This window comes from Muscardinus avellanarius, assembly GCF_963383645.1.
Source record: "Muscardinus avellanarius genome assembly, chromosome: 9".
Classification (NCBI taxonomy): Eukaryota; Metazoa; Chordata; class Mammalia; order Rodentia; family Gliridae; genus Muscardinus; species Muscardinus avellanarius.
Window position 1 is genome coordinate 642,511 of NC_137795.1, and position 144,179 is coordinate 786,689.

Genomic DNA, 144,179 nt, shown 5'->3' on the forward strand with positions numbered 1-144,179 from the left:
TATTCAGTTTCTTCTTCTTTCACTTTGAAATGATTGGTGTCAAAAGAATAGTAGCACAACATTCCCATCATGATGATAACGCTCTGTTCCCAAGACACCAAAGGACAGGTTATTAACTTCTGTGGGGTGAAAACAAAAAGGGAATGTTCATCCTATTCACCCCATAAGGTCTTCATCACATTTGTTTTACTGACTTTTAAACTTTCGTTGGTGAGTTATTACACAGCACAGTGAGGTCAAAGTGACGCACACAGCGCTTGGCGTATCTCCTTCGGCATCCCTCCCTGTTCCCCTCTCCTCCCTCCCTGGGGCATCAGGGCTGCAAAAACTCAAAAAGCACCCTAAAAAGTACGTTTTTGCAACTTTTGAGTCTGGAATTATGCTAAAATTGAAAGTTAAAGAAAATTATTAAAAACCTGTAAACAGGTTGGGTTTGGTGGGGCATTCCTGGAGTCCCAGTACTTGGGAGGCGGAGACGGGACTACTGTACATTTGAGACCAGCTTCAACAACTTAGGTGACTCTCAGCAACCTAGTAAGACCATTTCAAAACAAAAAGGGCTAGGAGTGTAGCTTGGAGGTTGAATGCCCTTGTGTTCAAGCCTCAGTGCCACAAAAACAATCTGTACATGGGACACTAGGTGATCTGTTGTGGATATCAGCAGAAGAAAGCCAGCCCTGGGGTCGGGGTAAGAATGTGTTAAGATGGGGTTTTTTTTAGCCAGGCGTGCATGCCTGTAATCCCAGCATTTGGGAGGCCGAGACAGGAGAATCATGGTTTGCAGACAGCCTCAGCTACTTAATGAGGCCCTTTGCAAACTCAGTGAGACACTGTTTCTAAAATAAAGAATAGAAAATAGGGCTGGGGTGTATCTCAGAGGTAGAATACCCCTGACACCCTCCCACACACAAAGGATGTGGGGGGGTTTTGTGTGTGTGGTACTGGGGTGGAACCCAGGGGCTTTTCTGCCTCCAGGCTATACTCCCAGACCTATTTTATATTTAATTTGCAAACAGGGTCTAAGTTGCTCAGAGCCTAAGTAGCTGAGGCTGGCTTCGAACCCGTGTGATCCTCCTGTCTCAGCCTCCCAAGCACTGGGATTACAAGTGTGCGCCACCACGCAGGGCTGAGATGCGGGTTTCTTGGAGCACGTGTGGCCCCATGGAGTAGGGCCACCGTCCAGCTTGGGCAAGGAGTTAGAATCTCATGAGGCCCAGGGTCGAAGCTGCCTGGCTGTGGAAAGCTGCAGGCCAGGATGTGGTCAACCGATTCAAAGGTGCAGATCGGTGGCAGAATTGGCATCTAATTTCCTCACAGCCCCTTGGGGGGGGCACGTTTGCAGTGGTGTGTTGGGCGCTGTCTGGCTCATGTCATTCTTAGTGATGTCTGTACCACCCTCATACTGGGACTGGCAGTTTTTCCTGGGATTTTTCAAATGCTAAAGCAGAGGGAAAGATGCACGCCTGTCTGGTTAAGAGTCTGTAGGGCTGTCAGTCTGGAAACTGAGACCTGAAGGTCTGGCCTGTGGGAACATCTGGCCTGGGGGGATAAACATTCTGCACAATGAATTCCAGAAACCCCGATAGACTTCTAAACCCAGAAGTCACGACCTGGAGACTTTGTTCACACTGATACCCAGCCCAGACATTCATGCATGTCTGGCCAAACTATGCATAGAAATGTTCACTGTGGCGTTCTTTACTTGTAAATATCTACTTGTAAATATTTACTTGTAAAAATTATCTTAACCAGAGAATGGACACATTGCTATGGTAGCAGCCTCTGGCGCTCCAGCTCTTGTTCAGCCTCCCACACCTTATCCAGCTGCATAAGCAACAGCACACTGGGAAATTCCACAGCGAGACTTCCAAAAGCTGGGTCGTGAAAGACATCACGGCTTGGATTACTGGCTCTGGGAGGAAGCCAACCACATCACAAGGACACTCAGCTCTATGGAGAGGCCCATGTGGTGGACGTGGTGCCACTGTCAACTCACTGGTGACATTGGTGAGCCATGCTGAAAGCAGAGCCCCAGCCTCCCTCGGTCCCTGGTTGACTAAAGCCTTGGCCAGCACCTTTCTTGACAGAACCACCAGGCCGCTACCCTGTTCCTCACCTGCAGAAACAAGCAACAAATGCTGTTCACTTTATTGTAGTTTAAATACTATTGTTGCTAGGCTTGAATGACATTTGATATACAACAGAGGATAACTAATGTCATGTAATCATATGCTTAAGTTGGAGTTAAAATAGCCACGTCAGAGAATCCTCATGAGCTTTGAGAATGTAACGCCTGTGGATCTGGACACAGCAGGTACCCCACAAATACTTGCTGCTCAAATGATTGTATTTCCTCCACTCAGAGCTGAGTTTTCTCTCCCTTTAAATAGGTGTTCTCAGCTAGAATATGGTCTAGGATTGTGAACATCTGGTGGGATGAGTTCGTCAGTTCCTGCAGTATAAGTGGAAAGACCATCTCCTTTTCAGGATACAAGCTGTAACCAGGCCAATCCTGTCTGACCTGAGGCTGCAAAAAATGGATTCTCTCCAGTGGCCTCCAGTCTGCATCCCAAGGGGAGGGATGGGGTCAAACAGCACCAAGAAAGTGGAGGTTCAGTGAAGAAAAAGCCAATGTGAGTTCCTGAAACCTCTGCCCAGCAGCTTAAAGATAAAAATCTCATCATGGTGTCTGTGTAAATTGTTTCTGAAATGTTAATTACATTACTGTTTTTAAAATACACTAAGCTACTGAGCTATAGATTTGTATAATCCAATTACCACATTTATTCCCAAGAAAGAACAACTTGATAGCTCCTCCTACTCTCAACCATACAAAATATATTCCTTGACTTTTGAAAAGTGGGAGGAAAAAACCTCACATTAACACCAGGGGCTAAGTCAGGGTGCCCATTACTTCATCCACACCAAGTTACTTAAATCACTGAATTAGCCATGACACAGGGCAGGTTTCTGTGCCTGAGCTGGAGTGGAACATGTATTTATATATGAAAGAGACTGGTGAAATTCAAAGACAATGGAATTAAGAGGAAAAAAGCTGTCTCTACCAAGATCAAGTTAGCTCGATACCTGCTGGCACTTGAGCTAGCCCCTAACCCACAGGAGCTAAGTGGGAACCACCTTGAAGAGGAAGAGAAGCTGTTAGCGGTGTCTAACCCTCTTCTCGTGGCCAGCCCACCATCTGATGCTGCAGACCACGGCTCTCACAGGTGTCAGCCATTCGGAAACCCCCAGGGAATTCAGGAATTCCCAAGGGGCATTCAATTTCAGCAAGTCCACAAACACAGAATCTAAAACAGTGGTTCTATGTGGCCAATAGGATTTGGGGCTACCCTTGAGTGCCTGGAACAGAACAAGTTTTCCTTTGACTCGATTCCCTTTGCCTAGTCAAGGCTGGCTGGCTGAGCACAGCACCCCATGGGCAAATGTTCTGGCCAAGAATAGTTTTCATTCTTCCCACAAAGCTTTGAAGGGCACAGGAAACTGTCAGCCAGTATTTCCTACTAAGAAATCAGCTGGCATTCAACTTTGAACAGTCTATACATTAATCCTAAAGTAAGAGGAACCAGGTTTGCTTTACAAGTGACAATGAGCCTTGCTGTTACTGGCCAGAGAGACAGACAGAGACATTTTATAACAGCCATTTCTAACACACTTCCTTCTTGACCAATTACCTTATTTCCACGGAATGCCCTAGTGTTAACACAAAGTTCATTAATCAACTCTAGAAGGCTTTCTCTCTGTAGAGAGCAGGTCAAGACTTATCACAGCACCATGCACACCAACTGAAAATGAACCATCACTGAAAACTGGGGAGAAACAATACTTTTTGGTCAGTCAGATCATTTCCATTAACATTCAAGGAAGGACAATCTCCAGGGTCTAGAAATGTCCATGTGAGCAGTCACAATGTAACCCTTGCCCTAAAGCAACAAAGGAGGTATGGACTCAATAGCCAGGACAAACGTTCAGAAAGGAGAATAGCACACCCAACTTACACAAAGATGTGAACCCAGATAATGTCTGGTATTCTCTACTCTAAGCTGACTCCTAATCCATGAGCATCTGCTTGCGATGACCACTGAAGAAGCTGTTACACCCCAAGTGCGGTACAGCAGACCAGGCAGCGCTGTGAGACTGCAGCATGGGTCCTGTTGTCTGGAAACCCAGTTCAAACTCCAGCTCTGTATATCAGTGTCTGCTGGATAAATTACTACACATTTCCTATCCTCAGTTTCCATGTTTGTAAAAGGATTCTGTTATCTATTAATGATTAAAGATAATGCATGCAAACAACTTAGCTTGCTGTCTGGAAGAGTACAGTAATGGATAGTTAATACAAAATGGTCAGGGGAAAAATAATTAAGTACTGAGACTTCTGCTTACATCTGCAAGCAGTTTATTAGAACGAACTTCAATCTACTGGAGTGAAAAATGTCAAGTAAATCAAGTAAATGCCACAGCAGTCTTCATTAGGACCTTCTTCGGATCTTGATAACATCAACAACAGAACTGATTCTCCATATTACTACCAGGATGAATGGCCCCTAAAGTGGAGAGTACTGATAATTCATTGGAGCTTAGGAAGAGCTTAGAGAGCTAACTTTTTTCAGGGGGGGGGGTGGTACTGGGGTTCCTGGAAACCCTTCTACCTCCAGACTACACTCACAGATCTAGTTTCTTTTTTTTTAATTTTTATTTGGAAACAGGGTCTCTTAAGCCAGCAAGGCTGGCTTCAAATCTGTGCGATCCTCCTGTCTCCGCCTCCCAAGCGTGGGGATTACGAGCGTGCACCACCATGCCCAGCATGAGAGCTAATGATAATTTTAATTTCACTCTTTAGAACTGCTCTATAATGTTCACAGTGGCATGGTAATATTTGTATCTTTATACATACAACTAAAAATAGATGTTCAAAAATATTTTAACAAATGAGATCCAGTTTAGAGACAGGCAGTGATGGAGGCAATACCTGAGTTCACACTGCTGTCGCTACACTCCAGGTAATTGTGCTCTTTTCTTTACCACATCCACTGCTAGTTCAGTTTCTCCAAGAGGTTAAAATGTGCAGGTGGTTCAGATGGCGCAGGTCACAATGTCCAGGCAGTAATGTGACTCCCAGATAATGTGTTTGAGAGGCAAAAATCTATCTATTCAGCTTTCAAGATGAAAATCTCAGCTACATAGAAATAAGCAAACGTCCAATTCACTATATCAGTGTAACCTGTAAAATGTTACACTGATTAGGAAATAACTAGATCCCATTCCACTAGGTGGCAGTAAAATCCTACCAGGCAGTGTCTAAGAAATTCAATGGGATTAAAGCTTATTTGGTGAACTCTGCTTTTGAATAGTAGGGAAAAAAAAAAAAATCAAAGAAACCCTCAGGCCATATAGTAAAAATAGCTGTCGATATGTTTCAGAGTCTGGAAGTCAACAACCAGAAGACCCAAGAGGCCAGGCGTGGTGACACACGTCTGTAGTCCCAGATTGGGGGGTGGGGGTGGGGGGCTGTAACAGGAGGATGACAGATTTGAGATCAGTCTCCACAATTAAGCAAGTTAGTGAGAGCCTGTTTCAAAATAAAAAATAAAACAAGGCTGAGGATGCAGCTCACATGCAGAATGCCCACTGCAACTTGTATTTTAAAAGTCACACACTTCCCAAAAGTTAAACAAACTTTAGAATAAAACAAGGCAATTTTTAACCAGCAATGGCCATGAAGTAAGGGTAAATGCTTATTGAGGTATGCCTACATTTTTCTTAATGCCTCTTTAGAGCCCTACTTTATTTATTTATTTATTTATTTATTTATTTATTTATTTATTTATTTATTTACCAGGCTTGGGGATGAAACCAAGAGGCATTTGACCTCTGAGCTACACCCCCTGCCCTATTTTTTATTTTTTAAACAGGGCCTCACTAAGTAGCTGAGGCTGTCCGCGAACCGTGATCCTCCGGTCTCAGCCTCCCAAATGCTGGGATTACAAGCACGCGCCACCACACCCGGATGAGCCCTACTTTAAAAATAGTTTCTCTCTCTAGCCGGACGTGGTGGCACACGCTTGTAATCCCTGCGCTTGGAGGCGGAGACAGGAGGATGAGGCAGGATCATAGTTTTGAAATAGATAAAAAATATAAATAGGTCTGGGAGTGTAGCCTGGAGGTAGAAGGGCTTCCAGGAACCCCAATACCACATAAATAAATAAATAAATAAATAAATAAATAAATAAATAAATAAATAAATAAATAATAAAAAATAAAAAGTTTCTCGAGTGAACTTTTATGTAAAGTCAAAATTCTATACTTTCAAGACTCAGAACTAAGTATCTTTGAAAAGTAATAAACATCGTTGAAGCATACTGATTCATTTACATCAGCCTCTGAATTGAAAAATATTGGCTAATTAAAATGATCATTTACTTATTCCTACTTGTGTCGTTAATTGTAAAAAGTAAACAGACATGGTAAAATATTTTATCTTAGTGAAAATATACCAACCTTGTTCCAGCTTAACAAAAAAAAAAAAAAAAAAGGGAAACAATGTCCAGAAGCTCATCTAGATGAGCTGGGACTGTCCTCATCATGAGAAGAGTAATGGGTAGAGAGATGCAGCATCTCTTACGTGAGCAGCCATATGCATTCTAAACAAGACAAGGGGACAAGGGCTACCAATGGAGAAGGCAAACTCAAGGTGGAAACTTTCTTCCCAAGCATTTCCTCTGCATATCAACGTTAGGATACTTAGGACTCTGCACTCTATTACATCACAACATTGTTTATTATGTGAATTTTTACAATACAAACAAAAATACAGAAATGCAATATATGGATACAGCTAAATGCAGAATGGTGACTTTTTTCTCTCCAAGAGGCCATGATGTCCATTTCTAGTAAAATAAAGAGACTGCATATAGGTAGAAACAGGTTGGTCGTTAGCTTCGCAATCTGCCCAGAAATGATCTCTATAAATGCATTTTCCCCTGCTACTTACCATAAAGTGTAAAAAGGGAGTTAAAGGAAAGTTTCCTTGTTGGTTCCTACCATATGAAAGATGCTATATTCTATTTTAGCAAGGCCAATATATGGAAAATATCTAAATTAAATGTTATTACAAAAATGAAGCAGTAATGAGATTCTGGCTAAAGAGGGCACTAATGAGAATAATATATACTCAAAGAATCCAAAACAAACAAAAAAAGGTTGTTATAAAAAAGCTCTAGGTGCACTGTAAGCATATAGGTTTCTTTTTTTTTCCATGTGTATTTTAAACAATGGAAGTGTCAAAAAATAGGGTCAACTGTGTTAGACTAAATTACATTATTGTATAGGCTGCACTGAATGGAACCTTTGTATTATAATTATCACAGAGAAGCATAGTTTGCATCATATTATGGCAATTTATCCTCAATGAAAACCTTCCAGAGTCCTTTTATTTTGGAATATCCTGTAAACAATCAAACCACCAGAACATGATTGTATAACAGTAATATGTTCTCCTGCACTATATTGAAGACATCTGTTTCATTTAAAAAAAAAAAAAAAGAAAATGTAGAAAGGTACTTAGAGTTGTTACTTTCTAAGTACACAACACCCTAGACAATTCAAGGCATCTTAATCTCCATTAAGAACAACAACAAAAAATAGTAATTTTTGTCATGCTGTTAAATCCATCATTATGGATAAAACTGGTGCAAATTGGTCAAACGGATCCAACAAACACTGATGTCCAAGCTGGCGTATTGGCAACTAACACGTAACTGGTGGTCAGTAGAGAGTTTAAAAGATTTTCCCTTTCTTCTTGTTCTTTTCCAAGGTCCTAAAAGATTAAAGGAAAATAATCAAGATGAATTATCACATTATAAACATGAAAGGCAACATGCAGTAGCAGTAGTTAACTACAATGTAGAATTTTCAAACTACTTTTTCATTTAAAAAAAAAAAAAAGCTATAGCTAGGCATGGTAGCGCATGTCTGTAATATCCCAGTACTTGGGAGGCTGAGACAGAAGGACTGCAGGTTCAAAGCCAACCTCATCAACTTAGTGAGACTCTCAGCAATTTATTGAGACCCTGTTTCCAAATTTAAAATATAATTGGGCTGGGGGTGTATGCTTGAGGTACAATGCCTCTGGGTTCAATCTCTAGTACAAAAAAGAAGTTGTAAGATCTAGAAGTAAACTATAAAGAAAATGCCAATCTATAAAAGTATTTTCTTAAACAACCAGTATGTTTGCTTTCACAAATGTATTTTTGTCTTCTTTGGTCAAAAAAATAAGTAGAAAGGTAACGTTACAAGACTATCGAAACTTGAAAATGTTTAATTGTGAGAGTAAATTATAAATCCTTAAAGGAGCCGGGAGTGGTGGTGCATGCTTATAATCCCAAATATTTGGGAGGCTGAGATAGGAGGATCACAGGTTTGCCACCAGACTCAGCTACTTAGTGAAGTCCTCCACAACTTAGCAAAACCCTGTTTCAAAATAAAGAATAAAAAATAGGGCTGGGGGTATAGCTCAGAGGTAGAATGCCCCTCGGTTCAATCCCCAGTACTGGGGGAAAAAAATCCTTATAGGGATGCAACTTTTCCATTTTTAAATGGGACTAAGAGAAAAGAATAAAATAAAGATAGTATTAAGGTATTGAGTTTTGTATAAATTAAGAAAGAAGGACTGGTCAACTGTATTAGAAATTAGATATCCAATATTTTATCTTAAGTTTATCTCTATTTTGGTAGTGGGGATTGAACCTGGGGCATTCTATCTATGAGTCACACCCCCAAACCTCTACCATTTAAAAATCTGAAACAAGAGCCGGACGTGGTGGCGCACGCTTGTAATCCCCGCACTTGGGAGGTAGAGACAGGAGGGTCCCGCAGGCTCAAAGCCAGCTACGCTGGTTTTAAGAGACCCTGTTTCCAAATAAAAAGTATAAAATAGGTCTGGGAGTGTAGCCCAGAGGTAGAAGGGCTTCCAGGAACCCCAGTACCACCAAAAAAAAAAAAAAATAATAATAATGAATAAATAAATAAATAAATAAATAAACAAACAAACAAACAAACAAGGTCTCATCAAGTTGCTAAGTCTCACTACTTTGCTGAGGCTGACCTTGAGCCTGTGATCCTCCTGTTTTAGCCTCTCAAGTACTGGGATTACAGGTGTGTACTACTATACCTGGCTTAAGAATTTATCCTAAAAGGAAAATTCAAAGCAATTAAATCACACTCCTAAATGTACCTTTATAGCAGTGTTGTTCTCTACATATGTCAAAAGCTGAAGACAACTATAATGTATAACAACCAAGGGAAAATAGACAACTAAGGGAGGTTAAAAAAATCAATTATAATGAGCTAACTAGAGAGAATGCTATGAAGCTGCTGAACTCTAACTCATGGCAAATGCATTAAAAATACTATTATAGTAGAGAGCATTGTTGATCCATATGCGATTTTACAGAAACAATCGTGCTCCGGGATGAATGATAATGAGTGATGGCTTTTTAAATGGTATGCTAATATTTTTAAAAAACAGGAAAACAATTCTTTAAACATTATACACATGTTTCTTGAAATCTGGTACTTGTTACCTTGAAGAATTCTGTTGTTCTAGAATACGCTGCTGAGCTTCCCAGTTTGCTTTCTCCTCCTCAAACTGACGGCGCTTTTCCTCTAATTCCTTGTGCTGTGCTTCCAAGTTCTTTTTCATTTGCTCGTGACGCCGCTGGAGCTAATCATTTGATATATAATGGAAAAATGGTTTTAGGAAATCAAGAGGCAAAAGAATGGTCCATGCAGGCATCTAATGTTAGGCATGAGCCCTGAGTCGTGCTGCTGTTGATCAGAGGGCCACCAGGGAAGCGCTGCCAAGGACTCCTCCCACTGTGGGACCTGCCACCCAGAAGACAGCAACCCAAGAGAATAACCTTGGGCCGGGGGTTGCAACAAATTACAGGTCTGTAGCACTTTACAATGTACAATTATTATCTTACTATAACATTTTTCTTTATTCACAAATATTTTGGAAGCTGACCAGAAAAAACATTATTGCTTCCACTGTACAGATGGGCAAACAGTTGCAAAATTTAAGCGATTTGCTCAAGATCACTAGACAGAAAGTGATAATACCAGGACTTGAACTTAAGTCTCCTAATTCCAAGTTCAGAAAGCTGAGACGGGGTAAGAACATTTAAGTCCCAAGATCCTAGTAATGGGCAATTTCTCTACTTCGTACAAAGCAGTGGTTCTCAAATACTAGTTCTGATTACCTGGGGTACTTGTTAAAAATAATTCTTGCTTGGCATGGTGACTCATGCCTATAATTCAATTACAGGTTTGAAATTAGCTTCAGCAACTTAGCAAGACCATGTCTGGGAGATAGGAGGGGGTAAATAAGTAGGATGCCTCAGAGGTAGAATGCCTCTGGGCTCAACCTCCAGAACCAAACCAAACCAAACAAGCTCCAGAGAATTCTGGGCCTCATCCAGATATACTGAATTAGAATCTAGGTGGTAAGTGTAGAAATCTGGATTTTTTTTTTTTTTTTTTTGGTGGTACCGGGGGTGGAACCCAGGGTCTTTCTACCTCTGGGCTATACTCCCAGACCTATTTTATACTTTATTTGGAAACAGGGTCTCACTAAGTTGCTGAGAGCCTAAGTAGCCGAGGCTGGCTTTGAACCCGTGCGGTCCTCCTGTCTCAGCCTCCCACGCGCGGGGACTACAAGCGTGCACCACCACGCCCGGCTTGAGATCTGATTTTCAAACAAGTCCCAGTGGTTCTAAACGCAGATGATCCTCCTCACACTGAAAATGCTGTAAAGAACTGCAGGCTGAGAGGTGGGAAACACTCATGCAAACTAACTCCAGAGCCACAGAGCTCTGAAGCTAATCAATCATTAGGTAAATAATTCCATTAAGGCACTAGTCTATCTCTCTGAAGTCAACAAATAGACTAAATCCTGCTACACCAAATATCCAAAATCTGTATTTGCCCAGGAATTCTATTCTATTAAACATTTATCAGTAAGTTAATATTTTAAATTTGAATTACAATATAATTTTGTACAATGTCTTATTTTTTTTTACAACCTCAAAAAGCAACTTAGTACTTTATTCCTATTGCAAACATTTCATTCAATTCTTATAAAAGAAACAACCTAAGATACATGTAAGCAAATATAAGCCAAATCTGAGGTAAAATTTTCCTAATGATAGCAAGTTACTAAGAAAATAAAAGTAGGAAGACAAGAAAATGCTTCTAGGTATTTAAAAATGCCACGGAATTACACATACACAATTCTGAAGTCACCTCTGGGAAGCAGAGAAATAACAAAGGATAGCATGTAGGCTTCAAAAGAGTTGATAAGGCTCGTGTGTGTGTGTGTGTGTGTGTGTGTGTGTGTGTGTGTGTGTGTGTGTGTGTGAGAGAGAGAGAGAGAGAGAGAGAGAGAGAGAGATAAACTAGGGGTGGAACCCAGGGGCTTTTCTGCCTCCAGGCTATACTCCCAGACCTATTTTATATTTTATTTGGAAACAGGGCCTCACTAAGTAGCTGAAGCTGGCTTCGAACCTGTATCAGCCTCCCAAGCTCTGGGATTACAAGCGTGCACCACCACCCCAGGCTAAGGCTCTATTGTTTTAAGCTGGGAAGTAGGCTCACAAGTAACTACTCATTCTTTAATTTACATTTATGTTTTTACATATTAATTTTTGTGTTAACTGCACGTAAACAAAAATACAGGTCATAGTCCCTGGCTCTTAGAGACCCTTGAGTTCAGATGTGTCTCAAAGTTCAGAATTTTCAGGGTCTTTTTTTCTGGTGGTACTAGGGATTGAACCCTGAGGTGTTCTACTTCTAAGCTACACCCTTTGCCCTGTTGTTATTATTATTGTTATTTTAAATATTGAAACAGGGCCTAAGTAGCCGAGGCTGGCCTCAAACCTACGATCTTCCCGTCTCAGGCTCCCAACTATGAGGATAATAGGCACATACCACCACACATGACTAAGAATTTGACAGGTATTAAAAAGGCAATGCTGCTTAGAAAGCAGTATGGACTAAATTAAAAAAAAAACCACACACTATCTGAACTATTTTAGGCAACATTTATAACCAAATACTTTTTTTTTGCTGCTGTAAAATATAAAAATATTCACAATAAGATAAACTTTTAGTTTATGTTGCATTTTTCACAGCTTTTTAGGTTCTGAAATTGTGGAAAACAGGATTGTTGATCTGTTTTGTGACTAAAAGAAAACTTAATGCACTAACTGGGTCCAAATGCTGGATTATGACTGTTTAAGTAAGGACCTAACGAGTTAATTTCCTCTTCCTCTCATCTGTAAGGAGGAGATGAGTGGTATTACCTACCATGTAGGTCTGTGGTGTGGGCTAAATGACATCATACTTGGCAGATACTTGATTTTGTATTGGACACACTGTACTGCTAGGTGCAAGTAGTTGCACCCCCAAATAGCAGAATGAATTTGAAGATAAACTATATTAAACAAGGCTAAAAAGGTTTCTTCACCTGTATCTACATCTGTATCATGATGCTTTCCAAACATACTACTACAGAGATGCTATTAAGCACATCCTGGGGTGATGTTCCATGAAACAAGAGGATGGACATGCTTAATTAGACAGGCTTAGAGTGTTAAGGTGAACTTGGCCCAGATCTCTTCACAGGTAGGTCCCTTTTAATGGTTAAAAGTCTTCTTTAGAGCAGTTTTTCAAAACTATTTTACCATTCCGAGTAATCACAAAATTCTTAAAGGGCTCTTGGGCTACAGTCCTACAATTACTTATTTATGTAATATTACTCTTAGAAACAGGCCCTAAACTACATCAAATGTAAATTAAACTATTTTCAGATCTGCAATAGAATCTAATTGTGAAGATTACTAGTCAACTCAATTATTATTGTTTGGTCCTCCTTTGGATATATTTCCCGTATTATTCATTATGAGGAGGTGAAGTTGCAAATAGATAGATTTAAATATTAGGCTGATAAATAAAAGTAAATTTAATCTCCAAAATATCATCTTAATAATTATATTCAATATAACAACAATCAAAGGGTAACTTCTATTGAGGTATGATCCCATATCCTGCTACATTAAACTTAGGACACATATGACAACAGTAAAGTGTTTATTTTAAACAAGAAAAGCTCGGCAATGTAAGAGAAATTTAATGGACTAAAAGCATTTCCTTGAAATTACTCAATACTTTTTTATGCTATTTACTCTACCTACTCAATAAATTAGACTACTTTTTTTTTACATCTTTAAGGAAAACAAAATTCAGTAATTACAAAAGCAATGAGATCAACTGTAAGGATTTAACATAAGAGATCTGAATCTTTTAAAATATTTAGATACAAATGTGATTAGTGAAGCCATATAAAACAGGAACCTCACTATATTTTATCATTAACAATTGTTGTTACATTATTTCTCCTGTCATCAGTATGTTTGAAACATTTTATAATTTTAATTATAATAACAAATGTATGTTGAGAAAACTTTACCGTGAAATCATTCTATTTTGAGCTTGCCCAGAGTTTTCTTTTACTATTCTCAGATATCTACCAAAACAACTGCTCTAAGAATTCTTACCTAAAATGTAACTTTTTTCTACCTAATGAAGAAGACATCACCAAGGTTTTTTAATTAGTAGAAACCAAAAGTAAGCCTCAATATTTAGAGGGATTTCAAGATAGCAGATATATGTTCTGGGATGTTTTGTTACTACTTACCATTACCCTGTTGGAAATTACTTTGAAACTTTATTATGAATACAGTCCAACTTGTTCACAAAAATAACATATTTTCTCATTTTCTTCTTTTCCACTGTCTCTAATTTAAATTTATCCAGGCATGTTCATTTAAGGTTATTTCTCTCTTTCTCATTCATATAAGTAAATCTGGTCAATTATTCGTGTGTGTGTGTGTGTGTGTGTGTGTGTGTTTTTCTGGGGATTGAACCCAAAGACCATTCTACCTCCAAACTACACCCCCAGCCTGATATATATATATATAATTTTTTTTTTTTGGCAGGTCTGAGGATGGAACCCAGAGGCATTTGACCTCGGAGCTACACCTCTGCTCAATTTTTATTCTTTATTTTGAAACAGGGCCTCACTAAGTAGATGAGGCTGTCTGCAAACTGCGATCCTCTGGTCTCAGTCTCCCAAATGCTGGAATTACAAGCGTGTGCCACCACGCCCAGCAGCCTGATATTTTTTTAATTCTTTATTTTCAAAACAGGGTCTCAGTAATTGCAGAGGGCCTCACTAAGTAGCTGAGGCTGGCGGTGAACCTGGATTCTCCTGTCTTGGCAACTCAAGTACTGGGATTCCAAGCATGTGCTACCACACCCAGCTCAATTATTCTAACACTTGTTTTTATTCTTACATCTACCCAAAACTCTTTAGTTTTCTTATATTGCTTATACTGCATGATTATAATTCTATTTTTCATAACTCAAAAGTTTTTCATTGCTTACTATAACTTTAACAATTCATTTTAAGTATTCTGAGTACTATATTAGGTTTTTCTACCTAGTATACTGCATCCAAGCCCTTACATACTGAAGTATATACTGTTTTGTAACAAACATAGTTCTTGCTTTTATTTTCTATTTTAAAAATTAAAATATGATTCAGGCACGGTGGTACATGCTTGTAATCCCCACGCTTGGGAGGCTGAGACAGGAGGATCGCACAGGTTCGAAGCCAGCCTCAGCTACTTAGTGAGGCTCCCAGCAACTTAGTGAGACCTTGTTTCCAAATAAAATATAAAATAGGTTGGGGTGTAGCCCTGAGGTAGATGGCCCCTGCATTCTATCCCCAGTACCACACACACAGAAAAATTAAAGTATGAATCAATAGAAAGTTTATATTATTTTAAAAGAAATACTATGTCTGTAAGAAATAGACTAATTACCTCAGCTTCAGAGTCCTTCAATTTCTGAACTTTTTCTTTGACCTTCATCTCAAACACCTGCTCCATCTCCATCTCCATCTTCTTCATCTTGGCTACATGCTCTCTCCTTTCTTCTTCCATTTGTGCCAGAGGGCTCCTGTTATAACATTAAGAATAATCACTAAATGTCTATAAATGAAAAACTGCAACAGGTGATGAAAACAATTACAGTGTCTGGGTGCCATTATTATTTAGATGCACAAAAATAACCTTTGAAACCTTCTATCATTTCAAGGGACACAGAACACATCCTAAGTCTTATGTACAAATGAGTTAAAAATTCTTAAGAAACTTTTTTTAATTGAGAATGGTTTACATTTAAACTGTGCTTGGGTCCTCCCCCCATTTCCCTCTCCCCCCAGACAATGAGTGTCCAGGTTAACCATGCTACATTCATACTTTTACACATATTCAGATGTAGCTCCTCCATTAATCAACCTCAACCTTCTTCCTCTCCTCTCCTTCCATTCTAGCTTTGCTGAGATTTCCCCTCCATTATCTGGAGTCCCTCTGGTATCCCCAATGCTCTGTAGTTTGGGCATATTAGAGAAAACATATGTCCCTTCTCTTTCTGTGCTTGGCTGATCTCACTTAACATATGTTCTCCAGATCTTTCCATCTTCTTGTGAACGGCATGATTTTGTTCTTCTTTATGGCTGAATAGAATTCCATTGTGTGTATTTCCCATAATTTTGCAAACCATTCATCTGTTGATGGAGACCTAGACTGGTTCCATACTTTGGTTATTACAAATTGTGCTGCTAAGAACACAAGTATAGATATGTTACTGTAGTTCTCTGATTTCAACCTGTTTGGACAAATACCCAGGAGAGGTACAGCCGGATGATATATGTGTTCCCAGTTTTCTAAGGAATCTCCACACTGATCTCCATAGTGGCTGAACTATTTTGCACTCCTACCAACTTAAGAAACTTTATAACCTAGAACTCTTCTCATGAGGTTTCTTATCTAAAATTGAATCTGCAGTGAATAAGTCCTTTGAAAAAAATATCTAAAATAATCGAGGCAGAACTGTTAATAAGATGTTTCTCTAAACCCTGTGCACACCAACTCTGAAGATGACACATAAAGTGAACTGTAGAAGAAAACATTCCCAAAGTATACTCAGAGAATTAAAATAGTAAAATAAATCACTCAATTTTGTACTGTTTAAAGAAAATTTTAAAATTAATACATGTAAAATATTTTAAATTATATTCAAATTTCAAATATTAAAATCTCCTTTAAGACAAATACTGACATCACAACTATAATTACAAAAATTCAAACTCAAATGATATGCTAAAAATAACTACCAGTGAATAACTACAACACTATTTAGGTATGAAGAATAGGTCAAGGTTTCTTTTAATGTTAATGCTCTTGAAAATATTCATTCCACTTTACTCAAATATTTCAGTGTCTTGCTGGGCGTGGTGGCGCACGCTTGTAATCCCCTCGCTTGGAAGGCGGAGACAGAAGGATCACGCTGGTTTGAAGCCAGCCCCGCTGGCTTAAGAGAGACCCTGTTTCCAAAAATAAAAAAGTATAAAATAGGTCTGGGAGTGTAGCCTGGAGGTAGAAGGGCTTCCAGGAACCCCAGTACCACAAAAGGAAAAAAAAAAAAAAAATCTGTGTCTTGAATTTTTACACATGCTCAAAGACACAAGATAATGAGGATCAATTTTTTTCTTTAATTTTTTTTTTTTTTTTTTTGCAGGTCTGGGGATGGAACCCAGGGGCATTCGGCCTCCGAGCTACCCCCCCCTGCCCTATTTCCCTATTTTTTATTCTTTACTTTGAAACCAAGTCTCACTGAGTAGCTGATGCTGTCTGCGAACGACAATCCTCAGGTCTCAGCCTCCGGAATGCTGGGATTACAAGCATGTGCCACCACACCCGGCTCAAGGATCAAATATTTTTATAATTATTTTTCAAATGCTAGAAAAGACATTAAGCCAAGTAAAAAATTATTTTTACTTAACACTGACATGTTAAATAAACATTTTGATGCTGAAAGGTATTTACAGGGGAGCTTTATGTTAAAGATAGTATATTTAAAAAAAAAAAAAAAAGCTAGGCACGGTGGCACATTTTTGTAATCCCAGAATTTGGAAGGCTGAAACAGAAGGATCCAGGTTCTCAAACAGCTTCAGCTACTTACTGAAGCCCTTTACAACTCAGTGAGACCCTGTTTCAAAGTAAAGAAAAAAACGTAGGGCCTGGGGGTTAGCTTAGAGGTAGAATGGCCCTGGGTTCCATCCACTGTACTGCAAAAACAAACAAAAAAACAAACAAACAAAACACAAAAGAACACCGAAGTATCAGCACCCTATAGCTTCCCTTTCTGTAAGTGGGGCTAATGGTCCTACCATAACAATGTCACTGCCTGGCAAAAAACAATGAAACATCCAGGAGCAAGTTCATCGTCAAGACTGAATTTAGCCAGGCGTGGCGGTGCACACTTGTAAGCCCAGAGTTTGGGAAGCTGAGACGGGCGATCTCAGTTTGCAGACAGCCTCAGCTACTACACAGCGAGGCCCTCTGCAACTCAGTGAGACCCTGGTTCAAAATAAAGAATAAAAATAGAGCTGGGGTGTAGCTTGGAGGTAGAATGCCCTGGGTTCCATCCACTGTACTGCAAAACCAAACAAACAAACAAACAGATGGATAAAATACAAAAGAATGCCAAAGTATCAGTACCCTAATTCAACCCCAGGGTAAAAGAAAATAAGCTCTGGGGCTTTGCAGATATCTGAAAATTACTGAATACCCTGGGCCAACTTAAAAGAAATTGCAGGCCATTATCTGATTTTGTTAATAAAGCACATTTATAATGACTTCATAAAAAGAGGCTTAGAACATTGAGTCATACATCTTTAAATGGGTGGTTCAAAAAATAAATAAATATATAAGGTGGTTCAAAAAAAAAAAAAAAAGAAAAGAAAGAAAAAGGAGCTGTGCAAGGTGGCGCATACCTGCAATCCCAATACTTAAGAAGCTGAGATAGGAGGGCTACAGGTTTGAGGCTAGCCTCTGCAATCTAGCTGTTTCAAAACAAAAATAGTAAAATATGCTGTGGGTATAGCTCGGAGATAGAATACCTCTGGGTTCAATCCCCAGTACCAATAAAATTACATTAAAAAGCCAGGTATGGTGGTAAATGTTTATAATCCCAGTACTTGGGAGGCTGGGACAGGAGGATCACAGGTATGAAGCCAGCCTCGACAACTTAGCAAGGCCCTCTGCAACTGAAGAGAGGCCCTCCACAACTTAGACCCTGTTTCCAAATTAAAAAAGAAAGGAATTTAATCAAGTTTATGGTAAAATTTGTTAAACTTAATTTAGTTCCCAAATCCTGTTAGTAATCACTATTCCAAATCATTACTAAATTAAATATGAAGTGCAATCATCTCCAACAGCCCGTGCAAAGTTCTACACCTATTAAAGAGGTAGATTCAAAAGAAATTTGCAATATTTGACATCTGAGAAACTCTTTTACCCTTGTAAAATACTTGATCCTTTACAAAATGAACTGATAGTCAAGTATTTGCTCATACATTTCTCTCTTTTTTTCTTTTTTTTTTGGTGGTACTGGGTATGGAATCTTTCTACCTCTGGGATACACTCCCAGACCTATTTTATATTTTATTTGGAAACAGGGTCTCTTAAGCCAGCAAGGCTGGCTTCGAACCTGCGCGATCCTCCTGTCTCCACCTCCCAAGCATGGGGATTACAAGCGTGCGCCACCATGCCCAGCCATACACTTCTAAAGTAGATTTTTGAGGCCTCTCACTAGAAAATATGACCTTTCAGATCTCTTTAATTTTTTAGTTTATTAGTACTCCACTTCCAGTCATCTTTATTGAAGTGATATTTAGAAAATTATAATAACAAAACTGCTTACGATGTACAAAATTCAGGGGAAAGAATCACTTTTTATCATTATGTTATTTCCCCCCAAGGGAAACTTAAATATGGTTGAAAAAAAAATTTAAGTTACATTTCTGCCTGTCTGCTTTTTAATGGGAAGCTTCCCCACCCTATAGATATGCTAGAAGCTTATAAATTAAACTTGTCAGAGAAATTAATTGCAATCCTGACCAAAATATAAGTCTGGAAAAAAGGAAAAGAAAACTGAATATCAAATAAAGTCCCTAGAAAATATAACCTAAATTTCTTCAAGGTTTCCTTTCAAAACAAAATTATTGTGCCGGGCATGCTGGCTCACACTTGTAATCCCTGCACTTGGGAGGCTGAGAGACAGGAGGATTGCAGATCGCACAGATTCAAAGCCAGCCTCAGCTACTTAGTGAGACCCTGTTTCCAAATAAAATATAAAATAGGTCTGGGAGTATAACCCAGAGGTAGAAAGGCCCTGGGTTCCACCCCTAGTACATCAAAAAAAAAAAAAAAATTATTGTAAGCCACCAGATGATTCTCTCTTTGGGTGACCAGTAAGAGAACACCTATTGACCTAGTAAGGTTCTATTGAGCTTGTTACTGAACCCACAATTTAAATTATGCGTGTATAGCAAGGTGTGGTGGCACACTCCTGTAATCCCTGTACTTAGGGAACTGAGACAGGAGGATCACTGGTTTTAGACCAGCCTCAGCAACTTAGACCCTGCTTCAAAGTAAAAAATAAACTAGGAATGAGGCTGGAGGTCAGAGGTTGAATGCCACAGTACCATAAAAATAAAAGTATACGTATGCTCTTTCTGAAGAAAACACTAAGCAAGTAAAGTCAACATTTTTGTACCAATAGTTATTAAGCCATTATGTATTTGGACACATTGCAGTTTTCACACCAAAATTTCCAAAGAAATTTAATTTAAACAGATTTCAAAGATCAACAAAAATTTCCAAAAGGTAAACAACATTGTCAATACTTTATTTTGCCTGATGAGAATATTAAAACCAAACATAAAACTCAAACTAAATATGTGCAATATATTTTTATAAAAGTACATTTGAACCAAAAGTAAAGGTCATACAAATTTAATTTGTGGGTAAGCTTTCATAATTTTCAGGAAAAAAAAACAATTTGTTTAAAGGTGATTTTATGTAAAAGGAATAAGGGACATAAAGGGAGAAGTAGATAAAACTTTAAGAAGCAGATTAGTAAAAGGATATCCAGCCCCTTATACACACAGAGAGAATTGAATCCAGGGCATTCTACCTCTGAGCTATACCCCAGCTTTATTTTCTTTTAATTCTGGTCTCACTAAGTTGTTGAGGGCCTTGCTAAGTTGTTGGGCTGGCCTCCAACTTGCAATCCTTTTGTCTCAGCCTTCCAAATACTGCAGTTACAGGTGTGTGCTACCAAACCCAACTCCACCCCTTTCTACTGAAACATCCCTTGTTTGTAATCCCAGTAGTTGGGAGGGTGAGAACTTGTTTCAAAATAAAGAATAAAGAACAGGGCTGGAGTGTAGCTTGGAGGTAGAATGCCCCTCCCCTGTACTGCAAAACAAACAATAAAAAAAAAAATAAAAAAAAAATAAAAACCCTCCCTTGAATCTTATTTGGTTGGGGAGTCCAACCTTTTCGCTGCTTCCAACCACCACAGAACCTTACATACAGAAAATTTTAAGATGTACACTCCTAGAGGATTTAAGAAGTATGGAAAAAGAGATGCTCTGATATTTTCTTTGCCAGAAAAAAAGGTAATAAGGCCGGGCGTGGTGGCGCACACTTGTAATCCCCGCGCTTGGGAGGCAGAGACAGGAGGATCGCGCAGGTTCGAAGCCAGCCGCGCGCGCTGGCTTAGGAGACCCTGTTTCCAAATAAAAATGTAAAAATAGGTCTGGGAGTGTAGCCCGGAGGTAGAAGGGCTTCCAGGAACCCCAGGACCACAAAAAAAAAAAAAAAGAAGAAGAAAAAAAGGTAATATCTGGCAGTTGCTAAGAATAGTACCCCTGTTCTCTAGACTCGGGCCTTGAGAGAAAGTAGTATTTGATTAGAAAAGTTCGGCTAAAAAGTTCTTTCAGATTTTTTTTTTTTTTTTTGTGATCCTGGGGTTCCTGGGAGCCCCTCTACCTCTGGGATACACTCCCACGGGCCACACTCCCAGACCTATTTTTTAACTATTTTATTTGGAAACAGGGTCTCTTAAGCCAGTGAAGCTGGCTCCGAACCAGCACAATCCTCCTGTCTCCGCCTCCCAAGCGCGGGGATGACAAGCGTGCGCCACCACGCCCGGGTGTTGTCAGATTTTAACTACACATTTTCATTCCTGGTTTAAGACCTTCCACAACAACTGTTCCAGGACTATGAACAGAAAAGTACATTGTCAGACATCATGTATATTTACAAACCAAGTACTTTTATTCCATGGCTCAGCACATTCTGTGTGTGTGTGTGTGTGTGTGTGTGTGTGTGTGTGTGTGTGTAGGGGGGCTTTCTACCTCTGGGCTACACTCCCAGACCTACTTTTTTAATATTTTATTAGAAACAGTTGTCTCACTAAGTAGCTGAGACTGGCTTTGAACCTGCGCGATCCTCCTGTCTCCGCCTCCCAAGCGCGGGGATTACAACAAGCGTGCGCCACCACGCCCGGCTCAGCACATGCTACTGTTTGCCTAAAACGGCCTCAAAATTTAAATATAAGATAAACGGATCTAACTTTACTACCTGATGTCTAACATCTTTAAAAAAGGTCAACTTACGTTATAAACCAAAAGGTAATAATACTTACACTAAGTGCACATTGCCATATGAAGGTTAATTTACCTATACATTTTGAATAGGTGTGCTTGTTGTGTATGTGTGTGTGTGATTGAGCATGCACATATATGTGTGTGTGTCTGAAGTAGTAAAGGCAGCGGGAAAACAGGTCCATCAGTAACCAAAAGATTAATTTCCAAACCTCAACTTCCATACAGATTCTTCTAGTATGATCTGCCTGAAAATTCCCAGTTACTGCAAGCCCGTCTTTCACTCTGTAGAGGGCCGATGCCTCGCCCACTAAGGTACTTGACCTTCAGTGACATAAAACGTCAGTCTCAGTAGTAAAAATTTTTCTATTATGGGCTATATGTGCAATGGAATTCTATTCATTATAAAGAACAAAATCATGAGTGACATTTGCAGGAAAATGGATGGACCTGGAGGACATTATGTTAAGTGAGATTAGCCAATTACAAAAAGTGAAAGGTCATGTATCTTTTTTTTCTCATAGGCGGAAGCTAGGGATACAAGAGAGACTTTGGATAATGGAAGAGAAACTCCAGTGGATACAAGCGGTCTAGGGGAGGGGGAAATGAATGCAGGAAACACTTCCACTGACTTTACGTTCATATGTGAAATTACCCATGCACTCTCCAAGTCATGTATGGGGAAGGATAGGTATCAGGAAAGCTCAAACAAGAGCTGTGTATTTATGTCCCTATCACTCTGAACCACATTACATGTGGAACTATAATGTGCCAACAGAAGTATATAAAAACGTTTCTGTCAAGGGCAAGTGTGATTTTAGATGTTAGAAACATGGTATCTGGGACCATGTTGGTCCCGTTCTAAATTCAGATACAGTGGGGTGAGGTGGTTGGGGTTGGAGTACTGGCAATTGTTTTTATGACTCTACCTCTTGTATTCCAAGATCGTCATAGCCTAAACTTCTCCCAGCTACCATTATTAAAGGACACATTGCTAATGGATAAAGAGTCCTACTAGAGCAAAACAAAAAGAACATCTGTAAGAAGTCTAAACTAACGCTGTTAATAGATGTAAACATTGGTCTTTCTTTTTATACAGCACATAGCTATATTTTGTCTATAGCACATAGCTATAAAAAACAGCACCATAAGTTGCTGGTACTGATTTTTAAAAAATTAAAGAAAGCTGGGTGTGATGGCACACTCTTATAATCCAGTACTTGGGAGATTGAGACTGGAGGATCACAGGTTCACAGCCAGCCTCAGGAACTTAACTGAGGCTCTCTGCTACTTACTGAGAACCTGTTTTGAAACAAAAAATAAAAATGGGCTAAGGGTGTAGGTATGAGATAAAATATCCCTGGGGTTCAATCCCTAATACAAAAAATAACTAGGGAATTTATATAACAAGTGAATAAACTTCATAGTGACTTCTTTCAGATTTTGTATGTGTTATTCAGTGAAATAGTAAAATTCTAATTTATTGATACTTAGATTAAACTCAGGGTCACTCTACCACTGAGCAACATCATTAGTACCTTTTCTAAAAATTTTGAAGCACGGTCTCATTAACTTGCCCAGGTTGGCCTCAAACGTGCAATCTTCCTGTCTCGGCCTCCCAAAACTAAGAATACAGGCATGTGACATTGTGTTTTCAAATTAAAAAAAAAAAAAATACATTAAAAAAAATAGGTCTGGGAGTGTAGCTCGGAAGTAGAAGGGTTTCCAGGAACCCCAGTATCACCAAAAAAAAAAAAAAAATCTATTTAAATAATATCAAATAAATATTTCATTTACAGTAAATCTCTAGGTGGTCCAATCTTTAAAAATGTTTATCTCTCTACTTAATATTATCATAAAGTAATATGTTAACTCTCTTGGAGCAATTTGCTTTTTAGCAGTATGAAATTTTCTCTTTTTCCTTCCTTCCTTCCTTCTTCCTTTCTGTCTGTCTTTCTTTTTTGGTGGCACCAGGAATTGAACCCACCAGCCCTATTCATTTCTTGTTTGGAAATCGGGTCTTACTAAGTTGAGGAGGGCCTTGCTAAGTTGTCAAGGCTGGCTTCCATCCTGCAATCCGCCTGTCTCAGCCTCCCAAGTACTGGATTACAAGCTTAAGCCGCCATGTCCAGTTTCTTTTTCTTCTTCTTTTTTTTTTAATACTCGAGATTGAACATATGGGTATTCTAACTCTGAGTCACACCCCCAGCCTTAGTTTATCTTTATTTTGAAACAAGAGCCTCACCAAATTGCTGAGGCTGGCTGCAAACCTGCAATGTTTCTGTCTCAGCCTCCCAAGTACTGGGATTAAACAAATGGGCCACCATGCCCAGCTCTTTTTTTTTTTTTCTCTTTAATTTGTATAGGCGAAGTTTAGTTTGCCTATGAAAACCATGATTCATCTCAAAATACATTTTGAATAAAATTGTTTTATTTCTATGTTCTATGTTTTTTGCCTAGTTAATAGTTTAACTCAAGTTAAATGCACAAAGTAGAATTTTGTATAAGGTAAAGACTTTTTTTTTGGTGGCACTGGGGTTTCTGAAAACCCTTCTACCTCTGGGCTACACGTCCAGACCTATTTTATATTTTTTATTTGGAAAGAGGGTCTCTTAAGCCAGCAAGGCTGGCTTCAAACCTGCGTGATCCTCCTGTCTCCGTCTCCCAAGCGCGGGAATTACAGGCATGCACCACCACGCCCGGCAAGACTTTTTAATGATACTGTAAGGTTTAGTACTTTTCTCTGAATTACCTTACCTGTACCCAAGCAGGGATATCCCAAATGTGCTTTAATAATCATAAATTTGAAATGTGGGAATAACTTATGTCTAGAATTTTTAAAACTGTGTTAAATTTAAAAAATGAACAGTAAGTGCGTACACTGAATAAAAAAAAATATGTACTGGCAATACATATGCCTCTAACAAATTAACAAATTATCAGTGGCTCTGTGTATGTTTTTCTTCTATATAACTAAAAAGTCACGTCAATTAAATGGTACTTAGATTATAATTTTATGAGTAATATTCACTATTGTGAATCTTTTTATTTTTGTCCTATGGTTGTTAAATAAAAAATTTGCTAAGAAAGCGATAAAAGGCCATGCACCGCACCTTACCTTAAATAGAATGTCATGTTTTTAAATTTTAAAAAAAGTATTTTTCTATTCTATCATAAGGAATGTAGACTGTCACTAAACAACAGTATTGCTATTTTGAGAACTTGTTTTTTTCATTATTTATATAGATGATCATTCAGGCTTATCTTCTAATGATAGCTAATACAAATGCATATTACTTAAAACGGTTTTCATTACAGTTTTGGTCCTTAACTATTCTAAATAGAGAGAAGGGCACAGGCATAATTACCAAGAACCCTAGCAACTTTCTCACACATCCTTCTTCCCTTCCCATCAGGAAACCAACACAGTTTGAGATACAGTCTCAAAAGGGCAAAGCTACATGCTATTCTCATAATCATACTATTATGAGTCATGCTTTGCTCACAATCAATAGAAGAAATCCAAACACTAGCTAATTTACTCCTTCAAAAATACACAATAGGAATAGAGAAAGTAACAAGTCTACATTCCTCTATCCCTTTTGTTTGATCCTGTCCCTTGTTTCCATGTAAGCTTGGTGAAACATCTAAATGGTATAAAGATGCTTCTATTAAAAGTAGAAATTCATGCCAGGCGTGGTGGCACATGCTTGTAATCCCCGTGCTTGGGAGGCGGAGACAGGAGAATCGCACTGGTTCGAAGCCAGTCTCGCTGGCTTAAGGGACTCTGTTTCCAAAAAAATATATAAAATAGATCTGGGAGTGTACCACCAAAAAAAAAAGTGGAAATTCAAACTGGGCATGGTGGCACATACGTGTAATCCCAGCGCTTGGGTTGCTGAGACAAGAGGATTGCATAGGTTCGAAGCCAGCCTCAGCTACTTAGTGAGGCTCTCAGCAACTCAGTGAGACCCTGTTTCCAAATAAAACATAAAATAAGTCTGGGAGTAGAGCCTGGAGGTAGAAAGCCCCTGGGTTCCACTCCTGGCAACACACACACACACACACACACACACACACACACACACACACGTAGAAATTCTATGTTTATTCTTCTTAAAGAAAACAGGATATGTATCTTAAACTAAAATGAGCTTAGGACATCTTGATATTCTCTATCCTCAAAATATTATTTGTTATAAAATCTATTTGATTTTCAACAGAAATTCTATTAAATATGTGGTATATCAGTTATAAAGATGATGGCAAATGACCAGATAAGAATAAATGGTTCAGCTGGGTGTGGTGGTGCATGCTTGTAATCCCCATGCTTGGGAGGCGGAGACAGGAGAATCGCACTGGTTGGAAGCCAGTCTCGCTGGCTTAAGAGACCCTGTTTCCACATAAAAAAGTAAAAAATAGGTCTGGGAGTAGAGCCCGTGGGAGTGTATCCCGGAGGTAGAAGGGCTTCCAGGAACCCCAGTACCACCAAAAAAAAAAAAAAAAGAAAAAGAAAAAGAAAAAAAAAGAATATATGGTTCTTTCACTTAATGAATAAGAAAACAATACATCTTCTAACAATTTAGCAACATATAAAACTGCCGAAACAAAGCTTAGCTACATGGTTTTATGTTGCACATAGAGAAGTATTATCCAAATTTTCTAATGAGTAACTAGGAGGAATTTTATGAGAATAAAACCATATGATTAGTGACCATATAAATAATACTTTTTGGAGGAAAACATATATACTTACTTAGTAAGCTGTCCTTTATTCTTGTTGTTATCGACTCCATTGTAAGTCACAGCTGCCAGTTTTCTGCTTCTGTAGTTCTCATAGTGTACGTTATTAGTAACGTCTTTTAAATCCTGCATGTGTGTTCTGTTATACATAAAGAGCAAGAGTTCGCTTCTATTATAAAAGCTTTGATGTAAATTGAAAGTTTTACTAAAATGAAAATTTCAGACTTAAAATGGGCAGACTATTCTTAAGGAAGATAGCATTCATCTGTCTTTGTTTACATTCTAAGCAGACGAAGATAAAACACACTAACAGAAATCTAGGTTCCAAATAAGATTTTAAGAGCCATAAATCCCTTAAAGCAGTTACTGAAGGAATGAGTGTCAACAAAAGAGTAATCATCTTTGTGATATACATTTAATTTTACTAAGAAAGGGAGAATAGATTAGCTACTACTGAAGCTCATAAAACGTAAAAGAAATTGGTTTCCTTTAAGCAATCATTACTAAAGTAATGTTATCTTAGTCTTTATCAGGTTAATACATATATGAACACTTCAAATCACAAGCCATGTTGTTCTCAAAATGAGAAATCTTAATTTTCTGTTGACTCAAACCAGTCAGTGTGCTATTTTGATTATGTGACTCTTTGCTCATGGCATTTTATCATATGTAAAATCAATACATAGGAGATGAACAATACACTCTATAGGAGACGCTCCACAGGTGCCCTTTGCTAATGCAGTGCTCTTAGAGATACACGGTATGGCAGCACTCTACCATTCCATCCTCCCTCTTCTCATCACCCATTACACTTTGAACTTCCTGCACCTGCCATCTTCAATCTTCACCATTTCATCAAAACTCCCTCTGGGAGACAAACATCAAAGTATACTGTTTTTCACCCTTCCTTATATCCAGAAAACATTTACTATTACTCCATTATTCAGCTTCTTGAAGTCTTCTCCTCCTTTGCAGTCAACAAAACATGTAACTTAATTACTCTGATTCAACTTCTAGTATCTGACATTTCCATGTAGTCTCTGGTAGTTTACTCCCCCTACTCATAAATCTGGGGTTTTTTTAATCTTAATACTCTGTCCCTTGATAAATTCATCCTCTTCTACGAATAATTCATAGAAAAATTTACCAAATAATTTTTTAATAAATTAGTTATTGGTTTCTCTAAGTAAAAAATAATAACAAATATTTGTGCCAAATTAAAATGTTACTTTTACGATTTTTATGGGCATGGAGTAACATTTAAAGCTCTATAGAGCTCTACTTCAGTCAGGTTAGGCAGCTCTCAATTTCTAGCATATTTGGTGGGTGAAACTGTACCTCATGCTAATTTGTCATTGACACCTTAAAGAGTTCTGCTTTCTACCACTTTGGAAGCTCTCTTCCCAAACTGAAGTCAAGGTTCTTCAAGCCATGACAAATTTGTATTTGGTTATCATGTATCTTTTGATACCAGTATATGTCCTAAGTGTCACCATACTACCCCTTCAGCTATACATACTGTGAGCTCTCCTTCAGACACGTGCTATTTTTTGTACCCTCACTATAAATACAGCAATAATAGGAACCTTTTTGAAAGAACAGATAACTAAAAATTAAAGCTATCAAATGGTAAATTCTAATGATTTTAAAATAAATTTCTGTATCAGTTTATCAAAGTAAAGAATAATGAAAACAAATATTTGTGCCAATATAAAACAATACTTTATTTTAATTATTATATATCACATACAATCAGTAAGTCACTGAAAAAATCTTCAAGGCACCCAAGGAAGAATACTTAGTAAATGAAATACAAGATATATAAAATAAAAATAAGGTGAACTTACTAATAAGCTATTAACCATTTTTGATAATGAAAGATTTTTTACTATAAATCCTCTATATGATTGTCTACTTCTGGCTTTCACAGGATATAACAACATTCTTCAATACTTTACCCTTTAAGACTTAACCTATTCTTCTAATCTTAAAATAATTTGATAATTAGAAATACAGATTTCTTGTTTCAGGATTTTCTTTTCCAACTGCTGATATCACAGCTCTCTCTCTCATTTTTTCTACTCTAGGTGATTTCTGCACCACCTAGCCTCACCCACCCCCCAGAATATCTGTATTCTTTTCCTCCTTCTATTTTTGTTGGTTTGATTGTAGTAGCCAGTTCTCTTAACTAGTAAAATAACACTTTGAACTTGCCTCTTTCTTAGAAGCAACCATTATTCCTAACTTTAGTCTGCAAAATTTCAATTACTTGGGGTTTATAAACATTTGCAATATTGGTTATTAGGATTTCCTTCTCTCAAGCATTTGTTAAACATCTAGGAAAGACCTAAGCTACACTAATCATACATCTTTATGATAGCATATAGTCTCACACTGTTTATATTTTCATACATGCAAATGTCCTGCTGCTTTGCTAATTAAATCTCCCTTCAAGCACGCTCAGTTTGCTCTATAATACTTTTTTTTTTTTTGGTGGTACTGGGGTTCCTGGAAACCCTTCTACCTCCAGATTACACTCCCAGACCTATTTTTATACTTTTTTTTATTTGGAAACAGGGTCTCTTAAGCCAGCGCGGCTGGCTCCGAACCTGCGCGATCCTCCTGTCTCCGCCTCCCAAGCGTGGGGATTACAAGAGTGCGCCACCACGCCTGGCTAGTACTTTTTTATTAGGGAGTCCCCTCAAAAGCTGCTGGGCTACAAACATTCAAAGTCGCTTCTGTGCTAGGGATTCGGTGGTACATTAGCATGATGGAGGCTTTGGGTTTGATTTTCAGCATGGCAAAACAAAACAAAATGGCTTCTGGCTCAGTAACTGGCCTTCTCTTCTACAACATTTTAGAAATAAAGGTAATTAGTAGCTCGGAGGTAGAATGCCTCTGGGTTCAATTCCCAATACCACACAAAAATAGCCCCCTTAGAAATAAAGGTAATTAATAATTAAACAGTTTAAAAATACATAGGAAAATTTTAGAGTACCACCTCTCCGGTGTGAAGCACCACAGAAAACTTAAAATTCAAAAGAAATGCAACAGAAATAGTAAACAGTCCTTGCATATACAGTGTCGTGGGAAATTGCATTATTACCTCTTTTTAAGTCAGACCTTAAGAATGGAAGAAAGAGAGTGACAGTTCATAACAGAACCTCATCTGTTACGCTGTCTAAACTCTAAGGTATCTTCTCACACACACCTGTTTTCTCACTATGTGAGGCCTGGCAACCCCAAATGTCTAATCACCTCTACTTTCTACCTCTGAGAAAGTAGTAATTACATGCCAATTTCTTTGATTTCAAAATTCACTCTCATCTCTATTTTTTGAGACAGTACCTTGGCTTTCTTAAAATTTCCCTCTTGATTGTTATTTCATGACTTTAATTATCATCCTTACATATATTACTTCCTCCATACAGATAAAAGATTGCTGAGCACAAGGAAAGAAAGCAATAGTATAAAAGAAAATGAACAGACAATGACTTGGAATGGACATACCACAGGAGTGGTTGAAGAAAATATGTTCTGAGGGACTGGAAAAGCAAGAGGAAGCAGAGAAGACGTGAGGACAGGAATGTTAGGAAGAAGGAATGTGTCAACATGAAAGCACTGAGGTTTATTTTTGTTTCTCTTTCTGTTCTTTTTAGATGAATGTCTCAAGTCCTGTTAAACTTCCTCTTACTAAGCTTTTTCTTTGTGATTTCCTCTTGGCTACTGCTTCTCAAATCCAAGCCCCTGGGCCTCCAGACAAGAAGGCCTCAATGTCCTAGCTTTTATTCTCTTTCAGCAGATCTGAAATACACAATTTAGGAATGTTTCCCAGCCTGGAAGGAAGACTGTTTTTCAGTACATAAAAATGCTCCACTAACCAGCTATTAGGCTGTGCACTTTTTTGTGTGTGGTGGTGGTACTGGGGATGGAACCCTTCTACTTCTGGGCTACACTCCCAGACCAATTTTATATTTTTTATTTGGAAACAGGGTCTTTTAAGCTACCAAGGTTGGCTTCGAACCTGCGCGATCCTCCTGTCTATGCCTCCCAAGCGCAGGGATTACAAGCGTGTGCCACCATGACCGGCGCTGTGTGCACCTTTTAATATAAAAAAATCTAGCTTTTGATTAAAAATGCCTTTCCTTCTACAGTTTTCCCAAGCTTTTAATGTTGAGCAAGAATCTTTCCTAGTCTGCCTTTCATACCTATCTCAGAATTAAACCTCAACACAAAATACAATGAAGAGACCGACTTTCCTTTGTATCTTTAGCCACACAATGTATTTTTGTATTTTACTAATGACTTCAAAACCTAGGGGAAATAATCCGAGTTCTTTCCAGAAAGTACTTGTTTCACTCCTAGAATTAACATCACTGTTTGCACTTACCTTATCAACATATTTCTTAGAATTGTGAAATCACAATGTTCACCATTCTCAACTGTAAGGAATAGACCACAAATATTATTTCCATTAAACCCAGACTTCTCAAAGGAAATTTCATAGGAGCTTGGGGATAAAAACGGTAAGAGAATAAGTAGAACTTCTTAGATAAAATGTTCACTGAGGTTTAACACGAACACAGTACTCAAGGGAATGGCAGATAATGTACTATAATATTGCTTTATTTCATTTGAATCCTCTGTAATGAATATACAGACCTAATAAATGAGCTCTCTGGAAATAGTTTTCGAAAATGTGAAAGGGAAAAAAATGTATTTTCTCATGATTAATAGAGAATACACTTACTCAATAAAATATATTTTAAAAATGTAGTTTGTGTCAGTGAAGATAGAATCACTTTATAGAAACCTTAAGAGATAACTAAATTAAAAAGACAAACTAAGAACTTTAAAATTCTCTATTTTAAAAAATGTGTCATTAAGCCAGGTGTAGTGGCGCATGCTTATAATCCCAGTACATGAGAGCCTGGTACAGGAGGATCACAGGTTCATGGTCAGGCTCAGCTAGTTAATACCCTGTTTCAAAATAAATAAACAATAGGGCTGGGGATATAGCTCAGAGGCAGAATGCCCATAAGTTTAATCCCCAGTACTGCCCCCCCCAAAAAAAAAAAGCCATTAATAGGAACACCATTTGGGGCTGGGGAGAAACCACAAACTAGAGCTGCAAAGCAATCTTTCAGTGCATGTAAGTTCTAAAGCCTCAGTTCAGCAACTGTAGTTGCCTAGGTATGGTAGAAAGCTGGAACAAAGAATGGGGCCACCGATAGCAAGAATCACTGATAAGAACTGGAACAATATCCTAAAAATTACTGTTCAAAACAATCATGATATCAACTTACAGAAACTAAGTATTAGCTAACAATACAGAAAACTAAGTAATACATTAAACCAATTTGCATTTGTTATAAATTGATAAAACACTTGTATTGCTAAGAGAACTGCTAAAGTTTTGATGTTATAACCATGATGTTATTGGTATTTAAAACTACAAAATTAGGAAAGAAAATCTCTTGTAATAACATTTTTACTCTAAAGATGTGATACCAAAAAAGTGATTATTGTCTTAAGAAAAGGAGACTGTAAATGTTTTTACTGGGGTTATAAATATTTTCAATTATTCTGATCTATTTACGACTCTTATAAAGGTGATGAGATTTCTCTCCAAACTGCACCATTTCAGAGAATTTACTAGACTCCTTGAAAGCTTTCTTTTGTCCTTGGGCAAAGAATGCCTGCCTGATTTATGTTTTCAACAAGAAAATAGAAATTGACTTAAGGATGGGGCTGAGATGAGAAAAGTAGGTAATGACAAGTGACTTCGAAAGTATTACAACTCTAGACTTAAGGTCTGAAACAGGATTGTACTTTTGAAGAAAATGAGACAAAAAAAATGAAATCAGAACTGTCCTAGAAAATCTACAGTGCATCAGTGAGAATGCACACTGCACTACTAACTATAAGGACAAACTCTTTGGTCACTATTGTGAGATCTTACAGAAAGTCACTCAGTGAAGAGAACCTTACCTTCAGCCACACCCCAAGGATACTGCCTTCCTCTGACCCTTTTGCCATTGACTTCAATGATAGTATTACTACCTACCACAGCAAGAGGTAAACGGTCCTATAAAATAAAGTATTGTTGTTCAAACACATCTTTGTAGTCCTCAGAAATTCAAGAATAAAGAAGGTACATTATAACCGAATAACAATAAAAATTTACTTTTGTAATAATTCTGTACTCCCTTTTATAAGCCAGTCAATAAATATTTAGTAAATTACTACTTACATGGTATTATCACCAAGAAAATCAATGAATTTATTTTCCTTCAAATTTTTAGAATACTAAGACATATATTAGTCAAATTATTTGCTAAAAGTCATTCTAAAAAGATATTCCTATTGGCATCTAAATGAAAAAAGTGAGGCTATGATGAACCTGCCTACCTGATCATAAATCAACCATACCAAATAATACTGGAAGCATAAATACTATATTGGTCTAATTTTGAAAGTTCAGTCCCAGGAGACTTGGTTTGTGTTCACCCATATTAACTCAGAGAATACGCTTCCAAAATTCTTGCAGCTCAGGTAATTTTGGTACATTCCAAAGGGGTTTTATTTTTTTAATTGTGAGAAAATTTGTCAGAAGTATATTCTAAGTACATATAATCAATTTAGCACCAAAAATTCAGGAATAACATAATCTTTGTTGTTAAAAAAAAAAAAACACTGATTCCATTAGAAGACCTGTGTAGCAAAAACACCGATAAATTAAAATACAGAAAATTAATGTGATATGGATTTGGGAGTTGGCTTTTATAAAAGGATAAAAAATACATTGTTGTCTGGTTTATAAAAATTATAACAAAACAGCTGGGCTGGGCATGTAATTCAGTGCTAAAGTACTTTGCTAATATGTATAAAGCCCTGGGTTACAGCCTCAACAGTGCAATAAATAAACAGATACATAGATAACAGAATGAATCCTCTCCCTCCTCATCACTCATTTCTTAGGGGGGAAATTATATAATATGAAACCAATTAGCTAAAAAGGAATTTGAAGTAAAAAATGTGTTATTCACCTATTACACATAGTGCCTTATTACATGTAACAGCTAATCACCAAGGTTAACTGTCAAGTTAAATTCAACATATATCTCCTTATTCATTTTGTAAGCCAACAACCTAAAAACACTGATTTTTAAAATCTTTCCTGTGGATATTACAATATATGATAAAGGTCTTCAAACCTTTCCACACACACACACACACACACACACACACACACACACACACACACACACAATGCACAATGGGGGAGGACAAAGGGAAGAATGAGCCTACCTTTATCTTTTTAACCAGTTTATTTTCTTCTTCATCATCTGTCTCTGGAAATTCATATATTTTAATTTTATGTTCTTGGATTTCTTTCATTATCTAAAATAGAAGAAGTATTTAGCAAAAAGAGTTCCACCTGTATACTGAAACTATAATGGCCCTATTTGTATTGAATACTTCTTGGATTTTTACATAAAATCCTGTTTTCTAATTACATAAAATTGTAATATAAAAAAAAAAACAAAGAACTATTGCCAGTCTTCTTTTAACTACAAATATTATATACAAATACCAAAATTCAATTATTTCAAAAGTGTTAAAGTCATATATTTATCATAACAAAAGAGTTCTCTAAAGCTAACATTTTGTAAGGTATTTCTCCAGTTGGTTTCTACTCTAATGGCTTTAGGTTATTTATGTATAATTACCAAGATTCTTTCTCTAAATATAACTGTTTTACTCAGCTTAAAAAACAGAACTTAAATTCACCTAGAAATTTTACTAGTGTATGACAAGGGTAAGTAAAATTAAGTACAACATTGGTCCTAGGAAAACAAACTTACTGTCTGATCAGAAAATATTCCTCCATGTACAAGTGCATACACACAAATCAAAGAGCAATAAACAAGAGTACACAAGCACATCAGGGAAAACAAATACCTTAATAATTATGGCCCTCATAGAGTCTAAAAAAATACAGAAAACCAAAGACAGCTTACTCATAATATCAAAAGTGACAGAGTTCAAATTAAATGATCTTGTCCCAAATCGCTCCAAATTCTAAACAAAAAAGAGACATCCAAGAATTTCAACTACCTACCCTACTTGATTTCATAGCAAGGCAATGGTGGACACACCTGGAACTAGCTTCCTTGCCTATACTGGACTCTGGCGCTGCTTTCCTTGCAGGGGTGCTCAGCAGCAAAAGGACTTCCGCAAAATGAGTTACAGTTACTCTACTAGACAGAAGTGAAGAGAAGTAGGAATTGCCACTGGAAAACAAGACCACGTACCTTTTCCAACGGGGTATGCACTTATATAAAAAATGATAATAAGTGATAAGGTAACAGATACATTGCCAGCAGACAGTTTAAACGGCAAAAAGAAAATAACAGCTAGCTCTCAGAGTACTGGTTCTTGTTCAGAGATTACTGATTCAAACAATGCAAATGGTGTGAATAAGCATGGGGGAGGGGCCTGGGGATGGAACCCAGGAACACTCGACCTCCGAGCTATACCCCCTGCCCTATCTTTTATTCTTTATCTTGAAACAGGGTCTCACTAAGTTGTGGAGGGCCTCACTAAGTAGCTGAGGCTGTCCTCACACCGCGATCCTCCTGTCTCAGCTTCCCAAATGCTGGGATTACAAGCGTGCACCACCACGCCCTGTCACATTTTCAAAATAAATACTAAAGTACCATCTTCATAAAGGCCAACAATTCACTTAAAAAAATCTCTAGGTGATTCTGATAGGGTCGCTGGATAGGAACCACAATTTTAAGCATACAAAAAAGAAAACTGGGGCTAAGAGCAATGCTCATCAGTAACATACACACAAGGTCCTGGGTTCAATTCCCAGTGCCAAATTAGACAGAGAGAGGGAGAGGGAAGAGGAGGGAGGAAAGAAAGGAGTAGGGAAGAGGGGAAAGCAAGGAGGGAAAGCAGGGGAAGGAGGGATATTAAGAAATAGAAAAAAATTAAACTGGGAGATATATATCTTCCACACATATAAGAGATGTGTCTAAAAGATATATTAAGCATGCTTATATCTCTTATGTCGGATATAAATATATGTACATGTAGCAAAATTAAAATATAAGAAGAGGAAAAAGACAATATACTTGTGAAAATGAGAGGACTATTATTCAGAATAAAAAAAATCCAGTCAATACCAAATAGAATAAAAAGACAATGGTTTTGAACAGGATGTTCACAAAAGAAATTTTAAAATGAGCATAGCCCTGCTTAAAACAAAGTTCAACCTTTCTGAACAATGTCATTAAAAGTTAAAGAAAAGAAATCTTCAGGCAACTACTTTATTCCAAACAAATTTTTACAATAAAAATAACAAGCAATGTTGGCAAAATTTTAGGAAAACAGATATAATCATTATAAAAAGAAGTGGATTTGTTTCATTTGGGGAAACATTATGACAAAATACAGAGGGAAATAAAGGGCCATAAAAATAACCAAACTTTTAAAAAGTGGTCTTCCAGGGAATTAATTCTAAGATGATAATTGTAATGAAGGGAGAAATAGTAATGGGAGTTATTTAAAAATGTTTAAAATTTGTCCTACTTAAAAATTCACGAGGATAAAAGCAATATGATAATAGCTTTGAGAAGAAAGGCAGAATATTATTTCATTTTTAAACAATTTGACCATCTAGTAAATTCAAAAGAGAAAAGGATTGCAATACTTAACACCAAGAAAAATAGTATCAACTGCAAATTACACAAACAGTAGAAAACACCAGAGTCAACTCATTCTGCTCACCTGCTTTTTAAACTGCTGGCACTCCTCTGGTGTGAGTGTGTCTGCTTTGGCAATAAGTGGGATGATGTTCACTTTTTCATGCAAACGCTTCATAAACTCAATATCCAGTGGCTTGAGTCTGAAATAGCATTTAATATCATTGAATGATGATATGGGGAAACAGATTCCTCACCAATGACTAATGAAATACAATCAACGAGCTGACCTACAAGAAACACTTTCTGAAGATACGGTGAGCCAGTCAACAAACAGAACAGGACTTCAAGAAGCACTGCAGTGACTAAAAAGGCTTTGGACTGTGGCCTCTGAATATCCTAGCCATAGGTTTTTGGTTTTTTATTTTTTTTTTTTCCAGTACTGAAGATGAAATCCAGGGGCATTCTACCTCCGAGCTACACCCCCAGCCCTATTTTTTTATTCTTTATTTTCAAACAGGTTCTCACTGAGTTGCAAGGGGCATCTTTAAGTGGCTAAGGCTGTCTGCAAACTGTAATCCTCTTGGCACAGCCTCCCAGCGGGCACCAAATACAGATTAAATGTATAACATTTACTTTCAATAAAAAATATATTAAAAATTAGTATACAAATTAAGAAGCTTAGAAAATGTCGATAGAAAGAAACATTTAGTTCATATGCTGATTACATACTGGTTGAAATATTTCCTGTCTCTTCAATTTTATGTAGCTTTGTCTTTTCATCACAAATTTGGTGTTTAAATCTAATTTTTAAACAATATAAAGTCCTTTACAGAATTTTTATAAGATAAATCCCCATTAGAGCCGGATGTGCTGGTGCATGATTGTAATCCTGGTACTTGGAAGGCTGAAATAGAAAGGAAGGCTGAAACAGGAAGGTTGCAGGTTCGCGGCCAGCCTCAGCTACTCAGTAAGGCCCTCCACAACTTAGTGCAACATGTGGTGGCACAGGTTTGTAATCCCAGTACTTGGGAGGCTGAGACAGGAGGATCACAGTTTTGTGGCCTGACTCACTATATAGTGAGGCCCCCTCCACAACTCAGTGAGACCCTATTTCAAAATAAAGAATAAAATATAGGGCTGGGGGTGAAGCTTGGTAGAATGCTCCTGGGTTCAATTCCCAGTACCACCAAAAAAAAAAAAAAAAGTTTTATTTCAAGCGCCCAACTAGGTGTGGTGACACATGCCTGTATTTCCAGTACTTGGAAAGCTGAGAATGGAGGATCACAGGTTGAGACCAGCCTCAGAAACTTACTGAGACTCTCAGTAACCTAGTGAGGACCTTTTTCATATTAAAAAATAAAAAATAAAAAGGGCTGGGGGGTATTGCTCAGGGGCAGAATACTTCTGTGTTCAATTCCTAGTACCACAAAAATAAATAAGAAAGGGGGGAGGGAATGGGAGAAATTGGGGAAGGGCTAAATGAGTGATGTGTGCATGTGTGCCGCTACCATCTTGTACCCCATTAAGATGTATGACTACAATGCACCAATAAAGAAATGGAAAAAGAAAGAATAAAATAGGACTGGGATATAGCTTGAAGGCAGAATGCCCCTGGGTTCAATCCCCAGTACCACAAACAAACAAACAATACAACCACCATTAAAGGAACAGATTATTTAATCTCAAAACCTGTAGCAAAATAAATTATAGGGCAAATAACAAATATACCACATATGTACATGTACACATATACACATACTATATACATACATATATTTCTGAGGGTAAAAACCTTCTTTATAAAACTCGCTGAATGATAATGTATATTTAAAAATATTAATGAGTAAGATACCATTTTAGAATTCAAGCTTCAAGTTGGTTTTTAATTTTAATAGCAGGTACCAAACTGTACAAACCAAATGAAATAACAATACTCGAAATAATAATAATAAATTAGTCCTACATCTAATAATGACTTTTGACAGGATGAAGAAGGCATTAAAATCAATACATTATTGGACGCATTTATTATTATTTTAAAAATAAGATGTTTCTAAAAAGGGAATCTAAGGACCAACCAAACAAGATAGAAAAGGCTTAATTCATTAACTAGATTGCATGGAATTTCAGTTTGGTGTGAGGAGGGGATTTGAACTCTCTAAACAAAATTCAGTGCCATAGTCTTTCATTTAATCTATAGTAGCACCTACTAATGGGCAAAACAGATCCATGTCTAAAAATAGAAAACTGAGAGACTGTTCAAAAGCATATTTTTATACAAAAATATAAAAAATTTGAACTCCCATCCCTTGTGACAAACAAGTAATGGCTCAAAGCCACTGAATACCATTTGAGTCCTTAAATTTTTTCTTTTCAAAAAACTCTTGTTTCCCATGCAATTTTAAGAAATAAATTTTCCCACATGGGAATGGGAGGAATGTGATTTCATGAGAATTAATAAAACTTGGAGACAGTTCAAAAGACCTGAAATAATAAAATTGGTTATAAGCTGACTAATTTGTATTGACCTAACTATAGATTAGGAGTTTATTCTGTTGACTTCCAGGAAGAAGTCGTAACAAATTAAACTAGAATGACAAAAGATATAAATTCCAAAAGTCTACCCAAGTACTCATAAAATAATTTATAGTGTATATGTATATTTTCATGTGGTACCGGGGATGGAATGCAGGGGCACTGTAGCTCCAAGCTACATTCCCTGCCCTATATTTTATTCTTTATTTTGAAACAGGGTCTCACTAAGTTGCAGATGGCTTCACTAAGTAACTGAAGCTGTCCGCGAACCATGATCCTCCAGTCTCAGCCTCCCAAATGCTGGGATTACAGGTGTGGGCCACCACGCTCAGCCAATGTATTGTATTTTTTATATTATTTTTGAGTCTTTTAACTAGGTAAGTCAGTAAAGTTACATAAGGATATGAACTTTTCAGAGCACTGTAGAATATTAGACATAAAACATTTTTACCCCTCCAATCTCAGTGCAAAAATGGTAACTAAGAAAAACTGAAAATAGGCTCAGACTATTTAAGGAAAAGATGAAGAGGAAAACCAGAAATAGAAGAGAAAGGAATAGGTTTACCCTACTGTACTTTGGTTGTTAGATGACAATGCTATGCTACAAAATAGTTGCCTTGGATGGAGAGATGGTGGATATGAGACCGTTAATGACTGAATGATGCTGTCACTTACTCAAACAAAGACTGAAGAAGAGTAAATAAAAACACGTGCAACTGACAATGACATATACCTACTCAAGAGGACAGAAGAGTAAAGATCATGGGGAAGGGATTCAGGTTAACTACTGCAGACAGAACAACTGGATCAGATGAATGTCTGGAACCAGATGATTCTGGCTACCAATAAACAGGTCATACTGGCAGTATGAAACCTAAACCATGTGACTGATGGTGAAGGTGAAATCGAAGCCAAACTGAAGAAATGTCAAGAGAACATTATCATTCAACATTTTAAATTACTTTCTCTATCAAACCTATAATAAATAGCATGCTTGGAGTTTCTCAGAATATGTCTAACCCAATTATTACTGATGTTTCTCCTTATCTGATAGTTTAGTTAGTGACAAAGTATAGCTAAAATAAGTCATACAGAGACCACAAACCATGGTGAAAATTTTGGTGCTGTCCTTGAAGCAGGAAAAATCCTTGTATATGAGGAACTAAGGAGTAAAATCATTGTTAGCTTCACTAGGCCCAAAAGAATTTTTTTCTAAGTCATTTCTACATAGAATTTGGTACTTTATCATGAGTTATGTGTACTCCATAGACATAAGAACTTTAAGATATGCACACACAGGAACAGTAAATAACAAAGCATCAGAAGAATCAAGATACTGACCCATGTCCTGAGGGAGCAATGAAGTATAAACAGCACTGCACCCTGCTATCAGGCATCTGACGTCTGTTCACTCGAGATTCTGCATTTAGGTAATCCTCAAATTTACTATCAATGTAGTCAATAACAGGCTGCCAGCTTCAGAATATAGATAAAACAATTAAGGTGAAATTCTACAAATGAATGACAACTAAAAGATATTTTTAATTATGTAAAAATAAATCCACCAGTGGGAGACATTTCAAATTATTCTACATAAAGATTCATAAGCAGGTAAAATCATATTTACTAAATCTTGAAACTTTCAATATAAAAAACAAATGAATTGCTTAAATGTCAAAATAGTTATCAGCATATTACTTGCTAAGACATTTTCCAATATAAAAACAATTTACAGAGTTTTAAACTCCAAATGAAAAGATTATTTTGAACATACAAAAACTTCATAATGACCTTATTTCAAGAATTTCAAAAATGACCTCAAAACAATATGGATCTAAAAGAAAAATTAAATTGTTTATGAAATACTAAGATAATTACCTCAGACTAGAACTTCATGGGTGTTTAATTTACATATAATTTATAGAAAAATTTAGGCCTAAAAATTAGGTAAATTAGTATGTTATACAAAATAGTTTGTACAAATGATTACAGTAAAGTAAAAAGTTTTTATATAAAAAGATCAGTTCAAAGTAGTTAAGCAATATACGAAATACATATACATATACATATACATACATATCCAAGTTATATCAATGATCTCTGCTAAGATAAGAGGTTTTAAGGAGCTTGGGGTATAGTTCTGTGGTAGAATGCTTGCTTAGCATGCACAGAGCAATGGATCTGATCCCTAGCACCACCAAAGGAAAGCAATCTCTTTCAATATCCCAGGTGTACTTCATGTCTATAAATTCAAGGACTTCGGAGTCTGAGACAGAAAGATTGCAGTTTTGAGCCCAGCCGCATGGCAAACCCTGTTTTTTTGTTTTGTGGTACTGAGGGTGGAACCCAGGGGCTTTTCTACCTCCGGGCTATACTCCAAGACCTATTTTATATTTTACTTGGGAACAGGGTCTTACTAAATTGCTGAGAGCCTCACTAAGTAGCTGAGGCTGACTTCGAACCTGTGCGATCCTCTTGTCTCAGCCTCCTAAGCGTGGGGATTACAAGCATGCATCACCATGCCCAGCCTCAAGACCGTTTTAAATTAAACATAAAATAGGGCTGGGGTGTGTAGCGAAGAGGTAGAATGCCCCTGGGTTCAATTCTCAGTACCGCATACACACACACACACACACACACACACACACACACACACACACACACACAAAGTTTTTAAAAAATGTTAAGGAAAAGCCGGGCATGGTGGTGCACGCTTGTAATCCCCGTGCTTGGGAGGCTGAGACAGGAGGATCGCACGGATTCAAAGCCAGCCTCAGCTACTTAGTGAGGCTTTCAGCAACTTAGTGAGACCCTGTTTCCAGATAAAATATAAAAAAGGTCTGGGAGTATAGCCCGGAGGTAAAAAGCCTCTGGGTTCCACCGCCAGTACCACCAAAAAGAAAAAGAAAAAAAAAATGTTAAGGAAAAAAGTTTAATCACCCTCATACCCCAAATCCCCTCAAAAACAATGAAGACAAAGACTTCTTACCAATTACTATTATCCACTGCATCTCCAAATCCTGGGGTATCAACTATTGTGAGCAGCAACTGAACACCACCTTCCTTGATTAAAACCTTGGATTGTTCCACCTGTTAGGGTCATTGGTGCAGATATTAATATCATATATTACACCAGCAGTGTTCTCCAAGAAGAAACACATTTATCAAAACCAGTTTGGGAGCTACTAAACATATTACATTTTAAATCCACATGGTCTTTAGAATCAAATATTGTGGAGATGGAGTCCTTATAACTTTAACCACATATGTAAATGAGTATGCTAATCTTGTAAACTCATACTGTGCTTATAATCCACATTTGGTATGAAGGAAAAAGAAATTGAAAAGTAGTAATAGACACTAATGCCACATAATACTATATGACCCAAATGCACATCTGACAATACAAATAACAATGTTTAAATGAATCAGTAACTTACCTCAAATGTAATTAATCAGATAAGTATATTTAGTCTATCATTCATAGTTCACTTCTTTCTGGACTATTCTCCTTGGTCCTAACTAATTACTCAAGCAAACATTTTACAATTCCCAAATCTTTCTCAGAATGGCTGTAACTGTATTTACAATATGGTGAAAACTGAATCTTCTTCTCAAATGTGATACTCCACACTCTGAACAATGTATCAGCAAAGGACTGTGCAATGAAAATACATTCGAGTAGAGCAAAACCCTACCAACTTATTAAAATCTTCAGTTATTATTTTTCTTTTTTTGGCAGTAGGAGGGATGGGACCAAAGGGCATTCTACCTCTGAGCTACATGCCCGGCCTTATTTTTTATTCTTTATTTTGAAACAGGGTCTCACTGAGTCGCGGAGGTCCTCACTAAGTAGCTGAGGCTGGCCGCGAACCGCGACCCTCCTGTTTCAGCCTCCAGGATTACATGCATGCGCCATCACGCCCGGCTTGTCATTATGATTTTTAAAAAGGCTCTATTTGAGAAAGGATCATAGACTTAAACAATAACAGTTCCTGGCACACATTAGAATTTTCTGTAATTTCAAGCTCTGTATCAGAAGATATGCATCATTCTACTTGGGCATATGTTTACTGCTAAATGCAAACTATCAGTTTTTAGGAACCTGGGATAAAGCAAACACTTGATTCAAGTAAATGGGAATAATTCCACCCAGAAAGCAAGTGTTTATTAATTACCGGTAGAGGTTTTAAAAATGAAGATGTCTATTTTCGCTTGGCCGATTTTACAGATACCTACTGATGCAGAAAGAACTCGAGAAGGGGCCGGGATATAGCTCAGTGGCAAAGCACCTGCTTTGCAGGTACAGCGCTCTGGATTCGATCCCCGGTTCCAAAAGGGCAAAAAAAAAAAAAAAAAAAAAAAAAACTTTTAAGAAAATTAAGCTAAGAACAAACAAACAAAAAACCTTAAAAAAAGAAAAGAACCGGAGAATCTGAAATTAAGATTTCTGAGCAAGAAGACGGTAACAACAATGCTCAACAGTGCTTTCTCAGATACCAGAACAATTCTATAACTGCATTGTCCAATATGGCAATTTACTCTTAGCCATGCAGCTAAGAGAAATGTTGAAAAGCAGCTGAATGCTTAGTTTTATCTCATTTGAATTAACTTGAATTTATTTATTTATTTATTTAATTTATTTATTTATTGGTGGTACTGGGGTTTCTGGAAGCCCGTCTACCTCTGGGCTACACTCCCAGACCTATTTTGTAGGTTTTATTTGGAAACAGGGTCTCTTAAGCCAGCACGGCTGGTTTCAAACCTGCGCGATCCTCCTGTCTCTGCCTCCCAAGCGCGGGGATTACAGGCGTGCGCCACCACACCAAGCAACTTGAATTTAAATGTGGCTAGTGGCTACTAAACTGTACAGTATAAGTTTGTAACAATTAAAAGGTTTTGGTTAAAAAAGGTTGATTATCAAAGACAGGAGGATCACACTGGTTCAAAGCCAGCCGCGCTGACTTAAGAGATCCTGTTTTCAAATAAAATATAAAATAGGTCTGGGAGTGGAACCCAGAGATAGAAGGGCTTCCAGGAACCCCAGTACCACGACAAAATTAAAAATATATATATTAAGAAAAAACTCTTAAAATTTAGACATGAATGTCTATTGAGGGGCTTCCTATGTATCAGACAAGAAAGTCTTCAAACTGCTACTGATCTTGGTATGAGCTGTCAGTGAAAATTTGGCACATCCCAAACATAAGCATATTAATTTACTAAATATTTACTATTGGCAATTTAAATTTAAATTTTAAAAGAATTAATTTATGTACAGATTTCAAAGCAAACATCAATAAATAAGAGTTGTAGTCAACTGAAGTGATAAACACCTGTTACCCCAGTTACTTGGGAGGTGGAGGTGGAGGATCCCAAGTTTTAGGCCAGCTGGGCAACCTAGAGAGACCCCGTCTCAAATTTTAAAAAATTAGCTGGGGGTGGTGGCCCATACCTGTAATCCCAGTACACAGATAAGACAGAAGAATCACAGGTTTGAGGCCAGTGTGTGGTAACTTAGTGAGACCCTGTTTCAAAATAAAAAATAGAGGCTGGAAGTGTAGTTTGGAGGTAGCCCCTCTCCCACCTCCCAGTTCAATCCCCAGTGCCCAAGTAACCAAAAAATAAAAAGAGCTGGACCTCAGTAACTTAGCAAGGCCTTCAGCAACTTAGTGAGATCCTGTTTCAAAACAAAAAATTAAATACTGCTGGAGGTATAACTCAGAGGGAGAATGCCCATACTTCATCTCACCTGGCTACCTAATTATCTGGTGGTCCTCTAGTCAAAGGACAACCTAGTCAAATCTAAAATCTCAAAATATATTGGATTTACTCCCAGCTCCTTCATAAAAACAGATCACTTACTTATTGTAACTCTCGCTGATGCAGAAATGTCCAAAGTAGTAACACTGCCCTTTAGTTGATAAAAATGTCTGTTCTACATTCTTCCAGTTTACTTCAAATCACGTGTGGATCCCTCACCAATAATAAACAAAGCCCATTTTACCATTTGTAACATGCTACACACTAGTCACATACTTTAATACAACGGTTTAAATTTTAAGATTTTTTTCTTTTGTGATCTTGGTAATTGACCCACAGTGTATTCTACTACTAAACTATACCCCAGCTCTTTTATTTTGAGAGTGTGTCTTGCTAAGTTGCTGAGCTCGGCCTCATATTCATGATCCTCCTGCCTCTGCTTACTGAGTAGGTGGGATTACAGGCATGCCCCAACACAGTCAGCTTATTTTAAGATGTTTTCTTACTTCCAAAAAAAAAAAAAATCAGGATCTACGTGTGTAGCTCAGTGGCAGAGCCCTTTTTTAGCACGTGCAAGTGCAAGGCCCTGCCTGGGTTGATCTCCAGCATGGGGGTTGGGGGGAATCATTTCAATTTATTTATTGACTCGATAAGAAAAATGAAGGTTTTATGTATTTTAAAGAGTCTGTTTATTTATAAAGTTTCTTTTCTTCTTTGGCCTATCAAATTCTTGTACCCATACATGGTCAAATATAAAAGTCAGCAACATATGGAAGAGATCCAGAAAACATAACTGTAAACGAGTGCCATTCATGAATCCAACTGTATCCAATCATCTGTTTTTGCAAGTATCCTCATGGGATCCATGGAAAACAAATTAGTTTAAGTCCAGGAATTTCAAACTTTTCTTAACAAATCTATTCCAAATGGCCACTTTCCCATGCACTTTGCTGAAGCAGGTCACATCAGCATATTTTATGGCATCACTCAGAGTTTTCTAAGATTAAATGTATAATTTAATACCAAAAGAATGAAGCAAGGGCATTTTCTACTTCTCCTGAAAAGTAAATAAAACTAAATCCCATCATACTGTTTATGTATAATCACTACTGAGGCCTTTTTGCATCCTTAGATCCCAGAAATATAAAGTTCTCCGTTTTCTAATACGGTTCAACTGTTCTATCTAAGAGGGAAAAAGCCAAACCCTCGATGTTTATTATACAATTTCATAACCAAAACTGCTAGGCACACTCAAATTTTCTAACCTAATGTTTACAATCCAGTTGTTCAATAAACTAAAATGTTATTTAATTAAGTGCATAAAATTGTGAAGAGAAGGTTCAAATGTTCTGTTGAGAGCTCACTTCCTATACTTAGTTCAGGGAGTGGCATTATAGCGAAGCTCTGAAAAGACTTGGACAGCCTGATGGAGTCCACTGAAATCAAACTTGGGAGTTATGTAGATTACTTAAAAGTTCCAAAGACAGCTGAGTGTGGTGGTCCCAGCTTATAATCTGAGTACCTTGGAGGCTGACAGGAGGATGACAGGTTACAAGAGAGCCTTAGGAAGCAGAGTGAGATTCAAACAATAAAAAGGTATAGCTCAAAGGCAGAGTGTCCCTAGGTTCAATTCCTAGCACCACAAACACACCATCCTAAATGCTCCCTCATGTACAGAAAGTGAATGAGACGTAACAAACAGAAGTTATCCCTAAAGACTACTTCCTTCTCACCAATAATATCCAAGATTGTTTTCGTTTATAGAGAAGAAAGCTGATCAGACAGTTCTAACTCTGCCTTCTCTGAACTGGTACCCATCTTTCTTTGACTCCTTACGTCCCTTGCCCCTTTCACTTTCTATTAAGCAACCCTCCCCCCACCAAAGAAGGAAAGCAAACCTTTCTCTTTCCAGCCCAGATCTCATTCTGGATTAACCTACTGATATCTCCATTCCTGCACCATAAAATCATGGCCTTCAAACTCAAGGGACATCCTTGCCGCCTAACAATCCTTTCATGTGCTCCTTGGACCCTTGCCTCCCATTTCCCAGGAAGGCGCTGCTCCACCACCTGTCAGTATGCTCATGAAAACATCTCAGCTACGCTTAAAGATGAGAACATTCCCAATCTGTTCGAGTCAGTACTGAGTCTTCCCTAGTGCTCAATGAAATCGATCTTTCTTCTCCTTTTTTTTTTTTTTTTTTGGGGGGAGGTACTGGGGTTCCTTGGATGCCCTTCTATCTCCGGGCTACACTCCCAGACCTATTTTATACTTTTTTTTTTTTTTTGAAACAGGGTCTCTTAAACCAGCAAGGCTGGCTTCAAACCTGCACAATCCTCCTGTCTCTGCCTCCCAAGCACAGGGATTACAAGCGTGCGCCACCACGCCCGGATTTTTTTTTTTTTTTTAATGTGTTACTAGGGATTGTACCCAGGAGCCCTTTCCCACTGAACTACATCCCTGGACTTTTTTATTTTTTACTTTGAGACAGGAGATTGCTAAATTACCCAGTCTGGCTTCAAACTTGCAGTCCTCTTGTCTCAGCTTCCCAAGTACTGGGATTAAAGGCATGCATCACTGCAACTGGCTTAGTTCTTTCTTTTTAAAGCCAATTTCTCAATTATGCTGGGAATCTGGCCACTTTTCACTTTAGACTCATCTTAACAACTGCTTCCACTGTTTCCTCTATATATATGTTCAACCTCTTGGCTCTTAGAAACTGACTTTCCAGAGTGTATAACCATGCTCAAGTTTCTTTGGGAAAAACCAAACCCTTCTCAGTCCTTCACACACCTTCCATCGTCACGTACCACTCACTTTCCAACCCCTGCCTCCAGCCCTCCGGCCCTCCTCCTTCATTAAAACCTACTGTGCCAGCCGGGCACAGAGGCTCATGCCTATCATCTCAGTACCTGGGAGGCTAAGGCAAGAAGATTGTAGGTTTGAGGCCAGCCTTGGCAATTCAGCAGGACTCTCAGCAACTTAGTGAGATCCTATTTCAAAATAGAAAGGGCTGCAAGTAGAACACCCTGGGTTCTATCCCCAGCTCCTCTCCCAAAAAAGCCCATGGTGTCAAGGTCACCTATAGGGTTTTTCTCGCTAAATCATAATTGTTTATATTTTTCGCTTGACATCTTTAGGAACTTTGTATCTGCTACGGTAACCACAAAACCTAGTTTGAAAAGCATTCAAATGTTTGTGTGAATGGTTAGTTTTTTTAAAAAATAAAAACTGGGCTAATACCTACAGGAGTTTTATAACTAGGGTCTATAAAATTCCTCAAGGCATCTATATAGCATGTTATCCTAGAGCTAAGATCTCCTATTTTCACCTTTTCTCACCTTCAGAAATTGTGTATCCAGCCGGGCATGGTGGTGCAGGCTTGTAATCCCAGCACTTGGGAGGCTAAAACAGGATTATCCTACAGGTTCAAAGCCAGCCCCAGCTACTTAGTGAGGCTCTTAGCAATTTAGTGAGACACTGTTTCAAATAAAGTATAAAATAAGTCTGGGAGTATAGCCCAGAGGTGGAAAAGCCCCTGGATTCCACACTCTGTACCATAAAAATCAAAAATAAATTATGTATCCACTTAATTTTTTTTTGGGGGGGCAGGTCTAAGGATGGAACCCAGGAGCATTCAACCTCTGAGCTACAACTCCTGCCCTATTTTTTATTCTTTATTTTGAAACAGGGTCTACTAAGTTGCAGAATGACTCACTAAGTAGCTATGACTGTCTGGGAACCGCTCCTCTGGTCTCAGTCTCCCAAATGCTGGGATTACAAACATGCACCACTGCACCTAGCTGTAGACACGTAATTTGTAGTGGTGACTTACAGGACTTTACAGACCAAGAAAAAGCATTAAAGTGGACCAACATAAAGCCAACTAATCATTTAAAAAAATAAAGGAAACCTAACACTGTCATTTCACAAAAGAATTATCTTCATGGAACATATTAAAAAAAACTGAAATGGATTTGATCCTGAATAAAAGTTATCCTCAAGGAAAGACCGTTGACAATTTTTCACTGACACAAAATGTGATTTTTCAAATACAACAGAACTGTCAGATAAAATTGTACCATTACCACACATACAATACAGTAATACTGTGGGGATCTATACTTAAGGTTAGGACATGAAGTGAAGCTTAAATGCCCAGATTTTTGTAACTTCATTAATCATCTATTGGCACACCATATACATTCCCTTTTCTACTTTCCCACAGAGGTAGGATGACCCCATTTTGCAGCAGGCCAAGAGCACTGCAGAGCAGGGTTCGCAGGGTGTAATGTCCAAAATGACAGCAGCACAATATGGGGATCTATTAGAAATGCCAATTCTCTGGGAGATGCGTTGAGTCTACAACACAGTGAGCTCGGAGGTGGGCTCAGCAATCTGCGTTAACGAGCTTCCAGGCGACTGAGACGCACATCAAGTCTGAGAGTCACGGGTACACGTGATACACTCCATGACTAGTATCAACTCACATCTAAAAACGCACAGCTCAGGGTCCTCGGGTCCAAGACAGGAGATGCAAGAACTCAATCTCAGAGAGCTCCAGAATTAATACTGAAAACTTCACCTGAATCAGAACCACTGATACACAGGAGCCTCAGAATCAGTTCTCTGTTCAGTGTGACAGTAATCTTCCAAAACTATGAATGTGAAGAAATTTCTCCTTTAAAAGACGAGTCTCAGCCGGGAGTGGTGGCGCAGGGATTACAAGCACTTGGGAGGCTGAGACAGGAGGATCGTGCACGTTCAAAGCCAGCCTCGGCTGGTTTAAGTGACCCTGTTTCCAAATAAAATATAAAATAGGTCTGGGAATGTAGCCCAGAGGTAGAAGGCCCCTGGGTTCCATTCCCCCCAAAAAAAATGACAAGTCTCTTGTACATAAATAATGCTCTATGCTTAAATTTATGCCCTTTTTTTTTCCTGAAAAGCATATTTGAGACTATAAAAGCATGCTTACTATAAAACTAAGAAAATACAACAAAAAGGAAAAAATATTCATAATCACCTAATGTGCAAAAATCAGTGTTGACAATTTGATATGCATCCTATTTAATAGACATTTTACAATATGTGGACCACGGCATATATATATATATATATATATATACTTATAAGTATATTAATATACTTATATTAAGAGCAATATCTCATGACTGGAGTAAATATTTTGTCAAGCACGTCAAACTAGATTTCTATGTGTTGAAGTCCTAAGATTGTAGATGTCAATACTTCCATAAGTTCAGATACTGGCAGAAGTGACTGCATGGCTGAATCGACAGAAATACCCTTCTATTGTCTTTATTAAGAATAAAATAAAGCCGGGGAAGGTGGCACATGCTTGTAATCCCAGTATTTGGGAGGCAGAGACCAGAGGATCACGGTTCACAGCCAGCCTCAGCTACTTAACGAGGCCCACTGCAACTCAGAGAGACCCTGTTCCAAAATAAAAAGACTAAAAAACAGGACTGGGGGTGTAGCTTGAAGGTACAATGCCCCTGAGTTTCATCCCCAGTACTGCAAAAATAAACAAACAAACAAGTAAATAAATAGATAAATAAAAATACACAAAATACACAGACTCCGCTCTAAGCCTCGCTGCCTCGATGAAGCCTGCTCCACAGCGAACTGTCCACCCCTCTGGTCTGCTCACGTGCCGTGTAATCCTGCATCACCCCAGCAAAGATTTTCAACAGTTTAGAGCAGCACTACCAAGTAATTGCTTATGAGCCACGTAAATAATTTAAAACTTTTAGTAGTTGCTTTAAAATAAGAAATGAAATTAATAAATTTAATTGACCTAATACTCCCCAAATATCACTGAATCATATAATCAATAAAATTAGTACATTTTTAACCTAACTGCTCAAAATCTGGGGTTTTTATATATAGAACATCTCAACCTGGACTACTGTCATTTCAAAGGCTAACTGCTGAAAAGTATAAATCCAGAATCCTGAGCCTAACCCTTTGCTATATAAAGTGTGATCCATCAGCCAGCAATACTAGCATTACCTGGAATCTTGTTAGAAATGTGAAAACTTACCAGATTAGGAACTAAATTTAACAAGCACTACCAAATAATTGCTTATGAGCCACATAAATAATTTAAAACTTTTAGTAGCTGAAATGTACATACAGCTGACCCGTATGTACATTAAACACTGAGGAACACTAGATGAGACCCCACACAGTTTGGGAGTCTTACAAAACTGCTACTGCCACTCAACTACCATGTGGTGTTACTCCACTGACTATTTAGTTAAATAACAGTGGGTTTTCTATCAATCACGTGTTCTTTACAGTGCTCCTTAGAAGTCTCTGCAATGGTGAAATGTTCTATTTATTTGCTGCCCCAAATGACAGCCACTTGCCACATGGGGCTATTAAGCACTCGAGATGTGTCCGATGCAACTGAGAAACTGCATTTTTAGTGTTACTTAATTTTAACTTAGCCACATTTGACAAGTAGCTAAAATACTGGCCAGTACAAAACTAGAATTATCATTTACGATATCATGGTGTCATCTCTAAGAGGGTCCTCAGAACAATTCTGCAAGGTTCCAACCAAGATAATTGCTCTGATCATAGTTATGCTTTGTTTTTAACTTTATAAACAGTTATGTTTCCCACTCAACATTGGCCAAGGCTGACTTTGCATACTACCTCCTAGGCACGTAATTAAAAGATACAGCAGGAATTTTGAACAAGTTAGCATCGGGCTAGTGATCATCAACTAACAATATCAATATACATACCTGTACAGTCTTTTTTATTCTATGGGAAGGACCTGGATACTCTGGAGAATACAAATCTGTGAGGAATAACGAGTTGATTAATGTTGACTTTCCCAGTCCAGATTCACCTAAAAAAAAGGGGGGGGGGTGATCAGTCAAACTCAGCTACTTTATCCAATGAATGATATAATCAAACTTGCTATATGCAAGTACTTCTTGAAGAAACAAGTTAACATTAGAAAATAAATTACAAAGAGTCCCTATTAAAATAAAAATTTTATTATTGATCAGAGTAGATCACATTTACAAGAATTCTTTTGCAATTGTTTTAAAATCTTATTATCTACCTTTAAAGGTAATGCGTCAAATATTATAACCTGCATTTTAACAGCAATGTATTCCTAAAGACCATAGGTAGCTATTATGAAAAAATTCTGACTTGGATTATATATTTTTGTTTTAGTGAAATAAAAAGTAAAATTTTTTTTTCTTTTTGCAGTACTAGTAATGGAACCCAGGGATATTCTACCTCCAAGCAATACCCCCAGGCCTATTTTTTATTCTTTATTTTTAAACAGGGTCTCACTGAATTGCAAAGGGCTTCACTAAGTAGTTGAGGCTGTCCTTGAACCTCAAAACTCCTGTCTCAGCCTCCCAAATGCTGGGATTGCAAGCCTGTACCACCATGCCTGGCTAAACTTTTATATCTTGAATAAAAGCAGAAAGACTAGAATAAAATCCAAGCATTTGGTGGTAATCATAATTATCTAGAATATTTAGAAATTAAAACAAAATAAAAATATTTTGGTTAAGGTAAAATAAAAGTATACTATATTAAAAATGAATGCTGTAGTGACTAAGGTAATGTTGAAAGTTTATTTTTACATTACTGTTTATCTTTGTTATTGTTAATGGGGAACAAGAGAAAGCAGTACTTTCAGGAGATGAAGAAAAATAAAAGCCTTAAAAACAACACATCAAAATGTTAAATTGTGACTACTCTGGGGTGGTAGAAATGTGATGTTTTATTTGTTTTAAACTTTCTGCAATTTCTTTATGCTCAAAATTTGCATCAATAACATCTGATTAAATAAAACAGACTAAAAAAAAATCAGTGTTAAAAACTAAAAATTTGCCAGGTGTGGTGGCGCATGCTTGTAATCTCAGCATTCAGGAGACTGAGACCGGAGGATCACATTTTGCAGATAGCCTCAGCTATTTAGCGAGCCCCTCTGCAACTTAGTGAGACTGTTTCAAAATAAAGAATAAAATATTGGGCAGGGGATGTAGCTCGGAGGTCGAATGCCCCTGGGTTCCATCCCCGCACCCGCCAAAAAAAAAAAAAAAAAAAAAAAAAAAAAAAAAACCAACAACAACAAAAAAAAAACCTAATTTAAAAAAAAAACTAAAAAATTAGCCTGGTATGATGCTGAATGCTTATAAACACCCCCCCCCCCCAATTTGAGAGTCTAAGACAGTAGGATCATGGTTCACGGACAGCCTCAGCTAGTTAATGAAGCCCTCCACAACTTTGGGAGACCCTGTTTCAATATAAAGAATAAGAAATAGAGTTGGGGATATAACTCAGAGGTAGAATACTCCTGTGTTCCATCCCCAGTATGGAAAAAAAAAAAAAAAACTTAAAGAATTGGTTATTCAAAGGATCAACAAAATTAACAAATCTTAACTAAATTGAGAAAAATTCAAATTACTTAAAAACTCTTAAAAATTTGGAAGCTTTTCTATATACCAACTTTAAATCCACTGAGAAACCCAGAAAATACTCACTCAGAATATCTCACAAAAAAATAAAATACTTAGGAATAAATTTAAGGAGGTAAAAGACCTCTACAAAGAATATTATAAAACATTGAAAAAAGAAATTGAAAAAACCTTAGAAGATAAAAAGATCTTCCATGTTCATGGACAGGCAGAATAAGTAACATCAAAATGGCCATCCTTCCAAAAGCGATCTACAGATTCAATACCCATTAAATTACCAAGGTCATTCCTTATAGACACAGAAAAATCAGTCCTTCAATTCATTTGGAACAACAAACAAACCAGAATAGCTAAAGTAATTCCCAGCAACCAAAACCACGCAGGAGGAATCACAATACCTGACTTTAAAGTATACTACAAAGCCACAGTAATAAAAACAGCATGGTACTGGCACAAAAACAGATTATACAGACTAATGGAGCAGAACAGAAGATTCAGAAACAAATCCGTACACTTACAGAGGCCAAAAACATACCCTGAAAAAAAGCCTGTTCAACAAAGGGTGTTGGCAAAACTGGTTAACCATATGCAGAAAAATGGAAATAAACTCCACTTTCTCACACCCTGCACAAGAGTCAATTCAAGATGAATCAAAGACTTAGAAATTAGACCAGAGACCTTGAGGCTCCTTGAAGAGGAGTCCGACACTGCAACACACAGGCACAGGTAAACACTTTCTCAACAAGACCCCAAGGCACAAGAAACTAAAGGCGGATCAATATGTGGAACTGCATTAAACTGAAGAGCTTCTGTACAGCAAAGGAAACTATCAAGAACCTCAACTGAGAGTCACCAGACTGGAAGAAGATCTTTGCCACCTACTCTTCCAATAGAGGACTAATATCTAGACTATACAGAGAACTCAAGAAACTCAGCACTAAGAAAATAAAAAAATAAAAAAATGGGCAAGTGAACTAAGTAGACACTTCACGAAGAAGAAATTCAAATGGCCAATAAATGCATGAAAAAATGCTCAACATCACTGGCAATCAGAGAGATGCAAATCAAAACTACCCTGAGATTTCACCTAACTCCAACTAGAATGGCCATCATTCAAAACACAAACGACAACAAATGCTGGTGAGGATGTGGAGAAGTGGGAACTCAAATACATCACTGGTCAGATTGCAAATTAGTGCAACCACTTTGGAAAACAGTATGGAAGATCCTCAGAAGAATAGGAACAAACCTACCATATGATCCAGCAATACACTTCTGGGTATCTACCTAAAAGAATGGAAACCAAACTACCAAACTAATGTATGTGTATCTATGTTCATAGTTGCACAATTCACAATAGCCAAACTGTGGAACCAGCCAAGGTGTCCATCAACAGATGACAAAACTATGGGATATGTACACAATGGAGTTTTACTCATCTATAAAGAAGTACAAAATTATGTCATTCACATGGAAGTGGATGGAACTGGGGAACATTATGCTAAGTAAGGTTAGTTAGTCACAAAAAGAAATCGGATGCTCTCCGTGATATACAGAAGCTAGGGAGAAAATGGGTCATAGGAGAAACTCCAGACAAAGAAGGAGAAACTATAAATAAGTAAATAAGGCACTCTAACTGAGAGAGATGGTAGGGAGAAAAGGAAAATTCTCTAATGTATACAATGTACATTAACACATATCAAAGTCAATCACTAAGCCAAACATGAGCAGGAGGGAGGGGGAGGGAATGAGGCAGGAACTGGGTAAGGGCTAACTGGGTGATGTGTGCATGTACGCCTCCACCATCTTGTACTCCATTAAGATGTACGACTACAATACACCTATATTAATTAATTAAAGTGGGTGGGAGTGTAGGTCAGTAGCAAAAATGTCCTTGGGTTCAATCCACAGTACCACACACATAAAAAAAAAATAATAAAGTGGAGATATTACTCCTAATTGTTACATTAATAAAAAGAATAACAAAGTACTGTGAACAGCTGTATGCAAACAAATTGGAAACCTAGATGAAACAAAAACATAATCTATGAAGACCAAGTCATGAAGAAGAAACTGTGTAAATGACCTATAATTAGTTTAGAGTTTAAAGAAATAACCAAAAACTATTCAACAAAAAAGCCCTAGACGGCTTCATTGATTAATTCTACCCAACATCTGAAGAATTAAAAACCAATTCTCCTCAAACTCCTCCAAGAAATTAAAGAGCAAAAAGCACTTCAAATCCATTCTACTAATCCTCTATTACCAGTACCAAACTAGATACGGACAGCACAAATAAAGATAATATCCCCAATGACTAATTATGCAAAAATCCTCAACAAAATATTACAAACAGAATTAGACAGTACACCAAATCCATACCATGTAAAAGAACCACACACCATGACTAGGGCAGATTTATTCCTTCAATTCAAGGATGGTTCAACATACTGAAATCAATAAATATGATACATATGTAACACAATGAAGCTCAAGAACCATACGATCATCTTAAAAGATGCAGAAAAACATCTGGCAAAGTTCAATATCCTTTCCTGATTTTTTTTAAAAAAACCCTCTCAACAAATGAGACATAGAAGGAATGTCTTTTGATACAATAAAAACTATATGCACAAGCCCACTGTTAATATTATACTCAACTACAAAAAGTTAAATACTTCCTCTAAGATTCTAAGATAAAAATGCCCACTTTCACCACTTCTATTTAACATAGTATTGGAAGTAAAAGCCAGAGCAAATTAAACTGCCCATTTGCAGATGACATGATTTTTTACTTAGAAAACCCTAATGGCTACACCCCCATAAAAACCTGTAGTGTTTCCACATACTAACCATATACTATCCAAGAAATAAAGCAAATCAAAGGCACAAGGGTGAGGGAACTATGTATAATTAACAACCAAAAAAACAAAGCACTTAGAAATCATGGTATACAGCACTGAAAAATAAATAAATAAAGCACTTAGGAATAAATTCACCTAGAGAGACCAAGTATATCTACAATAAAAACTATTATACCATTATGAAAGAAACTGAAGATGACACAAATAAGTAGAAAGGTAACTTGTACTTACAGATTGAAAAATTAGTATTGATAAAATGGCCATTCTACCCAAACAGATCTACAGATTCAATGCAATCACTATCAAAATTCCAATAGCATTTTCAAAAATACAGAAAAAGCAATCGTAAAATGTATAAACCCCAAAAGACCCCAAATAGCAAAGGCAATCTTGAAAGAACTGAACAAAAACAGGAAGCAATACAGTACTGATTTCAAAATATATTACACAGTTGTGGTAATAAAAATAGCATTTTACTGGCACAGTGATAGACACAGAAGCTAGGTGTGGTGATGCACATCTGTAATCCCCGTACTTGGGAGGTTGAGATTGGAGAATTGTAGGTTTGAGGCCAGCCTCAATCACTTAGTGAGATCCTGTTTCAAAATAAATGTAAAATTGGGCTGGAGATGTAGCTAAGAGGCAGAATATCATTAATTCAATCCCCAGTACTACACACACACACACACACACACACACACACACACACACACACACACACACAGAATGAGAGTATGAATATTAGTAAAAGAACAATAGAACAGGATAGCCCAGAAATAATCCACAAAAAACTAAACTTATGGTCAATTTTCAAGAAAAATGTCAAGAACATACAATAGTGAAAGGATAATCTCTTAAATAAATGGTATTAGAAAAGCTAGAATATTACCGTGAAGAATTATAGATCTACATCTCACACCATATACAAACATCAATTCAAAATGACTTAAACATTTAGACATAAGATTTAAAATTGTGCAACTGCTAGAAGAAAACAGAGAAAAAGCTCCATGGTATGGACCTCGGCACTGACTTTTTTGGATGTGCCCCTCCCCCAAAAAAGCAAAGCAACAGAGACAGAGAAAGGGGGGGGGGGGGAGAAAGATTAGATTTTAAAACTTCTGCAAAAATGGGGGGAATCAACAAAATGAAGAAACAACCTAAATAGTAGAAAATATCTGCAAACCATACAATAATCAAAATAACTTAAGTGAGACCTTGTTTCAAAATAAAGAATTAAAAAAATGGGGCTGGGAGCCAGGCATGGTGGCACACCCTTGTAATCCCAGCATTTGGGAGGCTGAGACCTGAGGATCACGGTTCATGGACAGCTTCAGCTACTTAGTGAGGCCCTCTGCAACTCAGTGAGACCCTGTTTCAAAATAAAGAATAAAATATAGGGCAGGGGTGTAGCTCGGAGGTCGAATGCCCCTGGGTTCCACCCCCAGACCCACAAAACAAAACAAAACAACACCTACACAGCATTTTTCATAGCGGCTCCATTTACAACTACTGGAACTTAGAAGCAACCAAGACATCTTTTAGTACATGAAGTCCATGTACTATAGATCCAGACAATAAACAGTATTCAGCACCAAAAAGAAATGTTATTCAAACCATGAAAAGATATACAGGAGCCTTAAAGGCCTATTATTCAGTGAATGAAGCCAATGTGAAAAGGATACATACTGTAAGAGTCCAACTTTAACATCATAAAAGAGGCAAAATTACGAAGACAGTAAAGAGGACAAAAGTGGTTCCTGCTGACTGGGTAGATAGAGCATACGTTTTTAGCACAGTGAAAATATTCTGAATGAGATACTGCAAAGATGAAAACACGTCATTTACATCTGTCCAAACCCCAAACTCACAGAATATACAATACCAAGAGAAAACTCGGGTGTGAAGTGACATCTTTGGTTGGTTTTGACGTGTCAACGTAGGGTCATCTTTTAACAAATGTACCGCTCTGGGAGGGCAGGGAGAGGGCTCGATAGCCAACAGTTATACGTGCGAAGGGGAACAGAGTATCTCCGTATCCTCTTCTCAATTTTGCTCTGAATCAAAAGTTACTCTTTAAATTAAAAAAAAAAATCAGCAGAAGGGAATGTGTTGAATATAGCATAGGTGGTCCATAGTAAGTCATGGAGAAGGTGGTGGGATGGCTTAGCAAGGCACAAGTGAAATACAGGAGCCAGGCCTGGTGGTGCACACTTGTAGTCCCAGTACTTGAGAGACTAAGACAGGAAGATCGCAGGTTCGTGGCCAGCCTCAGCTACTTAGGCTCTCTGCTACTTAGTGAGACCCTATTTCAAAATAAAGAATAGAAAATAGGGCTGGGTGTATAGCTCAGAAGTAGAATGCCCCAGGGTTCAATCTCCAGTAAAACATACACATACACACAACAAAAAAAAAAAGGAATACAGGAGAGAGCCTAAATCTACACAAAACAAGATTAAATATGAGGAATAGAGGAACCTTTTAAAACATCAGGGGGAAGCCCGACATTGTGGCGCACACTTGTAATCCAGTACTTGAGAGGCTGAGACAGGAGGATCACAGGTTGGCAGCCAACCTCAGCTACTTATGTTCTCTGCAACTTAGTGAGACCCTGTTTCAAAATAAAGAATAAAAAATAGGGCTGAGGGTATAGCTTGGGAGTAGAATGCCCCTAGGTTCAATCCCCAATATCGCCAAAAATAAATACATATATACATGCATAAATACATACATGACGGAGTATCTGACCAGTGATCAGAATAGGAACAAGTTGTATCTTAGAACTAGGCTTTCTTTTCCCTTATATAAGTTCTGCGAAATCTTTTTTTTTTTTTTTTTTTTTTTTTTTGGTGGTACTGGAGTTCCTGGAAACCCTGCTACCTCTGGGCTACATTCCCAGACCTATTTTATATTTGGAAACAGGGTCTCTTAAGCCAGCGCGGCTGGCTTCAAATCTGCGCGATCCTCCTGTCTCTGCCTCCCAAGCATGGGGATTACAAGCGTGTGCCACCACGCCTGGCTTCTCTGCAAAATCTTTCTAAAATGAACATGTCTTGTCTATTCTTTTTTCCCTTTTTTTTTTTTTTTTTTTTTTTTTTTTTTTGCAGTACCGAGGATGGAACCCTGGGGCATTCTACCTCTGAGCTACACCTTTAGCCCTATTTTTTTTGTCTATTTATGTATTTAGTGGTACTGAGGGTAGAACCCCGGGGCTTTTCTACCTCCAGGCTATACTCCTAGACCTATTTTTATACTTTATTTGGAAACGGTGCCTCACTAAGTTGATGAGCGCCTCACTAAGTAACTAAGGCTAGCTTCAAACCTGTGCAATCCTCCTATCTTAGCCTTCCAAGAGCTGAGATCACAAGTGTGTGCCACCACACCTGGCTAATCTTTTTATTTTTGAAACAAGGTCTCTCTGAGTTGCGAAGGGCCTTGTTAAACAGCTGAGGCTGTCCGCCTCCCGAATGCTAGGATTACAAGCGTGCGCCACCCCGCCCAGCTGAAACATGTCTATTCTTCATTATGAATAGCCAGAGTAATATAAAAGTCATATTGCAAAATAAGCCTTATAGAGAATAAGTTGTAGTAAATTAACTTCTAGTCACCTAAAAATTGGATAATTTTGACTGAGCGTGGTAGTGCACACTTGTAATCTCAGTACTTGGAAGGCTGAGACAGGAGGACCACAGGTTCACGGTCAGCCTAAGTAACTTAGGCCCTCTGCAACTTAGTGAGATCCTGTTTCAAAATAAAAGGACAAAATAGGGCCAAGGATATAGCTACAAGGTAGACTGACCCGGAGTTCAATCCTTAATACTACCAAAAGAGGGGGGGGGGGTGGGAGGAGGAGGAGGAGGAAGAACAACAACAACAACAACGAGAAGTAGTAGTAGTAGTAAGATTTATTGCCAGGTGTGGTGACATATAACTGTAATCCCCAGTAGTTGGGAGGTTGAACAGGAGGATCATAGTAGAGAGGCTAGCCTCAGCAACTTAGTGAAGCCCTCTGCAACTTAGTAAGACCCTGCTTCATAATAATAAAGAATAAAAAATTAGGGCTAGTGGTGTAGCTCAGAGATAGAATGCATCTGAATTCCATTCCCAGTTCAGTTAAAAAAAAAAAAGAGGGGGGAGGGAGGGATAATTTGCCATTTTTGCCAAGGAAGTTAAATACCCCAATTATGAACAAAATTCATAAAATCAATATCAGCAATTCATAAGAGTTCAACATAGATTTAAAACATCCATGACACTTGATAAATAAGCATTTCCTTAGTAATAATTTTTTCTCTTTATCAGGTTAAAGCCCATATGATTATACTGAAAACTGAGAGCACTGCCAAATGCTAAATATAAAACATTTTAGTGTGTATGTACATCTCTACCACCATAAACTACGTTATGATGTAGGACTACAATGTATCCATAAAGACATATAAAAATACTTTAATGATGTGGAACTACAATGTACCAATAAGGATATACATAAAAATACTTTAAGAGCAATGTGAAACTGCTTTGCAAGAAATTTAAGTCACTGAATACTTGATAATCATCTACTATGTATCAGCTGTAAGGATTAAAAGTGCTGGGAGTGGTGGCCCATGCTTGTAATCCCAACATTTGGGAGACCGAGGCAGGAATATTGCAAGTTCCTGGCCAGCCTCAGCTACATAATGAGGCCCTCAGCAACTTAGTGAAACCCTGTTTCAAAATAAAGAATAAAAAATAGGGCTGGGGTATAGCTTGGAGGTAGAATGCCCCTGGATTCAATCCCCAGTACCACAAAGCAAAAAAAAAAAAAAAAAAAAAGACAATATAACTCCAACTAACATCACAGACTTGCAAATAGAAAAGAAAAATGGCATGAGCTCTTATCTTTAGATATACTTAGGATGGTGGGAAACATACGAAAGAAACTTCTAAATCAACCATTGGACAAAGTTCTAGAGAGGTGATAACCAAGCTGAGTAAAACTTAGAAATATTAAGTTACATAACAGAAAGAATTCAAGGGCAGAAAACAGGAAGTCTGAATCAATGTAACTGGGGAAAAATATAAATACCTGGGCTCTAGGCTCAGAGTTGCTGAATCAGTGTCCAGTGTCAAAGGCCTAGAAACCATAAGTGATTCTAATTTACGATCCTCCTGTCTCAGCCTTCCATGTACCAGGATCACATCAACAAACACAGCATAAACATATGGAAATACCCACAGAATGCTTATAATAAGCTGACTATATATTAAAATATAAAGAAAAGCAATCAATTATTAAAAAAAACACAAAAATCTCATAAGTCATTCTCTGAAGTGAAATGAGAAATTAACAATAATAAAATCCATCTGCCTATCTAGATATAAAACAATTTTCTTTCTTAACTCTTCTGTGAAAACTACTCAAATAAAAAAAAATAAAAACATGAGTACTCCATACAAAAACCTAAGGAATATAACTAACAACTAAAAACCTATGCTTAAAAATAAGCTGCAACTGGGCTGGTGGCACACCCCTTTATTCCCAGTACTTGGGAAGCTATTACAGGAAGATCAGAGGTTTGAGGGCAGCCTTAGCAATGCAGTGAGACTTGGAGCAACCTAGCAAGATCTTGTTTCAAAATTAAAAGTAAAATCAAGCTGGGGTTGTAGCTTGGAGGTAGAATGCCCCTAGGTTCAATTCCTAGTACAAGATGGGCATGCACTGGGAGGCTGAGAAAGGAGGATCTTGTACTCAGACAGCCTCAGCTACTTAGCAACCTTTTGCAACTCAGTGAGACCCTGTTTCAAAATAAAGAATTAAAAATAAAAAGGCTGAGGGTGTAGCTCAAAGATAGAATACCCCTGGGTTCCATCCCAAATACCGAGGAGGAGGAGGTGGAGGAGGAGGAGGGGAAGAGGAGGAGGAAGGGTCAACATTCAGGTGAGCTTTGGATGAAACTAAACTGGCATAGTACTTCATGAAGAACGTAATTACATCCACATACCTTGTTTTCTTTTAACTGCTGAGCTGCATACATTGTGATGAAGTGCAGGGTGACGGAGGGATAGATGCACACAGTACTCACTGAGCTTCCCCACTTCTCACCCTCCTCCCCCACACATTCCCATGCTCAACACATTGACGGGCTGTTACAAGTTTGCATGTCTCATGTCCACTGAAGAGTTTCCCTGTTCAAGCCTTCCTCCACAGTCCCGGCCCCTCAGTTAGGTCCACTCCATCACTAAGGATTCTCCTCCTTTGTCTGGAGTTCCTCCTGTGTCCCGATTTCTCCCTAGCTTCTGCAAATAAGTGAGAAAATCTGACCTTTCACTTTCTGTGACTGACTTATCTTACTTAGCATAATGTTCTCCTCCAGTTCTATCCTTTCTCCTGCAAATGACATAATTTTGTTCTTCTTTATGGCTGAGTAGAATTCCATTATGTATATATCTCATAGTTTTGCAATCCATTCATCAGTTGAGGGATATTTCATTATGTCCCATATTATGAATTGTGCAGCTGTAAATATAGATATGCATGTGTTACTGTGGAGTCTGGTTTCAGTTCTTTTGGGTAGAGACCCAGGAGTGTTATAGCAGGGTCCTATGCTAGGTGTATTCCCATTCTTCTGAGGAGCCCCAAGCTCTTTTCCAAAGTGGTTGCATTAATTTGCAATCCCACTTACAATGTATCAGAGTTTCTACTTTTCCCCATCCTCATCAGCATTTAATATTTTTGTGTTTTTAATTATTGCTATTCTAATTAGGGTTAGGTTAAATCATAAGGAAGTTTTGATTTGCATCTGACTGCTAATGACATTGAACATTTTCTCATAGACTTACTGGTTATTTATATTTCTTTTGTGAAGTATCTAGTTCACTTTCCCATTTTTTGATTGAGTTAGTCGCTTTTTTGGTGGTAAGTTTCTTGAGTTTTCTGTAGATTCCAGATAATAGTCCTCCATCCGAGAAGTAACTGGGAAAGATCTCCCATTCTGTCGGCACTCTTGAGGTTCTTATACAGAAGGCTCTTCAGTATAATATAACCCCACGTATTAACCCTCATTTTTAGTTTCTGGTGCCTTCGGGGTCTTGTTAAGGAAGTTTATACCTGTGCCTATGTGTTAGTGTTACTGGTCCTATGCCCTCTTTAAGTAACTGCAAGGTCTCTGGTCTATTTCCAGGTCTTTGATCCATCTTGAATTGACTCTTATGCAGGATGAAAAAGTGAGATTTATTTCCATTTTTCTGCATATGGTTAACCAATTCTGCCAAAACCATTTGTTGAAGAGGCTATTTTTTGTTTTTCCGGTGTATGTTTTTGACTCCTTTGTCAAAACTCATTTGGCTGTAAGTGCGTGGATTTGTTTTGAATCTTCTACTCTGCTCCACTGGTCTGTGTGTCTGCTTCTGTGCCAATACTACGTTGTTTCTATTACTAAGGCTCTGCAGTACAGTTTGAAGACAGGTACTGTTATGTCTCCTGAAATCCACATGCCTTTTGACACAGCAGTTTTAACTCCAAAAATGTGCATTACATAGCATTTCTAAGTGTGCCTAAAAATACTAACTAATAAGCATTGTTTATAACTGTGAACACCCATCTCCATCAATAGCAGATTAATAAGCCAGGCGTGGTGGCACCTGCTTGTAATGTCAGTACTTGGGAGGCTAAAGCAGGAGGATCACAAGTTCACAGCCAACCTCAGCAACTTGTGAGGCCATCCACAGCTTAGTGAGACCAAGCTTCAAAATAAAGCATAAAAGTTAGGGCTGAGACTGTAGAATGCCCCTGGGTTCCATCCTCAGTAACACACACACAAAAAAAAAAAAAAAAAAAAAAAAAAAAAAAAAAAACCCACATGGTGCAAAGCTTCATGAACAGAAAGTTATTTTAAAAGAATAAAGGTTTACTTTATAAACTTTTCTTTCTTTATGGGAAGGGGTACTGAAAGGGTAAGTTTCCAACAGTGGTTTTAACACTTAATTCTCTAAAAGAGTCAAAAAATGGTATACTACAAAGAAGTCAAGAAGAATGCCTGGGAATAAGGCTATTTACAAATATAATGATTGGGGTAATTTACAGAGATAATGTAAGAAGAAAAATGAGTATTGAGTCTAATATAAGACACTAAAAGATCTTGCTTAGCATATTTTCTGGTTCCATTCATTTCCCTACAAATAACATAATTTTATTCTGACTGAATAAATTCCACTGTGTATATATCACATTTTTTATCCATTCATTCTCTGATGGACACCTAGGTTGGTTTCATAATTTGGCTATTGTATAAACATAGATATATATGTATTGCTATAGTATTCTGACTTTAATTCTTTTGGAAAGTTATGGAAGAGTGCTATAACTGGGTCATATAGTGGTTCCAGTCATAGTCTTTTATTTTTTTTGGCAGTACTGAGGATGGAACCCAGGGGTATTCTACCTCCGAGCTACACCCCAGCCCTATGAGCTACACCCCAGCCCTATTCGTGTCTCAATGAGTTGCAAAGGGCCTAAGTAGATGAGGTTGTCCTCGAACTTCGACCCTCCTGTCTTAGCCTCCCAAGTACTGGGATTACAAGCATGTCATCCCAGTACTTGGCTCCGTTTGTAGTCTTTTAAAGAACCTGTAAACTGATCTCCATCGTGTTTGTACTAACTTAAATTCCACCAACAGTGTGTAAGAGTGTCCATTTCCCCACATCCTCACCTTCATTTGCTATTGTTTGTATTCTTGATGATTAGCATTCTAACTGGAATTAGATAAAACCTCAGTGTAGTTTTTTGGTTTTTTGTTTGTTTGTTGTTGTTGTTGTTTGTGGTACTGGGGATGGAACGCAGGGGCATTCTACCTCTGAGCTACACTCCCAGCCCAATTTTTTATTCTTTATTTCAAAACAGGGTCTCACTCAGTTGCAAATGGCCTCACTAGTAGCTGAGGCTGTCCACGAACCGCGATCCTCCCATCTCAGCTTTCCAAATGCTGAGATTACAAGCTTGCACCCACCACGCCTGGCTTAAGTTCAGTATAGTTTTGATTTGCACTCCCCTGATAGCTAATATTGTTGACTTTTTTTTTTTTTTTTTTTTTTGGAAGGTCTGGGTTTGGGACTCAGGGGCATTCCACCTCCGAGCTACAACCCCTGCCCTATTTTTTATTCTTTATTTTGAAACCCTATTTTTTATTCTTTATTTTGAAGCCGGGTCTCACTGAGTTGCAGAGAGCCTCACTAAGTAGCTGAGGCTGTCCGCGAACCACCAGCCTCCCAGTGCTGGGATTACAAGTGTGCGCCACCATGCCCAGCTTGTTGACCATTTTTTGAGAGGGAGGTGTCTATGAGAAGTGTCTTTAGAGAAATTCAATGGCTCATTTTTAATTGGATTTTTAAGTCATTTTTAAGTCCTTTAATTATTCTAGATCCTAATTCTCTATTAGGTGAGTAGATGCCAAAGATTTTCTCCCATTCTATAGGCTCTTTCTTTAGATTTTTTTTATTGTTTCCTGTGCCATGCAAAAGCTTTTTGATCTGATGGCATCCCATTTATTGATTCCTGAGCTTTGGTGTATATAAGTTGGAGAGTTTGCAAAGTTTCTAGGTCTTTGACTCATCTTAAATTGACTTCTGGGCAGGGTAAGAAATAGAGATCTAATTTTATCCTTATATATATGGATATCCTGTTTTCCTAGTAAATATTAAGCTAAGTGAGATCAGCCAACCTCAGAAGGCCAAGTTGTATGTTTTTCTCTGATACACAGAATACATGGAAGCTAGAGAGAAAAAAACAGGAAACATAGGGACTTAAAAATAATATGAAGAGACCTATAGAGTAGTGGAAGGGAACTGGGGAAGGGACTTAAGGAAGAGAAAGGATTGAGGAGGAAAACAGCTAAGTAATACTATCATAACATGTGAAGGTATTACTACCAATTTCACTAATGCATGGTGAGGGAAGAAGAGGTAGCAGGGTGTGAGGTGATGGGAATACACCAAAGCTCTGTGCATGTCTTCATTCACTGAACCCCATTGTGATGTAGAAATGCACTGCACTAATTAAAACAATTTTTTTAAAAAGAGACTAATGGCCACAGTGACACAGACCTGTAATCTCAGTACATGGGAATCTGAAACAGGAGATCACAGGTTCAGCAACTTAGCAAGACCTTGTTTCAAAATAAAAATAAGAATTGGGTTGGGGTGTAGCTCAGAGGTAGAATGCCTCTGGGGTTCAATCTCCAATGAGAATGAAAGAGACAGAAACAGAGACTTACTCTGAGAGACCAAGAGTAAATGAAAAGGGAAGAATCAAAAGTCCAGACTATTGCAAATGCTGGTAATAAAGAGGTATACTTGAGAGATTCTCCATCTCAGCACTACTGACATTTTTGGGTTGCATCATCCTTTATTGTGAGGGTTCTCTTGTTCACTGAAAGATGGCTTGATTGCATCAGTGACCTTGACCTGCTAGATGCCAATAGCAACCTCTCTTCCCTATTTGTAATGACCAAAACTATCTCCAAACATTAACATATGTCCCAAGGGACATTCTAAAAAATTTAAGTATCAGAATACTCTAGCACTGAAATTCTCTGGGTCAAAAGTGATAACAATAATAGCCAATAGGTTATACAATCAATCTTCAGAGTACCAGTATTTCACAAGCTTTGAGTCATTTAATCTTTCAGTAGTCCATAAGGAAGCCACTATTGGCAGTTACCATTATCTGATCAAAGTGAAAAACTCAGGCTCAAAAGTGAAATAACTTGCCGGGCGTGGTGGTGCACGCTTGTAATCCCCTCGATTGGGAGGCGGAGACAGGAGGATCACGCAGATTCGAAGCCAGCCTTGCTGGCTGAAGAGACCCTGTTTCCAAATAAAAATATAAAAATAGGTCTGGAAGTGTAGCCTGGAGGTAGATGGGTTTCCAAGAACCCCAGTACCACACACACACACACACACACACACACACACACACACACACACACACACAAAAAAAAAAAAAAAGTGAAATAACTTACCCAAGGCCGCATAGCTAATAAATGATAGGACCAGCTGACACCACACAGTCAGACTCCTAAACTCATGCTCTACACTGCCTCACTAAATACCCACCTTCGTTTATATATTAGCACTGTTGCAAAAATTCCAGCTACTTACCTAATCTGGTTAACTTGGCCGGACTATATCTGAATGGAATAATTTACCAATATCTTGATCAATAATAATATCTGACATTTTTATTATAACCATTTTTATTTTGCAACTAAAGTGCTATATTAAGTACTTTATTTAGACTCAAAAACCTTAACCATTATAAAACTTTATGTAAGGTTTTTTGTACAGTTCTACAGATGAGTAAACAAAAACTCTGAGAAGCTAAGTAACTTGACAAAGATAAATATCTCTATCAAAGAGCAAAGCTTTACCTCAACCTAAACGGCAAAGCTCATGTCCTTAACCACCAGGTTATCCTCGTAGACTCTGAGGAGGCCAAAGAACAAGCTTCCTGTTCTCTTCTTCCCAGACTACTTGGTGATATGACAGGCCCACTGCTTCTACTGCACTGACAGGAACAGCTTCACATCACAAAAGTAAAGGGCAAGCCCATCCTTTTTTTTTTTTTTTTTTTTTTTTTTTTTTGCGATATTGGGGATGAAACCCAGGAGCATTCATCTCCAAGCTACACCACAGCCCTATTTCCTTTTTAAATTCTTTATTTTAAAACAGGGTCTAAGTTGCAAAGGCTGGCCAAGAACCACAATCCTCCTGAATGCTGGAATTACAAGCATGTGCCACCTCTCTGGGCAGCCATTCACATTTTAAGAATCAAAGAAAGCAAGCCTAGGTTCAATAAATTTTGATCTCTTCAGATTGAGTCTTTACCTACTCAGCCCAAACTGGACCCAGACTAGACTAGAAACTCCTCGTAAGCAGACTAAGAGGAAAAAGAGAACCTTCTGCAAGACACAGTAAGAACCTTCCAGAACAACATGCCGATAAAGTGAACTTTCTCCTAAAGCACTATCAGACAAAACCATGACAAAAATGAGATAAGTAGGCTATTTAATGATTCTATTATACTATAGAGGTTACCAAAATGTCATTTAAATAAGCCTGATAAGATAGTTTAATTCCTATAAGCAAAGTCACCTTACTCTAATCATTGTGACCAATAGGACATTGATATGAGATCTCTAAAAATATAAGCTATTTTGAATGAATAAGAAGTCATTTTACTTGGTGTTAGTTATAAAACATAGGATCAAAGAAATTTTATGTAAATAGTCTGGTAAACTAATTATTATTCTCCAGAAGTTTTTTTCTAAGCAGTGCCCCTACAAGTATAATTGAATGTACCCCAACCTTCTCTACGTTTCCTTTAGTAGCATATACTATTAATTCACAATGGGACTCCAGCATAATAAAAATAAGTCAAAAGTGAAGAAGGCAGCCTTGAGAACGGGTACACATTTGAGACTGGAGGTACTGAGTCAAAGGGTAAAGCTGGCAATATGACGTTAAAAGGCACAAGCCTAAGCCAGGCTTGGTGGTGCATGCTTGTAATCTCTGCATTCAGGAGGCTGGGACCGAAGGATCACAGTTCGCGGACAGCCTCAGCTACTTTGCAAGGCCCTTTGCAACTCAGTTGAGACCCTATTTCAAAATTAAAAAAACTAAAAACAGGGCTGGGGGTGTCGCTCGGAGGTAGAATGCCCCTGGGTTCCATCTCCAGTACCACAAAAAAAAGAAAAGAAAAAAGAAAGACACAAGCCTAGAAAATAAAAGCCAAAATCTGAACATTATCAATTTCTACTTTTATTTTATTATTTATTTATTTTGTGGTCCTGGGATGGAACCCAGAGGCATTCTACCTCCGAACAACACAACACCCCCAGCCCTATTTTTTATTCTTTACTTTAAAACAGGGTCTTAGTGAGTTGCAAAGGGACTATGTAGTAGCTGAGGCTGTCCATGAACCAGGATCCTCCTGGTGCGCGCCACCACGCCCAGCTTCTACTTATAATTAATAGAGTAATAACTACTTCTATACCAAAATGTCAGACATACTATAATTATTACACAAAGCAGCTTTGTTCTAATACTCTCAAAGTGACTTATAATACAACCAATACTTGGTCATTGCTTTTACTAAAGAGAAATCAACCATCAATGCAAAATAACAGAAAACTATAATTAATCCTATCAATTCAAGCACTGCTTAAGCACAGAGTTTGTGAAAACAATCCAAATCACATTTACCTCTGTATTATTTAGTAAAAGCTTAAGAATGTAAGTTTGAAATCATACATCCTGGGTTAAAAAAAAGTTATTCAAAAAAAAATAAAGAGAACATCAACATTTTTTTTTTTTGGTGGTATTGGGGTTCCTGGAAACCTTTCTACCTCCGGGTTATACTCCCAGGCCTATTTTTATGTTTTTTGTTTGGAAACAGGGTCTCTTCAGCCAGCGCCGCTGGCTTCGAACCTGCACAATCGTCCTGTCTCCACCTCCCAAGCGCAGGGATTACAAGCGTGCGCCACCATGCCCGGCGAGAACATCAACATTTAACATTTCTTTATAAATATTTTGAGAAATCCTGCACAACCTACTGACTGATTCAAATTAGTGTTTATTTTACATTTACTTTGATTTTAAAATACAATATACATTAAACTAGACTTAAAGTGGAAATAGTTGGATTTAAATTTTTTGTCCTTGCTAAAACCAAATATTATGCAGGGCGTGGTGGTGCACGCTTGTAATCCCCGCGTTTGGGAGGCGAAGACAGGAGGATCACAGGTTCGAAGCCAGCCGCGCTGGCTTAAGAGACCCTGTTTCCAAATAAAAAAGTATAAAAATAGGTCTGGGAGTGTAGCCCAGAGGTAGAAGGGTTTCCAAAAAACAAAACAAAAACAAATATTAAAGCGTGCATCGTAATGCACGCTTGTAATCCCAGTACTTGGGAGGCTGAAACAGGAGGATCACAGGTTCTTTGGCAGCCTCAGCTACGTGACTCTGCAACTTAGGGAGACCCTGTTTCAAAATAAAGAATAAAAGACAGAGCTGGGGGTATAGCTCAGAGGTAGAACGCCCCTGGGTTCAATGAACCTCAGTGACACACACACACACACACACACACACACACACACACACACACACACAATATATTAATACTTATAATTTCAGATGTTATATGCCTTATGAATATTATGAAATAAGAGTATATAGTTTAGCACATATACTTTAACATGAAAATGATCTTTTTTATTTTTAAGGTTTAGCCTATGAAAGCCATGTATTCCATCACAACTCAGGAATACTAAAAGCACTCATGAAATATTTGTTCATGGGGGTTTGAGAAAAATCACAATATTTATTTATAAGAATTAAGGACAGGTTCCTTCAGGTCCTTACAATGGGATCCTTTAGGATCCTACGGAATTTATAGGATAAAAGAATCTGGAAAATCCTGCAATGAACAACACTCACTTTGCTTACTTAGCATCGCCTTAGAACTAGAAGAATATCTGGCACATTTTAAGTGATTATTACATTTTTATAATATAGGTGAATGGTGAATGCAAAACAAGATTTCCTCTCAAAAGTCTTAAGTTACTGCAGGAGGTGAGCCATGAAAACAAGCATCCATAATACAAGGTGGAATACGATCAAGATCATAACTGAGATACCTGAGAGTAATAAAAACTTCAAAAACTGAAAAGCCACAGTAGCCTGGCAAGAGGGTCACTTTTCAAGAAGGCTTTGAAAGACAGAATACCATTTCAGTAAGCGTTGCAACTTTCTAAAGTATCTGTGGTAGAAGTCACTTTTACCACCTTGTAACAGTGCTGTGGGAAAGAAAGCAGGGATGTTACAAACAGGATCTGAGTCCTTCCAGGACGTCCTGCCCTGACACAGGAGGCGGAGGAGCCGGGGAGCCTGTGCAGCCGTTCTAGCTCGTTCCTCCCACTCCTTTCCTCAGTTTTCCTGGGTTTTGAAAACAGTCTTGTCCAAATAAAAATCCTAACTGAATACACAAGCATATGACCTCAATTAGAATACTTACATTAACTAACACAGGCGTGACATAAAAGCAAAAAATACCTCTTATTAAGAGACAGATGTTTAACTTCTAGCAGAGGTAGAGATGAGAGAGCACCAATATATCCTTCTTAACTAGAATTCTATAATAGCTAAGAAGCTATTTCAAAATATCTCATAATACACCAGAACCTCTAAAGCCCGATGTGAGTGTCACCACTTACATGGTGGTGTCTACCATCTTAGCTCCATGGTAGTTGCTCATCCACTTTCCATCCCTCCCCCACCAGTCCCTGAGAATGCCTTCACGCCTTCACACACCTCTGCACTCTCCTCACCATCTAACAGTCACTGCACTCACAGGACGAAGAGCCTCACCTTCAAATAGACCTAGGACGAAGAGCCTCACCTTCAAATAGACCACAAATCTCTTCAAAGGTAGGCAAAACTTTGTTGGTGTTTTTAGTATAATCTTTATAAGCACAAACATTTAAGAACTAATGTGTCAAGAGCCACAAAATGTCCAAAAGCTTTGATCCAGTTAACTTACTTCAGGGAACTAAGCTTTCTGTGCTCCAACACACATACGAACCAAAACCTGGGTGTTTAAAGATCATCACTACACCATGTTATTTATAACAAGGGTAGAGGTTAAAAAAAAACTTAATGTCCATTAATAGAGAAATATGTAAAAAAATCATGGTACATCTTGTCACAGATGAGATTATAATATAACCATATTAAAATTCATAGTAATGGTGCTGGGGGAATGGCTCAGTGGTAGAGTGCTTGCCCAGAGTATGAGGCCCTGGGTTTAATTCCCAACACCACAAAAAATGTATAAAATTAAAATTATGGTTAAATGTTACCCAAAATCTCTCTTCTGCAAAATTTTTGCTGCAGCATTATCATGAGACCAAGCAAACCAAATTAATCTAATGTCAAATGATGAAACAAGAGCAAAGTATAAGGTAGCCATAGCTAGAAATATTATGTAGCTATATAAAGTAAATTACATCAAGGAAAATACAACAAAATGTTAATGATTATTACCACTTGTTGGTAAGTGACCTTTAATGCTTGTATTTTATTATTTCCTAATTCCCATATAATTCAAACATTATAATGAAAAAATTCCCTTTTCAGAGAGGTAGATTTTACCTAATGAATGTAAAGTAGATCCCACGATGTTTATTTCCCCTGGAAAATATCCCAGTCTATAATTTTTTTTATTTTTTTTTTTTACTGTTTACTTGTTTGCCTATCTCCCTAAATTAACAAAACTTCAGTAATGTCCCTCCACAAATAATACAATAAAAATGATTGTAATCTATAGCTACCACTGAGCATTTATATGGGGAAAATCAAAACCTAAACCAAAAGGTGAGAAAGAGTACAAAGCCAATCACCTGTTTTATTTTTAACAAAGTATCTAGCTGAAGTCAAGGCATATAAATTGTGTTCTACTGAACTATGCACTATATCTAGGCTCCCAAATAAGCCTCTGAATGATGGCTAAGAACATAAAAAAGCCAGGTGTGGTAACGCACAAGTATAATCCCAGATACTCAGTAGGCTGAGGAAGGATTATAAATTTGAGGCCAGCCAGGCAACTTAGTGAAACCCTCTTTCAAAGTAAAAAATAAAATGGAATTGGGGGTATAGCTCACAGGTAGAATGCCCGTGGGTTCATCATTAACTAATTAATTAGCTAATTAATTAAAAATTTCAAAAGACTATAACAGAATCAGGAACAAACTAAGTTTGCTTCTGCTATCTGCTAGTAATTTGACCATGGGCAAGTAACCTAATCTCTCTAAAATAACATCATCTCTATAATGGGATACTTTATAGGATTATTAGAAGAATAGTATGAGTTAATATCCAAGTAACACTGTCTGACATATAAATAAGTGTTGATATTACTTTCCCCACTGGACTGTTCCATCAATCTCTGCTCTAATTTTGTTTTCAAAAATCTTTCCTAATTTCTCAAAATAAGGCAACAGTAGTCTCCAACCAAGAGCATTATCTCCTATACTCAAACTTTTATGGCTCTTAACTTTTGTATGAGTCTACTGACTTGTATTCATTTCCCATGGAAATATTACCTATTTTTTGTGCAGTTTATCTTGTCATGCCAATTATAAGTTCATTTAAGAGAAAAAAATATGGGAATATACACCATGACTCTTACAAAAAAGTCACTCAATATTGCTTATGAGAAAAGGTTACTAGATAAAGGCTTTCCAAAAAAGTATAAAACGTCTTACAAAGAAATCACTGTTATAATATTCTCAGTGTATATCAATGTATAAATATTAAACCAGGAATTACTGAAAGAACGAAAACAATTCTAAGTTTGGATCTCAAAAATGAGGACTTATAAGGAAAAACTTGCAGTTTTTAAGCCAAGAATATTAAAAAAGGGTGGTTTTATCTTTGTATGATTTACAAACAATATGTACAAAGATTCAGTCTAAATCTGGAAAACATCAATATATTGAGACACTTCAAAAATGACTGTTAGAAACGGAAACTATGCAGAAGATTTAGTTCCGACACATAAGTCTACACAAATATAGCTAACTAAACAATGTTCAAGGGCTAGGGATAGATAGGTCAGTGGTAGAACACTTGCCTAGTATGCTCAAGGCCCTAAGTTCAAATCCTAGTACTGCAAACAAGTTCAAGATACAGTGGGCAGTAAGAAAACAGAATAAGGGTATTATACCTATTTTCCTTTATCTTCTGTAGAGATCTTATCATCCAGGAAGAGAAAAAAACAGTATTCCCCAAAGGTGTTGATCAGAAGAGCTAATAGATTAGATACATCTAGAGATCGTATATTTAAGCCAAAAAGCAAGATCAAATGACTTAAGATTTTACTAAAAAAAATGACAGAAAATTTTAAATCACCCATCTAGCCTTGATCACCAAACATTAGTCTACTAAGTTCATGACGTCATTCTTCACATTAAAATTGTATTATAGTTCTCCTAATGGACTTACATTTGTCTACAATTTATCATTTAAGGTGACTAACATTACATATGTAAAGATATGATGTAATGATTTTGCATATATGATGATGATGTTACCAATCTACAGAAGAAAAGATATATCCTCCTTCATTATATCCAGGACCAACTCTGCCACACAGCAGCAATTTGCAAGCCAGTTACATTATACTTATATCCAACCAGAGTTAAGCAAGTTAACCAACTCTATCAAGTATCAAATTTGTAAACTTCCCACCATGCTTCAACTATATGTACTATTACAATGCATAAAATTTCCAAACAGCCACAAACTAACCAACAGACAAAGTATTCTGGTCAATACACAAAATATTTATTTCTTCAATAAAGGAGTATTTCAAAGCTAACTCAATGAACCCTAAACTTAATACCCAAATAAAAATACTAGATGGTGGAACATGATTAGCACTACCTAAAAAGCTCAGCAACAACTCAGTTTTCTTTGTCAAGGATAATTAACCCACTACCTTGCCTTTTACCTTCTTAAAACAAATTAGACAAATACAACAAACTTGCAGCATACTCATGATTTAGATTCTAAAGTCAGCCTACATGAGCCAAAGGTGTTAATATAGGCATGAAATTCACTGAAGATTACCAATCTTATCCATGGTAAAAATAACTATACATGTTTCTTTATAGATAATGATGATGTCAGCAAACTGTAATCAAAATAACCCTTAACAGTGTCTTCAATGGACTACAGGGCAGAACAAGGTATTCATCAGGTAAAAGAAAATGAGACTGAATTAGAGAATAGAGCCATATTTCACTCACTCTGGGGAACTCAATTAATAGAATTCAGATTATTACAATCCTTTATCTACCTCTGAATTTAGAGCACATAATTATTTGTTAAATGCCCAAGTGATATGACTTTAATATAGTAGATAAGCCACAGAATAAACCTATCAAAGAATATCAAGTAACCACCAGATGCTATTTTCTTTTGTAGCACTATCAACTGAAGAGAACTTCTCTCAGGTTGTTTGACCACTATTGCTCACCACTTCTCAACTTTTAGTTTTCCATCTTGAAAAAGAAAGAAGACATAAATCGCATCATGCCAACTAGTCAAATTTTAAAACATATTCAGTTAAGAAGATAAAATATAGCAAACATTTACTACAGTTATTTGGGCTATTATTTTCTTAAATTTATTAAGAATTGATTAAAAGTTTAAAATTTAAGCAAGAACTCCGTGTCAGTGAGTAATCATGTCTTACCTACTACCATAAGTGTGAATTCAAAGCCTCTCTTCACTGATTTTCTGTAAACTTGATTTGGGAGGTTGGCAAACCCCACATAGCCTTCAAGGTTCTTCGGTTGCTGAGAAAGACAAAAGAGCAAGGTTATTTACGTCTCAACACTACTGTTGTGTCATACACCTCAAATGACCCCTCATTAACCTATTTGAGAAAATTATCCATAACAAATCAAACTGTTTTTATACTGTTACCAATAAAAGTATTAGTTAACTGTAGAAGGGACAAAGTGAATTGATTGACATTTCATTGATTCATGATTGACTGAATTCTTAATTACAAGGGGATGAAATAAAAATTAAACCTCCCTCAGACCAGATTTCAAATGACAGTAAGTTACTATATCAAGATTCTGACCAACCAACTAAAGAAAGAGAAACAAAAGGATTTTTCACAATAAAAATTTTAAATTGCATTAAGAAATCTTCTTAATTATCACCTTTGCTCACACTAATTACCACAGGTATGAGTTTCTTGAAATTTGTCTTCTCATTCATGAAATAAAAATGTTGAACTTAGAACACTTTTTTTTCATAAATTCTTGAAGGCTCTCATGATCACTGTCAATCAGCAAACAATATCCTTCAAGCTGTTAGGCCAGGTCCATTTAAGTCACTTCAAGGATTCACATGGTCCTGCTGCCTCCATCTTCAGGAAAATCAAATTTATCCAGATTTTAAAGTAAACTGTAATTCCTCTTCCTAAATGAGTTTTTGATTCTTTGATGACATCAACCATCATCTAATGAGTAATTTAAAGATCAAATTTATATTGGTTGTAAATACATCTGATTTTTATTTTATCTGCTGGTGAGAAGTACTGTCCACAGTTCAGATTATGTGAGTGGGTAGAGTCTCACTGGTTATTTTTACATTTGCGGTAAATGTTCTTCATCATTACAACATGATGGCAAACGTTCCTCAGAAATACATTTTATGGTAAAGTTTCTTGATGTCTAAATCTCATTTAAAAATCTAGATCAAAGCATCAACTCAACCATTTGCATTAAAGTCTAAATTCTTCACTAGGATCAAATGCAGCTAAATATTCTAATCTCTGCCCTTTTTATTCACATACACTAATTTAAAGCCAAGCATTGATAAGCCAAGTTAGCCGATTAAATTGAAAAGCTAATTTTAAATTTAGTAATAGGGAGACTGTTCAGAATACAGTACTTTAAAGTCAAATAATAAAGCCTACTAGTGAGTAGAGCTAAAAAATATGTATTAAATTTAAGGCTTCCATGGCTCCTATTTTACTCAAGTGTAAGTTAAACTTCAGTTAACTCAGACAGAATAAAGTCTTCATATAAATTATGGAATATACTCACAGCTACTTTGTAACGAACACATTTCCATCAATGCAGTGTCACAGATTCCAACAGAATAAATTCACAGAGGAACAGTCAATGAGGGATTCCAAGAATGGCACATCCAGTCCACACAGGAGGTGCAAATCCATTGGGACATAGAAAAAGACAGAAAAACCAAAGTTACTTACACGAGTCACTTACATGTAACTCAACGAATAAGAGGAGTTGGAAACTGAGGCTAGAGCTTCTTCTATGCATGTCAAATAAGTAACAGTTGATGGAGGAGAGGGTAATAAAGTGAGGTTGTCCATTTCCAACAGTTATCGTGCTAAAATTGAAAACAAAAGACCTCCTATCTTTTCATAAAGGCCAATTATTATGCCTTGCACCTTAACCATAAGGGAAATGGTAGAAAAGATGGGAAATTACAAAGTTTCAGGAGGGCATACAGGGAAGAACTTTAAATGTTAAAAAGATATACATTTCATACAGTTTTGTTTTGTCAGTCACTGTATTAAGACAGCACAAGCCGGGCGTGGTAGGCACGCTTGTAATCCCAGCACTTGGGAGGCTGAGACATGAGGATCCGGGTTCACAGACAGCCTCAGCTACTTAGTGAGGCCCTTTGCAACTCAGTGAGACCCTGTTTCAAAATAAAGAATAAAAAATAGGGCTGGGGGTATAGCTCATAGGCAGAATGCCCCGGGGTTCCAATCCCAGTACTGGGGGGGGGGGGGCAGCACAAAGAGGACAATGTAAATATTTTAGCTAAAATACAATGCTGTAGCTTATAGAGAAATGGTTAGAGCTAAACATAACAGAAAGATGAGGTCAATTAAGGGCTGCAAAAACTGAAAAGCAATTAATGAAGCAGAACAGAAAACAGTTACTGATCAAACTTTCTCTGCAATGCATACGTATCTTTATACTGAAACAAATTTATGACCGACTTTTAATAATTTGAGGCAGTAAGGCATCACTGTAGTTTTACTGTTAAAGTAATTAAATTTAATAGATGAAATTCCAGTTTAAAAGTCAATTAATTACAAAATTATTTTTCCCATGACAAACCTCTCAATGACTTTCTCTCTCTCTAAGAAGTAACACTGAAAGTCTTGGTAATGGTCTACAGTGGTTCTCAACCTTAGCTGCTTCTTGAGATCGGGTGGGAACTGGGGGAAAGCTCAATGAGTGCCCTGAACTCCAACAAGATGTGTGATTACAAAGGACCAATTTAAAAAAGCCATCGGAAGTTGAGAAAGCTTCAGAAAATATGACCTTTTTGTTTGCCACTTCAAGAAACCACCAAAAGGAGGTGGCACCTAACAAAAACACCTCATAGCCTGTTTATTGCCTTATCGTTGGTACAGTCTCTGGCACACAGAACCATCGTAGGGTTGAATTAAGAAATGAGGGGAAGGCACTCCAGGTGGACCCTAAATTGGAGATAAACTTGGCACTTCCAGAAATAAAAAAAAAGGTACATGAACTATAAATATGGACCATGTGAAGGTATGTGAACAAGGGGATGAGTGATAGGAAACGAGGTCATAGAAGCAGGCAGGGGCCAGATCATGTGGGACTCAGCCAAAGTAGAAAGTTTAGATATTATTTTAGGCCTGATGGGAAGCCACTCGAGGGTTTTTCATAGGCGAGTGACCTGATTAGTGTTTTAAAGATAGCTCTCTCTAATAAGTGAAGGAGTAGAGGAAAAAAAAAAAAAAACTAGTAAGGAGGCTACTGTAACAGTCCAAGAAAGAAAAGAAAGAAAAGGGCAGAGTGAAATAAGACGGTATGGAGATACTAACAGATGAGGGTTCAAAAGGACTCTGAAGGTAAGAGTTGACTGGTACTGCTCAGCCTGGGTGTGATTAGTGAAGGAAAAAGAGACAAAGGATAATTCTTGGGTTTTGCTTGGTCTTTTCCTTAGGGAAACAGGGAATAATGAGGGAGGAAAAGATTGCGTGGTGAGAGTCGAAATAAAAAACAGCCCTAAACAATTTTAGGTACCTATTACATATTCAAGAACAGATACCCATTAGGCAGTTTTAAATAAACTCCAGGACTGGTTGGTGCTGAAAATAAACATTAAGGAGGCCAGATGTGGTGGTGCACCCTTTTAATCTCCACGCTTGGGAGGCTGAGACAGGAGGATCCCACAGGTTCGAAGCCAACCTCAGCTACTAAGTGAGATTCTAGTGAGACTCTCAGTAACTTAGTAAGACCCTGTTTCCAAATAAAATATAAAAAAATAAGTCTGGGAGTACAGCCTGGAGGTAGAAAAGCCCCTGGGCTCCACCCCCAGTAACACACACACACACACACACACACACACACACACACACACACACACACACACGAGTCATCAACAGATATTGGGCAGGAACTGGATTCCCAAACAAGACCGTAAATTAAAAGAAGGGTTCCAGAGCCTGGAGTGGTGTCGCAGGGTTGTAATCACAGCATTCAAAGGCTGAGACAGGAGGATCATGGTTCACACAGCCTCAGCTATTTAGTGAGGCCCTCTGTAACTCATTGAGACCCTGTTTCAAAATAAAGAATTAAAAAATAGGGCTGGGGGTTTAGCTCGGAAGTAGAATGCCCCTGAGTTCCATCCCCAATACCACAGAAAAAAAAAAAGAGTCCTAGACAGAGCCCTGGAGGACTATAACATTCACAGGTTACACTGAGAAAGATCAGCCTTACAGTAAGGAAGGAGAGAAAACAAAACCATCTCAAGGATGGAGAAGTCACTCAACTGTGTTGAAGGCTACAGAAAAGTCAAGTGAAATAACAGAAGTGTGACCATAAAAATCTGAAAATAAGGTTACTGTTTTTTAACAAAAGCAATCTCATTTATACACTGAGAAAGAACAGTGACCAGGTTGATTTAGACAATTCTTTGCACATTATTATTGCAACATTCTAAGTTACTTTAAATCACTTAAAAATTAAATTATGTATTTTATAGTTCTTTCTTATGTCTGACTTCCCAGGGGGGAAGAACTATGCCATATCCATCTCTATAAACCAAGCAAAGTCTTGTTGCATAGGTGATATCCAAAAAGGGTAAAAGAATGAACTTTCAGGTAAATTTCTTCTGAAGAAATCTGTCCAAAGATCAAAGACAAATTGGTTTGGCTACTGCTATAGAACAAAGTATGCCAGAGTTTACATAAATGTGTCCCATCAAATACAAAAATAGAAGCCTGAAGCTACCTGATACTATCCAGAGACTATACCGATAACATAACATTGGTTAAGACACAGATTTCATATCATAAGGATCTTTCCTTATTCTGAATAAGGAATAATATCTTTCCTATTCTAATAATAACCATAGCCTGTAACTTTCGAGATTTAACCACCCACTGATTCTTTTCCTGAACAAATGAAACGTTCACAGTGCTAGTTGTGAAATATAACCTCTGGATAAGAAAACAATTGTAGATATGGGTGACAGAACTGTGGAATTTATAAATACATGAATTCAAATAAATGTGTATTCACTCAGGCTTGTATCTAAATGCCTTTGTATCTCGAAAGCATTCCTTGATTTCAGATATATTAGTAATCATCTTTTCTAAAAGCACATATATATAAAATCTTTGTTAAGAGATCCAATTTCTGTCAAAATTGGTAATCTATGCCTCTACCATCATGTACTCCATTAAGACGTATAACTACAATGCACCAATAAAAAATTTAAAAAATAATTAAAAATCAAACTACAATGATTACACTGCTAAACTACAATGCCTACACTGCTTGATAGAAATTAAATGCAATATCAAGTAAGATCATTGATGTATTTCATCTTATTTCTAGAAATCGAAAGGACTCAATAAGAGCAAAACATTTCTAATAGATTACTAAAACTTTTTAAAAGTTCTTTATGTTCTCTCACCATATGTTCCTATTCCAAAGAATAAAGTTAACAAAATCTTGGTAACTGAAATTTCATTATTGTTTTTAAAAGAACAGTTGTAATATTTGATATAACAAATTTTTAATACAGAAAAAAGACAACATATTTTGAAATCTGCTAAACAACAACAAAAATTAAGTTGGGAGAGTTGTAACAGAATGGTAGCCTCATAAAAATAAAAATTAGAGGAAAATTAAAAATGATTCTGAGCCTGGCATGGTAGTCCCTACTCGTAATCCCAGTACCTGGAGGCTGAGATAGGAGTATCGCAGGTTCACAGCCAGCCTCAGAACTTAAGTGAGGCCCTCTGCAACTTAGTGAGAATCGGTTCCGCAATAAAGAATAAAATAGGGCTAGGAATATAGCTCTGAGGTAGAATGTTCCTTAGTTCAATCCTAAATACAAAAAAAAAAAAAAAATCCCACCTCAATCCATCAACTACCCTCGTCTTCATAAAATGAAATGTTTCTCAGACATGGTGGCACAATTCCTATAATCCTAGTAATTGAGAAGATGACAAAGGAGGATCGAAGGTTCGAGGCCATCTTGGGCAACTTAACAAGCCCGTTTAAAAAAACGGGTTGGGGATGTAGCTCTGAGGGAGAACAGCCCTGGGTTCAATCCCCAGTAACACACAAAAGAGAGATGTTCAATAAAAATTAAAATAATAATGTAATAATGTGTATTACCTTAATATGCCTAGAACTATATTTTTCCTCTTGGTAACTGAAAGACCAGCAGGTTACAAAGATCCAGAGTTTTTATCAGGAACTTTAAATTTCAAACATTTGATCTCTCCTAAAAAACTTTAAGTTCAATCTGTCTCCCTCTGGATTTTAAACTTTATGTATATGTCTTACATACTGATAAAAAATATTTTTTCTTGAACTTTCAATAATTTTAAACATTAAAAACAAACTGGCTGAAATGGTACATGCCTACAGTCCCAGCTACTCAAGAGTGGGGCAGGAGGATTGCTTAAGCCCACAAATTCCAGGACAGTCCGGACAACAACAGTAAGAGCTCATCTCAAAAAATTAAAATGAAAAGGATGTATTCATTTCGAGTCACCCCCCCCATGCCAGTCTGGTATGGAGCTATATTTCTATTTTCTGTATTTCTATCTTTCTAATAAACTTCTTTAAATCTTCAAAAAAAATTAAAATGAATAAATATAAAAAAGCCAAGACTATGCAAGGAAAAAACTAATATAAAAATTTACTTGTCTACTCCTTAATTATTTCTTTTTTTTTTTTTTTTTTTTTGGTGGTACTAGGGTTCCTAGAAACCCTTCTCCGGGCTACACTCCCAGACCTATTTTTTAATATTTTTTTTTATTTGGAAACAGGGTCTCCTAAACCAGTGCGGCTGACTTCTAACCTGTGCGATCCTCCTGTCTCCACCTCCCAAGAGCAGATATTACAAGCCTGCGCCACCACGCCCGGCAACTCCTTAATTATTTCTAACAAAAGCTTTGCATCATACACATAAATATAACTGTCTGGCATTTGCTCAGTAAATATCCTACTGTCTCTCACATAGCACAAGGAAAAAGTTGAAGAACTTAATCTACCACCTTTCAAGTATTTTATATATAATTGGTCTAAAAGTAGCTACATTTTAATTTAATAAAAAAGAACAATAAAATTTTATAAGATTACATAGGCATGATCTAAATATCAATTTTTATGTTTCCCACCCTCAACTATTTTAGAGGTTAATCCCTTGTTTTGCATGCCTTCAGCTACATTTTACTTAGAACATTTATTTTCTTAATCCTATTCTGGATTCTTGGCTAATATGTTGAAAAATATTTTAGTATTTACTATGTAAGAATGACATTTTCTAAGCGAGGTGTGATGGCACACACTTGTAATCCCAGCATTTGGGAGGTTCGAGGACAGCCTCAGCTACTACTTAGTGAGGATCTTTGCAACTCAGTGAGACCCTGTTTCAAAATAAAGAATAAAAAATAGGGCTGGGGGGGGTGTGGCTCAAAGGTAAAATGTCCCTGGGTTCCATCCCCAGACCCGCAAAAAAAAAGGATGATATATTTTTTTATATGAAATACAAATTTTCTTTGCTCTGAACTTGAAATTCAGACCTTGACACTTCCTTCATTACTGTCCTCACTCTCTTACCTAATCATATAGCTACTGGACCCTTAAAACATGTTTTGCATGTGAAGCTTACATGTGAAGCCTTTATTCTCTAATGTTCTGAGGTAGGAATATGGGGAATAATGGGATTATGATTAGGTTATCCTTGAGGGATCCATAGCTGAATGGGTTACTGGGAAGTGACAGAAACTGTAGGAAGTAGAGCCAACTAGGGAAGAGAGATAAAGGATTATATGGTGCGTGGTGTCCCAGCCACCATAAAGGAAGCAACTCTGCTCTACCGTACCTCTTGATCAGGAGGCTCTGCCTCAACCAACCCCAGGGCACAGCAATGGTGCCAGTCAATCAGGGAATGAAACCTCTACAAACTTGAGCCAAGATAAATCATTCCTGAGGTTGGGGGATGTGGTTCTATGGCAGAGTGCTTGTCTAGCATGTGCGAGGCCCTTGGTTCAATCTCCAGAACTGCAACCAATCGATCAATCTCCTTGAAGTTGTTTATGTGAGATATATTGGTTATAGCGGGGGGAAAAAAGCTAACAAACATACTATACTAAAGAATTTAAGTTACACTTTACCTTGAAACATATAGAAAGCATTAAAGAAAACAGAGGGATATAGCTCTGTGGTAGAGCACTTGCCTAGCAAGCACAAGGGTTGCTAGGGTTCAATCTTCAGTACAAGGAAGAAAAAGTGGGGTGGGGGAGGCAGTGTTTTAAGAATGTGAAGCAGTCACATTAATTCATACGCAGAGCCACGTTCTTGCTTTAGAAAATTGCCAAAGACAAAAATATTGAAAGTGACCTAGAAGAGAAAACAGGAGTAATTTCAAGAGTTTATACAGTAGTACAAGGGAGAAACAAAGATTTGACCCAAGACACAGACAGCAGAGATGAAATACAAGTTAGAACTCTACTGTCCACTAAAGTAGCCCGTTATGCTGTAAGTGCAAAATACCTGGACTTTATAAAAATGAGAATGAACAATATCTTAATTTTTATATTGATTCCACGTTGAAATAAAATTTTAAATATACTGGCTATATAAAATGGAATATGTTCTGAATGTGGTTATTCAAAAAGCTTAAATTATATTATCCAGCTTGTATTAAATTTCCATTGGATAACACTGGGTTACATACCAAAGAGATTAATTGACAGGCTTCTATAACTAACTTGTGGGAGAATGGTAATATTCAGATTTCTAAATTTAAGTTTGATCAACTAGATCAGTAGTAGTACCAATTCTTAAAAGCAGTAATGATCTGAGTTTAAGGCTGCTAACTGGGCTTGAGGGAAGACAGATATATAACAGGCAGTGGCATTCAAAAAAAGTAGAAATTCTAGAAACATGTAAATTCAACAAATATTAGCATTTTTTTTTGAGGTACCAGGGATGGAACCCAGGGGCATTCTACCTCTAAGCTACACCTCCAGCCCTATTTTGGGGGTTGTTTTTTAATTTTTTATTGGTGCATTATATCCATATATCATATTGGGATAAAAAAAACTTGTGTGGACATACATGTACACATCACCGATTTAACCCCTACTCAATTCCCACCCCATCCCTCTTTCCCTTGCTTGGTTTAGTGGTTGACTTCAATATGTTTAAGTATATTGTGTGTTTTAGAGGAGAATTTCCTTCTTCCCCCTCCCATCCCCTCATTTAGGTTGTCTTGTTTGCTCCTCTATAGGATTTCCTTCTTTATCTAGAGTTCTTCTTCTGACCCATGTCACTTAGCTTTCACATATTAAGAAAAGCATCTGATTTCTTATTTTTGTGACTGACTAATCTCACTTAACATAATGTCCTCTGGTTCTATTCATTTCCCTGAAAATAAAGTAACTGAGTTTTTTTAATGGCTGAGAAAAATTCTACTGTGTACATATCCCACAGTTTTGTAATCCATTCATCTGTTGATGGACATCTTGGCTGCCTCCATAGTTTGGCTATGCTGAATTGTTCAGCTATGAACATAGATACACACGCATTAGTTTGGTAGTTTGGTTTCCTTTCTTTTGGGTAGATACCCAGAAGTGGGATTGCTGGATCAAATGGTAGATTTGTTCCCATTCTTCTGAGAAGTCCCCATACTGTCTTCCAAAGTGGTTGCACTGATTTGCTATGTCTTAGAGTTCCCACTTCTCCACATCCTCGCCAGCATTTGTTGTCGTTTGTGTTTTGAATGATTGCCATTCTAGTTGGAGTTAGGTGAAATCTCAGGGTAGTTTTGATTTGCATCACTTCGATTGCCAATGATGTTGAGCATTTTTTCATGCATTTATTGGCCATTTGAAATTCTTCTTTTGTGAGGTGTCAATTTAGTTTGCTTGCCCATTTTGTTATTGGATGCTTTGTTTTCTTAGTGTTGAGTTTCTTGAGTTCTCTGTATATTCTAGATATTAGTCCTCTATCAGAGGGGTAGGTGGCAAAAATCTCCCATTTGTTGGCTCTCGGTTGAAGTTCTTGACAGTTTCCCTTGCTGAACAGAAGCTCTTCAGTTTCATGCAATCCCATGTATTGACTCGCCTTTTAATTTGTTGTGCCTTTGGGGTCTTGTTGAGAAAGTGTTTATCTGTGCCTGTGTGTTGCAGTGTTAGACCTATGCCTTCTTCAAGGAGTTTCAAGGTCTCTGGTTTAATTTCCAAGTCTTTGATCCATCTTGAATTGACTCTTGTGCAGGGTGAGAAAGTGGGATTAATTTCTAATTTTCTGCATATGGTTAACCAGTTTTGCCAACACCATTTATTGAATAGGCTATCTTTTTTCCAGTGTATGTTTTTGGGCCCTTTGCCAAAAATCAATTAGCTGAAAGTGTGTGAGCTTGTTTCTGGGTCTTCTATTCTGCTCCATTGGTCTATGTATCTGTTTTTGTGCCAGTACCATGCTGTTTTTATTACAATGGCTTTGTAGTATAGCTTAAAGTCAGGTATTGTGATTCATCCTGTATGGTTTTTGTTGCTGAGTACTACTTTGGTCCAGCCCTATTTTTTAATCTTTATTTTGAAACAGGGTCCCACTGAGTTACAAAGGGCCTAAGTAGCTGAGGCTGTCGGCTGTCTTCGAACTGCAATCCTCCTGTCTCAGCCTCCCAAATGCTGGGATTACAAGTGTGCACCACCACACCCAGCTAATATTAGCATTTTAAATCACCAATATTTAAATTATATCAAAGTCATAGGTATGAACACAAATACTATATACAAAATAGGAATCAGGCCAAGAGCTAAAATCAGTATTATACCATCACCACCTAAATAAACCTAGAAATAAGTCAAAGAAAATAATCAGGAAATTGGGTCACAGAAGTATTTCAAAAAGGAGGTCCACTGTAGTGACTTTCAGTGGTCAAGTGTAACTAGATGCTCTTGGAGTGGCCAACGAGACACAGAACACTTACTGTCACTGGGAACCACTGTGAGAGCTGAAAGACAACACAGCACATTGTCCATAAGTATGCAGAGGACTGTGTGCTATCTGCGAAGAGAAAACAAATCCTCCCTTCCTTACTAGGGGTAGAGAGGATAACAGTCTAGGGAAGGATTGGGGTAGAGAGGATAACAGTCTAGGGAAGGATTGGGGTAGAGAGGATAACAGTCTAGGGAAGGATTGGGGTAGAGAGGATAACAGTCTAGGGAAAGATTGGGGTAGAGAGAGGATAACAGTCTAGGGAAGGATTGGGGTAGAGAGGATAACAGTCTAGGGAAGGATTGAAGCATGAAAACAGAAAAGCAGAGCTGCTCTTATTTAAATGCCAACTGGGAAGACCAAGTAGATAAGTGGCCTTTTTTTTTTTTTTTTTTTTTTGGTGGGTCTGGGGGCGGAACCCAGGGGCATTCGACCTCCGAGCTACACCCCCTGCCCTATTTTTTATTCTTGATTTTGAAACCGGTTCTCACTGAGTTGCAGAGGGCCTCACCAAGTAGCTGAGGCTGTCCGCGAACCGCGATCCTCCAGGTCTCAGCCTCCCGAGTGCTGGGATGACAAGCGTGCGCCACCACGCCCGGCTCACGATAAGTGGCTTTTTAAAAGGAGCAAAAACAGTGTTTATGGAATGAAGGGCAGGATTTTCAATAATACCTGAAATAATAAATACCCCACACGAATCCTAAAAAATGAAGGTAAGACTAAAGATTTTACAAGATAAAAATGTAAAATAGCAACTACAAGAACAGGGAGAGAGAATAATACACAGCTGACAGCCAAGTAATTTTGCTCACCTAGTTAAGGCTAAAAGCCACAAATCTTTGAGTGTATCCCTGAGATCATGTGATCTTTTTCTCAGCAATCCATAACCTGAGTATAAGACAAGAGGCTGTAGGATCTGACACTCTTTTTTTGCACTAAGTATATACAAAAGTACAAGGGATCAAGAGAGCAGACAAGCTGAAACAATTCAGTGAACAGAAATGGAGAAGACCAAGGATGGGAAGTAGTGAGATAACTAAAAGAAAAGGCCATTGAATTAAGATATGAAAAGCAGAACAAAAAGCCCCACCACCACGAGGCCTTTAAAAGTGATGGCTGGGTTGCAGCTCAGTAGTACAATGTGTGCTTGGCATAGACAAGGACCTGGGTTTGATCTCTACTATCACATTAAATGAAAAAAAAAAAAAAACAGAAAGAGATGCCAATGTGTTCCCACCAATGAGTGCACAACAGCCCCACAATAAAAATAAAAACAAGTTTCCTCCATTTTGTCCCAGCATTACTAACTTACTGGTGGCAGGATCCCTTTTTGCAAAAAGTAAAATTCACCTTCCTAACCTGTATTCAAATTCATGTCTTTTTCTAACACCGCCATAAAAATTTACTTCTAACGTGATCAATAAATATTAAAATGATGGCTCAAGTATAATTAAGAAAACGAAGCTAAATTACTGAAGGAGGTCTAGGGGAAAGGGAGGGGAAAGAGTGAGGATCAGTGAAGGAATTACTACCATTGGCTTTGTGTACATATGTACAAACGTCAATCTCAGTACTCTGTATGAGGAAGGGGAGGATGGGGCCAAAAAGTACTGTGTGTATGTATGTATGCCACTGTCTGCATAATTTACATTATGATGTAAGACTATAATGTAAATGCACCAATAAAATCATATTAAAAATAATGGAGTATAAGAATAAATATTAAAATGATGGCTCAAGTATACAAAAAGTTAGTTGAGTTTACTCCTCAGATAAGTTGTTATTTCTAAGAAATTCATTTGACTGCAAAGAAAGAAATTGTAGAGGACAATTCTGGCAAGACCTCAATCACGATGTGAACATGGGCAAAACAGAAATAAAGGCTAGAATGTTAATTAAATAAGATGTTTTAATATGTTGCTTAACTGCATGTCAACTTCAGCAGAATCATATACAAGGATCCAAGGATCTTAGCTTCTTAATTAAGGTAACATTATAATTTGATGAAAACACAGAAGGTATATGTGTCAAATCTAAAAATGATATAAGCTAAAAAGGGTAATAAATACTTTATAAGACATACAATCCAAATTAAACTTAATATGAAAAATATAAAAATATGTGGTGGCAAACCACACACTTCCTCCCCCATCCCCACCCCAAACCCCCCAAAGTTTCAGAGGTCAGAACTGTAGCAATGGGACTGCAGAAATAAGAGGGTTAATGAAAGACATTTCAATTACTCAATAAATTTCTCTAACCTAAAAGAAGTTTTTAATAAGCAAGACAAACACAACAGCAGAAGAGGGGAAAAGAACTTAGTTGACAGTATGTTATATAAGTAAATAAGAAAACAGTTATCCTAAAAGATAAGCTTGGGCCTCATTAGCAGAAATATCATCGAATGTAGAATCAGGCTGAAATCTATTCCTCCTCCTCCTCCTCCCCCTCTTCCTCCTCCTCCTCCCTCCACTTCCATCCTCATCCTCATCCTCTTTTTGGTACTAGGGATTGAACCCAGGGGCATTATACCTGTGAGCTACATCCCAGCAGCCCCTACTTTTTATTTGAAACAGTCTCCTGCTAAACTGCTGAGGTCTTGCTAAGTTGCTCAAGTTGGAATCCTCCTGTCTCAGCCTCCCAAGAACTGGAATTATAGGTGTATTATCACCACAACTGGCTCAAGACAGATCTATTTTCACCCGTGATTTTAAGATTACAAGATAATCAGTTCCTAATGTGAGCAAGGATATAAACAAAGTTTAGAGGAAGAGTTGCAGGAATATAATCATTTGCTATATAATCATTATTAAAAAATAAAAGTTTAATCTGCCAAAGATCAGATCTGACAACTATCTTCAAACTAGCAAATAATATTGAAAAAAGGGAAACTAAACTCATTTTTCTGGTCTCAAAAGATAAATGAAGCTGGGCGTGGTGACGCACGCTTGTAATTCCAACATTTGGGAGGCTGAGACAGAAGGATCGGGGTTCGTGGCCAGCCTCAGCTACTTAGTGAGGCCCTTTGCAACTCAGTGAGACCCTGTTTCAAAATAATAATAAAAAATAGGACTGGGGGTGTAGCTCAGAGGTAGAATGCCCCTGTGTCCCATCCCCAGTACCACACACACACAAAAAAAGACAAAAATGAAACCTTTAAATACAAGCATTCAGCTAAAAATAGGAATAACAAATTAACAGTAAGTTATTTGAATATGAAATACACTTCCTCAGAATGGAGTGAATTTCTAATACAGGCTAGAACAGATTTTTTTTTTTTTTTTTTTTTGTGGAACTGGGGGTTGAACCAAAGAGCATTCTACCTCTGAGCTACACCCTCAGCCATATTTTTTATTCTTTATTTTGAAACGGGCGAACTTGAGGATGGGCTCACTAAGTAGCAGGCTGGCCACACACCTGCAATCCTCCTGTCTCAGCCTCCCAAGTACTGGGATCACAAGTATGAACGAACCACCATTCCCAAACTTGGAACGTTCTATCAATTACAAGTATGATGCAAAGCCAGTCATGGTAGAGCACGCTTGTCATCCCAGCATTCGGGAGGCTTAAACGGGAAGGACAGTGGTTCAAGGACAGCTTCAGCTACTTAGTGAGGCCCTTTGCAACTCAGTGAGACCCTGTTTCAAAATAAAGAATCAAAAATATAACTGGGGGTGTCGCTCAGAGGTAGAACGTCTCTGGGTTCCATCCCCAGTACTGCAAAATAAAGAGAGAAAGAAAAAAGAAAAAGAGAAATATGATGTAAGCAACATATATGACATAAAATTCTCTGGAAATCACACTTTGAAAGCAAAAGAAAGCACATAAAATTAATCATAATAATGTATTTTATTTAACAGTGTATACAAATATTATTTTAACACTTAATTGAAGTAAAATAGATGACATTTTATGTAGAAATGTGAATCCAAACCATGATCTACATCTCCACTGAGATTAGCCTCATCTAAAGTGCTCAACAGCCATATATGCTGTTGACTAGGTGGTAGGTATACTACAGGGGGAATTATAGCACTAGTTGCACGATTAGACTAAATGACAACATATCTATCTTCTAATCCTGAGATCTCACGAATACAGTGAAAGAATAAGAGGTAATATGTACATGCTCTAAAATTTAAGGATTAACTGTTCCATTAATCAGTCACTATTGTACTCTATGCCCTCACATGAACATACATGCACTAAGGGTTTTACTGCAGCATTCTGAAAAAAGCCTAACAGTTCTATAAGACAATTCAGTTATTTCCAGGACACAGAGTCTCTCTCTCTCAAACTAGCTTTTTTTTTTTTTTTTTTTTTTTGTGGGTCTGGGGATGGAACCCAGGGCATTCAACCTCTGAGCTACACCCCCTGCCCTATTTTTTATTCTTTACTTTGAAACCGAGTCTCACTGAGTTGCAGAGGGCCTCACTAAGTAGCTGAGGCTGTCCGCGAACCACAATCCTCAGGTCTCAGCCTCCTCCCGAATGCTGGGATGACAAGCGTGCCCCACCACGCCCAGCTTCAAACTAGCTTCTTGAAGACATCAAAACCACCTGGCACAGTGGTACATGCCTCTAATGCATTATCAGTACTTTAGAAACTGACAAGAGGATGGCAGGTTCAAGGCCAGCGTGTAGGAACTTAGCAAGACATTGTTTCAAAATACAAGATAAATAGGGCTAGAGGATAAATAAAATAAAATAGGCCTTGGAGGTAGAATGCCATAGGCACAACCCCCAGTGTCCCCTCTCCCCACACACATACACAAGCCTGGCTCATAATCATCTTGGGATACCCTGTCTAATAAAAATAAGGTGTTAACCGTTACTTCTTCTTTCAACATTTTCTATATCTTCCTTATATTACAAAATCATACAGAAAAACAGAAAATCAATCCCTAATATAAACTAGAATTGTGTCCCCCCCAAAATTCCTATGTTAAAGTCCTAGTCCCCAATGTGATTGTACAATATTTGGAAATAGCGTCTACAAGGAAGCAATTAAAAGTTAAATGAAGCCAGGCATGGGTGTGCATGCCTATAAACCAAGTACTCTGGAGGCTGAAGCAGGAGGATCCCAGCAACTTAGCAAGACCCTGTTTCGAAACTAAAAATAAATTAAATAAAACAAACCTGGGGTATAGCTCAAAGGTAGAATGTGCCTGAATTCAATTCTCAGTATAAAAAAAAAAAAGAGTTAAATGATGTCATAGAGTGGGACCCTCATCCTATAGGACTGGTACCCTTATAATAAGAGGGAAAGGTATTAGAGATCAGAAGTCAGTTCTACAGGCCCTTGGACTTCTACCCCTAGAACTGTGAAAGAAAAAATGTTGTCTGAATCACACAATTTCTGGTATTCTGTTAGGGCAGCCCTAGCAGATTGAAGCAGTTGCTAAAAAAAAAAAAAAAAAGTGCTTTTTAAAAAAAACTGTGTAAGCCAGGCGTGGTGGAGCATGCTTATAATCCCAGTGCTTGGGAGGCTGAGACAGGAGGATCGCACAGGTTCGAAGCCAGCCTCAGCTACTTAGTGAGGCTCTCAGCAACTTAGTGAGACCCTGTTTCCAAATAAAATATAAAATAGGTCTGGGAGGATAGCCCAGAGATAGAAGGCCTCTGGGTTCCACCCCCAGTACCATAAATAAATAAATAAATAAATAAATAAATAAATAAATAACTGTAATTCTAGTACTTGGGAGGCTAAAGTAGGATTGCAGGCTCAAGGCCAGCCGCAGCAATTTAGCCAGATTCTCAACAAATTAGGGAGACCCTGTTTGAAAATAAATAGTGCTGGGCTTGGTGGTAGATGCTGGAGGCTGGGACAGGAGGATCACGGTTCACGGACAGCCTCAACCACTTAGTGAGGCCCCTTGCAACTCAGTGAGACTCTATTTCAAAATAAAGAATAAAAAATAGGGCCAGGTATGGTGGCACGCTTGTAATCCCAGCATTTGGGAGCCTGAGACAGGAGGATCACAGTTTGAGGCCAACCTTACCTACTTGGTGAGGTCCTCTGCAACTCAGTGAGACACTGTTTCAAAATAAAGAATAAAAACTAGGAGCCAGGCATGGTGGTGGACGCTTGTAATCCTAGCATTCCAGAGGCTGAGACAGGAGGAATGCAGTTCGAGACAGTCTCACCTACTTAGTGAGGCCCTTTGCAACTCAGTGAGACTCTGTTTCAAAATAAAGAATTAAAAAATAGGGCTGGGGGTGTTGCTCAGAGGTAGAATACCCCTGGGTTCCATCCCCAGTACTAAAAAAAAAAAAAAGTAAGTAGAAAAAAGGACTCAGAGGTAGAAAAAGGAACTCAAAGGTAGAATGCCCCAGGGTTCAACTCTCAGTAATCCGCCCCAAAACTGTGAAGCAAACTAAATTATATTACTACTTAAGTCCTTAATAAATTATGAAAAATGTTATGGGTATTTATAAATTTACTCTACAACCAAAGATTTGAAAATCATGCTTTGTTAAATTGCTGCAGCATCAAAATAATCTGATAACACAAAACAACAAATCTAATTTTTCCAACCACCTAGGCCTCTGACTTATATTTCATTAGAAAAAGAACTTCCTATACAGTATCAGTACTATATAAATAAAGCTAGACTACTGAAACTCAAAAAAGCCACCTATCACAATACTGCCTACTACCCTACCAACAGTTATCTGTACAACTAAATACAAACAATTGATAAAATACATTTTTTAAAATGACAGCATACATATCCTATTACCTGCTAAAAGAGTAGTCTTATATGAGTTCAAGACAAAGAAAGCCTCATCAAGGACTCTAATAGTTGTGGAAAGTTTCTCAGAATGGTATCTTTGAATTGGTCCCTCCTTAAAGGAGTATGAGATTTCAAGGTAGGCAAGAACATCATAAGCAGAGGCAAGAATATTAAATATCATTCAATCTGAATGAGAGGGTAAGGCCAAACCAAGAAAGGCCCCAAAATGATCCCTGAAGGTTTTCATTACAGGATATGTAAGAGAGTCATGAAGTATAACCACAGGTAGACGTCTGAATTTCATTACTTGGTGAAACTGAAAACTCTTCTGGCAGGCAAATTATATATTTCTCTTTTAGACTGAGACAATATTCTTAGGAGGTAACTGTAGGATATACAGAAAGTAATTAATATATAATAAGTACAAATAAATGGAAGTTACCATATTGGTTGTGCAACAGATGATGCTATTGTTAAGGCTCTGGCCTCTTATCTTGCAAATAAGAAATTCCCAAACTCAATTGTAATCAGAAGTATTCGGAAAACATTTGATAGAAACACATATCTGGTCCCCTGCCTCGGAAATAGGGTATTAAAATTTTACTGTTAGAGCCCCCAAAATATTTTTAAACAATAACTCCAGGAGCCCCATATTATAAAGAAGAATATTTAAAATTCTGAAACAAGTAAATTATTTTATAAAAGTATAGTTTTAGGTGTAATAATCTTAACAAAGACTTATTAATAGAAGTAGGAACAGACTGAAAGCAGTAAAACCAATGAGAAAACTATTGAGAAAGAAGTTCCTTTGTCAGCAGAGCATGGTGGCACATGCTTGTAATCCCAGCATTTGGAAGGCTGAGACAGGAGGATTTCAGTTCCCAGCCAACCCCGCTCCTTAGTGAGGCCCTCTACAACTCAATGAGACCCTGCTTCAAAATAGAGAATAAAAAATAGTGCTGGGTGCAGCTTGGAGATAGGGTTCCATCGCAAAAAAAAAAAAAAAAAAAAAAAAAAAAGTTCCTGTGTTCATTATGGCTAAATTCTAATTTGTTAAATGGAAGTCACTAGTGGCCAACTAAGAATACCTACCCTTTAATTAAACACCAATGTAACCTCTCAGGCCTACTGAAAAACGCCCATCACATATTCAAATAAAAGATGCTTTTATCAAGCATAAAGTCCCTGTCCCCTGCACATTTCCCTTAATCCTGGCCAGTACTAATGTAGACATGCTATACTTTCATGTTTATGAATTTTTTTCTGCATTTCCTCCATTAGCCAAATATTAACTTTCATAAAGACAGGGGCTGCAACTTTTCAACAAATCTAAAATTATTCCAAAGTTGTCAAAGGGGCTAGGATTATGCAATGGTATAACAGCCTGACACCATGCTGTTGTGTTTTTTGTGGGTCTACTTCCTAGCTGAACCAAGCTAGTTATTCTAGTCAGTTCTTTGGCTCACAGCTGAATCATTTCCCTATCGTAACCCCTATTGTTCTGTATTAGATCAACTTCTACTTTTGAATCCAAATACCAATACAAGACTGACTAGCTCTATATAGTACCACGAATTTCATTTATGTCAAGTACTCCTTTCTCCAAACTTAAAGAAATGTTAACTAGAGGACTCAATTAACCCTTCTCAGAAATAAGAAAACTAATATATGACAAGTTGACCCCTGGTCATCTACAGTCTTTGCAAACTTTTTTTTCTGTCAGTACTGGGGATTGAACCCAGGGGCATTCTACCTCCAAGCTACACTCCCAGCCCTATTTTTTATTCTTTATTTTGAAACAGGGTCTCCTTAAGTTGCAGAGGACCTCACTAAGTAGCTGGGGCTAACAGAAAACCTGTGATCCTCCTGTCTGAACCTCTCCAGTCTTGAGATTACAACCATGCACCACCATGCCAAGCTCTTTGAAAACTATAGAATGATCTATACACACTTTAAGTAGTTCTTTTATTTGCACATTTTATACATCCAAAGAACAATAACTGTTCTACTTAGTCTTCCCTTTCACCCAGCACATCAATAATATAGAATATAGCTGGGTACCACACATGCAAATATAGCTCAACACTTAAGAGATAGCAGGCCCTCAATTTAAAAAAAAAAAAAAAAATCAGGAAGTAAAAAACTGAAAAGCCATAACAGCAAACTTGAAGAAAAGAGAAAGGCAGGTACATCCATCCAGGAGAGAAAAATGTGAAGTTACATATAGTCTTTAAAAATGTATTATATTAGCCAGGCATGGTGGTGCACACTTGTAATCCCAGCATTCGGGAGGCTGAGACCGGAGGATCGCAGTTCGTGGACAGCCTCAGCTAGTGAGGCCCTTTGCAACTTAGTGAGACCCGGTTTCAAAATAAAGAATAAAATATAGGTAGGAGGTGTAACTTGAAGGTCAAATGCCCCTGGGTTCTATCCTCAGACCCGCAAAAAAAAAGTAAAACATTTATTATATTACTTAATAACTCCATATACTCCATATTATAAGTTATAACACAAAACCAAATATTCCTGACGGCAATTTCTACAAGTTCAGTACATTCTACAGAAAGCATGGAAGTTTATACATAACAAAACCCCTCTCCCCTGTCAAAGTGTAAATTAAAACAAACAGGGCATTAAACAAAACTCTAGGAAAATAACGAGGTAAGGGTAAAGGAGTGTGTTAAAAAATACTCTAAAGTACTGAAACTATAAACTGCCTATGGAAAAAAGTGGCTAAACTATAACAATACCGAAATACCATGGGCATATTTAAAACAGCCCATTTAAGATTAACATACCAAAACTATAAATATTAAGGGAATACCTTGTTTTTATATGAAAATTGAGAGTTTATAGAATAATTTTACATATACTGCCTTATAACACAATGTATCCAGGATGTTCTAAACCCTGGCTATTGATCAGAATTAGCTAGAATACTTTAAATGCAATTTCTGGACCCTCTCATCTGGTAAATTAATGTGTTAAGCACTGAAAATGTTCCAATGCTCAACCAGAGTTTAGAAGCACTAGCCAATAATATACTACTAATTACAACCATGAAAAAATACATATAATTAAGAAAACTCAAACAAACTTGTAATTACTTGAAATAATTTAATGGGGGTTTCCCTGTCCTGATTAATTTTTTGGAATTAATGATAGAAGTAAAAATATTGCTTAAACTTGTTTTGTGTGTGGTGCTGGGGGTTGAATGCAGGGGCATTATACCTCTGAGCTATATCCCCAGCCGTATTTTTTATTTGGAAGCAAGGCCGTTTTCGGCTGCTGAGACCTCACTGAATTGCTAAGACCAGTTTAGTACCTGCAGTTCTCCTATCTCAGCCTTCCAAGTACTGGGATTATAGGTGTGGGCCACTATATACAGCTAAACTTTTTTAAATTATTTAAGAAGGTGTAAAATGTTGGTGTTTGAAAGTATATTAGGTACTAGAAAATTGTTCCTTTACAGATCACATCTCAAAATTCTACCTGTAAAAAATGAGGTGGTACTCTGGTTAGTTTTAGAATAATAGTATAAACAAATAGCACTAAAATAATATTACAAGGAATCTGCCTCCTCTGACACAGGAAATTTCACTCAAAATCCTTATAGTGTTCTCTAAAACTGACTGATAATATAGCAAAATTCTCAAAAAGAGAGAACTATGACTATAATCTGAAGACCATGGGCAAATATAAGGATATAAAATGTCAATCATGCAAAGAAACACTATCACAACCATGAGTTGGAAACAACTGCTGATGTGAAACCTACTGGTTCAAATTTTAAATAAGTAAACATTTTTTAGTATTACCCAATTAACTGGTGACCTCAGTCTAACTTTGAAGGATATGGAAGTTTCACACAAATCACTTAATTCCAATTTCCTTCAACTCTGGTCACAATTTACTTGTTATCAATAAAAAAAAATCTCAAAATAATTCTTTTCTACGCTCCCTGTGTCTTCTAGTATTGAGACCTTAGGAAACACATCCACTTAGATGTCCCCCAGGGCTCTCAATTTCATGTTTTAAATTATCGACGTTAAGAAATGGAGCGAGACATGGTAGCGCACACATGTAATCCCAAGTACTTGGAAGGCTAAAATGGAGGTAACAGATCTGACAATTTAGAGACCTCAGTAACACAGCAAGACCTTGTTTCAAATAAAAGTCAATAAAAAGGGCTGGGGGTGCGTTCGAAGATAGACTGTCCCTGGGTTCAGTCCAAGAATGGACTCGTCTACCTATTCACTAGAGCCAAGAAGCAGTATTCTGTACTCATCGCCACCACGTCTTCACTAACATGCTGAGATCATCCATTCCCTTTACAACTGCTCCACCTCTGTCCGTGGTTTAGTCCTGACCTGGTGCCCTATCCATCCCTCCAGTGACCAGTAGTATAATGATATCCATGCTGATCACTCTTAAAATCCTTCAATAATAAAGATATTTTTTGCTGGGTATGGTGGCACACGCTTGTAATTCCAGCATTCAAGAGGCGGAAACTAGAGGATCACAGTTCGCGGACAGCCTCAGCAAGTAGTGAAGCCTAACTCAGTGAGACCCTCTTTCAAAAATAAAGACTAAAAGATAGGGCTGGGGGTACAGCTCGAAGGTAGAATGCCCCTGGGTTCCATCTCCAGTACCGCAAAAAAAAAAAAAAAAAAAAAAAAATTTATCCTCAGCACAGCACACTAGTTCCTGTTTACCTAACCCTATAGACTTATTACCTGACACTAACATGATTTCTCAGCCAAAAATAAATAATCTTTCACTTCCTCTCCAGCTAACCACTCCTCCAACCTTTAAAGATTCCCCTTCTACAGTATGGAAAAGATATCCTAGCCCCATTGCATACTCTACATACATTTAATTAGATTACTGATTGTTTATTACGTACAACAGGCCTGAGGATACCAAAGAACAAAACAGTTCTTAGAGTAAACACAGAGAAACAGTCACATGTAATATAGTCTAACTTATTAAAAACAAGCTGGGCGTGGTGGCGCACGCTTGTAATCCCCGCGCTTGGGAGGCGGAGACAGGAGGATGGCGCAGGTTCGAAGCCAGCCTCCGCGCTGGCTTAGGAGACCCTGTTTCAAAAATATAAAATAGGTCTGGGAGTGTAGCCCGGAGGAAGAAGGGCTTCCAGGAACCCCAGTACCACCAAAAAAAAAAAAAAAAAAAAAAACGCCTCACCAGTGTGATAGTATAATGGGATTAATGGCTTTACAAAGTGCAAGGAAACTGTCCATCCCTCCTACCCCTTCCACCATGCGAGGACCCAGGATTGATCTTCTCCAGAGGAAGGCAACTTGGCCACAAGCCTCAAAAACTGTGAGAAATAAATGTCTGTCCTTTATAAATTATTGAGACTGAGGTATTTTGTTATAGTAGTGTGAGTGGACTAAAACAGCACATAGTGGATTTATGGAACTTATAAAATGTCTTTATTTTATATGGAGTAATCCAAGATATACTAATTAGGGGGGTGAGGTGAGAGAGAATGTATTATGTTACCAAGGGGAGGGGATGGCAGGACATATGTTTTTTACTTCCACATGCCAAAAATAAGTGAATTAATATACTTGGAAGAACACATAAGAAGCTGTTCATATAGACTGCCTGACGAGTAGAAAACTGGATGACTTAGGAGTAAGGAAGGATTTGCACTGTATCTTTTTAACATCTTAAATTTTGAACCAAGTGATTATAATCTTTCAAAAGTAAACTGCCAATAAAACAAAAGCAATTTCAGAAATGAAAACACAAGCACTGTAACTTCCAGGAGGGTAGAGACCATAGCTGTCTCAATAGCACCATTTCTGATACTTTTTGGAGGCAAGTATTTTGCTAAATAAGCAAAGTTTATAAAAACTCCAAACTACCACTGGAGAAATATTTCAAATACATTTTATAAAGAACAGCAAAACTACCAGGCATGGTGGCACACCCAAGTAATCCTAGCACTTAAGAGTCTGAGACAAGAGGATCCCAAGTTCATGGCCAGTCTCAAGCAACTTAGTGCAGCCCTCTGCAACTGAGTGAGACTGTTTCAAAATAAAAAAGAAAGCCTGGCATGGTGGCACATGCTTGTAATCCCAGCATTTGGGAGGCTGAAAAGGAGGATGGCAGGTCACAAACTGCCTCACCTACTTAGTGAGGCCCTTTGTAACTCATGAGACCCTGTTTCAAAATAAATAAAAAAATAGGGCCGGGGGGTGTAGTTCAGAGGTAGAATGCCCCTGGGTTCCATCCCCAGTACCACAAAAAAATTATAAAAAATAAAATAGGGCTGAGCATGTAGCTCAAAGGCAGAATGCCCCTACGTTCAACACCAGTAGCAAATACACACACACACACACACCCCAGTAAAAATGGCGGGGGACCTTCAACCAGAATCAAAGATTTTAGGGCCCCATCCCAAGCCTACTGTTTATCAAACTCTAGAACCCTAATAGACTCTATAATTAAAAGTACCAAGATATTTTTTTGTATATTTTAAGTCTTACATAATAAAAAGGAGCAGAAAACAATCTTTTTTTTTTTTAATTTTTTGGTGGTACTGGGGGTGGAACCCAGAGGCTTTCTACCTCCGGACTATACTCCCAGCCCTATTTTCTATTTTATTTGGAGACAGGGTCTCACTAAATTGCTGAGGCTGGCTTCGAGCCTGTGCAATCCTCCTGTCTCAGCCTCCTACGCACTGGGATTACAAGCGTGCGCCACCACTCCCGGCTAGAAAAAAATCTTTTAAAAGCTACTCAGAAGCTAAGTGTGCTGGCATACAACAGTAATCCCAGCTCTTAGGAGGCTGAGACAGGAGAATCTGAGGTTCAAGGTTAGCCTCAGCAACTCAGTGAGGCCTTAAATGACTTTGTGAGACCCTGTTTCAAAATAAAAAAATAAATAAAATAGGGCTGTGGTACAGCTCAGAGATGGAATGCCCCTGGGTTCAATCTTCAGCACAATAAGTAAGTAAGCAAATTAATAAGTCTACTCCCCCCCCAAAAATAATTTCCAATAGTCAAATATATATACTCCCTCCACAGACTCAATATCACACGTACATGTACACCAGCAAAGCTTTTTAAGAATAAAAATCTTTTAGACATCAAATAAATGGTTACCTGGAATAACTGCAAAGGGGCATCAAGAAACTCAAGAGCTGGGCATGGTAGTACATGGCTGTAATCCCAGGACTTGGGAGGCTGAGACAGGAGGATCACAGGTGCCAGCCTCAACAACTTAGTGAGATTCCCGGCAACTTAGTGAGACTGTTTCCAAATAAAAAATAAAAGAGAGCTAGTGGTATAACTGAGAGGTAGAATGCCCCTGGGTTCAATACCCAACACCACAAAAAAAGGGCAGTGTCAGAGGAGGAGAAGGAAGAAGCAAACTCCAAGATGGTAGAAACATTAGAAATGTGTTGTGTATCTTGATTAGAATAAAGGCTACAAGATTTGCATCTATTTATGTCAAAGTTCACTAAACTGCTAAACTAAATACATAAAACCTATACACTTTATTGTTGAGAGCTGTACCTCAATAGTTCCATAATTTGGTAAGCACTTAGAAATGAAGGTTCCTTGGCCCTTCTCCCAGAGATTGTGAATCGGTGCATCTGTAATGGGAGCCGGTTAATCTGCATTTTTAACACAAGGCGTGGTTAACCCTTCATGCATGAGGATCCTGAGTTATACTTTGGAAAACACTGACCTAAAATAATATATGTTCAGTAATTACCAATATAACATTTTGCAAAAAAAAAATGAGTGATAAAATTACAATGAAAATAAGTTTGGGGATAACTAAGAATACTAAATGGCTGGAGTCCCAGAGGAGGAACTATGAACTGAAGTGATTAAAACATCTTCCACATCTCCCTCAATCCTTCAACGGCTCTCTATCACCTAGTGTGGTGGTTCTCATTTAAAGACAATTCTGTATCCTCCCAACCCCCACATGATCTGTGACATGTCTGCAAACACATTTTCAGTGGTGCAACTGTAAAGAGCACAGTGTTACTGGCATCTCAGTAAGTAGAAGCCAGGGATGCTGAAAACACCCTACAATGCACAGGACAGCAATCTACCCCCAAAAGGTATCGTAAAACTCTAAATGTCAATATTTGCTGAGAGTGAGAAACAGACTTGGAGTTTTGCCTCAGATGAAACTACCAAAAGTACTCAGTTACTACCCCCAGAGTTAAACAAAACAATAGATAGAATCAACTACTTCTATCTTCAAAAAATCCATGTTTACTTCTGGATCAGTTTGGAAGAATGGAAGAACATCATCTTTATATTCTGTATAAAGCAAGTAAATACAAAATAAAAAAACAAATATGAATACCCAAAATGTTTAAAACTTCAAAATAATGTAAACAGAGCCAGACATGGTGGTGCAGCCCTGCAATCCCACACTAGGGAGGCTAAGACAGGGGAATCATAGGTTTGAGAACAGAAGAAAGTGGAACTTTCAGCAAGCCAGCAATCCTGTTTCAAACCAAAAAAAAAAAAAAAAGGAAAAAAAAGGTGTAGCTCAGAGATAGAATGCCCCTAGGTTCAATCTACACCCACACAAAATCATCATCATCCTCATGATGTAAGAACCCCATGCTTCTAAGTGCTTTTTAAGTTAAAAAACACTGACTTAAAGCTTTAGCATAGCATCTAAAATCTCCTTTAGCTGATCCCACTGAGATTTTTTTATTTATTTTATTTTTTATTTTATTTTTTGGTGGTACTGGGGATGGAACCCTTCTACCTCCAGGCTACACTCCCAGACCTATTTTATATTTTATTTGGAAACAGGGTCTCTTCAGCCAGCACGGCTGGCTTCGAACTTGCTCGATCCTCCTGTCTCAGCCTCCCAAGCGTGGGGATTACAAGCGTGCACCACCATACCTGGCCCCACTGAGATTTTTTAAACTACTGGTTACTACAGAATAGTGTAACCCACTGTGGTTTAAAGTGTAGTCTGAGCCAGGCGTGGTGGCACACTCTTGTAATCCCAGATTTGGGAGGCTGGGACAGGAAGACTGAGGTTCATGGACCGCCTCACCTGCTTAGTGAGGCCGTTTGCAACTCAGAGAGACCCTGATTCAAAAAATAAAGAATAAGCCAGGCGTTGTGGCACACGTTTGTAATCCCTGCGCTTGGGAGGCTGAGACAGGAAGATTACACAGGTTCGAAGCCAGCCTCGCTCCTTAGTGAGGCTCTCAGCAACTTAGTGAGACCCTGTTTCCAAATAAGGTATAAAATAGGTCTGGGAGTATAGCCCGGAGGTAGAAAAGCCCCTGGGTTCTGCCCCCAGTATGAAAGAAAGAAAGAAACAAAAGGAAAGAAAGAAAGAAAGAAAGAAAGAAAGAAAGAAAGAAAGAAAGAAAGAAAGAAAGAAAGAAGCGAGCGAGCAGAACTGGGAGTTTAGCTTGAAGGTAGAATGCCCCTGGGTTCTATCCCTAGTATTGCAAAATAAATTTTAAAAAAAGTAAAATGATGCTGAAGTTGTAACTCAGAGATAGAATCCCCCCCCCCGTTTCAATCCCTAGTACCACAAAGAAAGAAAGAAAGAAAGAAAGAAAGAAAGAAAGAAAGAAAGAAAGAAAGAAAGAAAGACAGCCCGCCCCAGTACTGAGGAGGCTGAAACAGGAAGATCACAGATTTAAGACCAACCTCAGGAACATAAGGAGACTCTCGGCAATCTAGCCAGATCCTGTTCCCTAAACGAGAATAAATAAATAGAAAGGGCTGTGGATAGAACTCAAAAGTACAGTGCTATTGGGGTGAATCTCTGGTACCACAAAAAAAAAGTGTGATCTGGGAACTACTGGGCCATTGTGTGTATTGCAGATCAGTTTTTGTCAGAAGTACAGAATTATGAACACAGAGGTGGGGGAAAAAAGTATTTGGAGGTGCTAGGGGCCTCAAACCCGGGGTCTTAGATGACACATGTGAGGCAATAACTCCACCACTGAGCTACATCCTCGGCCCCAGAAATGGAAAATTTCAGAGCTGAAAAATTTCATGCCTATTAGACCTAATAAAAAGTTGGGCTTGTATTTTGTCTTTTTTATTCCATCTTTAATTTTAAGGAAAAAAAATGCCATGGTATCAGTCCACGGTGGACTAGAAATTTAAAAGGGAAGGAATCAAGCAAGCAAGGAAGAAAGGGAAGGAGGGAGGAGGCCAATCATCAGTTTGAGAGGCACTAACTTCTCTTGACATACATCTAATAAGTGGCGAGGTCAAGATCTGAATCCGTGTCTGACATCAAAGCCCTTGTTCTTAATCACTATAGTGCACACTTCCATTATCATAAAGATTTTGAACTCAAGGCCCTATATATAATCTCTACCTCTAAGGAGCTGGACTGAGTCACAAGAACTTCTGTCGGTCCTATGGCCTCCAACACTGAAAACAAGCCAAGCTACCTCTCTGGTCCCTTTTCCTCAGATTCAGGCTCAAAGCTCAAGTCTCTAGACACATGATGATGCAAAGGGACGGGAGAGACGACAAGGGCACAGAGACGCACACATGTGATGTCAAGACCCACTAGGGGCCTGAAACCTGCCGTCAACAAGACACTGTGGTAGAGTCCAACTTTCTACACTTGATAGTATACTCTGACCAGGCAAATCAAACTCACACACTACTTCAGAATTCTACTCCGTAACACAATTTTACTACGTCAGAGTCCATCACACAATAAATCTTGTTATCTGCAGTCCAAGCTTAGCACAGAAATATAGGCAGAAAATTATGTTTCAAAACTTATTAAATACATAAACCCATCACTAAAGTTAAAATTACAATTTTCAACTTCTAATAAAAAGTCAAAGGTGGGTTTTAAGTCAAAATGTGAGTAACACGCTCTACAACCAACTTCCAAAATACAGAATGTAGTAGATATGTATATATCAAATTAGATGTCCAACACCAACCTGCACTATACACTATCTTCATTCTCTGTGGCATCATGTGATCACTCCCCATTACTAAGACCTTAAAATGCCACAAAATCTTGTCTTCCTCCCCAAGCCTTGTTGTTGTTATAGCATATCCCTTTAAACTGTTCTGATATCTGTTAGTAATCTTTGCCTTTCTCAGCTTAGCTTAGACACTTCCCCCAGATCATTTCTACTGTACAAACCCAACCAACCAATTTTATAAACTTCTAAAACATAATATATTGGTCATACTATCTTTCATGTAGTCATGTATCAAATATCTTATCTCTAAACCAAACGTTGTTAAAACTAAATTGGGAAAACATATCTTTTCTGCAAACACCAATTTAACAAATACTAATTAAATTCCTGTTATCAATTATGAACTTCAATTCTGTAAGCCTAAGAGCACACTTTTGGGGGGAAGAAGAGGGATACTGGGGATTGAACTCAGGGATACTCCCCAGCCCGATTTTATTTATATTTATTATTTATTTATTTACTTAGAAACGGGTTTTCTGTTACTGAGTCTCACTAAGTTGGCTCAGGAGGCTGGCTTTGATCCTGCAATCCTCCTGTCTCAGCCTCCCAAGACTGGGATTACAGGCATGAGGCACCACACCTGGCAAACACAGAGTATGTGTGAGTGTGTATGTGTGTGCGTGTGCGGGGGCAGTACTGGGGATTGAACACGGGGGCCTTCTACCTCAAGCTACACCCCCAGCCCTAGTTTTTCTTCTTTACTTTGAAACAAGGTCTCACTAAGTTGCAGAGGGCCTAAGTAGCTGAGGCTGGCCACAAACCAGCGATCATCCTGTCTCAGCATCCCAAGTACTGGGATCACAAGCGAGCACCACACGCTGGGCTAAACACCAATATCTTTAAAACTGTGTTAAGAGGACCTGGCTCCATCATTTTGTCTTACCACAGAAGGACAAAGTGCTACGAAGCCAACTTATCTACGTTGCTTCCACATTTATTTCATAGCTCTGTTCAACCCTATCTCTAGTCCCACCCACTGAACAGCTGGGTGGGATGAAAGATTGTTTCCTGTCCCCTTCCCCCACTGCACACACCATCCCATGCTCCCCGATCTTTGGAGGGATAGGAATAGAGGCAGCAGAAACCGGCTTAGTAACTGTTTATGTCCATCATTTAGTCTATCAGGAGTCTGCAGCCTCAAGTGTTTCCTCCTTAAACTTTATGGAGAAAAGAAACCTAACTATATACCCATCACCTGCAAGCACACAAATATGCAAAACAAGTGAAATGCTTCTGAATCTAGATTACCTGTTCATTTGGATTCTCAAGAGCACTCTGGAAGATATTCTTCCATTTCATCAAAACGACAAAGCCAAAAGAAATAATTCTTAAAAGTTCAACTACTTTAACCTCGCAAGAATTTGAGTAATACGTTATTGTTTCAGTAACTGAGCAAAACACCTGGACGTCAGGTTCTTTCCCTACCACTATAAAAACCTGTATTTGAAACAGTGTACTCGCAAACAGTAACTTAGCAAATGGAAATATGTTAGAAAAAAAAAAATCTGAGCTGCTTATTTCATACGGTACGCACAGTATGAAATGGAACTCAGGAGTGGAAAATGTGAATGAAATGGCCTGTTCTTTTTCCAATATGTGGGGGAGGGAGAAAAATGAAAGGGCTTCTTAAGAGAAATAACTAAGGATGCTAAAACTGCTCTCAAAAATTAATTTCCTTAAACTTCACCAGCCCGGGTCTCCACTCCCTCCCTTTTCCAGGGACCCTTTCCACCTCCTCCGGAGGGCGCCCTTCTCAGACGTCCTCTTTCCCCTTCCCTAAAATGTAAGCCCAAAGCCCAACCCCAGCCCGGATCCCGGCCTCCGGCCTCGCCCGCCAGGCCCCGGCCTGCCCGGCTTCGCCCGGGGACCGGCCGCCGAGAGGCCGGGCAGGGCGGCGGCGGCTGGAGCTGCAGGAGCGGGCGGCGCATCCTCTGCCCCCGGGCCGCCGCCGCCCTGCCCGCCGCCCTGCCCGCCGGGGACGCGGCCGCTCGGCGGGGCGGGGGCCGGGGGCGCCGCCCGGGCTGCGCGCCCCCGCTCGGCCCGGCCCTCCCCGCCGACCCGCCGCGCTCAGGCCGACCCCAACTGTCAGCCCGCGCCCGCCGCCCCGGCCCCCGGCCCGCGCCCCGAGGCTGAGACTCACCCATGGTGCTGCCGCAGCTGGCGCTCCTGTCCTCGGCGGCGGCGGATCTCGCACTGACCGACATCCCCTCCCCCGCGCCGCCAGCCCGCGCCGCGCAGCCGCGATTCTCCAACGCCGCCTGCGCCGATTGCGCGGCCCGGCCGCCCGGCGCCGCCGCCCCGCTTACGCTCCCGCCCGCCGCGGGCCCCGCGCCCCGCCCCTGCGCCGGCGCTTCCGGCCGGCCCCGGCCGCCGAGATCTCGCGAGACTTCGCCGGCCGCGCCCGGCGCCCGGCGTGACTTCAGCGGCGCCGGCCGCCATGTTTAGGTGGCCGCGCCGGGCGCCTCCGAGGTCGCGGGCGGGCGGGCGGGCGGGCCCGTGTGTGTTTCCTCGGTCCTGCCCTCTGCCCGCGCCACCTCCGTGGGCGCAGCGCCGGGGGCCCGGGAGGGAGCGGCCCGCGGGGCTCGAGGGTGGGTCCTGCCCGTATTAAAGATGGCCGCCCGCGGGCCTCGAGCCGCCGTCGGGGTCTGGCGAAGGGCGGGCCGGCGCGGCTGCGGCCCGGCTGGGAAGCCGCACTCGGGCCGCGTCCAGCCTCGGTCCCTGGCCGCCGGCCGGCGCCCTCCGAGAGCAGGGAGACGCCTCGAGGCCGTGCCCGCCCGGCCTTCCCCGTTTCCTGACTCTCGGCTGGAGTGAGACTGGGCCGCGCCCGCCTCGACCCGCTCCCCTCGCGGCCGCCCCGGGGGTGGCCCGGCCTCCTCTGCAGGCTCCTCTGCGCCCCGGCTGGTTGGCCTTGGGGGTGCCGGCTTCCCGGAGCTCCTCTAGTTGAGGCTAGGAATGGCGCCCGTGAAATACGGGGTAACAGGAAAGAGCAGGGAAAGGCCGCGCCACGCACCGTAGTGATGAACCGCGCTCCGCTTGGAAGCCTCCCTCAGGCTTCCTAGTGAAAGTAGCCTCGCTCTGCTCAGAACTCCCGATGGTCTTCTTTGCGTTCCTAGAATTGATGACTTTCTCGGCCGTAAAGGTCATGCCCATGTATGATCTTTCCTATTCAACTACATTTTAAGGAATTTTGAATATAAGAATGCATACACAAAGTCACCGTGAGCACAAGAATGTTCATTGCAATATAGTTTATGTTAGTGAACCAATAAAAGTCACTAATAGAACAGGTGGATAAGTTACATATTGAGAAAATTGACATACCTAGAAAACTAAATGATGAGCTAAAGCTACTAGTATTAATATGGATAGAACACATAAACATGATATTGAAGAGGAAAGCAACGGCAGATAATATAAATTAAAATTTTTAAACAACTTGAAACGCTGTGAAAGTCGTATAAGGAAATGATACATATCAAATTCAGAATAACAGTTACTTCCAGAGAGGAAGAGAAAGGAATGTAACAGGAAGGGTTCCAGTGTATCTGGAATGTTTTGTTTTCTACCAAAAGTAATCTGCAGAAAATGTGGTAGGCAAAACCTTACGATTTGTTAAAGCTGGGTGAAGGGTACATGAGTAGTCCGTTGTATTTATTGTACATACTTTTCCTGTGTGCTTGTAGTAGTTCCAAGTAACTTTTTTTAAAAAGGAAATTTTACCTAAGGAAACACTTTGTGTCCTAATATATACTGTCTTGTAAGTCTACAATTTTGCTACATTGTTCATAAAGTTTGTTACAACTAATTGGCCATTGTGTTAAATTTCTGCAACGTCAAATGAGCATTTTACTTTGAGAAATTTTGTTAAATTTCTGTTTAAACAAAGAAGCAGTGTAGTGGGGAGGATAAACGTATGGCCTCTAGGATCAAAATGCATGGCTTCAAATCCTAGCTCGCCATTTATAAGGTATTTGACCAAAGAAAAGTTAAAAACCCCTTGGGATCTAGTTCCTTCATCTATAAATGGAGATGATACTTAAGAGATTTTTGCGAGAGTTCAATAGACAAATTCATGTGCCCAGTACATAGTAAATGTTTAATATTATTCATTAGTATTACCTACATATAAATCAGAACATAAAATTAAATGCTGTTATTAATCTAGAAAGAAAATCTTTGCCTCTCATATCTATTGATATATTTTTTGAGAAAGAACGAGCATGAAAGATTGAATCATGTCATTTTGTGCTCTGAAATGGGTAAACTTTTAATATAAATAATATGTAGCTTCCCTTAGATTGTTCATGCTTTCATAAGAACTAAACCCCACCCAATAACTTCACTATTTCCATTGAAAATTACATGGAGAATCCTGTGTTGTGGCACATTCCTGTAATCCCAGTACTTGGGAGGCCTAGACAGGAGGATCACAGGTTCAAGACCAGCCTAAGCAAGTGAGACCTTGTTTCAAAGGGGGAGGACCTGAGGGTGTATCTTGGAGGTAGATACGCCTCTGGGTTCAAACCCTAGTATCACAAAGAGAGGGAGGGGAAAAATGAGGAAAGAAGAAAGAAAATTACATGGCAGATTACAGGCAATGAGATGATATCCTGTGGGACTTTCTCCATAAGGAAATTTAATAGCCAATGTTATGTAATGTGTGTATGCGTATGTACACGTGTATGTGTGATGCAAATGAAAAATGAGATATAATTTACTGATTTTATTATCTCTATATTGCAGTCTCCATAGGAAAATTTGTTAATAAAATATAGCCTTAGTCAGGTGTAGTGGCACGCACTTGTAATCCCAGTACTTGGGATGCTGAGACAGAATCACAGGTTCGCGGCCAGCCTAAGCTACTGTAGTAAGGCCCTCTGCAACTTGGTGAGATTGTTTCAAAATAAAGAATAAAATATAGGGCTGGAGATGTAACTCAGAGTAGAATGCCTCTGGGTTCAATCCCTGGTAACTAAAAACATAAAAATAAAAAATATGCGCGCACACACACACACACACACACACACACACACACACACACATCTAGACCTTAATATTCTAATTCAGAGCCAGGCGTGGTGGCACACACTTGTAATCCCAGTGCTTGGGAGGCTGAGACAGGAGGACTGCACAGGTTCGAAGCCAGCCTCAGCTACTTGGGCTTCAGCAACTTAGACCCTGTTTCCAAATAAATTATAAAATAGGACTGGGGGTATAGCTCAGAGGTAGAAAGCCCCTGAGTTCCACCCCCCAATACCACACACATACACAGAAACACCTTAATGTTCTAATTTAGAATCAGGTTTAAAAGAGAATACTGAACTCAAATTCCAAACAGATCACATAAATTGTCCAATTACATATTTGCAGTGTTCAACATCAAGTGAGACTTGAACTTTGTCGAAGCAATGCTTTAGTTTTATTTTCTATGACAGCCACTTCAAAGTAACAATATTCTCAAACTTAAGTATTCTCAGCAAAAGATATAATCAAAGAGAAACCCATCAACTCCTCGCCTCTACATTGCTAAGCCTACCTGCATCCACACCCTACCTGACACAATGAAACAGGTTCCCATCCGAACCCCTGCCATCTCTGAGTCACTTATTTCTATTCTTGGATTCCATGTCCTCCTCCTCTCCCCAGAACTTCTTTAAGTCTGGTTTATTTATTGGGTAGGCCTCTGGATTCTCCCCGGCCACTCCAGTAAAATGCTCCACAAGGTCACCAGCAGCCTCTTCTTCAATCAAGTGGACAGTTTTTCTTATTTGCCCTTTCTGCAGCATTTGATATAGTAACCATGGCCTTCTATATTCACACACCTTTATTTGTGAAACCACACTTCCCTCATTTTCCTTGTACATTTTTGGCTTTATCTTACCATCCAGAACCACCTCCTGCCTGTCAAAACAAATGCCCATGTACCTCAGAGTTGTGTCCTAGTCAAACTGCTCCAGTCTTACTCTTTGCACTCTCCTTTTATGGTGTCTGGTTTCAGTCACCACATAAATGCTTCTGCCTCCTAAATGTGAGTTTCTAGTCCAATTTCTGACTACAAATCTACATATCTGAGCACCTTAAAAATATCCATCCTGGATGTTCCACAGTATCTCGGTATATATCCCTTACTAAAATTCTCATTTTCATTACATATATCTGCTTTTATGATTTCAATCTCTAAATGGTATCTAAGTCCAATTATGTAAACCAGAAGTGTGGACACTATATTCAGCCCCTCCCCTCTTTCTGACCTCCTACAGCCATCAGAAAGTCCGGTCCCCAATTTTTACTATCACCATTCCTCTCCATCTCCATTACTATTCTAGATGATATCATTGCCTGCCTCAACTGCTTGTAATGGTCTTTCTGCATGATGGATGCCTTGTTTTACAACTCATTCTTCACTTTAAAACCCAGAGTGACTTTTCTAAACCTTTTAAACTATGTCAATCTCCCACTGAAACTCTTCAAAATTTTTCTCAAGAAACTTACATGATATAGTTCCTTATTTCCAGTCAACCTGTCATACTTGACTCTCTTAAGAAAGCTTTGCTGCTACCTCCTTGTGGAACACTTCACTCTCCTTTCTACACTCTCATTTTTTTTACTTGACTTTTCCTTCATTTTGCTTATTTTTTTTTTTTTTTTTTTTTTTTTTTGTGGTACTGGAGATTGAACCTATGGGTGTTCTGCCTCTGAACTCAACCCCCAGCCCTTTTTTATTTGGAAACAGGGTCATGCGAAGTTGCTGAGGTTGGCCTCCATCTGTGATCCTTCTGTCTTAGTCTCCCTAGGCTTTTCCTTTCTATCCCACCTTAGCCATCATTTTCTCTAAGAACCTTCCTTGACCTTCCAAGATTGGTCAGGAATTCCTCTAACTTCCTAGAGCATTTGTATTTATTCCTTTGGTGGTACTTAATAGCAAGGTTTGGAAATGCCTGTCTCTCTTCCAGAGGACCCTAAACTCCTTAAGGGCAGGGCTCTTGTCTTGTTCAGGCCCAGCACAGGGTATAGTGTTTATTACTTCATTCAGCAACTACTTTTTGGAATGATAACTGGGTGCTAGTCACCAGCACAATAGTTAAAGTATGGAAGGGGGAACCTTCCATAGTTGGCAGAAAGGGGGTTCCCAACTGTGCAGTGGCCCATAAGATCAGTATTAAAATAAGCTGAGCGTGGTGGCACACGTTTATATTCCTAGTACTGCAGAAGCTGAGGCAGGATAATCTCAAGTTCTTGGACAGCCTCAGCAAGTAATGAGACTCCTCAACCTAGCGAGACTGTTTAAAAGTTAAAATAGGGCTGGGAGTATCACTCAAAGCTAGAGTGCCCTGAGCTCGAGCACTGGTACCAATAAGTAATGTTTAGACTAAGATCAATTTTCAGATGGAATGGAAAAAACACAGAAAACAATCCATCAGTCTTCAGTTAAGGCAGAGAGTAAAGAGATTTGCAAAAAAAAAAAAAAAAAAAGGTAAAACAATGACATTTTTCAAATTATTTTTTATTTTGGAAGAAATCATGCTTCTGAGAAGTAAAGTGATTTTACTTAATGTTTTAAAATGTTGTAAGAGAGTCAGGCGTGGTGGCGCACGTTTGTAATCCCTGCGCTTGGGAGGCGCAGACAGGAGGATCACGCAGGTTTGAAGCCAGCTGTGCTGGCTTAAGAGACCCTGTTTCCAAATAAAAAAGTATAAAAATAAGTCTGGGAGTGTAGCCCGGAGGTAGAAGGGCTTCCAGTAAACCCAGTACCACCAAAATAAATAAATAAATAAGTAAATAAATAAATAAATAACTGTTGTAAGAGCCTGAGACAAAACCAAAAGACTTGTGTTTTTTCCAATAACAAGACTTCAGCTGAAGATATTTGTTCCTCTGTTTTTCTGAATCCTATCGTTTATTTGCTAGGTATTTAGTCTGGTAAGAGAAAAATGTTTGCTATAGCTTTTAGATACTTTAACCTTTAGTGCAAGAAGAGGACCCTGTGAATGGTATTGATCTATGTGACGATTTTCCCTGAGGCCAACTCAAAACATGACAGTAGGAATGAAATAGCACCTCTCATTCAACAGGTCTGTCCCATTTTCTGTATTGTCAAAAGTTAGCGGACATACTTGAGTTGGGTGGTGGAGGTGGAGTTTGAGACTCCAGATGTGTATTTTGTGAAGTGGGTTAACTAAGCAGCAGTAGTAATACCCAAATATCTAAAAAGCCGTTGAAAGCTTTTGAGTTCATTTTTGAAGGACCATGGAAGAGAATTGAGAAATTTTATGGAAAGAAAAAGAGCCATTAACTGAAATTTTTCTTTTAATTTTTCTTTTTTTTCTTTTGCAGGTCTGGGGATGGAACCCAGGGGCATTTGACCTCTGAGCTACACCCTCTGCCCTATTTTTTATTCTTTATTTTGAAACAAGGTCTCACTAAGTCACTGAGGGCCTCACTAAGTAGCTGAGGCTGTCCGCAAACCGGGATCCTCTGGTCTCAGCCTCCCGAATGCTGGGATTACAAGCGTACGCCACCATGCCCAGCTGAAATTTTTTCTTGTGAATGTTACACATCTATAATTTATTCACAAATGCTGAAACTAATTTTATATAGGTTAATATAGGAGTTTTTTTTCAAGTCAAATATAAAATATAAAAACTCATAGCCAGGCATGGCGGCTCATGCTTGTAATCCCAGTGTTCCGAAGAAGGCTGAGACCCAATGATCGCGGTTCACAGACAGCCTCAGCTACTGACTGAGACCCTTCGTAACTTAGTGAGACCTATTTCAAAATAAAGAATAAAACATAGGGCTGAGCCTGGGTTTCATCCCTAGACCTGCAAATAATAATAATAATAATTCAAGACATTACCCAAGGGGCTAGGGCTTTGACTTGGGGGTAGAATGTGTGCTTAACATGCTTGAAGCTCTAGGTTCAGGTCCCAGAACCAGCTACTTAGCAAGGCCCTTTACAACTCAGTGAGATCCTGTTTTAAAAACAAAAAGACTAAAAAATAGGGCTGGGGGTATAGCTTAGAGGTACAATGCCTTTTCCATCCCCAGTACTGCAAAATAATAATAATAATAATAATAATAATAATAATAATAATAATAATAATAAAAAACAGTGCCTTCTAATGCTAAATACATGATTTGATAGCATAGTTATTAGAGGAACATTCCTTTAAGATCAAATTGACGATGTTCTGCAAATGAAAGCGAATAGATAGACTTGCCCTTTTATTAAGAATCTATAAGGAAAAAACCAACCAGGAAGACTCACAATACCTGACTTTAAACTATACTACAAAGCCATTGTAATAAAAAACAGCATGATACTGGCACAAAAACAAATACATGGACCAATGGAGCAGAATAGAAGACCCAGAAATAAGTCCACACACTTTCAGCCAATTGATTTTTGACAAAGGGCCCAAAAACATACACTGGAAAAAAAGATAGCCTGTTCAATAAATGGTGTTGGCAAAACTGGTTAACCATATGCAGAAAAATGGAAATTAATCCCACTTTCTCACCCTGCACAAGAGTCAATTCAAGATGGATCAAAGACTTGGAAATCAAACCAGAGACCTTGAAGCTCCTTGAAGAGGACATAGGTCCAACACTGCAACACATAGGCACAGATAAACTCTTTCTCAACAAGACCCCAAAGGCACAACCAATTAAAAGATGAAATGAAACTGAAGCGCTTCTGTTCAGCAAAGGAAACTGTCAAGAACCTCAATCGAGAGCCAACAGAATGGGAGAAAATTTTTGCCACCTACCCCTCTGATAGAGGACTAATATCTAGAATATACAGAGAACTCAAGAAACTCAACACTAAGAAAACAAAGCATCCAATAACAAAATGGGCAAGCAAACTAAATTGATACTTCACGAAAGAAGAAATTCAAATGGCCAATAAATGCATGAAAAAATGCTCAACATCCCTGGCAGTCAGAGAGATGCAAATCAAAACTACCCTGAGATTTCACCTAACTCCAACCAGAATGGCAATCATTCAAAGCACAAACAACAACAGATGCTGGTGAGGATGTGGAGAAGAGGGAACTCTAAGACATTGTTGGTGGGATTGCAAATTAGTGCAAACACTTTGGAAAACAGTATGGAGAATCTTCAGAAGAATGGGAACAAATCTACCATTTGATCCAGCAATACCACTTCTGGGTATCTACCCAAAAGAAAGGAAACCAAACTACCAAACTAATGCGTGTGTATCTATGTTCATAGCTGAACAATTCAGCATAGCCAAACTATGGAACCAGCCAAGATGTCCATCAACAGATGAATGGATTACAAAACTGTGGGATATGTACACAATGGAATTTTACTCAGCCATTAAAAAAACTCAATTATGGCCAGGCGTGGTGGCGCACACTTGTAATCCCCGCGCTTGGGAGGCAGAGACAGGAGGATCGCGCAGGTTCGAAGCCAGCCGCGCGCGCTGGCTTAGGAGACCCTGTTTCCAAATAAAAATGTAAAAATATGTCTGGGAGTGTAGCCCGGAGGTAGAAGGGCTTCCAGGAACCCCAGTACCACCAAAAAAAAAAAAAAAAAAAAAAAAAAACCCAAAACTCAATTACATCATTTTCAGGGAAATGGATGGAACTGGAGGACATTATGCTAAGTGAGATTAGTCAGTCACAAAAAATAAGAAATCAGATGCTTTCCCTAATATGTGAGAGTTAGGGAGAAGTGGGTCATAGGAGGAACTCTAGATGAAAAAGGAAATCCTATAGAAGAGCAAACAAGACAACCTAAAGGAGGAGAAAGGAGGGGGGAAGAAGGAAATTCTCTAAAACACACAATATACTTAAACATATCAAAGTCAACCACTAAGCCAAGCAAGGGAAGGAGAGATGGGGAGGGAATGGGGTGGGAACTGGGTAGGGGTTAAATCAGTGATGTGTACATGTATGTCCACACAAGTTTTTTACCCCAATATGTATGAATATAATGCACCAATAAAAAACTTTTTTTAATTAAAAAATAAACCAAAAAAAAAAAAAGAATCTATAAGGAGACAAGCATGGTGGCGCACACTTGTAATCCCAGCATTCAAGAGGCTGAGACAGGAGGATGGTGGTTCGCGGACAGCCTCAGCTACTCAGTGAGGCCCTCCACAACTTAGTGAGACCCTATTTCAAAAAAAGAATAAAAAACAGGGCAGGGTGTGTAGCTCGGAGGTTGAATGCCCCTGGGTTCCATCCCCAGACCCGCAAAAAAAAAAAAAAAAAAAAAAAAAAAAAAAAAAAAAGAATCTATATGGTACTGGAAAGTGATACTTCCAAGGTTATACAACTAATAAAAATTAGAAAAAAGTAAAGCTTCACGCTTCTTCATAAAGACAAGATTTCACAGACGGAAGAAAAAGACAGCAATAATGACAGAATTTAAAAAAATAATAAGATGAGAGAACTATACAACTTGAAGTCCAGATATTCAAACAAACAAAACAAAAATCAGGACAAATAGCTCCCACTCTTCAATTCCTCGAGGTAACTTAGGAGTGTTATTCTTTTTCCCATCAGCCAAGAAGGTAGCAGGAGAGGAAAGCCACATAGGAATAGGATGTTTGAATCCAGACTGCCTTCAGAAAGTCTGATCTATCTCAAGTTATCACTGGAATTTTCAAGTTCCAGGGCTCTCCTGGAAGCTTGGTTCTCATGCAGAGGTGAGCCCACTTCCCTCTGAGGGCTCCATATCCCTGTTAATAGACTGGCAGCACGGTTGCCCCTGGGACTGAGGGAAGAGAGGGAAACCATTTACCTCTGAGTTCTCTTGCCAATCAGCACCTTGTTGGAGAACTAGCCAATCTGATTACCCACTAGAAATATCATTGAACACAATACTGGAGAAAAAAATCCAAGGTACATAAAAGAAAACCTATTATAAGTAGAAAAGGCCATTGCTGCCAACTCCTTTTGGCATTTCCTACCACTGAATCAGAGATTGACTGAAATAGGAAATAGGAACACATGGTTCTATGGGAAATCAGCTGCCTTCAACAAACAGATTTATATATTGACTTTGGCAGTGACTGAAAATCTCCTGCTATATAAGAGTTTCCTGAAAATGAATTGACTTGAACTTAAGTTTATGTAGATGAAATAGGTTTGAACACGACTGTCAATTTAGCAAGCAGTTGAAAAACAGCCCTCTCCCAGTCGTTCTTTCCTAGCAGAGCTAGATGAGAGGCTGTTTTCTGATGGTCACCTCAGAGAGCTCACATCCAGGACAACAGGAAATTCAGAGGAAGCAATGCCCATGACAGACTCATCTGCTTGCTTAAAGTGGAGCTTTACGTTGGATTACCATGGAAACTGATTAAATGCTAAAAGTAATACCTCAGATAGTATGTCATTATTCTCCTTCTTGCTTTTTTGTTTGCTTGTTGGTTTTGCTTTGTGTGGTACTAGGGATTGAACCCAGGGTTATTCTACCTCTGAGCCGCACCCCCTGCCCTTTTAATTTTGAAACAGGGTCTCCCCAAGTTTTGGAGGGACTCACTAAAGTGTTGCTAAAACTGACCTGGAACCTGAAACACCCCCGTCTGAACCTCACAGGTACTGGAATTACAGATGTGCACCTCCAGGCCTGAGTTGTTCCCCCTTTTATTGAGGCTTCTAGCAACAGAGTTCTTTTACTGCATTTTTTTTGTTGTTGTTTTGTTTTGTTTTTGCAACACTGGGGGTTGAACTCAGGGTTATTCTACCTCTGAGCTGCATCCCCCTATCCTATTTTTTATTCTTTATTTTGAAACAGGGTCTCACTAAGTTGCGGAGGCTGTCTGTGAACCCAATCCTCCTGTCTCAGCCTCCTGAATGATGGGATTACAAGCCTGCGCCACCACGCCTGGCTTTACTGCACTCTAATCCTTGGATATGTATTGGATCCTATGTTAAGAAGATACTTAAGTATCTGATAAAAAATAAAAGGGCAAATGATGGTGTTTGTCATTATTACCCATGACATAAGGAATCATGATGGTATCCTGTGTGTGTGTATGTGTGTTTGTGTGTGTGTGTTTGAACTGAAGGGCATTCTATCTCCCTACTACACCCCCAGCCCTATTTTATTTTTATTTTGAAGCAGGTCTGGCTAGGTCGATGAGAGTCTCACTACTTGCTGAGGCTGTCCTCGAACCTGCAATCCTCCTTTCTCAGCCTCCCAAGTACTGGGATTATAAGTGTGCACTAGCACACCCACTATTATGGTGCTTTATTTATAGTTTTTGGTTAATACTTTTTTCCTTGGTTTCCAGAAATTTGGCAGTAAATAATAACATACTGCCAATCTAACACTATAAACAGAAAAATATGTAATGAAACCAAAATGATGGTCATTTTTATAATCCGAAATTGTAGCAGTACAGCATTACTGTGTTGTAAGTTGAGTACTAGTACTGAACTGTAGATATTTCCCACTTGAGTTTTTATTTCAAAATGCTACATTTCTGTCCTCCTAAAATCTAAAAAACTTAAAGTTGGGCGTGGTGGTGTGTGCTTGTAATACCAGTACTTGGGAGGCTGAGACAGGATTGAAGGTTCACAGCCAGCCCCAGCAATTTAGTGAGGTTCTTTTGTGTGTGTGTGTGTGGGGGGTGATTTTCTAGTTGTTTTGTTTTGGGGTTTTTTTGGTGGTACTAGGGTTCCTGGAAGCCCTTCTACCTCCGGACCACACTCCCAGGCCTATTTTATATATTTTTATTTGAAAACAGGGTCTCTTAAGCCAGCGAGGCTGGCTCGGAATCAGCGCGATCCTCTTGTCTCTGCCTCCCAAGCGTGGGGATTACAAGCGTGCGCCACCATGCCCGGCGTGAGTGAGATTCTTTGCAATTTAGTGAGACTACTTCAAAAATAAAGCATAAGCCAGGCATGGTGACACACACATGTAATCCCAGCACTTGGGAGGCTGAGACCAGAGGATTATAGGTTTGCAGCCAGCCTCGGCTACTTGTGAGGTCCTCTGCAACTTAGTGCGACCCTGTTTCAAGTAAAAGAATAAAAAATGGGGCTTGGAGTGTATTTCAAAGGTAGAATGTTCCTGAGTTCAATCCCTAGTACCAAAAAATTAAATAAATAAATAATAAAATAGGGCTGGTGTAGCTCAGAGGTAGAATGTCCTGGGTTCAATCCCCAATACCACAAAATAAAATCTTAGAAAAGAATTTATAACTTTAAATTGTCTACCTACCAAATCCCAATCTTCCTCAAATATTTTTTTCATATCTGGTATACAGCACACTACTGAAGCTCTACATGTTAGAATTTGAATTTAAATGAAGCAGCTGTATAGCAGATGATATGATATTACTGCAGAACTCTGTAGTTCACATATGGTGTGGGCGTAACTCCCTTTCCCTTTCACGATTTATTTCAGACAAGTGCGCAAATTTCTGAAGTCTTTGTTTCTGGTCAAAAGTATTTATTTAATTGTTCATTATTTTAAAATAATGATCTGAGCTAAATGTCAGTGACATTTAGATACTAACAATAAGAACTAGACAACAAAATTGCTTTCTCTTATCAAATCTGGCTGTTTTTGCAAATCTGTGAGCAAACAGTATCCTGAGTTGCTTTCTCTATGAGTCTGCAGACCCTGAGGCAGGTTAAATCTTAGCTGTGTAATGCAGAACCTAACAAAGACTTAAAAATCTCACACTGAGCCTAGCGCAATCCCTTCCACATAGTAGATACTCGTATTTCTTGAAAATATATATTTGGAGGGTTCCCATATGGCTTTGGAAACTGAATAGAGTAGGAAAAATACCAAAATAAAAATAGAACTTGAATATTACAAACAGGGAGAGACTATTGTATCTTCATATGTGACTTTCATTTATCCTCAACTTCCATTGCACACACATACAAACATATTGAGAAAAATAATGAGGAAAAAAACAAACAGTAATCTCCCTGCCTTACCCTCCCGATTTCAAATGTCAAAGACTTATTTCTGTGTTTTTCGGAAGTCCATTCAGTCAAATGAAAGGATCAGCTGACCCTGCCATTGGCAAAGTTGGTCAAGAGAACAAGTCTATCTTTACTTCTCTTGTATCAGCCCAGCTGCTTCTAGCCCTTCAGATCAGTTCTAGATAAGAGCAAGGTCTGACTCAGCTTTCCAAGATATACTAGCCTGTTAGTATAACATGTTAGTGTTACAAGGCTTCCCAGACCTATCGAACATAAGCAACCAAAGTGAACTCAGAAAAGAGAAAAGGAAAAAAAATCACAAAGTAAAGCTCTGTTTTCAATCTCTGGCAGGTACTCTCCTTTTTCCACCAATATGCAGTAACCTTTGGCAAAGCATTTTTCACTTTATGGATACAGCAAATTGCTGAAGAATATGTATCTATATCTATTTATATATGCACATATGTATACATATACATATATGTATACATACTAACACACATATACATATATATATATATATTTTTTTATATATATTAGGAGACCTTGAGAGACCAATTATCCCAGCTACTGTGACTTGTGTAATTCTGGGTGAGTCATTTTGTCAGGAAATCAAAAGAATGACAAATACGTGAAAGTTATTGAGGGTGGCTACAGAGAAGAATGTAGATTTTCAAGTAATTTCAAGTTTTCTTTCTGCCTCTTTCTTCAAGAAGCTCGCATCAAATTTAACAAGGAAGGAGGGGTAGTCAGGGAAACGGAATGTGTAAAAATTCTAATTTTAAAGGGTGCATTGCCCGGCGTGGTGGTACACGCTTGTAATCCCAGCATTCGGGAGGCTGAGATGGGAGGATCACGGTTCATGGACAGCCTCAGCTACTTTGTGGACAGCCTCACCTACTTAGTGAGGCACTCCGTAACTTAGTGAGACCCTGTTTCAAAATAAAAGAATAAAAACTAGGGCAGGGGTGTAGCTCAGAGGCCAAATGCCCCTGGGTTCCATCCCCAGACCTGCAAAAAAAAAAAAAAAAAGATGCATTAATTTTACCTGTCCACCAGGTCTGTCTAAAGTGATTTAATTATGTGACTCAAAGGAACTTAAAATGATGTGCCCAAGGTGATCTATTTACTCCCATCAATCAGAGGAAGAAACGTGTTGATTTTCTTCCTATCTTGTAGTTCATATAATGAAAGTAGGGGAAATTCAATGGGAAAATAACTTCTTCCTATAATCTAATGCCAGAATGAGGTTTCAAAAATAAAAATTGTTCACAACCCTTCAAAAATCCTTGAGATTCCTCAAAGTTCATAATAAACACCTTACTAAATAAACTGCAACATGAAAGGGGGGTAAGGACAATGAAGGAAGGAGTGGAGGAAACAAGCCACTAAAATGGTCACTTCATCGTCCAGGGGCCCTAGCTCGGAGCAGTACCACAGCCTACAGTGGCTTCAGTACACACATCTGTTTCCACTGTCTAGAGGCCCAGGCCTCTCTCCTTAGCTCACAGATGTCTGTCTTCTCTTGGTCTTTCCTCTGTGCACTCACACCCTTGGTGTTTCTTTGTGCATCCAAATTTCCCCTTCTTAGGACTCCAATCAAATGAGGTCAAGGCCCAGCCACCCTTACCACTTCATTTTAACTGGGTCATCCTTTTAAAAGTCACCTTTAAATACAGACCTATCTGGAGGTACGGGGAGATGAGGACTCTACATAAAAATTTTTGATGAACACAATTCGTCTTTTAATATTCTCCCTGCAAGTTAGCAAAGTCTAGTTAACGTGTAGTGTGTGTGTGTGTGTGTGTGTGTGTGTGTGTGTTGCTGGGGATGAAACCCAGGGGCATTCTACATCCAAGCTACACCCTCAGGACTGTTTTCTAGTCTTTATTTTGAAACAGTGTCTCACTGAGTTGCAAAGCGCCTCAGTAAGTACCTGAGGCGATCCTGTCTCAGCATCCCAAATGCTGGGATTCCGAACATGAGCCACCACACCCAGCTTTGTGTCACATATTAGAGAGTCCAACTATGCATATAGAATTCTAGGCTTGAAAGAAATGTCTGTCGCTAAGTTAAAACCTCAAATTGTGCCGGGCGTGGTGGCGCACGCTTGTAATCCCAGCCTTTGGGAGGCTGAGACAGGAGGATCCTGGTTGCAGACAGCCTCTGCTACTTAGTGAGGCTCTTTGCAACTCAATGAGACGCTGTTTCAAAATAAAGAATAAAAAATAGGGCTGGGGGTGTAGCTTAGAGGTAGAATGCCCCTGGGTTTTATCCCAGGTACTGAAAAAAAAAAAAAAACCTTAGTTGCAAAACACTGTGTATAGTCCAAACTCATGTTTTAAAATTATGTCTGTACATGCCTAGCAATAGGTCTGAAAGGAAATGTATATTAAACTAGTGAGAGTGGTTACCTCTAAGGTATGGGTATAAGAATACCATCTTCCACTTTTTATCTGTTTAGTTGGGTAATTTTGCAACAGATGTATTTGCCTTGGTAATTCAGAATGAATTATCAAATGAATAATTATACATTCAACAAATATACTTTTTTTTTGGCGGTACTGGGGTTCCTGGAAGCCCTTCTATCTCCGGGCTACACTCCTAGACCTATTTTATATATTTTTTTAAATTTGGAAACAGGGTCTCTTAAGCCAGCGAGGCTGACTCCGAACCAGCGCGATCCTCCTGTCTCCGCCTCCCAAGCGCGGGGATTACAAGCGTGCACCACCACGCCCGGCTCAACAAATATTTTTCAGCCCCTTCACACAATTATATCCTCACAAAAACTTCTCAAGGCAAGTATTAATGTTTTTATTTTATCAGGGCAGAAAGCTAGGTTTGGAGAAGGCAAATAAGTCGTAATAATTACATAGTTAATAGACAGCAAAGCCAAGTCTTTGGTGTGCTTTTTTATGCTGCACTGTAGGATTACTTTCCCTTGTTGGTTATAGAAAATTACCATCCAGTTTGGCATATCTTAGAATAGCATTCACAAGTCATTATTACCATGTTCCCAAAATTCCTAAGTATATTTGGTAGTCACTAGTCAGAAGTAGAACAATGCGGAACTCACAAGTGATATTGGTGAGAAGAGGAAAATGCCGTGGTCTTGAGCTCCCATCATATTAGGATGGTGAAGGGGCAGAGTATCAGAAGAGCTATTTTTGCTTATTCTGTTTATTGTAGGGTAGGGAAGCACTGGTATTTGGAATATTAATAAAGCAATGTCTGGATCTATAACTTTAGTTATTGAAAGAGATTTTGATGGATTATGACACCTGGTGATTGTATTTGTCAGAAGTGTACACATACTGTTCCCTGTGAAATATAAGAACTTTGTACAAATTGGCTTGTGATATAGACAGTACTTCAGTAGTATAAAAAGTACTTCAAGAGAATCTCTGAAGCAGCAGAACTCTCGATCATCCCATCTCCCCAAATCTTATCATTTCTCTTCAGATAGCGATAGGATCAATTTTCAAATAGGCTCCACCCTATCTGCAAGTATAATCACAGGGAGTTCAGCATATCTTCCAAATCTTCCCTATCTTCTGCTCCTCATACCCACCTTCATTCCTCTGAGCATCTGGTGTTTGTTCAAAAGCGCAACACTTTGATTTGTCATCAGACATACACTGCTGGATTTGAATGGAACTGAAGAACAGAAGAACTGTAGATCAGGAATTGAGGATGAAACAGGTAAAATCATGAAAGCGATGGAATGAAAACAAACTTTCCAATTTCCCTGTGTTCTCTGGGACATAATGCTAGAAATAATGGGAACCCTGAAGTCAGGAGTCACCAGAATTTACCCCTAGTGAGTGGAGTGTGGTCAAAGCCCACTGCCTGATGCCGACTGTAAGAAGATCCCCTCATACCTGAGTGGCCTCCCTAGTTATCATCTAGGTCAGCCTGGCAGGCCTTTTCACTAGTCTTTGTAGGCACCATGGAGAAATAGAGAGAGCACAACCTTGTAGGTAGAGTGGAGATAAGCACGAATCACAACTCAGCCACTTGCTGGCTATCTGACTTTGCTCAAGTCAACTGGTTGCACAGGATTATCATTAAGACAAAATGAGATTGTATAAGTAATGACATCAGCAGAGTGCCTGCAACACAAAAGGGGCACACTATACCACTGATCTTTTCACAGTCCCTGCTTAGTACTCCCCCAGCATAAAAATCAGCCCAGGCCACGTCAGCTTTCCTGACCCCTTCCCCAAATCCTGCTGACTCCTTTCTCAAGGCCTTGACCCTGTTTTCATATTTCTTCTGGCACCAGGATGCAGTTTCAAGCACATATCCTGCCTTATACCTACCAACTACACTCCAAGTTGAAAGCAGTACCAGCTTTGATCAGACTAGAGTCTACCGTGCCCCTCAGATAAGCTTAAAGACTTAGAGCAGTGACTCACAAACCTTCCTGAGATGCCCTCAGACTTAAACTCTGTGGAGGCCTGGGGATATACATTTTCATTTCGAAGAGCTACCTCACTATTTTTCATTTATTTTTGTTTCCCATTAGAAGTTCTCAGCATAGCCGGGCGTGGTGGCGCACGCTTGTAATCCCCGTGCTTGGGAGGCGGAGACAGGAGGATCGCGCAGGTTCGAAGCCAGCCGTGCTGGTGTAAGAGACCCTGTTTCAAAAATATAAAATAGGTCTGGGAGTGTAGCCCGGAGGAAGAAGGGCTTCCAGGAACCCCAGTACCACCAAAAAAAAAAAAAAAAGAAGTTCTCAGCATGTTGTACAACCAAGGCCTTGGTATCTACTTTGCAGTTAGTAGAAGCGTAATAGATGTTTACTGACTCACTAAATGCTTTCTATTGGATGTTAAGTTTTTCCTTACAAAGTTAGGAATGATATGAAAAACAAAACAGAGTCTTGCTAAATAGCTGAGGTCCTCACTAAGTTGCTGAGGTTAACCTCAAACCTGTCAACTTCTGAACCTCCAGCCTCAGCCTCCCAAGTACTGGAATTACAGACATGGCCCACCATACCCAGCTTAGCCATGGCATTTATAAAATAATGTTTAAATAATGGAATATAGGCAGTTATGGTATCACATGCCTGTAATCCCAGTACTTGAGAGGCTGAGACTGGAAGTCAGCAGGTTCAAGGATAGCCTCAGAAACTTAGTGAGAATTCAGTAATTGAGCAAGACTGTTTCAAAAACAAAAAATAAAAGACTGAGCAGGGCATGGTGGCACACACTTGTAATCCCAGCATTCGGGAGGCAGAGAGTGGAGGATTGCAGTTCATGTACAGCCTCAGCTACTTAGCAAGGCCCTTTACAACTCATTGAGACCCTGTTTCAAAAATAAGAAGAGTAAAAAAATAGGGCTGGGAGTGTAGCTCAGAGGTACAGTACCCCTGGGTTCCATCTCCAGTACTGGAAAAAAAAAAAAGCACTGAGAGTGTAGTTTAGGCGTAGAGTGCCAGTGAGTATGCTTCCCATTGGTAGACGAGTGAACAAATAAGCATCCAGATTGTGAAAAACCATACAGACCTTAAATGTTGTAGATGTATATGTATATATGTATGATCTGTGTTTTCTTAAAAATTATAAACTAGAATAAAAAGCATATTACTATTTTTGAAGTATCCATAGAAGAGTTTTTGAGAGGGGTTTTTTTCTTTTTTAATGTGCTTTTGCTGGTGCATTATAGTCTACATCATAATGTAAATCATGTTGACAGACAGACATGCACACAGCACTTGGTGCCCCCTGCCTGTCTCCCCCATCACAACACAGAGTACTGAGACTGATGACGGATCACTCACATATATACACATAGTTGAGGGCAGTGTTTCCATTAAGGAACCTCAGTCTTCCTGCTCTCCTTCCCTTCGGCCTTTTCCCTGGCTCTGCTGAGGTTTCTCCTCTATTATCTGGAGTCCCTCTTGTAAAAACACCATGACCCTTTGGAAGGGTATTTATGAAAACATAAGCAGGGGTTATTTCTAAGTGGTGGGCTACAAGCAAATTTTACTTTTAATAATCAGACATTATAAAAGGGTACAATGAATAAGTTTTCAGTTTTCCTATAAAAACAAGGCTGATACTTTTTCAGAGAAAAGAAATTAATGTATAAAACTGGGTATTCGATAAACCACCCAACAATTTTTGTAGCTAAAAGACCGTACAGAAGAATGAGTTCAAAAACAGTCAGCCAGGGTTTCTAATTGTGGCTTTGTAAATGGACAGCCAGTGTGGAGATGTGCGAGTCCTGCTTTGCCCTTCTCATGTGTCCTCAAGAGCTGAGTAGGCCACTAACACCCTGCACTAGGATTTCTCAAAGTGAAGTTCCGGGGTACTGTTGGGGTAGCAGGTTTCTGAGAACCACCCTAAAACTAGTGATTCAAAACCTCAGGAAGTACAGGAGTCAGCAATTTTAACAAACTCACTAAAAATCGAAAACACTAACCTACACGCAGAGTAGTTAAATACAAGCTGTACCTGGGCGTGGTGGCGCCTGCTTGTAAGTCCAGCATTTGGGAGGCTGAGACAGGAGGACTGTGGTTCACAGACAGCCTCAGTTACTTAGTGAGGCCCTCTGCAACTCAGCGAGACCCTGTTTCAAAATAAAGAATGAAAAATAGGGCAGGGGGTGTATCTCGGAGGTCAAATGCCCCTGGGTTCCATCCCTAGACATGCAAAAAAAAAAAAAAAAAAAAAAAGGAAAAAAGAAAGAAAGAAAGGAAGGAAGGAAGGAAGAAAGAAAGAAGAAATTGAGGGAATAATAATGTTGGTACATTCTAGTTTGTTCTGGAGAAAAGGAAACTGGAGTAAACAGCTTCTCAAAGGTTACAGTGTATGTCAATAGGAAGGAGAAAAACAAGAAAGGTGCTTTACAACCGGGCTGTGGCATATGCTTGTAATCCCAGGATTTGGGAGGCGGAGACAAGAGGATCCTGGTTTGCCGCCAACCTCAGCTACTTAGTGAGGCCCTCCACAACTTAGTGTAACCCTGTTTCAAAATGAAACATTAAAAAAAATAGGGCTGGGGGTGTAGCTTGGAGATAGAACGACCCTGGGTTCCATATCTGGATCCTGCAAAAAAAAAAAAAAAAAAAAAAAAGGTACTTCATTACTTCTAGTTCTAGCTCTTCAAGTGCATTAAAGAGATTTATCTCTTCTCTCTTTTTCTTTTTCTTTTTGTTATGAAAAATTTCAAACATATACAAAAGGAGAGAAAAGTCTACTAAATCCTCATATCTACTACACAGTTTCAGTTTAACATTTTGTCTATATTGGACTAACCTCTGTAATGCAAAATATTACCGGCTTCTCAGTGTACTTTCAAGATTGTTTGAAAAGAATGTGTAAATAGACGCTCTAGACTAGGTCAACATTCTTCAGGAAGACAGAGATAACATGTACTACCAGACCCTATTTACATATATTTTCAACATCTGGCTAACAATTCCTCTTTGAGCTGGATGATTACAACATCCCTAACTGCAGTCTCCTGATGAGTGTATATAATAGAGTCACTGTACTTGTCTCTAAAAAAAAAAAAAAAAACAACAATTTATTTATTTTGCAGACTTTAGAAAATCATGGCTGTGTCCCCATCTGGGGTACAAAGAACCAGTGAGCCCAGTTTGTTGTGGCTCCTATGTTCAGTGGCTCCAGATGTGCTCACCAACAACCTAGTCTTATGACGACCCAGAGGAAATGTTGGTGGGTAGGTTTCATTTCTTTCATTGACTGCAAAAAAAGTATTCAAGTATGAAAATTTGTACTCCAAGACAAAACATTATGGCATGATTAGGAGTTTCACAATGAACATGAGCAATTTTGGGGGAATCCCTATTATGTCTTTGATTCCACCATTTATTTCAATACACAGTAATGTTTCATAATTTCTGGGTGTAGCTTTTATATATATGTATTATATATGTATATATACATCCTTATTTATTTATTTACTTATTTATTTATTTATTTGCAGGTCTGGGGATGGAACCCAGGGGCATTCTACCTCTGAGCTACATCCCCTACTCTATTTTTTATTCTTTATTTTAAGACAGGGTCTCACTAAGTTGCGGAGGGCCTCAATAAGCAGCTGAGGCTATCCGCAGACCGCGATCCTCCAGTCTCAGCCTCGCGAATGCTGGGATTGCAAGCGTGCGCCACCACGCCCGGATATATCTCCTCCTTTAAAATAACCAGTTTGTACTTTATACTTTTAATGCAAGGTCATCTATCAGGTTCTGAATTTTACTGACAGTGGGAACTAAAATCTTAATGTTAACTAAGCCATCGTTTAAGGAATTCATCAATGCATGCTTATTGAATGGAATTTATTTTCCATGGAGCGCATCATAGTGTTCAATATAAATAACCCTCAATATCTATTTACTGAGAAAGCAAGGTTGAGTGTCTGAGTATTTTTCTAGCTGCTCACATATTTTAAGACCAATCAATGTGGTTTTTGTCATATCGACAAAACTCAGCTATAACTAGAGGACTCAAAATCCTTATTGGTCACCAGGTGTGGTGGCTGCACGCTTGTGATCCCAGAATTTGGGAGACAGACAGGAGGATTGCGGTTCACGGACAGCCTCAGCTACGTAGTGAGGCCCTTTGCAACTCAGTGAGACCCTGTTTCAAAATAAAGAATAAAAAATAGGGCTGGGGTGTAGATCTCTAGTTCTGCAAAAAAAGATAAAAAATTTTAAAAAATCCTTGTTGGTCATCTATCTTTTTTTCTGTCTTTCTTTCTACCACTGAGCTACACCCCTAGTCCTATTTTTATTCTTTCTTTCTTTCTTTTTTGCGGGTCTGGGGATGGAACCCAGGGGCATTCAACCTCCAAGCTATACCCCCTGCCCTATTTTGTATTCTTTATTTTGAAACAGGGTCTCCTTGAGTTGCAGAGGGCCTCACTAAGTAGCTGAGGCTGTCCAGGAACCGTGATCCTCCGGTCTCAGCCTCCTAAATGCTGGGATTATAAGCGTGCACCATCATCTGGCTCCCTACTTTTATTCTTTATTTTGAAACAAGGTCTCACTAAATTGTGGAGTGCCTCACTAAGTAGCTGAGGCTGGCTTTGAACCTGCGATCCTCCTGTCTCAGTCTCCCAGGTACTGGTATTACAAGCGTGTACCACCGTGCCCAGCTTGTTGATCATCTTTCTAACTATCTGAACCGTCAGTTCCTTTACCTGGTATTTGGGGCTTCCACATCATCTGCCTCACATCTTAGAGAAGTTAGGAACACTTGACTTTTACCATTACCCATACCCCCCCCCCACTAAAAACTCCCAATTTTTTTTTTTTTTCAGTACTGGGGAGTGAACCCAAGTGCATTCTACCTATGAGCTACAACCCCAGGCCTTTTTTTTTTTTTTAATTTTGAAACAGGGTCTCACTAAGTTGCAAAGGTTCTGGTCACGAACCTGCAATCCTCCTGTTTCAGCCTCCCAAGTGCTAGGATTGCAAGTGTGCGCTAATCCAAATTTTAAAAGTTTCTTCTGATCTGTCTGTCTCTCTCCCTCTCTCTTTCCCTCTCCCTCTCCTTCCTCTCCCTCTCCCTCTCCCTCTCCCTCTCCCTCTCCCTCTCCCTCTCTTCCTCCCTCCTTCCCTCCCTCTCAGCTACACCCCCACCATTTTTATCTTATTTTTAAAATTTCGAAATAGGGTCCTGCTAAGTTTGCTGAGGCTGGCCTCAAACCTTGGATCCTCTTTGACTCAGCCTCCCAAGTACTAGGGTTACAAGTGTGTGCCACCAACTGACCTCACTCCTCTGACCCATTCTTCACACCTTCTGATCCGGTTCCTTCATTCTTTCCTCATCCACTGGGCTCTGTGGCCTCACAGGACATCATACGGTCCCTGATGAATGCAAGGGACAGTTTTACTCACTTTACTCTGCCTGCATCTGACCAACTCACCTGCTGTTCTGTTGTCATGCCTGTGCCGCCCATTTCCAGCACTGATTAAGGCTTCCATGTGTATCTTTCCCTGTTGTAGGCAGATGAGTGTTTCTGGACTACATAGCATAACCTGGCTGAGTAGATGCTAGAAAATGTGTTCCATCCAGTTTGTCTGGGAACTCAACCACACTGAGCACTCCTGCCCCCATCTCCTAAAGTAACCTACTGTATCAACCCTCTGTACTCTCATTACAGCTCTACACCCGGCTCCAGCCCTCTTTTGCCACCTATTTTATGAGAAGCTGGGGCTCATTTTATATGAATACTCAGTGTGTGTGTGTGTGTGTGTGTGTGTGTGTGTGTGTGAGAGAGAGAGAGAGAGAGAGAGAGAGAGAGAGAGAGAGAGAGAGGGACAGACAGACAGACAGACAGACAGACACTAGGGATTGAACTCAGCAGCTTTCTACCTCTGAGCTGTAGTACCAGCCCTATTTATTTATTTATTGATTGATTGATTGATACAGAGTCTTGCTAGGTTGTTTAGAGTCTCGCTATGTTGCTGAGGCTGTCCTTAAACTTGCAATCCTTCTGTCTCAACTTCCCAGGTACTGGGAATCCAGGTGTGTGCCACCATACCTGGCTGATAAGAATACTCATACATTTCATTTTGTCCAAATTATCCCCATTCCCTTCAGTTTCTCTCGAGTGTGTGTGTGTGTGTGTGTGTGTGTGTGTGTGTGTGTGTGGTACTGGAGGTAGAACCCAGAGGCTTTCTACCTCCGGGCTATACTCCCAGACCTATTTTATATTTTATTTGGAAACAGGGTCTCACTAAGTTGCCGAGAGCCTCACTGAGTAGCTGAGGCTGGCTTTGAGCCTGTGCGATCCTCCTGTCTCAGCCTCCCAGGCGCGCGTATTACAAGCGTGCCCACCACGCCTGGCTTCTCTCTAGTGTTTGAAGAAGAGCTTTCCTATTTCTAACACATTCTCATCTGTCCTTTTTCTCTCTTTATTCCTCTTGACTTTGCTCCATTAATATACCCCATATATTTTCTGGCCCTTCCTTCTTTCCTTCTCGTCCTCCCTGGAGATGCACATCCCTTTGCTCTTCTGCCTTAGGAGAGTATCCCTGGACTCCAGCTTCCATCTGTGGATGTTTCTGTCTCCTCTTCATCCACGGACTTCATCCACTTTGGTCTCCTCTCCCACTCGATCCTCAGCACCATCTGCCTATGGAACACAGGCTTTAAATATAAGCTTTCTGAAGATCCGATGCTTGGTCCTCTCTGTTTTCACCCTCAACAGTTTTTTGGTGCTCTCGCCCTATCCTCCATCTCCATCTGTCTACCTAGCACCTTTGTAAGGATGACCCTCTCTATATCTTTCACCCCCATCTATTTCCCCATCAGATCCTTATTTCCAGCCAAACGCTGAGCATCCTATACTGATATATTACAGATGCCTTAAACTCTTAAATTCGATGTATCACTTTTTACTCCTGTGGCTTTCATCTTGGCTAATCAACCCGATGGCGTATCCTCCCACCATTATCTTTCAAATCAATAGGCTCAGTTCACCACCCTTCAAAAGCATATTAGCTCTTACATGGACTATTGAAATGGCCTTCCTCCCCTGTTTTCAGATTGTCTTTCTACTTGTTAGAGAAAGCACATGTTAGAGTGATTTTTGCACCCGGGCGTGGTGGCGCACGCTTGTAATCCCAGCATTTGGGAGGCTGAGACCAGAGGACTGTGGTTGGTAGAAGCCTCAGCTACTTAGGCCCTCCGCAACTTAGTGAGACCCTGTTTCAAAATAAAGAATAAAAAACAGGGCAGGGGGTGTAGCTCAGAGGTCAAATGCCCTTGGGTTCCATCCCAAAAATAAATAAATAAATCGAGTGATTTGATTTTTGCATTTTAAAAGCCCTTTCCCATTCTTTGGTTTTTAAAAATTATTTTTCTCCACCAGTACCTTAAATGTTGCTTTTTAAAACACTGCTGCTAGAATCTTCTTCCAAGATTCAGATATTATTGTGTCGTACTTCCAGCTCAAATATTTTAATTTCTTACCCTTTATCCTCTATGGTCATAGCTCTCCAAGATGTGGTCTGAATCTGTCTTACCCCCCATTCCATTCTGGTCTGTGACAAGTCCTCCAAATGGATTGCTGCCTCTATGCTTTTACAGGACCTAAGGAAGACCAGAGTGGGGCCCTTAAACACCCCTGGGAAAGAGAGAGACAGAGGCGAATTCATTTTTGTATCCAACCCAATAAACATGAAGCATTACCTTAGTGGGTGTTTATTACTTATTCATCTATTGAATTTTATAGTAAAGTTTGCCTTAATTTCATCTGTAGAATTAAGGATACATTTTTATTTATTTGGGAAAGGAAGATTTTTATCTTGTTTTCATTCAGAATTTTCTCTTCAGTGTAGTTTTCTATCCATATGGAATTTCTATAGCAGGAATTTAAAAATATTTTTTCCAATTTTTAATATTTCTATTAGGCCAGGTGTGGTGGCACAGGCTTGTAAACCCAGTACTTGAGAGGTTGAGACAGGAGGATTGCAGGTTTGAGGCCAGCCTCAGCTACTTACTGAGACTCTTTGTAATTTAGTAAGACCCTGTTTCAAAAGTAAATAATAGCCTAGCATGGTGACGCATGCTTGTAATCCCAGCATTCAGGAGGGGGGCTGAGACAGGAGGATTGCGGTTCTCTGACAACCTCAGCTACTTAGTGAGGCCCTGTTTCAAAATAAAGAATAAAGAGCCAGGTGTGGTGGTGGCACACACTTGTAATCCCAGCGCTCAAGAGGCTGAGACAGGAGGATGGCACAGGTTCGAAGCCAGCCTCTACTTAGTGAGGCTCTCGGCAACCTAGTGAGACCCTGTTTCCAAAAAGTATAAAAAAAAATAGGTCTGGGAGTATAGCCCAGAGGTAGAAAAGCCCCTGGATTCCACCCCAGTACCATAAAATAAATTAATAAATAATTAAAAATAAAAAGGCAGGGGGTGTAGCTCGGAAGTTGAATACCCCTGGGTCCAATACCCAATACCACAAAAGAAACAAAACAAGAAAAAAAAACAATAAAAATAAAACAAGACAGTGAAAGTGAAAGAAAATATGCAATTACTAGAGGAATTTCTGATTTCTCTGAAGGAGATAATGTATAAAGAATGCTCACTCATTGTCTCATGGAGAGCAAGCACTTGGGGGATATTACTTAGTATTATTACACTAAAATATAAAATATTAGCCCGGCGTGGTGGCACACGTGTGTGATCCCAGCATTAGGGAGGCTGAGACAGGAGGATCACATGTAGTTTGCACCCAATCTCCGCTACTTAGTGAGGCCCTTTGCAACTCAGTGAGACCCTGTTTCAAAATAAAGAATAAAAAATAGGGCTGGGAGGGAGTGTGGCTTGGAGGTAGAATGCCCCTGGGTTCCATCCTAAGTACCACAATAAATAAATAAATAAATAAATAATAAATAAATAAATAAATAAATAAATAGTATACTTAAAATATACTGGAAAAAGTAATTTTCTTTTTCTCACGAAGTCTGTGTGGCTTTGTGTGACAGCTGATACTAACTTTAAACTGCGGTCATGTTTTGAGTCCGTCACATATATACTTTATGATAATTTGAAAAGCAAATAACAAAGAAGAAGACATGTGAGGAGGTAGCATGATGTAATTAACCACGTGCGCTGCTGATGGAGACTTGGCTTCCCTCTGCAGCGCTTGATATTCAGTGAAATAAATAATGGCGATAATTGTCACATTCCTAACAAAGACATCTGCTGAGCCAGGCAACTCAAGCAAAGCTGTTGCTACTGACAGATTGCTTCAAATGTGAATGTTGCCATTAAGGAAAAATAGAGTTTCTTTATTTATCACATTACCTAATATGTTGTGTTGGCTATATTTCATCTGGGGCCAAAAAGACTATGCCCAGTAATTAAATCCAACATTAAAACGTCTATGTAAAGGACTGGTATAAGACCATTTTTTTCTGTTAATGTAAATATAATATATCTACATGGTGGGGGGCTTTACTGGGGATTTGATCCAGGGGCATTCTACTCTGAGCAATTCCTCCAAATCCTTTTATTTTTTTTACTTTGAAACAAGATTTCACTAAGTTGTTCAGGCTGGCCTCAAACCTGTGATCCTTCTGTCTCAGCCTCACAAGTAAGGGATGACAGGTATGTGCCACCATGCCCAGCTTATCTACATTATTTTTTAAAACCCAGTTCAGAATGATGTCAGTAGGTTTTTTTCATTCTCCCGACCTCTATCCCCCCCAAAGATTATCTTTTGAAATATATATTATGTAAAAACTACACAACAATAATAAAATCCTTCAACTCCATCTTACATTTCATATCTTACATATGATCTTGAATTTAAGAAAATCCCAGTGTTGCAAGAGGCCAGAAGATAAATCACTATATTTTAGTCTCTATTTGTCAATTAATATTTTAATGAAACCTTCTGTTTCAAAGCAATATTCCTAAAGACCTAGAAAAGTGAGAGCTTTACTCTCTATTCCTTTATTTAATGATTAATCACCAAGAAGTATCTGAGGCAGTATCACTTTTGTGTGTGTGTGTGTGGTACTAGGGACAGAACCCAGGAGTATTCTACTTCTGAGCTACACCCCCAGCCCTATTATTTTAATCTGTTTATTTTTTGAAAGAGTCTCAATGAGTTGCAGAGGGCCTCACTAAGTAGCTGAGGCTGTCTGCCAACCATGATCCTCCAGTCTCTACCTCCCAAATGCTGGGATTACAAGTGTGCACCACCACACCCGGCAAGCAATAGCACTGTTAAGGCAGGGTGAGAAAGGTCCATAACCCTACGCCCTGACTTTTTGTTGTTGTTGTTGTCATAACTGAGGATGGAACCCAGGGGTATTCTACCTCCAAGCCACATCCCCAGCCCTATTTTTTATTCTTTATTTTGAAACAGGGTCTCACTGAGTTGCAAAGGGCCTCACTAAGTAGCTGAGGCTGTCTCCCAACTGCAATCCTGTGCTGGAATTACAAGCGTGTGCCACCACACCCGGCTCAGCCCTGACATTTTGAGGGCCTCTCTGGCTTTCTTTGGCACTGCCCTGCCCATGGAGGTCTGGTCTGTGCCACTGAGGGGACAAACCCATCCAGAGCCTATGAGCCCTCACCTGGATACATTGAGGTAATCAGGACAGGAGAATTCCCAGCTCACAGGGCCCAAGCAGCCTCCAAGGTTCATCTTTATCCTCCCAAGAATAGGTAGGGAAAGGGACCAGCTCTCCCCCTCTTTCCTTGCTATCTAGCATGGCGTGCTGACAATTCTGAAAAATCCAAATGTGGTCTTTCAGATCCTCTGGAAGGTATCAAGGTAAGAGGATATGGGATTCATTTAATTCATTTTGACTGAGTCATTAATGTGAAATATTTAGATACGTAAGATGTTGACTTCAGTGTCTACTGTTGTGTCAGATCTCCTAAGTATTGGGAAAGGTAAACATGACTGAATATAGTATCATTATAAATCTTATATAATTAAATGCCTTTCCTTTTCTGATAGCTCTTTGAAATAAAGGCAAAATGAATATTAGTATTTAAATTACTATATAGCATATTTACCGCGCTTGGGAGGTGGAGACAGGAGGATCGCGCTGGTTTGGAGCCAGCCTCTCTGGCTTAAGAGACCCTGTTTCCACATTAACAAAAAGTTAAAAAATAGGTCTGGGAGTGTACCCCGTGGGAGTGTATCCTGGAGGTAGAAGGGCTTCCAGGAACACCAGTACCACCAAAAAAAAAAAAAAAAAAAAAAAATTACTATATAGTATTTTTAATGAATATTTTTATTTCAAATTATTCTGTCCCCTTTTATATCTTTAGTGTTGAAATAGTCAGTAAAGGAATGTATATTAGAAGTAGAATGGAGCTTGACTTTATCAATCTTAGTTTGGTTTTTTGTTTTGTTTTTTGGTACTAGGGATTGAACCCAGGGGCTTTCTACCTTCGTGCTACACCCCCAGACACCCTCTTTTATTATTTGTTTTTGAAACAGAGCCTCAGTAGGTCTCACTACTTACCGAAGCTGTCCTTAAACCTGAAATCCTCCTGTCTCGGTTGCCCAAGTATTGGTATTACAGGCAGGCACCATCATGCCCGGCTTTGTTAATCACTTTTGAAAATGACAAATTTTCATAGCTTGCTATTCGTTTCAAACAGTATTTTATGGATCCGCTATTCTGTATTTCACTCCTCTTTCTTTCCCTATCCATAAACTCTCTTTCAGATGACAATAAGAATGTTTCAGAACAGTTTTTTGTTTAGTTTTGTAGATTGCACCTCGGGCCATTCAACCTCCAAGCTCCACCCTCAGCCCTCTTTTATTTTGTTATTTGAAACACGATCTCCCTAAGTTGCGGTCTTTCCTTCTCAGCCTCCCAAGTTCTGGGACTGTAGGTGGATGCCACCGTGCTCATCCAGCACAGATTATTTAATGTAATTTAGGCCTACCCCACCCTATAGAAGAAGGACCCGAGGATACCGTGGAAGGGAAGCATGAGTTTAGGCAGTTATTTAGGAGTCTGGGCTAGAGGAGATAAGTTTATGTAGATTTGAAAGGACCAATCAGTTGGTGTTTCATTTTCCACTCATTTTATAAATTCACCTGTAGAGATAGAGGGGTTGATGGTTCATTATTTGAGAAAGGGAGATATTTCTATATTTCCCAGCTGTGACTGTGGGGGTCCATCTCACTGCTAACTTATAGAAAAGGCTATAGACAGGACAGGGCCATTTGTTAAGTAGGTATTTCATGTATATGCTGTGCGTGTGTGTATGTGTGTGTGTGTGTGTGTGTGTGTGTGTGTGTGTGTGTGGATTGAACTCAGGGGCATTCTACCTCTGAGCTATATCCCCGGCCCTATTTTGTCTTTTTATTTTGAAACAGGATCTCACCAAGTTGTGGAGGGCCTAAGTTACTTAGGCTGACCGTGAACCTGCAGTCCTCCTGTCTCAGCCTCCCAAGTGCTGGGATTACAAGTGTGCACCACCACACCCAGCTAATAAACTTCATTTTTAAGGACAGTTTTGTACTTGTACAAAAGTATAATAAAGTTAGTGCAGAAAGTTCCTGTATCCGTCCTTAGTTTTCCCTCTTATGACTACGCTATGCTCATTATAATTATTAAACCAGTATTAATACTCCTTATTAACTAAAGCCTCTATCTGATTCATGTCCTTAGCTTTACCTTTTGCTGTTCCAGGACAGCATATTACATTTAGTCATCGCATATGCTTAGGCTCCTCTTAGCTGAGACGGTTTCTTACACTTTTCCTGTTTTTCATGACCTTGGCAGTTTTGTTTTGTTTTTGATTTTTGCAGTACTGGGGATGGAACCCAGGGGCACTCTACCTCTGAGCTTCACCCCCACCCCTACTTTTTAGTCTTTTTGTTTTTTGAAACCGGGTCTCACTGAGTTGTGAAGGGCCTCGCTAAGTAGCTGAGGCTGTCCGGGATTACAAGTGTGTGCCACCATGCCCGGCTGACCTTGGCAGTTTTGAGGAACATTGATGAGGTATTTTGTAAAATGTCCCTCTCTAGGCTCAAGATCCAGTACCACAGAGCAATACTAATATATAAAATAAGGCTGAGGGTATATCTCAGAGGTAGAATTCCCCCACCTCTTTTGGTACTCTCCAGTACCAAAAAACAAAACAAAGAAACTAAAAGAATCTGTTTATACCAATGAGAATGCCTGTTTTTTTGACAGTCTTGCTAATACAGCACACTATAAAACTTTAGGACTTTTGCCTGTCTGATAGAAGTAATATCTATGTGTTTTTCAATTTTAATAATTTTATTCTGGTACTGGGGATTGAACCCAGAGGCATTCTGCCTCCAACCTATACCCTCAACCCTATTTTAAATTTTTTTTGAAACAGGGTCTGAGGCTGACTTCCAACCTACCGTCCTCCTACTGGGATTATATGTATGTGCCACCATACTTGGCTAACAATATTTTTCTTAATATGAATGAGAATGAAGTGTTTTGTATTTATTATTGCTCAATATAAGTACAATTTTTCTTCCATTATATTTTCTGAGCAATTTTATGTATGTGAAATATCATGTATTTCTATATAATAGTTCCATAAAGTAGAGATTCTTTCAGCTCAGTATTTAAGGGATGCTTGCCATATGCCTCAATGTTAGGGCCCACGCTCATATACTGAATCCTGTTTTTAAATGCAATATGTGTTAAAAGGTTGGTTTCTAACTAGATGGAATTACATACTTCTTTGAAATTCATCCCAAGAAATACCCAGGGAAGGTCACATCCCTGGCTTCTAGTATGAATGGCCTTCTGAGTGTGGGGTCGTTCCTTTGCCATCCTCTGCCTTTTGCTTTCTTTTTTCTCCCCTTCCTTCCTTCCTTCCTTCCTTCCTTCCTTCCTCCCTCCCTCCCTCCCTCCCTCCCTCCCTTCCTTCCTTCCTTCCTTCCTTCCTTCCTTCCTTCCTTCCTTCCTTTTGAGACAGTGATCAGGATTTTTATTGACAAAACAAGAGATCATAGAGAAGACAAATAAATTAGTTGTTTTGACAATTTTAGATTCCAGGGCTTCTCTATGAGCAGGTCATCTCCATATGTAAACACAATACTACCCCAAACAAACAAACAAACAAACAAACAAAAACACCAGCAAGTATTTGAGACAATGTTTAAGACAAGGAACATGTACACGGCCAGGAAAAATAAAAGGCAGTTTCTCTATTCTCTTTCCTCAGAGGGAAGTTTTATAATGGTATGAGGCTCATTGTGGTGAAATTTTATATTCTTCCAACTCCCCTCAAAAAAAATTTCAGGTCCTGAATAGACAGATCAAAATAAGATGACACTAATTCCACATGCACCTCAAATCTATAATCTAAATGTACCATTTCCTTTAACCCTAAGAAAATTTACCGTTTTCTTAACTCTATAAAAGATGGGGGTGTAGCTCAGTGGTACATTTGCCTGGCATGTGCAGGACTCCAAGTTTGACCCCCAGCACTATTAAAAATAAAGAAAAAGCCTAATGTCCATTTATCAGTACATTCAATTGTTTTCCCTTGAGAAGTTTTCAAACAAGTTGGAGTTAAACTCATATCACTTTAAAGTGCAAGAAGGGAGATGAAAGACTAGTATTTGTTTTGAGATATGTAAAAGAGAAGTAGCTCTCCAAGAGCAGTGGCCCGAGGTATGAGGCACTGGCTGCAGGACGGAGCGCTCCATTGGGCTGAGCAAAAAGGAAGAAGACTCCAGTTTCAGCCTAGAGATGGGAGTCCCCTAAGTAGCTGGCAACGGTGCTTAGAGTCCAAGTCTCAGGTCCTCTTGTCAGAGCTGGAGCATAGCATTAGTCCCTCAAACTTATCAGCAAGGCTCCTCTACGCCATGACCTGTCAGTGCTCACACTGTTTTACTCTGACTCTAAAACAGACAAAATGGTTTATTTCACACAAAGACAAGCTTTGCACTGATGTTTCTCAAAATCAATTGCTTGTCCAGCACTAGCTTCATAATTTTTTTAAGTATATCATTCCTATGTCAGGGAGTGAGGTGCAAGAAACTCTCCATGCCAGGGACAGAAAGTACTGTAGAAACCTGCGGGCATGCACACACTCAGGTCTCAGGGCTTGAGATCATGGGTTTGTGGTGATCGTTTCTTCCCTTCTGTCACTGGGACATCCGCCCAGGGAGGTTTGAAAGTTGCTGGACCTTCACCATCCTGGTGGCCTGGGCAAGGATCAGCTCTGTGGGAGAGGGCTTCCAGGCTCCTTTGTAGGCCTGGATACCAAACCTCCAGAATCAGCCTTCTGAAGGAGTCTTGGTCCATTTATCTTGGCTCCACTTATCTGATGAATTTCTATCTTATCCCCACTTCTAGGATTCCCACTTCCAGGATCCATGGTGCTAAGTTTTGGGCCAGCAAAGGCTGTAGAGAAACCAAAAGTGAGCCAGCCTTGGGGAAGAGCGAGGATGCTGCTCGGAGTCGACTGGGTGACTGCGGCTGCTTCTCTTCTGTTGTCTCCACTCTGCAGCTTTAGTCTGTGCGGTGCTTCTGCCATGCAGAGGGACTTGGTCTCCTCGGCAACTTAGTGAGGAATGGGTTTAATTCCCAGCACCAAGGAGGAAGAGAAGGAGAAGAAGGAAGAGGAGGAAGAGGAGGAGAAGAGACTATATAGAAGATGATAGTTAAGGAGGAGTGAGGATGGTTGTGGGAGACTGAACATCTAAGCTTACATGAGTCTTGACTCAGTCCCTTTAGAGTAGAGCCCTCTTTCCCAGAGAATAGGACTTCCTGTGTTAGTCAACTTTCCATTCCTGTAGCAAAATTCCTGAGAAAAATAAACTTAAAAGGGAGAAAGGTTTATTTAGGTTCACAGTTTTGAAGGTTTTAGTCCATGATCAGGTGACTCCATTGCTTTTGGGCTTGTAGTGAGGCAATATACCATAGTGGAAGCATGTGGCAAGGAAGATACTCATCTTATGGTTGCTGGAAAGTGAGAAAATAAGAAGAATTACCAGGGTCCACTCTCCCTCTAAAGTTGGGCCCCCAATGACCTAAATTTAGCCCCATCTCCCAAGGTTTCCACTAACTCCCAATAGCCCGTCGGGTTATGCGTCCATCAATGGGTTAATCCAGTGATTAAGTCAGGGCCTCACGGTCCAGTCACCTTCCAGAGTCCCTACCTCTGAGCAGTGTTGCACTGGGGATCAAACTTTCAATACACGATCTTTTGGGGGACTTTTAAGGTCTACTACATTAAGCTTCTCATTATTCAGGTCTCACCTCAAGCAAAGCTTTGCTTGACCACCCTATTCAAAGTCACCACCTAGGCTGGGCGTGGTGGGCACGCTTGTCATCCCCACGCTTGGGAGGCAGAGACAGGAGGATCGCGCAGGTTCAAAGCCAGCCTCTCTGGCTTAAGAGACCTGGTTTCCAAATAAAAAATAAAATAAAAATAGATCTGGGAGTGTATCCCGGAGGTAGAAGGTTTTCCAGGAACCCCAGTACCACCAAAAAAACCCCAAAAAAGTCACCACCTATTTTCTTTCTCTTTATATTGTTCTTTTGTCCCCTTCACAGCACTAATTTCCCTTGCAGAACTCTTGCTTATTTATTTATTGAATGCTGCTATGTGAATGTAAGCACCCTGTCTTTCCCACTGCAGATCCCTGGCAGTTATAACAGTGTCTCATGCATAGGAAGCACTTAATAAATATTTGTTGAATGAGCAAATTTATTTTTATTCTGAATAACCAGAAAAAATGTTCCTAATCTGTTTGTAGTGGAATAAGAGCTAGTAATCTAAAGTATTTTGTGATTTTCTAGATGTCTTAGGTTTCTCTTACCATGATCTGCATCTGAGGATAATCAGCCCCTTTTCATAGATTTTAATGTACACACTAAGATTGGGTGATTCGATTAGCCTATTTGTGCTTTTATATACTGCTGTGTGTCTTGCTGGACATGTTGTTTGTATCTTCTATTTTATGTAAAACACTAGTCTGGAAATGTATAAACCATCAGTTCCTTCTTAGAATGTCAGAGTAATCTCAAGGGTATTCTGTCATGTTTCTATTGTCATAATTAGAACAATGAATAGTTATTGATATAGTAAAATGTTCTTAAAACATATCTCTAGTGACCTCAACGCTGGTCTTTTGTAGACAATGGCGGTTCTTCTGTTAGGAATGTCCCCTTGATTAACGTGATTTCTCTAAGGACCAGCCCTGTCCTATTCAGGCTGCCCAAGAAAACCCAGGCTTGTGATACATAGTTAACTTAATGAATTTTCCTCGGGAAGTTTCCTTGAGTATTTATTTATTTATTTATTTATTTATTTATTTATTTATTTATTTATGCATCATTGGAGATAGAACCCAGGGGCATTCTACCTCCTTGCTACACTCCCAGCCCTATTTTTATTATTATTTATTTATTTATTTATTTATTTATTTATTTTTGTGGGTCTGGGGATGGAACCCAGGGGCATTTGACCTCTGAGCTACACCCTCTGCCCTATTTTTATTCTTTATTTTGAAACTGGGTCTCACTGAGTTGCAGAGGGCCTCACTAAGTAGCCGAGGCTGTCCACAAACCGCGATCCTCCAGTCTCAGCCTCCCGAATGCTGGGATTACAAGCGTGCGCCACCACACCCAGCTATTCTTTATTTTAAAACAGGGTCTCACTAAGTTGCAGAGTGTCTGGCGCAAACCTGCAATCCTCCTGTCTCAGCCTCCCAAGTACTGGGGTTACAAGCATGTGCCACCATGCCTGGCTAAGTCTTTATTTTTTAATAAAGACATTTTTTCACAATTGAATCTATGCCACACATTCTCAACTTCATCATTTAATTCAATGACAATTCAAAAAAATCTTCCAAGATTTATAAGTTTGATCTTTAGGTTAAAGATAAATCTATATGCTTTTCTTCTTTCTGGCTGGGCCTAGTTTGGCAGCTAAGCAACGGAGCATCTGTCTTACATTAGAGACTCTTATCAGGCTCAGAAGATGTACTCCCATTTCCTGTTCATACCACACTTACGTGCCGGGGAGCTAAATTATAATCATAGCTTCTATGCTATTTTTAAAATGCAGCTACAGTTTGAGTTCCTGGCTGCCTTTTAGAACTGTGACCACACTGCCACTTTCTCTTCTAAGGTGCTATTTGACAGTATCTGTGTGGCTAAAATAGACATCTTTATGCTAACCTCCTTCTGGAAAGAAATAAACCTTGCTACCTTTCTGAGAAGTTTATCTGGTAAATGAGGTATACAAGAAGTTTCTTTGGAACCTGAATGAAGCAGTTGGGGGTGTAAATTCTATTCATTTGATTAATAGACAAACAGGGGCAAAGCTTATTTGGATAAGCTGATAAAAATAATAATTTTGTATTAAAATTAAATGATATATCATTTTAAATCAAGTAAAATAGATTTAACATGTATTCATGACTTAATCAGAAAAAATAGCTGGTAAAGTTGATTTTATTTATTTATTATTAGTGTTTTGTTTTTTGTTTGCTTAGTCACAATATCTGTCTTATCTGCTTATAATTATTATATTAGCTATGTTATGCAGATACATGAATGTGTACTATAGACACTAAATATATATACACTATATACATGTTATATAATATACAATATGTAATGGTTATTACATAAACATTTTTCTGTGTAACAATTTTGAGTAAATAATGTTTAGAAGGGTTCTCCTTCTCCTTTCATTATTCATTTAGAGAGAGAGTACTCAAAGAAGAGGGAAAGGAGATTGAAGTTGGACCTAGAAAAGAGACTTAGATTTTAGTTATTAATATTCCCCTTGGACAGAAATTTTTATCATTTTGAATATAAATGGGAAGAGATAAAAGCAAGCCACAGAATAAATCTCTGAACCTTTTGTCTGGAGAAGAGTTACTGAAGTTACTCTTCATAAATTATGATTCTAGAGCCCTAATTTTGGCATCAAGAAGTTGGATCATTTGGGTTCAAACATCTGTTGTTTCTGGATGGCTTTAAAATTCCATTGCAAGCTCAAAAATGCTCAAATTGCAAAGCATGTCCTTATGCTAAGTATCTACTTGGGTTAAGTTTGCCCTTCTCTCTCACGAATCTTCCAAGAATACTCCTTTTGGGCCTACGATTTCTGTTTTGTTTCTCTCCATACATTAGTAGCATAATTCATTTTTCCACTCTGATCCCAGTTCAAAAGACACAATTTTGGACATGGAATGCCTTTCCCTGCTCAGTTTATTCTTTATGTGTTTAAAATGCCCTGGAATGTATGTAAATACTTTTCAAAGTCAGAACTTGCTGTATTTTTCCTTCTTGTGCTTGCCATTTCTTGACTGCTCCCTACCAATTTCTGTTAGAACTTTGCAAGTTCTAGCAAGATTTTTTGGAAAATAGACAATTACAATCAAATAGCCATCAAAGGGCTAATGTAGTACAAATGGATTTTTTTTTTTTCTGAGAACACTTCACATTCCATGCAGCACCCCAGCTAAGAGATGGGATTGTAAGCAGCAAATAAAATACCAGAATATATTCTTATCTTGAAAAAACAAAGTCTGTGTGTTTGTGGGGGTGGGCGGTGTGTTAATGGAGATTGACCTCAGGGACAGTCTACCTTTGAGCTAAACCCACAGCCCTTTTTATTTAAGTTTTATTTATTTATTTTTGTTTTGAAACAGGGTTTTGAATCTCACTATGTTGCTGAGGCTGTCTTCTAATCTGTGATCCGCCTGTCTCAGCCTCCCAAGTACTGGAATTACAGGCATGCACCACCACGCCTAGCTAAAAACAGTCTTTAATGAATAAATATTGAAGGGAGTCAAATTCTTACAACTCTTCCACCAAGCTACTGAAATCCCTAGTTTTGCATTCTTCTAACATTAGTTATTACATTTAAAAGTAAAGATGAATTGGCATTTATGAGAAGTAGAATTTTGGTGGGAAAGACTATTTCATTGCCAAATTGACTGGAGTCTGGGGCCATTTAAAAACTGTTGGAATTTAGATAATTCCTACCCTTCAAAAATGAATCTTGGCATTGATTTCCACCAACCCCCCCCCCCCACACACACACACAGAGTCATATATCTAAAGAAAACAGTTTGGGAGATTTTCTTCTTTTTGTATACAAACTTTGTGTTTTCTCTCTCAGCCTGATGGTGATCATAAATTAATATAATGTATACAGTCCTACAAACTACAGTGTATTAAGTAAATGATTTATAGCAAAACAAAATAAATCAGGGAAAGGTCTTGGCCTTGAAGGGCCCTATAGTGCTGAGGTTAATTCCTGGCTTTTCAGTGTCCTCTGACAGTAGCAGCTGCTCCTCTGTTATCAGAGTTATTGCCAGAGGATTTTTAGTCCTGTGGGTCATTAGCTCTAATCTTCCCGTGGCCCTTCTGAGCCTTTTATCTTCTGATGTACACACCAGTTTTAAGCCCATCCCAGACACTGAATTTTTGGCCTTTGCCCTCTCAATTTTGGCTTTGCTTTTCCACAGAGGTAATTGTGATATGTAGGAGGTTGCCCATCTCAGAACCGGCTCTGCGGTTTCCTCTTTCCTCCAAGTTCTTTTAAAAAAGTGTCACACACAAACGAAAGGTTTGCTCTTTTTAAGAAACCATTAATATTCCGTACCTATTGGACTGAGAGGCCCATATTAGGTCACATTCTGTCTTTCAAATCGAGTTTGTGAAACTTTAAAAACATCTGCACTACTGGATTCCACATTCCTCGACAGAGCAGTTTCTTCTTATCTTCCTGCAGGGTTGGCCCAGGCTTGTCACTGAGAGCAGGGCTGAGAGGCCCTGAGCTCAGGCTGCCTTTGCTGGAGAGCTAGCTCTGCCACTGAGGAGCAAGCTACAATTGGGCTGGCATCCAACCTCTATAAGCCTTGGTTAAATAAGATAATGTATGTAAACCATTCAGCTTGGGTTCTGTAGAGTCATTACCAAAAATGTTAGAGATTAGAAGTATGTTTCTCTGTGTTAAATCAAAGGAAAGACGTGTAATTGCAACCTGGATAATGTCTGGATCCTCATAATTTTTGGAATGTAAAGAATGTTTCTACAGAAGGATCCAAGAAAATCTCTGATGCAAAATTGTTTATATTGATAGCGCATGTTTGTACAAAGAAGCTGACCCAGATCTAAGTGGCAGCCATCCTGTGCCCCCCGCCCTCAGTACTAGGGAGCGAACCCAGGAGCATT

At 38.8% G+C, this 144,179-nt stretch overlaps 1 protein-coding gene across 1 annotated transcript; it reads right to left on the reverse strand.

The window, feature by feature from the left end:
* Nucleotides 1-7,742: 7,742 nt before the first annotated feature.
* SEPTIN7 (septin 7) lies at nt 7,743-105,796 on the reverse strand (the record flags this gene model as incomplete). The annotated part of the gene is given in 14 exon segments (XM_080701526.1): nt 7,743-7,837; nt 9,603-9,742; nt 14,964-15,099; nt 26,418-26,543; nt 30,795-30,846; nt 32,396-32,492; nt 33,716-33,808; nt 36,206-36,323; nt 40,000-40,134; nt 41,648-41,748; nt 51,195-51,301; nt 75,048-75,150; nt 105,733; nt 105,735-105,796. Coding segments are annotated over 14 exon segments (1,311 nt in total). The 3' UTR covers nt 7,743-7,797.
* Nucleotides 105,797-144,179: the final 38,383 nt, after the last annotated feature.